Source organism: Paroedura picta, chromosome 5, assembly GCF_049243985.1.
Source record: "Paroedura picta isolate Pp20150507F chromosome 5, Ppicta_v3.0, whole genome shotgun sequence".
In the NCBI taxonomy this organism is placed as follows: domain Eukaryota; kingdom Metazoa; phylum Chordata; class Lepidosauria; order Squamata; family Gekkonidae; genus Paroedura; species Paroedura picta.
Genome location: NC_135373.1, coordinates 66,813,253 through 66,957,431, shown reverse-complemented (window position 1 = coordinate 66,957,431; position 144,179 = coordinate 66,813,253).

The following is a 144,179-nucleotide window of genomic DNA, read 5'->3' as shown; positions in this document are numbered from 1 at the left end:
TCCTTTCTCCCTCAACCTCCCCTGATCTCTAGGGTACAGAAAACAGTTCCCTTGAAACATATGGCTACTTTGGATGGTGGACTGTATACCCCACTGAAGTTCCTTCCCTGCCAAAACTTTACCCTCCTTAGGCTCTACACCCCCATGTCCAGGAATTTCCCAACCTAGAGTAGTCAGCCCTAGGGTCATGCAACCCTGGGGATGATCATTCTGGAGGTCAGAAGGCTGCAGGAATGGAAAAGAATGCTGTGTTCTTTTCATGGACTGTGCAGGATACTGCCTACTCTTTTGCTTTGTGCTGCAATACACCCTGGGCCATTCTGCACGACTTTAATATAGCACTAGTCCTACATTTTGTTTTTGCCACTAAAACTACGTTCCGCATGACGTCGTGAGCAATCTGCAACACTAGCACCAAAATCGCTTCGTTGTAGCGATTTCCGGGGAATCGGGAAAAGTGGATTCACCCTCAGAAAATCGCTACACTCTTGCCAACAACCTGCAACACTTGCGAAAAAGACATGTGCGTTCTCAAAGTCCCTCCCCCTCCTCTGCGAAGCGATCGCCATTCTTTTTCCCTCAGACCAGGGAAAGCAATGAACCAGCTTCTCTGGCTACAGTCCCTCCACAGAAGTGCTTTAAAGCTCCCCTAAATCCCCAAGCACATCACAGCCCCACTGTTCACCAGTTCCTTTTAATTTCGGCCAGAAATCGCGCCCATGCAGGGGGGGGGGATTTTTTTCCCACTTGGGGGAGCGTGGTAATGATGAATCGCCAGCTCACACGCCAGCTAGATGGTCTCTCCGTTGCAACGAATCAATGCATATTCGTTGAAACGTGTGTGGTTTTTTTTTTAAACTGTGCTTAAAGGGAAAGGGGCTTTTTGGGAGCATGATAACAACCGCCCATTGGCTGTTCCGTTTGATTGACGGCCAGGGGCGGGAACCAGCACAGAAAAAAATTGCTTCCTTTCTAGCGATTCCTGTGAGACCGGAAACCTGTGGGGAACGAATGAAACGCTACTGGATTCCACTATAAATGAAGGTATGCGGAACACTGAGATTCCACTATTTAAAATAGCGTTTCCGCTTTGTGAAAGCAATTGGCAACATTGGTCCTTGTGCGGAATGGCCCCCTGTGTTTTTCCTCTGCTGAGAGTTCTCCTGGTTCTCTCATGACTGCTAATCATCAGGACTAGGGAGAAAATACCCTTCATGGTTTGAAAAGCTGGTTGACTCCTATATCCTGTGCCACGCAGGATCATTCCCACCAAGCCACCGAACAACAAGTACATGATGAACAGCTGTAACTCTATATTAATGTTAAGAAAAGAGAGACAGGGCAGCTGAATTATCACAGAAATAGCACAGTGAACATGACTTGTTTACAAGTGAGCTTTGTTCTCATGTGCTACCTTTCATCTGGTGATCTCAAAGCATGTTTCAGAAATAGAAAGGTCTTATTAACCTTATTTTTTATATACATCAGAAAAGCACAGGGGGAATACAGGTCATGCTTGCAAATGCTAATACACGAAGAGAATCATTACCAAGGGCTCATGATCTGCCTCACAGTGGCAGGACTGACGCTTCAGGCAGTTTGAACCCATTGTCAGTTTGATAGAATTCAGAAAGGGCAAAAAGAAGCTCTTACTTCAAACATCGCTTTGGTAAATGCTAGTGACTATAGACATCATGGTGGAAAATGCAGCTGAGAAGGCCTACACCACACCTTGATAACCCTCCACAAGGTACCATTGGACGGAACAAGCACCGATCGTGGACACATTTAATTCTACTACAAAATTGTGCAGTTCTTAAAAACTGTTTTTAAGAACTGCATGACAAAGCTGAAATTAAAATAAATGAAGCATCTTACACTCCAGCAGCTACACAGAAGAAAAGCCTGCACTGCTTTCCCCAAATGATGGGTACTCCTAGTGACAGATAATGGCAAACGGAAGAAAAATATAGAAGAAGACAGCGCCTCAGGGGAAGGCACAATGACCTTTCTTGCCACTAACCCCTGCTAGAATAACATTAACTGTTGCTGTTCAAGAAACAAAGCCAAAAAGGGCTACATTTATGGCCCATCACACACACACATCTTTCAGAGCAGTTAACTTTTAATCTTGACTTTGTATTTTGTGCCCACCTTACACAATATTATTTTTCCTCCACTGTATTTATTCTGCAGCCACAATTTTAAAAAATGCATTTTTCTAAACTGAAGTGGAATGTCATTTCATGTGTAGGATAGTATCCAAAGTTTTTTTTTTAAAGGTATGCAATTGTTCTATCACAACTGTGCACTGGTATCCAGCAAGTGACTTCCATTTAAACCTTCATGGTTCAGGTTTTGTACACACATTTTAGTATTAGTTCAGTGAATGAAAGGGAACAAAAAAGAATGTAGGCAAAGGGGTAAAACACAATGTTGAAATCAACAAGGGTTTTTTTAAAAAACTGACAAGCTCTCTTTTCCATATTGCGAAGCACTAGAGGATTTTCTATCTGTTATCAGCCACTGTGAAAATGGGAGTCACATGATCTCATAATATGTGGGAACATGTTGAGTATACAGAATGCATGGCAGGGCCCACTAACATTGGCACTGCAAGCTGTGATCATTGACAACATGTATGTATATGCATGTACCTTTGCCACCACATTTTGCACAGGGTTACAATTTGTATGGGGGAAGAATCCTCTGCCAGAAACTCGGAATAGCTTGTTTAGCCTTGTGCCTCTAAATTGAATGGGTGGGGATATTTTTGCTGATGTCCTAGTGCAGCTGCATAGTAACACTAATGTTGCAAATTTCCTTGCAAATTTAAGTGGTTTTCTCTTTATGATTCTCTAATTTGATCCTGCACACTGATTGTTATATTGGCAGTTTTTTTTTAAAAGCCTGTCCTATGCAGATTATACTCTGTCCTTCAAACTGATTGATCCCAAGAGATTCTTAAGTTCAGTGGTTTGCAGGAGGTCCATGTGGCTCAACTGCCATTTTAATGGTAGGCTAGGCTTCTCAAGACTGCTAAAATCCCCCACACACACACACACACTTCGTTCACTAAAACATCAAAGAAAAATGTTTTCAAAATTTTAGGCTTCCTATTCCAGTCTTTCTCTTTACATCTCATGTCAATTTTTCATTCATGCAGACAGTTCCTCCCCTTTATTCTGTTTGTAGCACTGTAATCTTTTTTTTTTTGCACTGGGGATCCTTCCATTTGCTTCCCCATTTCAAGTCATAGAATCATAGAATCATAGAGTTGGAAGGGGCCATACAGGCCATCTAGTCCAACCCCCTGCTCAACGCAGGATCAGCCCTAAGCATCCTAAAGCACCCTAAGTCAATACCAGCAGGGAACTACTCACCCAGTTCCTTTTAAAAAGTTCCATCTTTTTAATTTTTAAATTCAGTGATCTCAGGCTAATCGTAGTTTCCTATCACCAGACTCATGTCGCTTGTAAAAAAAAACATTAAAACAATGGTGAAATGGAGCTTGTTCACCAATGAAGTGGGGAGAATAGTGGAAGGTGAAGAATGGGCAGAATGATGTGGGTGAGGGAGTGACCCTGGCAAAAGGGTATAGGGAGAAATCTGAGGGAACGGTATCCTTTTGAATTCCCTTTGACTTGGAAGCAGAACAAGGGGGAAATCAGCACCAAAGCACCCTTAGAAAACCTGGGGAAACAGCAATCAGAATGCAAACTGTGCACTGAAGGGAGGAAAAATAAATGCAGAATGACAAAGAAAAATCAACAGACATACACAGTGAAAGCAAGAGAAAACACCCGTGCTTAAAAGGCCGAGGTTTGGGATGCCAGGAACAATTATAGTTATTTTCAATTGGCTTGCAAACTCCTTGATGCCTCCTGAAGCAGCAGACAAATTGTCTTGTTGCTGTCTCCAATCCCATATAATTTTTACAGGTATGTAGCCATTCCTTTGAGTTACAAGGACCTTTTTCTGAGCAGTCTTCTTTAGCAGGAGACATCTATAAGGGCTAAGGTTGCCAGCCATGCAGTAGCAGCCCCTAGGAGCTTTTGGAGGTCAAGCATGGGGAGGGAAAGCATAACTTATGGGGCAATGTCAGTTCTAGTGGATGACCTAGAAGCGATGTCACTGCCCCCATTTTTTGGAACTTCCTAAAGTGTTGCAAACACAGCAAATGAAAGTAAAGTCACAAGAGCAAGGGAGAGCTGGCAGGAATGGAAGGTAAGCGTAGCAAGAGCTCAGGCTTGTTTTCCTGTGGGGAAAGAGATCAGATGGGTCCTTGCTATATGAGGAGCACAAGACAGTCATTTCTTTGCAAATGCTGATGCCTATGCCTCTTTGCAGTTTCTGTGTCCATAGACGGACAGTGCAGTGCTGAACAGAGTTATACTCAGAATGAAGAATGTCTTTAACCAATTTCAATACGAACACGAGCTAAGACATCCTGTGCAACATTTCGGAGGCTTGTTTTAGAAAATTAAAGTACCTTGTTGGCTGCTTTTAAATGTCATGCTCAGCGCCTGCCAGCATCCTCAGCAAACACTCTTCATCGTTAACTGCACCTCCTGTCTTGCAGGTCCCTCCTTGTTGTCCTCCTACGCTGTTCCTGAGACTCTGATGACCAGGGAGGAGAACTGGCGGGCAGACAAGTCTCTGTTGTCAACTCAGGGCTGAGGGATCTTTGTACTTGTACCTGGCTGTGGATCCATGTCTGGCTGCTCAGAGACTGTCTCCTCCTGCAGTGTCTCTGTCACTGGTTGTCGCTCTGGGTCAGGTTTGCTGACTGCTTCACTTTGCTCTCCTGGAGTTGGCTGGTTCACAGCACTGGTGCAGCCAGTTCTACTACCTCTGGTTTCTGCCACCATATTCTCCTGTATGTATGTACCAAGTCTTACTGTTATGCAGTATTACACGGCCTCTGACTGCCATCCCCAGGCGACCTCTGGCTCAAAATCTAGGGAGAGTTGTATCTGACCTGGAGGTGACATCCCTGAACCTCTGAATTTTCTATGGTAAGAACCAGAGATTGTGGGGGTATTCCTAGTGTATAACCCCAAAGTTATGTCACTTCTGCTGTTCATTTGCAACAGTGATTTACGCAGCATATGGGAATGTTTTACAAAAGAAGACTAATATTAGAAACCAGTCCAGAGTTTTGGTTGTTGGTAGTCTGTCAGGGGCAATGCCTCTCTTTGGGAAATGCCCTTTTGGAGAATAATATCAACCATCTTTATAAATACACCATCTTTATAAAACCCAACTGCTTCATTTTCAGTCTCCTTTTGTTTGTTTTTCCCAGCCTCGTCTTCCTTCCTCTGATTTCCCTGGGAAGCCTTTCTCTGCCAGGTTACAATAAAGAAACAGGCTGTGCCATTACACTATCTTGATTTTAATCTATTTATCTCATCTATATCTTGCTGATCCCCCAAGAGGTTCCAAGTGGCATATATTTGGCTGAACCTGTGTCTTAACACAATCCTTTTCTTACTTAGAGCCATAGCACATTGCATACAGTTACAGTGCCTTGCATTTCTACAGTATATTGTGCACATACCCTTTCTATTGCATTTGTATAGGTATTCATCCATGAGAAACACATCCCAAGAAGGCTTGTTCAAGCACAGAGCTCCTGGCTGTCTTAAACCAGGGAGGGAGGGAGGGGGAGAGAGAGAGAGAGAGAGAGAGAGAGAGAGAGAGAGAGAGAGAGAGAGAGAGAGAGAGAGACTGAGACTGAGACTGAGACTGAGACTAATTGTCTAGCGGACTGTTTAGCAGTTTCTGCCAGACCAGAAACTTGAGTATCTGGAATGATGGAGTATCAGCATAGGCCAGTGGAAGACTTTTGTAATCCTTTTATGATTAATTGCAATAATTATGAAAATAGGTATTTCATAATAATTGTAATTCATATGAGCATGATACAAATTTCCCATATAAACAGCCTATAATAACAAACCATATTTTGAGGGGCAAGGGTTGGACTCCGGTTTCTTTCATTATGGTAATCTCAGCCCCTGCTGGCTGCCCAGCTCCTTACCCTCCTTGTGCCACCAAATTTCCTTGCCGTGTTTCTGTCTCCTGCTTCTGTTCTTCACACTAAGTGGCTGCAGTACTGTCTGTGTTACTGTTTGGAATATTTCCTCTCCAGTGCCCCCGTAGGGGGCATAAATTGTCATCATGTGGCAACTGGCTTGTGGCTACGCTGTAGGATTTTCAGAGCAAGAGACAAACAGAGGTGGTTTGCCATTGCCTTCCTCTGTGCAGCAGTCCTGGCATTCCTTGTTGGTCTTTCATCCAAATGCTGGCTGGGGCTGACTCTGTTTGGCTTCTGAGATCTGACAAGATTCAGCTAACCTGGGGCATTCAGGTCAAGGTACGGTTGCCTTTCATTGCCTCCAAAGGGCGGGAGGGAAGGAGGGTTTATTCTCTCTGTCTAAACTCTGGCAACATGGGTGTCCGAGGGGAGCAGTACAGTGTGAGTCCTATCCAGTTGGGGCAGGAAACCACAAAGGTCATTCAGACCCTAGAAAAGCTGGATGTGTGCCTTCTCTAGAAACCAAATGGAAATAACAAAAAAAAAAAAAGAGCTACACAAATGGAACCAAAATGAACCAAACCAAACCATACAGAGCAACTCAATAGCAAACAATACATTTTGGAATTAATAATAAAAATGAAGGAATTGAAACAAACTCCTTTGTGCAATTGGAGTTTAGGTGCATTTTCAGTCTGCAATATCCCTCTCATATTACTCAGAAATATATTCTGTAGCTTCCGACTAACTTGACATTGTTCCACATTATGAAGCATATCATTGCCTTAAGTTAGAGGGTAATAATAATACATGATTGATATAAATAATCCAAGTAATAAGCAACTCACATTGTTTGATTAATGGGCTTTGCTCGGTTGCACTCTTTATCTGTTGCCATATGCCTTTTTTTTTCTTTTTAGCAAAGCCAAAGAGGATACAAGCAGGCCTATTAGGGCGGCTTTTTCATTCTTGAAGTGCTAAGCATGTAGCACAGTCATGCCAGTCAAATATTGCCCTTTGCACTCCAAGAGAACAGAGAGAATGAAGTGACAGCTGATAAAATTCTTGCAGTGGTTGCATGGACAAGCTAATAAGCAAATGTTGTTTTCTAGGACTTAGATGTTTTAAACATAATAAGTTTGCCAGGGATTTCCCTCCCCATCTTGTTGACTGTGTAGTTTTTGCTATGTACTATAGGTAGCTATGTCTTCTGATGGAACGTGTAGGGAAGTCAGGTACTCTCCCTCCTGTATGGCTTCCGTGATAGATCTTAGAACCTCCATCTGAAAATGCTTTACCTTTACATATCTGTTCAGGAATTTTATGTCCAAGACCACTCTCCAGTCCCCGTTGAACTTGGGAACTAGAAAGAGTATGGAATAAACTCCTGTCCTGGGTTCGAATTCTGGGACCTCTTCTATTGCCTGAATCTGAATCAGGTGATCTATGATTAAACCTGGCATCCCTACCTGAGTTTCGTGGGTAGCATGCACTCCTGTTGGTGGATGCCAGGTAGATATGTCTGCAAAGGCCTATTCTCATTATCATATTTTATTTTCTAGGGACCTTTCTGTATCTGGTTTGGCAGAGAACTTTTCAGGCCTGTATGTAGCTATGTTTTATATGCAGATATCTAGCTTAGGAAGATGTTTCTACTTCTCCAGAATGCAAAATGACTTGCCTCATTTATAACTTTCTAAATCACCCACACACATACACACACACACACACAAACAAACAAACAAACACACTCTGCTGAAAACTCTTTTGCTAACAGTTAGAATAAGGCTAGGAGCAGCTATTATTTACATGTCTTATTTGTGCTTCAGAGGGACATTCAAATGTTTTTCCAGCAAACGTTTCACAAAGAAAATCTCCAGCTGGGTTTGTCAGAATAATTGCCTACTATCCCTAGGTGGCTATGCGTTTTCATCATTCCATTTTAGTTTCGTTTGAAACTATTTCATAGTCACTTGCATGAAATTTCCCCCCTCTATATCCGCAGAGCTGAGCTGTACATTTGCATTGCAAAATCTAAGCCAGTATTATGAGGTGGAAATATAGTGAGTGTGGGCCTTTTTTTTTGCCATACTTGGGACAGAAAAATGCAGGAGGAATTCTCCTACGGCTAATAGGTGCAGAGACCTCAACATCTCATTTCTCCCTCTTGATTACCTGTATGCTATCACAAGGAAAGACAGCATTTACTTAATCTACCTGGAGAGTGTAAAATCAATCTGTGGAACAGAAACTTGAAATGCCAGCTTCAGAACTCCTCCTGAAATACAGATAGAACTTCTTAGTTCCTTTGACCTCTTATTACCTCTATTCTTCAACCTGTTTCCAATGAAAAAGCTATCAGGTGTTTTCTTTTTATATAGATTTGTTCAAAATGTCACAGGCCTCTAGGTGGCACGTGCAATAGAAGTGAGTTCTGCTATGCAAGTCATTTGCAATTTTGTGACTGCTGTTCATCTGCTTTAACCTTCATTCACTGGACCTTGGAGCATTTAAACAGCCACCCTTTCACCCGTGCAGGTATAGTAAGGTACCACCAACTGAAATCAATACAATAAATTAGTTAGTTATGACCAATATGGACCCCATGGACCCCAAGGGAACCTGAGTGCAACTAATGTTGGTTGGATGGAGCCTTCTGTTTTTATAGATGTTGTCAATAACCTCCCTCCAACCTGTCAGGCAGATTGGCAGGTAAATTAACGTGTTGTACCTATAGAGGACCTTGCCTCAAGGTCCTCATGAAATAAACCAGAGCTGAGTGGAGCAGCCCTCAGCCAGAGGGCTTGCAGCTGAAGCTACTCCTCATCAGAGGAAGGAGTTGCAGCTGGGCCCCGTGGGTTGACAGGTGTGCTAATCTTCTGACAGCTATCAAGGTAGATCAATGCCACCATTGATGCTGCTCTGGTGAGTGTCCAGGGCTTGCGGGGATCTTGACCTGGTGGCATCAGTTTTGCTCCTCTGGTGAGTCCTCAGGGCTAGGTGGGGTCATATCCCAGGGCTTGATATATATCAGCATATATGGCTGGCTATCAGCCGGCTGGTGCCAGGCTGATCATCATGCAGCTCCTGATCCTTGGTCACCAGCTCTTTTGGTAACTGCTTGAGAACCCCCTGTTGCCAAAGCCAGTGATATGGGCATGACAATATCACTTTCAAAAGGCCAGAAGCCTCCCACTCCATCAGAAAGACATCCAGGGATGGATTAATCACTAAGCTCATCAAACTAAACTTACACAATGAGCACTTACTATTGTATAGGAATGGACACAAATTTCAGCAGCCCTCAAATTGAAGCCTTACCAATCCAGAATTTTCCTAAACTGAAGTGCCCAGTTAGTACTCTCTGCAAGTCATGACCAGGAGAAGGGGGGGTGCCATTTAACCCATCTACTTCACTTCCCCTGCTTGGAAGCATGGACAGGGGGAGAGATTGAAAGGGATGTTTGCCAGCTGATGGGTGGATGGCTGGCAGCCATTTCACCAGTTATTTTTTTTACCCCTCCTGTCAACAACCAAACATTTAGAATCACGGAAAGCAATAACATTTCTGGAAGAGTTTTATATGCTTAGCAGGGATGAACTTGGCCCCTTCCTTTAAAAATAAATGCCATTGTAAAAGCAAAGGCCTTGTTATACAAGCAATCCTTTTGTGACTCATGAAAAGGCCCCATCCATCAGAAAAGTGCACTGACCTTTCTGATGATGAAATAGCTTCTATATTAATTCAATACTATATCACTTGACAAGATTAGGGCTATGAGAATGCCCACCCTGGCCACTTCCATGGCATTTTTGAAAACCATTTATCTTCCATCTAAGCCTGGTTCATTAATCATACACTGCCACTGGAGAGCTCTGGACAGTGTGAAAAACACCGGGAATATCCAGCCTGAAAGATGCTTTGGATTGAGCAATGATTATACCATTTGTTTATGTGATAACTATGTTTCTGTAGGAGGTAAACAGTAGCACTTTCCATCATGGCCTCCCATTGCCTTAGCTGGATGTAACTTTATTTAGGATTGCACTGTTAGATTAGGCAAATGGTATGAGTAGAAATATTAGGCCTGCCCCATCACACAGTCAATTGTTGCCAGCCCCAGGATCAGAAATACCTGGAGATTTGGGGGGGGGGGTGGAGGCTGGGAGAGTGGGGTTTGAGGAGGGGAGGGACCTCATTTGGGTATAATGCCATGCGGGCTATCTTCCAAAGCAGCCATTTCTTCCAGGAACAGTGGAAGAAATATTTTAAATAAATAATAAATAATTTATGTAATGTGAAGCTCAATTGTAATTGACCTCCAAGCACACCTGGAAGCTGGCAAATGCTTCACCCTTTGGTCGCTTAATTTTAAATTTAAATTAAAAATTTAATTTAAAAAAATGGGAACAAATCCATGTCAGGCTGAATATTTTTTTTGTCTTAAGTAGGACACAGACTGAAGATTTCAGTGATTTGTTTTGATGTCCCACCATTATATCTAGTACGGCCCTTCATTCCGGGAAGTGACTGGATGAACAGTTTCCAGAAGCAGGCCCTTTTTTCTGAAACAGTAAGACAGCAGCATTGAGAAATATCTATCTTTCAATATGATGCTAGGAGTAACTTTGTTATAATGAAAGAAGCACTATCAAAACAATAAGAATCTTCAGCCTAGACTGTCTCCCTTGACAAGATGGGAGTTCTCAGGATATAGTGATTATAGAAATAATTAGCAACCAAGTAATCCCACTTCCACCACGTATTACTCAATAATGCTGGGACAGTGTACAAGGACAGCGTCTGTCATCTGGCAATAAAAGTAATGACCACTTGCCCACAGACCTTATTAAAGGCCTAGAAGTTCTGGTCCATCAGCCATGTTTGGCACTCTTGGTCTACAGCCTAGTATCTCCAGGTCAGGTGCTACCTATGTGAAATGATACAAAAATGTTACCTTAAGATCTATAGCTGCCAGCTAAAAAAAGTTAGCTGGCAATGTGGGCCCTTTAAAGCATGGAGAAACAGGATTGGCTACCTGGCTTGATTGACAGGTGAAAGAGAGTTGTGTGTAAAGCGCGTTGCTCTCTTCCGCCATTTCAAGCAGGCATGTGGACTGTAAGGAGCGCTAGAAGGCAGCAGACGAAAGTGAGAAAGCCAGAAGGTGAGGAATGGTTGGAGGTGTGATAATTTCGCTGGCATAACACTATTATTTTTAATGTGCGCAATTGCTCTCAGTTTGCCTCTCCTTTAGAGAAAACCTGCTGAAAAATATCTATAAGTGGCATTTAACTTCTTGCAGTTTGGCAAAGATCTATAAGACTGGTATCAGCATAAAGACGATAAACTATGTTCACATGTGGTTGACATGCATACATTCCTCCAGTTATTGGAAACAAATGGTGAAAATCATATCAATCAAGTTGGAAAAACAAATCCCCTACAAACCAGAAGGACTGAATAACCTATCTAATAACACTGGAGATCAGCAAATGGTAGCCTTACATATAATTACTGCTGCCAGGATGGTTTTCCTAGGCAATGGAAACAAAAACATGATGTCTAAATTACAATACTCATAGTTGAAAATAAAGAAGATCTACACAAGTTGGCTTGAAACTCAACATCAAGAAAACAAAAATCATGGCATCCGGCCCTCTCAATTCCTGGCAAATAGATGGGGAAGAAATGGAGATAGTGACAGATTTTATTTTCCTGGGCTCCAAGATCACTGCAGATGGGGACTGCAGCAAAGAAATTAAAAGACGCTTGCTCCTGGGGAGGAAAGCTATGGCAAATCTAGACAGCATCCTAAAAAGCAGAGACATCACCCTGCCAACAAAAGTGCGTTTAGTCAAGGCTATGGGATTCCCAGTTGCACTGTATGGCTGCGAAAGTTGGACCATAAGGAAGGCCGAGCGTCAAAGAATTGAGGCTTTTGAACTCTGGTGCTGGAGAAGACTCTTGCGTCCCTTGGACTGCAAGGCGAACAAACTGGTCAGTCCTAGAGGAGATCAGCCCTGACTGCTCCTTAGAAGGCCAGATCCTGAAGATGAAACTCAAATTCTTTGGCCACCTCATGAGAAGGAAGGACTCCCTGGAGAATAGCTTAATGCTGGGAGCCATCGAGGGCAAAAGAAGAAGGGGACGACAGAGAATGAGGTGGCTGGATGGAGTCACTGAAGCAGTAGGTGCAAACTTAAATGGAATGGTAGAGGACAGGAAGGCCTGGAGGATCATTGTCCACGAGGTCGTGATGGGTCGGACACGACTTCACACCTAACAGCAACAACAACACTCTAGTGAAATTAGCTGCTTATCAGAAAAATAGAGATACACATAGAGTGAACCTTTTATGTTTAATAGTGCTACAAAGGATGGAACGGGCAGTTGTGTTATTAGAAATAGTATTAGAATTGTCAGCTGTTGCTGAAAATTTTTCTATTCCCATTGAGGCAGGATGTGATTTTGTATTTATGTATGTTTGCATTGTTTGTTTTTAATAAAATTAATTAAGCAAAAAACAAAAAAAGTTCTCACAATAATCATGTGTTCAGTGTGTGGGAAATGAAGACATTGGGAGTCCGAAACTAACAATACTTTTTTTCCAATGCTTTCTTCAGTCTAAAAAATCTCAGCTTTCTCCAAAGTGATTCATTGATTATATTTTAGACTACAATGTCAGGATGCGCAAGTCAGCATGAATCTCCTTGAATGCTGAATTTCATTTTCCACTCATCTTTTGAGAGAAGCTTTTGGGATACTTTGGATCAAAGCAACCATCTTACAATTCGACCTTTCTAAGATACTGTAATGTTTAATTTAATTGGTTCGTTGGCCAATTAATTGGGGAAAAGACAGACAGTGAATGAAGAATGACTGTTAGTGAGTTTCTAATGCCCTCAATAAATTACAATTATTGATCACCTGTCATGATCCAGCAATCTCCAATGAATATTCAGGAAAGATTAGAAAATGTACTTATGACATCAAAGAAACACACAATCAAAAGTAAAGCTCTCTGCTTATAATGTACTCTTCTTCACTGTATTGAAATACCAGTTTTATAATGGAACTAGTAAAAATGCCCATTTTTAAAAATGGGCATGCTTAGGCGGGGAGAGAAGGCTGCTGCACGGGCAGGCGCAGGAGCAGCGACAGAGAAAGGCGGTGGGGCGGCCTGCGTGGGGCTGGCGGGCAGGGCCCTCCCCACGCCAGAGAAGGGCGGTGGCATTTTGATCAGAAAATGATGCTTTCGATTTTACTTTCTTGTGCAAATAACTTCTAATTCTTTTTTTAAAAAATTACTCCATTTTCTGTTCTCTTGTGCCATATTTACCTTGTAAAACATAAACATTTTGCAACATAATTTTACATCAATACATCAACATTACTTTGTTAAATGGAGTACATTGTGCATACACATATTAGAACATTATTTCAGAAGAATGAATAGAAGAAGAATGTTAGTTACTCACCCAATTGTCTTAGCTTCTGTGAGGCATCAAAGTAAGCTTATGGTGTGCTCCATTCCAAAGACTATAACAAGACTGTTTTGATTGCATTCTATAATTTACTATCTGATCACACTCTTGTGATTCAATTGAGAGTGAGAGGAAGGCTGTCCCTTCAAGCAAAACAAAGATGCATAGCCTTTAAATAACCCAAATACCTGGGGGTCAAGAACCCCAAAAATGTCAATGAATCATTGTGTATTTTTTAATCCATTCAAAGTCTGAAATTTGCTGCTATATAGAAAGCTTAGCCATTTTTACCTTTCCTCCTTATTTCAGTCTCTTCTCAACTTGGAACATGGCCAGAATACCCTAGCACCATCCCTCCAATGGATGGACTAATTTAGTAATGTTATTACTGCATTTCTGTCACAGGATTGGTGGTTCCTCTCATACATTGGAGTAATGCTCTGATTGGTGAGTGATGTTGGAGTTGTTAGGAGAATGATGGGAGGATCCATTAGTATGTGTGCGTCCCCCCCTCCAATTTTCTTCTGCTTTAGCGAATGCTTGCTGGTAGAATACAGGATACCAACTAATGACACATGTTTAAGTGCCAGCATAGTAGTGTCCAGCTTAACTGGACAATAAGCTGGCCTGTCCGTGCTTCGAGTGTAAAGCAATAGCTGTTTCTGTAGACTCAAGGGCACTTAAATTGATCAGTATATATACTTCTAGCTAGATAACCCTAAAGCAATTAGCATTAATACATTCTGGGATTATTGAATTTTTTACAAAACCCAGAGCTGCTTTATTGCTCAACTCACTTAAACCCAGGCTCATAAGAAGGAGCTGAAGAGAACAACATTTATTAGACTTGTCATCATTAAGCTTGGCCATGGGCAATCCTTTTAAAATGGGAGCTATCAGGTCAAAATAATCTATTAACTTTAATACACAAATGCATTACAGTAAGACCCGAAAAAGGGGGGGGGGTGAAACCCTGCTTCCCTACAGTCAGATAAAAAAAATCAGAGTCATACTGGCCTAGCGAAGCCTTGCCTTCTTAGCTGCAGGCTGACTACAGAAATTTGAATTAAACACAATTTAGGGTGGCATATGTTGTCCTCCCCTTCCATTTTACTCTCACAACAACCCTGTGAGGTAGATTAGGCTGAGAAAGGGTGACTGGCCAAAGGTCACCCAACAAGCTTTGTGGCATTTGTGAAGCTGTGTCTCCCAGGTGCCAGTTTCTTTAATCACTGCAATAAACTGGCTATACATGAAGGCTATACATGAAGAGGAATGGTTCTAGGTCAAAAACCAAAGCATGGAGCAAGCTTACCTGTTCCCTATGCTCTCCTTCCTAAGGCTACCTGTTCTTGTCTCCTTTGGCTGTCACCAATGACTGACTACTCTGGATTTTCCAGGTGTTGACAATGAAACAAACACCATGCCAGTTACACCTTTACCAACTCCCTGCAATTCTGGTACAAAGATGGCACCATGTTCCTACTGAATGTTCATGATGTTTGCAGTTTGCACATGGGATAAGGACCTTGTAGTCATCTTTGTCCCCTTCAAGGTCTGAATTCTTGAAATATTTTTAAATAGTTTGCAAATATCTCTAAAATATCCAGTCAACTAGAAAAGAAATGGAAATAGATAGTTTTAAAGCAAATGACAACAAATCAGGGTTTTTATCATTTTTTTTTCATTTGCTTGACAATGAATGCACATCATCATCAGTACAAGTCACCCACTACCTGATTGGCCAGCATCCAGGAATGACCCACCCAGGTAGTTTAAACACAATCAGGAGGCAGCCCTCAGCCAGGAAGGGCTTAACAAGGTATCACCTCTCCACTCCCAACTTCCTGTTGGTTTCAGGAGTTTGCTGCCTGTACATTGCCCTGGCCTCTTTCAACTCAGAGGACATAGGGGTGGGGGAGTGGGGGCAGCCTCTGCAAGCCTTCTAGAGGTGGAGGGCTGTGGAGGGCTGCAGAAGGCCCCAAAACGGCTCCCTGCTGATCCTCTGGGATCCAGGGAATGCCTGAGCTCTGGGAATGTTTACTCATGAGTAAGTGATGGCCCTCATCCAGGAAAGGCCCACCCTGGTAGCCCCAATCAGCCAGGAAGGGCTTAACAAAACATCAGCTCTCCAACTTCCTACCAGTTTCAGGAGTTTGCTGGGTGAAAGAGGAATCAGCCTCAGAGCATGCCTTTCTACCTGTAAGTTGCCCGGCCTCCTGGCCTCTTTCAACAGGACGTGGGGAAAAATGGGGGCAGCCTTTCCCTGCAGCCAGGAAAGATTCTCTACCTCCAACTTCCTGCTGGTTTCAGAAGTTTGCTGGCTGGAAGAGGAGCCGGTCTCTGAGCTTGCCCAGCTTCTAGTATGTTGCTTTGGCCTCTTTCAACTCTGAGAAAATGGGGGGAGCTGGGGCAGCCTCTGTGTGCTTTCTGGAGGTGGGGGAGGGGGCTGCAGGAGGCCCAACAACAGCCCCCCTACTGGTCCTCTTGGACCAAGGGGGCCCAGGAAAAGCCTCTGCCATAGGGGTGTTTACTCATGAGTACATCATGTGAGGTTTGCAATTTGCAGTCTGAGAAGGTAGAAGTGCTTTGAGGGTAGCCATCACAGGCAATTGCAGCATGGATGAAAATGCTGATGTCGGTGTGACTGGGAAGATGTAGACTTCCCTTTCCATATGGATACCACCTAGGTCGGTGGTTATCAACTTGGGAGTCGGGACCCTTTTTGGGGTTGAACAACCCTTTCACAGGGGTCACAGGAGGGCAAGCAGCTTGGCCGGGGGGGGAGCCATCCACACAACAGTCTTGCAGGGTAGATCTGACAAGGCCGACAGAAGTTGAGAGAACGTAGGGGCTTCTCCTTTAAGGCAGGCTTGTCACATGACCACCTGTAGCCAATCACGGGTCCTCTACCACGGAGGAGAGCCCAGATTCAAAACAATGTGATTCTGAATATATTCAGGATTAAAAGCAGTCTAAAATATCGCACAATAAAGTCAATCCGGATCAATCCTTCTTGCTGCAGAAGGAAATTTTAAATTGCCCAAAATCCAAACGGAAATCGCATTCTATGTAGAGGGCAGGGACTGAATCGATCTGGGGTTGGAATAAAAGCTCCGTGCAGTTTACACCTCATAGTGGCTTCTAATCATCTTCCCTTCCTTTCCCCAAACCCTGTGAGGTAGGTGAGGCTGAGAGAGCCCTGAGAACAGTTACTAACAGGATTGTGACTAGCCATCACGTGGAGGAGCAGGGAATCAAATCCAGCTCACCACATTTTATTATTATTTGTTATTGGGGGTTGAATCAGTGGTGTTAGTGGTATTGTTTCATAGGTTTTGTGTCTTTTTTGTCGTGGTGTAAAACTATCAATAAAACATGTTAAAAAAAAAATCCAGCCCACCACCTTAAAAGCTGATGCTCCTTACCACTACACCAAGCTGTACAAATTGCCATAGCCTGAAAGAGATGTAGCTAGAGCACAGGCAGAAGCAGCTGTGGCAGGAGGATGGTGTAAGTCTTTTTTGACTTGCTCATTGACTGTTATGGGATTCTTTTCCTTTACATTTGGACCTCCTGGCCACTGGCTTCTCAGAGCAATCCAAGGAGGGAGACCCTCAGGTATTTCTTACATGAAAAAGTGATTGTATGGTTAATAAGGTTTGCAATTTCAAAATTGTTTGATGTTTACTGTTGTTAGCAATTACTGCCACACAGAATTTCTCTTTGTTTCCGATCTGGAGCCCAACATCCCTGTACCTCCATGGGATCCAAAGTCAGAAAGTCCCCCCTCCCAAGTAGTCCTTTTCTCCAGGAAGACTGATCTCTGCAGTCTGGAAATGAGCAGCAATTCCAGCAAATCCCCAGGTCCCAACTGGAGATTCACATCCTACAACTTCTCTGGGACTGATTGCCACAGAGTTCCCCCCTCCCAATCAGCCCTTTCTTCCCCAGGAGCCTGGAGATGAGTTCTCATCACAGAGTTCCCCCTCCAAAACTGCCATTTTCCCCTGGGGAGCTGATCTCTATCGTCTGCAGATGATTTCCAATTCTAGGAGATTTCCAGGCCGCACCTTGAGGTTGGTGACCCCTGGGTTAGGAATGGTCCTTAAGGTTTGGAGGTGTGACTTCATGGCTCTGGGAGGGCAGAAGAAGGAGTAAAGGCTGCCTGCCAGCCCCATGGGACCCAGCTTGGCCTCTGCATTCTGCCTTCCTTCTCCCTCCCATGATTTATGCTTTTGCCATGTATCCAGCCCCCAGGAAGGCCACAGTCCAGATGTGCATCCTAGCACCCATTGTTTCCCTGACTGCAACAGGCTTTGCCTCTAGCCTTTAATATTTGCCATAATCACAAACTATACTCTGCCTGTGGGAACAGAATTATAACTATAAATAAACAGATAATCCTGTGTTTGAAGAGGTTAGCAGCAGCCATTGAAACATCCTAGTGATTGTATTCCCTTTGGTTAGCCCACGACTTTTCATTAGGACCCTTTATTTCATATGGATTCTTCACTGCAATATCATCCACACTGAATAACACTTGCTAACATCAGCGCTGTTTTTTTTACACCTAAACCATTCAGAAGACAGCTTTTCTGAGAAGCCTAAATTATGACAAAATGCTGCTTTTCTTCAGAATCTGAACTAGCCCTGACTGATTGATATGCAGGCAAGCATGATGCACCCAGAAGTGGAGAATAAATTGAGCTATTCAATCTTAATGCCTATGTTGCGAAGAAGATGAAGCATTTTTCAGGGAATATGAGCATCCACTGTGAATATGAGACAACAGAAAAATAAAGGCTCAAATAAGCAAACTTGTTTTCTCCTGGAAGGCATGATAAAAACAGAGAAAGTTTACAGAACATTTCTCAGAGGTTCTAAATGCCCTATAAGGGTAAATATCGCAGCACTCTTTCCTGGTTTGTTATCATGCTTCATTAATTTTTGTCTAAAAAGAGGCATTAAAACAATGGTGTGAACAAAGAACAGAGGCAAAGAGGGGTGCAAATGAAGAATAAAAAGGTGTCATGTTTCAGCTGCATTTATTTTACAAGTTAGTTATTTTTTAAATTTTGATAAGTATTTGATAATGTATTTAGGGGGAGGCTATTAAAAATTCACAGACTCTCAGTTGTACATGAGCTTACATGAATGTTCTATAATTCCACTGCAGTCACATGTTACTGTGATCCAAAGAGTTCATTTCTGCATGGAAAACAGAATTGCTTTCATTTTCTTTGAAGATTCCTTTGCAAAAGCTCCCACTGTTGAAGAAACAAATAGCTTCTAGATTGAAGAATAAGCCAGATTCCCATGAATGGAAACTCTGAGAAATCAAAGGAACCTCCAGCTGTTCATTATATATGTGAGACAACCAGATCTTTCATGGCATGTAGAAATACTCTGCCCTGACCTGGATGGACCGGGATAACTGATTTTATCAGATCTTAAAAGCTAAAAAGTGTTGGACCTGATCAGTACTTAGATGAGAGACCACCACGGAAGTTCAGGGTTGCTATGCAAAGGTAAGCAATGGCAAACCACCTCTGTTTATCTCTTGCCTAAAGGGCTGTCCAAACTTGAATCCATATTGATACTTAATGAATTACAGCTGGACTTTACATATACTCCAGAAGCTTCAGTGCTAGTACAATACTAACTAAAGGAAAACTACAGAAGAGTCATCTCTCTGCCATGTACAGAGCACTCTGACTCTTATTAGTACAGGTGGCTGAAATAAGAACAAAAGCTTTACCATAAGATGTCACACCTGGGATGTCACACCTAAAAGAGACAGAGACTGGGACAACTAAAAGGCTAGATAGTCATTTCTTTCTCCTGGGACAAGAAGATCAGACTCACCCAGAGGATCTCAAAATGGAAATTCTTAAAACGAGTATAAATTATCAGGGCATCAGAAAGAAACTCAGCCTTACTGTTTGGCTTATGACCAGGGAGGTAAAAACAACAAAGGACTAAATCTTTACCTAGGGATGACACCTGACCACTTGTCACAGGGCAATGGAAGATGTCCCAAGTATGAGAACAAAGGTAATGATAGACCTTTAACTGCTGCATCTTCATCTGAATATCTGAGGGGCTCCTCCTGGTTAAACATCTATTTTCTGTCCTATCCTAACAATATCAGTATTAACATAAATATAACATTTAGGGTTTGGATAATTGAATTTCCACTTTTTCTCTGTATTCTTCCATGGCTTGATGCTTTCACGAACTTTGTGTACTCTTTTGTTTTGATTTATTAAACATTATGATTTATTAAACATTTATTAAATATTTTGATTGCTCAAAGTTTGATCTCTGTACATACACCAGATCTATTTAGTCTTCCTTTCAAACAGGGCAGGGACAGTAGTGAAGCTTACCATATTTACTGTACAAAACGGCAACTGATCATCTCCATACCAACACATAAAAGCAAAGTGGAAGTTGCAGCAATAATATGGAGCCTTTAACAGCAATGCAAGCATAGAGTGCTAGATGTACCAGGATATAATCTTACAGCTTTGGTGATGGCTGTGGTTACTACTCACAAAGAAGTTATATCACCTCTGGGAATAAGGAAAAGAAATGGCATCATCAAGTGGAGACTTACAATGGCTCTGGGGCATTTCCAGCCCCTAAGGACCTCAGGGAATGGAGCTTTTGAATCTATTCCTTCACACATGAAATGACAATTTTGAACAAGGTTGGACAAATCCCATAGTCTCATGTTCATACACATGATATCCTTTGGAATCAGAAGACCATAAGGAGTGGCCATCTTCCTCAAATAGCCCCTCCCCCAACATAATTCCCACTAATATCAAAGTCAGGTAGATTATGGAACCAACCAAATAGCTTTGAAGTATTTTTTGCTGTCATAGTTAAGCCTGATGAAAGCTTTCCTGGTAGTCTAGGGTGGATTCTGCACTGACTTTTTCTTCTGCTGTTGATCCTGCTGAATTCAGATCAATTTGAACCCGAGTCTTTGTGCTTTGTCCTCCCCAACTTGAAACAGAAACCCTCTGCATGAGGTTGCTTGCCTCTTTCCTTTCCTAAAGGAGCGGACGAGCGGACGGGCGGGCGGGTGGGGAGCTGAGCTGAGCCAGAATGAGGCAAATCTCTGCTGAGAGAAGTCTGGGATTCTGGAGCACAGTCACCGTAAACCTTTAAAAAAATATATTGGGAGGAAAATCTTGCAACCAGGAACTAGGAAGTCTTAGAACTGGCGTCCAGCCAATCAGGGACAGACTGCTTCTCTGCATCAATGGGGAGGATGTTATTCCAGCAAAACACAGATCTACATTTTAATACTGGGAGCCCTCAAATCAGCTTGATCAACTATACTGAGTTTTCTCTACTCCTGGGTATCGCGGAGGAAAGCTAGGGTCACCATGGCACAATCAGATTGGTTGCAGAGGGAAAATTTAATTTGCCCCAAATCAAAATGGAAATCACATTTAGTGTAGATGGCGGGGATTTAATCAGCCTGGGATTGGAATAAAAGCTCCATGCAGATTCAGCCTAGGACTGCATAGCCAGAAGGCCCTGTTTGATGCCTCCTTCCCCTAACACTCATATTACAAAACTGAAATGATCCTGTCAAGTTGATGCATTCTCAGGTGTATTTGGACAGACTAATTTCTACCACAAGAGGAGTAAGGAAACCATAACCCTTTTTTAGAGCTCTTTTGAAACTGAATAAATCATTGGCTCCTATTGATGCAGCTTGCCTCAGTAATGGAATTCGTCAGTAATTCTGATTTAGTAACTCTTGATATTATTTTTTCCAGTGATTACCTTAACTTAGCACAAAGCACATATAATAATTCTCAGGGCCAGTTCCCTGGAAAATGTTCAGACTGTCAATCCTAGGAGACATTTGCCCAAGCAAATGTATGAAGGTATTAGATTTAATATGCCTAAATAATGTTCTTATGGCTTTGGACAGCAAGTTATCAAAGGCAAGTGACAACATTCCCATCACAAGTATGGATTCCAGGCTGCCTGCCAAAGGTATTTCTGCCACTAAATGATTCAAATATCCTTATGTGTAAAAGAACTGCAAGGAAGGTACAAATTCTAAAGGGAAAAAAATATCCTTCTCTTCTGGTAGAGATAGGCAACTTAACCAGTACTAGCAAGCTGTTTGTGAGGAGAACTTGTAAGCTGTCACTAATTCGATGCATAGCTTTTCTTAATTATGAAACCATTAAACCATCATGTTTACAAGAAGCTCCTTCTATCCTGCATTCATTGTGATGTCATTATGAAAACTGACAGGAGGGAAGTTGGTACTATTTCTTTCAAAACTTGTGCTGGTTGACCATTGTACTGATTCTCAGGGTCTCTTCAGCCATGAAGGACTTTCTATGGCAGTAGGTCCTCCAAAGATGCCTGGCTGCTCAAATACTGTGGAGTCGGCCTGTCCTCACTGGGAGGAGGAGTTTCATGGATTGCAAGTACGGCTGGATTCTGACTTATGGTTGGTGGCTCAGATCTACTCTGTGGCATGAAGTGTCTTTTATCAACTTCAGCTGATATGCTAGCTATGGTTGTATCTCAGAAACTATGCCGTGGCTGCAGTGACCCATTCTCTGTTTATATCCAGGTTAGATTACTATAATGCGCTCTGTGTAGGGCTGCTTTTGTAGACCATCCAGACACTTTAGCTGGTCCAGAATATCTGCAGTGGCTGCCCATCTGATGGTTCTTACCTCTAAGTCCCCAGATGGCTCAATGCCAAGATACTTAAAGGACTCCTTCTCTTGTACTGTCTAGCCTGCCAGTTAAAGTCCTTCTCACAGGACCTATGCTCCATGCTGCTTCCTTCAGAAGTGAAGTAGGTGATAATTAGAAGACGGACTGTTTCAGGGACTGTGCTGTGGAATGCCCTTCCCCTTGAGGCTCACCTGGTACCAGCCCTACTTTCTTTTTGGGTGCTAAGCCAAAAAATGCCCCCTCCCTTTTTTTTACAAAGGCTCTTAATTTTGAAATATTTTTTACAGTCTTTTCCTAGCCTGTTTTATGAGACTTATAATCATAGAATCATAGAACCATAGAGTTGGAAGGGGCCATGCAGGCCATCTAGTCCAACCCCCTGCTCAATGCAGGATCAGACCAAAGCATCCTAAAGCATCCAAGAAAAGTGTGTATCCAACCTTTGCTTGAAGACTGCCAGTGAGGGGGAGCTCACCACCTCCTTAGGCAGCCTATTCCACTGCTGAACTACTCTGACTGTGAAATTTCCCCCCCTGATATCTAGCCTATATCGTTGTACTTGTAGTTTAAACCCATTACTGCGTGTCCTCTCCTCTGCAGCCAACGGAAACAGCATCCTGCCCTCCTCCAAGTGACAACCTTTCAAATACTTAAAGAGGGCTATCATGTCCCCTCTCAATCTCCTTTTCTCCAGGCTGAACATTCCCAAGTCCCTCAACCTATCTTCATAGGGCTTGGTCCCTTGGCCCCAGATCATCTTCGTCGCTCTCCTCTGTACCCTTTCAATTTTATCTACGTCCTTCTTGAAGTGAGGCCTCCAGAACTGCACATAGTACTTCAGGTGGGGTCTGTCCAGTGCCGCATACAATGGGACTACGACATCTTGTGATTTTGATGTGATGCCCCTGTTGATACAGCCCAAAATGGCATTTGCCTTTTTTACTGCTGCATCACACTGCCGGCTCATGTTTAGTTTACAATCCACAAGTACCCCAAGGTCTCGTTCACACACAGTGTTACCTAGAAGCGTATCCCCCATCCAGTAGGCATGCTTTTGATTTTTCTGACCCAGATGCAGAACTTTACACTTATCTTTATTAAATTGCATCTTGTTCTCATTTGCCCATTTTCCCATTGTGTTCAGATCTCGTTGAACTCTGTCTCTATCTTCCGGAGTATTTGCCAGTCCTCCCAATTTGGTGTCGTCTGCAAACTTGATGAGTAGTCCTTCCACCCCCTCATCTAGATCATTAATAAATATGTTAAAAAGTACTGGGCTGAGCACCGAGCCCTGAGGTACCCCGCTACTCACCTCCCTCCAGTCTGATGAAACACTTACTTTAAGTGTTACCCACACATAATAAGCTGCCTTATATTAACTCAGACTACTGGGCTATCAGTCAGTATTGTGTATTCAGCCTCAGGTTGAGAAGTCTTTTAACATCACCTACAATCAAATAATTTTAACTGGAGATTCTGAGGTTGAACTTGTGGCCTTCTGTGTGCTTAGCAGATGCTCTGCCAATGAACCACTGCCTTGCTCCTTTTTATGGTTTGTTCCTTTATGCCTTTTTGATGCTTTAAGTCCTTTTAATGCTATGTCTTTAATGCTTTTTAAAATTATTGATTAATTGACGATTACTTTTAGAGTGTTGTATGTTTTTATTATGTTTTATACTTTGCAAGCCATCTCAGGCATGTTCTCTGAAGATGTATGCTTTCCCCTGCCCCAAGCCAGCCAAGCATGCATGACAAATAAGTTTGATAGATCTAATAATAATACTGAGGGCCATTCCGCACCAGGATCTATGTAGCAAATTGGTTGCAGAACGAAAAAACGCCATTTAAAATAGTGGAATTCGTCGTTATGCATACCTGCCTTTGTAGTGGAATCCAGTTGTGTTTCTATCGTTTCCCACAGGTTTCCGGTCTCGGCAAAAATCGCTAACCAGGAAGCGATATTGCCGAGCTTTGTCCCGCCCCTGGCCGTCAAGCAGCCAATGGGCGGCCATTATCATGCTCCCCAAAAGCCCCTTTTCCTTTAAGGAAGGTTTAAAAAAAAAAGACGTCGCAACGAATTTGCATTGATTCGTTGCAACGGAGAGACCCATCTAGCTAGCAGGTGGTGTTTGAGCTGCCGTTTCATCATTGCCACGCTCCCCCCGAGTGAAAAAAAAAATAACCCCCCCACACACGGGCGTGATTTTCGGCCGAAAATAGAGTGAAAAATAAAGGGAAAATAAATCAGCAAACGGGGCTGTGTGTTGCTTGGTGCTTGGTGCTTGGTGACTTAAAACAGCTCTGGGGAGGGACTGCAGCCAGGGAAGCCTCGCTGGGTAAACGAAGGCTCGCTGGTGCGTTGATCTCCTTCTCGCTCATAGAAAAAAAATGGTGATCGCTTCGCCGGAAGATCAGAGGAGAAAGCTAGGGGGAGGGACTTTGCAGAAACTGCAACAATGGTAATACACAGAACTTTCCCGCTAGTGTTGCAGATTGGTTGCAAGAGTGTAGCGCTTTCCGGAGGGTGAATCCACTTTTTGGGATTTCCCTGAAAGCGCTACAACGAAGCGCTTTTTGCGGATCGGTTTCAGGAGTGTTGCAGATTGTCAGCGATGTTGTGCATAACAGCAAAACAGTAGCGATTTCAATTTGCAACTATTGTGCAATTTTGAACGAGTGCGGAATGGCCCTGATTTTATTAAACCGCGTTGTTTTGGCAATGGCAGGATAGGTGAATCAATGCCACAAAAAAGAATAAAAATTCCTTGTCCTAGAAACTATATTTCCCCTACTAAATAATATTTAGTAAGCAAACAGAGCTACCAGGAGCTTGAAAGAGGGTGTGTTATTCTTTCAGAGTCATTATCGTTCTTTCTGTGCTCTAAGAAGCGACTACATCTTAGCATGATTCAGATGGGACGTGTGGGCTGAAGGAACACAAAAGTGAATGCCATTTCCTTGGGGGGGGGGAATCAAGTTGGTTCCACCACTAGGAAAAGGAACAAATTCCAGAGATTTTATAATGATGGGGCAGATGGTGCTATTAAGCATAAGGAAACAGGACTGTTGAAGATGATACCGTCGGGTTTTACACCTGTGCCTACACAACCTGCTCTGTTCCTGTAGCGTGAATGAGAATACTACTGTCAACGAATGGCTCTTAAATCACTGACAGGGCAAGAACAATCTGGTCTAGATGAAGGGAGGTGCAGTTTATGAGTCTATTAAACAATCTCTCTCTTGTTTGGTTATTGTCATTATTCCACCCCTTGTTCAATGTCACAGCTGCTGTGCATGATTCCCCAGAGGACACTAAAATAAGACTCTTAAAAAAGAATCCTTGTAATTAACATGTTGATCAGTCTGTTCTTTGCTAGCAGCAGCGACAAGCCGCTCTCCGATAAAAGGGCCTTTCGTTAAGGAATCACAATAAATTAACCATGAGCATAGGAAATGCTTTAAACATAGCAAATGTTTATGTACTTTTAAAAAATGTATTAACATTTATTTTTAATAACACAGGAATCAGCCAGAGCTTTTCAGGACTTTGTAATATGGGCAACATATTGAGTTAAAATAGGTGGTCTGAGGTCCTGGGAGAGAAATTACTCTTACATAGGAAGAGCCTGTTGATGCGGGTGAAGGAGGAGAGTGCAAAAGTTGGCTTGAAACTCAACATCAAGAAAACGAAGATCATGGCATCTGGCCCTCTCAATTCCTGGCAAATAGATGGGGAAGAAATGGAGATAGTGACAGATTTTATTTTCCTGGGCTCCAAGATCACTGCAGATGGGGACTGCAGCAAAGAAATTAAAAGACGCTTGCTCCTGGGGAGGAAAGCTATGGCAAATCTAGACAGTATCCTAAAAAGCAGAGACATCACCCTGCCAACAAAAGTGCGTTTAGTCAAGGCTATGATATTCCCAGTTGCAATGTATGGCTACGAAAGTTGGACCATAAGGAAGACCGAGCGTCAAAGAATTGAGGCTTTTGAATTTTGGTGCTGGAGAAGACTCTTGCGAGTCCCTTGGACTGCAAGGCGAACAAACCTAGTCCTAGAGGAGATCACTCCTTAGAAGGCCAGATCCTGAAGATGAAACTCAAATACTTTGGCCGCCTCATGAGAAGGAAGGACTCCCTGGAGAAGCCTAATGCTGGGAGTGATTGAGGGCAAAAGAAGAAGGGGACGACAGAGAATGAGGTGGCTGGATGGAGTCCCTGAAGCAGTTGGTGCAAACTTAAATGGACTCTGGGGAATGTTAGAGGACAGGAAGGCCTAGAGGATCATTGTCCATGGGGTCGCGATGGGTCGGACACGACTTCGCACCTAACAACAACAACAAAGGAAGTTATATCTTTTGGTGTCCTCATGATGCTTCATGTATCTGCACTGGACATAGAAGGGGATATATTCTACACATACACATGAAGGTTCCTTGTATTGAGTCAGTCTGTTGACCTATCAAGTCAGACCACTGGTCTATGTCAGAGGTTCTCAAACTGTTTTGGGTGGCCACCGCTTGGCTCCCAGGTCACATTCCCCCCCCCCCCCACACACAGATAAACCTCTTTCTTGGCGTTAGGTCTATGACAAATTGAAAACACATTATATTGCCTACACTTCTTTTTGGTTGTTGTGCCTGAGGAAAAAAATATATACGTTATTTGTTAGCATCATTTGTAAAAGTCATTTTGGGCCCTCATTAGGGAGAAAGAAAGGCAGGAAAAGAGAGAGAGAAGCAAGCAACAGAAAATCCCAAGGCCAAGAGCAAGCAGGAGAAGGCTTTTCCAGCCTCCCAAAGATGGAGACTTATGGTGAAGGGTTGCCAACCCTGGGTTAAGAAATTCCTCAAGATCTGAGGTGGTGCCTGGGAAGGAAAGAGTCTGAGGAGGGGAAGGAGCTCAGCAGGAATTTGATCTCATCCAGTCCACCTTTGGAAGCTAAACAAGGCTGGCCCTGGTCAGCACTGGGATGGGAGACCACCATGGTGGAGTCTACGGTTGCTATTATCTAGAAGCAGGCAATGGCAAGCCACCTTGGAACATCTCTTGCTAGGAAAATGCAGCCACAGATGAAGAGTCAGACTACTGCCCCAAAATTCCTCATTGCCCTCAAATTCCTCGCTGCCCCACTACTCCCCCCAAAGGATACTAACAACCTATCTGTCCTCAGAACACCCAGCCATGGTGATCCATGTGATGGTCACCTCCAGAATTGGCTTCTGTAACTTATTCTATATGGGCCTTCCCATTTCCCTGATCCAAAAATTGCAACTCATATAAAATGCAGCTGCTAGGATCCTCACAGGAAGAACTTGGAGGGCCCTCATCCAGCTAGTGCTTAGGCAGCTGCATTGGTTGCCTGTTGTAGCCCAGATAAAGTTCAAGATTCTGGTTTTGACCTTCAAGGCCCATTGCAGTCTGGGACCCATATATCTAAGGTGGGGGTCGTCAACCCCTGGTCTGCTGCCCGGTGCTGGGCCGTGAAGGCCTTGGTATTGGGCTGCCGGTGCCGGCGCCTGCCTCTCCCCCCCCGGCAGTGAGAAGCTCGCCAGGCCACTTCACTTGTGGCCCGACTAGGTTCTCACTTCGGGGGTTAGGAATGCAGGCGTGGCCGCCGGCATGCCGGCGGACGCAAACATGCATGTTCAGAGCTGTTGTGCATGCGTGTTTGCGCCCATGGTGGACACAAAGGCACATGCATGGCAGCTCTGTGCATGCGTGTTTGCATGGAGCTGCCATGCGTTCGTGAGTGGTGCCCAGGCTGCCAGCTCTCCCCCACCCGCGGAAGCGGTCCTCAACCCAGAAAAGATTGGGGACCGCTGATCTAAGGGACTGCCTTTCACTCTACTATCCCCACAGAGCCTTGCGCTGAGCAGGTATTAATTTGTTGGTGTTGCCTGGCCCTTGGGAGGTTTGCCTGGCCTTGACCAGGGCTAGGGCCTTTTTGGTCCTGGCCCTGGCCTGGTGGAATGAGCTCCCGGAAGAGCTGAGGGCCATCTAGGAACTTTTGCGGTTCTTCAAGGCATGTAAGATGGAGCTTTTCCACCAGGTCTTTAGCTGAGGCCAGGGCATGGAATATCTGAGGGGCTCCTCCAGGTAAAACATCTATTGTAAACATCTATGTTTGGCACCCCTTGACTTTCCCCTGAGGCATGGGGGGGGGTGTTGCTCAAAACAGGGGTGGAGGTTGGCTTTTTATTTTGTTGCCGCTGTGTTTTGTTTGGTAATGAGAGGGTTGGAAGGTTTTTAATTATTTTATGTGGGATTTTATCTTTTATTCATGTAACCCACCATGAGACTGTTCGCTGATAGCAGCAGGGAATAAATCCAATCAATCAATAAAATTCCTCACTGCCCTCTTGATCCTTCCACTGCCTTCAGGGGTGGCATATCACCCACTTTGGGAACCCCTAGTCTATGGTCTATTCTAACTGGCAGTGACTCTCCAGGGTTTCTTGTGGGGTTCTTTCACATCACTGCTTGGCCCTTTTAAGTGGAGATGCTGGGACCTTGTGCAGAAGTTCTACCACTGAGCCATAGCCTCTCTCTTGTTATACATAGAGCAATCTTAACAGACTTCAAGAGTCCCAACCTAGGATGGATTCATTTTAATCTTCCAATAGATAGCAGAGCAGCAAATGCCCATGATATATCCTCAGAAAAAGATTCATTCCCTCTCATCAAGGGCCCAAACCAAGAGGTTGCAGTGGATGGTCTTAAATTAGCCTGGCCTCCAGCCTAAACTCACAGTGGGTGAGCAGGAAATCTCTTGTTGTATCTTGCTAGTCGCAAGATCTAAAAACTGTTATCCCAATCTTCAAACAAGTGAGGAGAGATGATCTGAGAAACTACAGGCCAGTGACCTCAGGTACAGGGAAGATAATGGAGGAGATTTTAAAGGGGGCAATCTGCAAACATCTGAAGGACAATTTGTTGATATGGGAAAGTCACTACGGATCTGTCCCCAACAGGTGCTTCCAGAACAATCTGGCTTTTTTCTTTGACCAAATAACAGGCTTACTAGATTGTGGAAAGTCCGTTTTTTAAAAATTATACATATTTTTATTTTTCATTTTTTCCAAGATAGAAAAAATACAAATAGTATAGATACATAGAATATGTTGAATATAACTTTGCCAATCCAATTTGATACAACAGTCTTGGGTTGTATCAACAGAAGAATCACATCAAAATCACAAGATGTCATAGTTCCACTGTATACCTCATTGGTCAGACTACACCTGGAGTAGTGTGTGCAGATCTGGAGGTCTCACTTCAAAACAGATGGGGACAAAATTGAGAGGGTGCAGAGGAGAGTGGTGAGGATGATCCAGGACCTGGGGACCAATACCTATGAGGAAGGACTCTAGGACTTGGGAATGTTCAGCCTGGAGAAGAGGAAGTTGAGAGGAGAAATGACTGGTCTCAAGTATATGAAATGTTGTCAGAGGAAGCCAAGGGTTGTTCCTGTTGGCAGCAGAGGATAGGACTTGCAGTAATGGGTTTAAACTACACAGAGAACAGTATTGACTAGATATCAGGAGGGAAAATCAAAGTCAGAGTAGTTCAGCATTGAAATAGTCTCCACTTCACTGGTTCTCTTTAAATAGCGGCTGGACAGAATCTTACCATGGATGCTTTAGACTGATCCTGCGTTGAACAAGGGGTCAGTATCTGGGGGAAACTACCAGTTTAATAATTATTTATTTAGTATATTTCTGTTCTAGTTTTTCTTTTTACTCTCAATGTATTTTTTTAAGATGTACCTTTTTCTGGAAACCTGGGTTTGTGAAAGACTGCCTTGTTTGTTTCTGACTTCAGTCTCTGGATTTAAGTATCTGCAGATTTGGCCATATTGGGAATTAGATATTTTGATGATGCTATCTGGTAAAAGAATGTGTTTACCAGAGTAGGTGATTCAGTTGGTGCTAAAAGGTATCATCCCTGCTTATGTATCCTGTTCAACAGTCCCCAGAGATTTGAGGTAAGCCTCTGTTTTTCTAAGGTGATCCATTTTTTCACTTCCAATTTCTTTAGGCTGTGAAGGAGTGTTTTAATACTCCACTGAACATATCTGTTATCATGCTGAGTGTTCATGGAATGCCTTCAAATATTTTACAGGGAGTTCTTTCAGGAATCTAAAGAAGATCATTATTGCTTTCTGCTTATTAACATAAAGAAGAATGGCCTCAGCCATCAGTGAAGTATGTTGGCCTCTGGACAGGACACAGCCAGTTGGCATATGATTTCTGCATTGGCCAAGAATTTAAAGTCCCCACCCCAACCTTAGGTTCCTTTTTGTATCCAACTGAAATTCATTTCTTGGATCAGTAGATGCTGTAGAAGCAGAATGCAATTATCAAGCTCTTTAACAGCTAAAACATTTTTCACAGGAGGAAAAAAACTGCTGAAAATTCAATATTAAATGTGTGACCCATTGACACAGGTCAAGATTGGCAGCCACATTAGTCTTTCTGTAGCAGCAGAAAAGAACTAGAGTCCTGTAGTATGTTAAACACTAACAATATTTGTGGTATGGTATGACCTTTTATAAGTCACTGTTCACTTCTCCAGATACCTTAGATTTCAGGGTTTTCTCGGTCACTGCCCCTTATCAGCTTTTCTCAAGATTTTAACCATTGAGAAACCCCTGAAATATTCTTCAGGCTTTGAGAAATCCCAGAAGTGGGATCTCTGGGTCTCAACTAGAGGCTAGCATCACTGCCACTGTTCAGGGATGCCAGCCTCCAGGTGGGACCTGGGGAACCCCCAGAATAAAAACTCCTCTCCAGACTGCCAAAATCTCTTATCCTGGAGCATAGAACTGCTTGGGACATGAGGAGGGGGGGCTGTGTAGCACTTCCCTCGATACAAACACACACATCAAACACAAGACAAAATCATTCCTACCATTTCAAATCGCAAACCTTATTAACCACACAATCACCACTCTAGGTAGGAAATACCTGAGTGCCTCCCTCCTTGGATTGCCCTCAGAAGCCAATGGCCAGAAGGACAATTTAAAGGAAAAGAATCCTATAACAATCAATGAGCAAGTAAAAAAAGACTTACAAAAAAGACTCCTGCAGCAGCATCTTCTCCCTGTGCTCTAGCTACATCTCTTTAATGCAACAGCAAATTATACAGCCTAGTGTAGTGGTTAAGAACAACAGCTTCTAATGTGATGAGCTGGATTTAATTCCCTGATCCTCCACATGTTGGGTGACCATGGCCCAGCTGGGTGAGTTTAGTCTAGTCACAGTCCTGTTAGAAACTGTTATCACAGAGCAGTTTCTCTCAAAGCTCACTCAGTCTCAGCTACTTCACAGGGTGTCTGTTGTGGGGAGTTGAAGGGAAGGTGATTAGAAACCACTCCGAGACTCCTTTGGGCAGTGAAAAGCAGGATATAAAAACCCACTGTTCTTCTACTGGGAAGGTGCTACTGGGAAACAGTGTCTCCTCCCTCCACATGTCCCCAGGGTCTCATGGTGCTTCTGTGTCCCATCTACAGTTTCCCCATCCTCCATGCCATTGGTCTCAAATTTGCTTTGTTGTGATGGTCTTGAGAAGACTTCAGCAAGATCAAGGTGGTATCCATATGGAAAGGGAAAGTTTCAATGAACCCTTTCCCCTCACCCACCTCCCTCACTATGGAAAGAAGCCCCTCCAGGTGTCTGGCAACCACTGTTATAGACACTGTCAGCTTCTTCATCTATTGCTGCCCCCAGGAAAAGGCTTCCTACCACTCATGATGGCTCTCTAGCCATTCCTGTTCCATTGCTGCCTATGTGGAGGAAAGGGTGGGCAGGATGGTCTGTGGTGGATGCAGGCACTGTGCCCAGAGAGCAAGGGGCCAGGATACCCTCCCTCCTCCAGGCCACCAGCAATCATGACACTTGGCCCTGTGACAGCTGCCTTGCCACTGACCACCTCTTTCTGCAGGATAGAGCCATTTCCATCTGAAGATATTGAGTTCCTCTGTGTTGCCTCCTCCTCCTCAGGCACCACAGCTGGGGACCCTGTCATGCCAAGTGATTACAGAACATGGAAGCTGTCATCGCTCTGTGTCTTCTTGCATCAGGGCACATAGCTGGCCCATGACTTCAGCAGTGAATGTCAGGAAAGACAGACCAGGGCACAGGGGGAAAACATAGCAGTCATTCCATTAGAGCTTCTAGGTGGATGCAGAGCCCTTGCATTCCAGCCCCCTTTAGAAGCACCTCACCTTACCTCAGCCTGGGAACTTTGGTCCTCGTCTCCATCTCATCCTTGATAGACATGGGCCAGGGTACAGGATCCTGTGCTGTCACCAAAGGCTTCTGTGAGGCTGGACCTTAGGAACCATCGACCATCTCAAATGGGAACATGTGTTGGAACACATCTGGCAGAGATGTGTTGGAACACATCTCTTCCTCTCAGCATAGTGGCCACACCAGCAGCAGGGGGTGGGGGGCTGTCTTCCTTACAGCCCATATAGAGCCCTGTTCACAATTACAGTGAATGCATCACTGTATAGTATATGCTTGATTTTTCTTTATACATGTGTTGAATAATTCTCATGTCACTTTAAATGAATTCACAGTTGAAGGTGTGGATGAAATAGGGTTGCCAGGAAATGTAGAGCTACCAGTGTGAGAACTGTAGGTGGAGATACTGGGTGTCTGATGCTGGCTGCAGGTCTTGTCACTTTCTTTAAACAACTGAAGTGACAAAAGTAGCTCTAGAAATTGCTGTAAACTGTATAGTAAAGCCAAAGTGTCTCGAGATTTCTAGAGCTACCCTATGTCACTTCCATTTTTTACCAGAAGTGAACATTTCTCCTGCCATCAATTATAGAGAAAGTGGGTAATTGGAGCAGGTAACAGGGGATTCTAGGCCCAGACAGAAGCTTGTCAGTCAACACATTTATCCAGGTATTGATCCTAAATTTCATTTGTAAAGTGGATAACTATTGGCTTTTTCTTACAAACAGATGCATGCAGAATATATATATTTATTCATTATAGCATACGATCAGGGTTATATACCATGAGTGAAATGATAGATGTGACTAGCTGCTCTCAGAACAGGGATATGGGACATTCTAGGCACTGTGAATTAGGCACGTGTGCTAATGAAAAAAGCCCAACCACTTTGGGTTCAAAAGAACATGTTCCGGACCATTAAAAGCCCAGTTGAAGCACTTCGGCCATCTCCAAAGCGTTTCGGCCATTGAAGTTTCGCACCATTTTCCTGCTGTGCCGGGCAGGCTGAAGCTGTGCTGCTGTGGTAGATGTAGGGCTTGCTTTGGGGGGAGGGAAAAGCCTCCCCCTCCTCGAAGCTCACTCTCTCTAGCTCTGGGGTGAGAGAGCTGGCGTGGCTGCCTTCCTGGGCTGGTGCAGCTTCCACCCCGGCTCAGCCTCGCCCGGCAGCAGCGTGATGTGCCTTGATGCCTGGTGGGACGGATGCTCGGGGGAGGTGGCAGCCCTGGAGGCTGCTGCTTGTCACCCCTCCGGAAGGCGGGTGGAGACCCGGGAGCGTGGTCTTCCTGACAGGGGAATGGCCGCAGGTGAGGAAGAGAGGGAGTGGCAGTGGCCTGGGCAGAGAGCAGGCCAGGCTTGGAGCTCCTGCTCTCTTCAGCCCTTACCTGAGAAGTGTCACTCCAGGGTAGGCAATGAGCCAGGTGGAGACTGAAGCACACCAAAACGCACCAAAGTGTGCTTCGGACAGCTTCTTCAGCTCTGTCTCCCCATGGGATTTTGCGCTTTGGACCATATTCAGTCAATTTGTCTCTGAAGCAGCCGTGCTTCAGAGATTTTTTGACCAGAGTGGTCTAAAGCGCACATGCCTACTGTGAATTTTTAATCATTAAAATAATTGCAGTTAAAAGAATCCATTACTGCAATTTTTGCAGGATACTCTTCAGATCATAGTGCTAACAAGAACTGGCTAAAATGTCAGAAGGTACATTTTAGAATGTACTTTTACCATTACCAAATAAATGTGCACAATCTTGCACTGATGGGCTACTTTTGCATATGGTACAAAAAGGAGACCACATGTCTCCTATTTATTTTCTGTAACATTATAGGTATGCTCAAGTTTGAGGTATTTATTCATTTACTTACTTATACTCCACTTATCTCCCCACTGGGGACTCTTGCTTGCTGAAAATTCCACTACTCCACCCCTTTGTCTGTGATGGACATCCTCTAGGCCAGCGGTCCCCAACCTTTTGAAGGTTGAGGACTGCCTCCGGGGGTGAGGAAGAGCTGGCGGCCTGGGTGCCGCGCATGCGCATTAGCGCCCCCTGGTGGGGAAACGCACACGCGTGGGGCTGCCACACATGCGCATTGTCACCACTAGGGGGCGCTAATGCAACTCCGTGCATGCGCGTTTGTGTCCACCAGCATGCTGGCGGTTGCACCTGCCTTCCCCCCCCCTCCAGCAGCAAGAAGCTAGCCGGGCTGCGAACGAAGTGGCCGCTTTGGCAGCCACTTCTCTTGCGGCTTGGTGAGCTTCTCGCTGTGTGTGGGGGGGGAGAGGCAGGTGTGGCTGCTGGCGGCCTGCTACCGAGGCCCGCTACTGAGGCCCCCGCTCTAGGCCACATTTTACATATACTCACCCATAATTCTAATCAAATCTATTAAAAAGTGGAACTCTATGTAGCACTAATCAGTAGAAATATTCCATAGGAATAGTCTTAAATGAGTATGATAATAATATAATTTTTAAAAATGGGATGATAATGAATAGCTGAGTGAGTTTGAACCACCTCTTGTAATTTCACGTCCTCTCTTGAAGGCAATAAATATACTTCCTTATCCTTGATTTTTTTTTAATCCCTCCACTCACATGCATGTGATCAATGTAGAGAGTATTCACAATACCATGTAAGTATTACATATGCCTTGACTTTATGGTACAGTGCTGCTTTTAAATGATCTGAGGCTTTCTGATAAAATTTGCTTTACTATTAATTTTTGTATTTTTTCTTAATGAACTTTGCACTTATGCAAAATTTCCGGGCTTAGTGCTTCTTGTTCTGTCAGGCAGAGTTATTGTGGACATGCACATCATCAAAGACTATGAATCACTCTACACTATACAAATGTATGAGAAATAATTAGAATGCTAAAAGAATTAGTAATCCATCTAGTCAGTCTATTCATAGGTTGTCTTCATTTCAGACATTCCAGCTATGCAATGAGGCAGACAATATTGGTCTCTCCCCGCCCTCCCTCCATGATTTAACAGGCATCCCATCAGTTTGCCCAGTGAGGTATACTAAAAGATTGCCTCTTCATTCAAGTGCAAATTACTACTATGCTATCTTTAATGGAGAACCTAATTACCTTTAAAAAAGCCCAGTAAATACATTCAGCAATTGAAGCATTAACATACCTTTTCTTTCTTCTCACATGCTGTATTAATTTCAGTTCTACTTTTACCTCTGCTGAGAACTATTTGGTCACTCCTTTTCCCTCACAGCAGACTTCCTTACCTAGGAGACAACCAGATCAGTGCTGGAAGATCCATGAGGATTTCTCCAGTGCATTTCTCTTTGGTAAATAGCAGCCATGGGAGTAGGAAGGAGGGTGGATCCAATAACTCTCCAAGGAGCCTTCCAATGGAAAAGCTACCTAAGTTGGTGGAAGACGCCTTAGCCTGGAGAAAAGCTTTGCTCATTGGAGGGGTAGGATAAAGATAGGAACCAGTGGTTAGTGAATCATGTCTGGCTGCTTCTGGCATGGGCAATGGAGTCTTACCAAAAGAACACTTCCCCCCAATCACCCATCACAATCTTTCACACCTTATCTCGGGCTCTAGTATCTTTTGACTATGCTGCTGCTGATCTACAAAGTAGTCAGGTAGGTGTAATGGTTAGAAATGCAAATTGGGATCTGAGATAATCAGGTTTGAAATCACACACTGCCATGCAAATCACACAGGAAACACTTTTTTTTTAATTACCAGACTAATCAACCTCACATAAATACTTTTTGTGAAGATAAAATGGAGGAAGAAGTAGAGTTGGGTTTTTATACCCTACTTTTCACTACTCAAAGGAATCTCAAAGTGGTTTACAATCACTTTCCTTTCTTCTCCCCACAACTGTCACCCTGTGAGGTAGGTAGGACTAAGAGGGCTTTGACAGGAACACTTGATCAGAACAGCACTGCCAGGGCTGTGACAAGCCCAATGTCACCCAGCTGACTGCATGTGGAAGAGAAGGGAATCAAACCCAGCTCGCTAGATTAGAAGCCACTGCTTTTAACCATTACACCAAACTGGCTCCCCATTGGACAGAAAAACAGGATATAGGTAGCTAAATATATCAAGGCATGTTTCACAGCTGGTGGACAGCTGCAGTATTTTCTACCATGGAGAAATGGGTCATCAAGTCTAAGTATTGTATTTAGCAGATCTAAGATATATGGCCTAATTTTATTGTACAGCACAATAAATGCTAAAAGATATCATATTACCCTTCATGCTTAGCCTTCTTTGGATATAACAGTAACTCATTCTTAGGATGAAGCAGAATTAAATAAATATAAATGTACTGTTGTAGTTGTTGTGTTAGAACAGAACTGAGTGAATGATGCACAGCTGAAACACAAATGGCTGATGCTGCTGTTCAGTTTTTGTAAGTCTGGCAAAATTCTCTTTTGATATAACAAAAGAGCAGCTTTATTGGCAGCACTGTAAGACATCTAATGTTTTTCTTTGTGAAGGTTGGCAAGTTTGTTGTGGTTCTTTGTGTTAATGCGTAGTGGAAAAATGTGGTACCTGCTGTCATGAAAAGGGTAAGTTTTGGCATTTCAGTGTATTTCAGTTCCTTTTCCACCTTAGAGCCATTGTCCATCTGCATGCCCCCTCCCCAACAAAAATATCATGAGGACATATAAGTTGAATGAATATAGAGCTAACACAGATAAAATACTTGGTTATTGTCCATGGACATTATTCTTAAAACAGCATATATGTGTATGGAGGGGTGAGTATGTTGGGGGGGGGATGACTGATTTTGTACTTTCTCTCTGGCTCACGCAAGCATGCTTCTCTCCATCACTCCACGAAGAAGAAGAAGAAGAGTTGGTTCTATATGCTGCTTTTCTCTACCCGAAGGAGGCTCAAAGCGGCTTATAGTCGCCTTCCCTTTCCTCTCCCCACAACAGACACCCTGTGAGGCGGGTGAGGCTGAGAGAGCCTTGATATCACTGCTCAGTCAGAACAGTTTTATCAGTGCCTTGGCGAGCCCAAGGTCACCCAGCTGGCTGCATGTGGTGGAGTGCAGAATCGAACCCGGCATGCCAGATTAGAAGTCTGCACTCCTAACCTCTACACCAAACTGGCTCTACTATAGGGCAAAGTCTTGTTAGGTTTTCTAACAATTACATTTTTAAAGATGGGACTTGACATTTTAGAGCTTTAACAAATGTCAAGCTAATTGATGATTGTTTCCCCTCTGTAATTTGCTGGCCCATCCCTACAGATGCCAGCATTTGCATCCTGCAGTGCTTTGTCTTATTATTATTATTGTTTGAAAGGGGAAGTATTGAACTTCTCTTTATTTACTACTCTTGTTCTGAGGTGTTATGGATTTTAGGGTAACTTTATTAACTTGAGGAAAACAAGCGATGCATTTTGATGAGCTGCAGATTCATCGAGCCAACTTGCGGCATACATTAATCCTGAATCACAGGAATAATAATGACCTTACAATCCTGTCAACTTTTCCTCTATGTGTTATCTCGAATATCAGTTATGGATATCTATATCTATAGATATTATGATTGTGATTTTAGTAATGGAGTAATGCATATCCAAGTGATAGCACTTGTGGACCTAAACTTTGCTGAATATTTTTCCCTGCCCAATGAAGTTTATATGAAGTTGCAAGAGATTTAACAATAAATCTACACAAAGCTCACATTAAGATTACTGCCACTGGCTCATCGTTCTCATCTCTCTTTATTTTTTAAGAAGTCCTTTAGTTCAATAGAAATCTTTCCTCGCCATTCCCTTTTTTGAAAGAGTCATATTTGGCTCCATCCTAAGGCAAATTTGGCCATAGAACCATAGTTTGCGGATCCCTGTCTTAGAGCTCTGATGCGGAAAGTGCTATTGTCAAAGCCAGTTGATGGGTTTTTCAAGGATAGGGATGTGCAGCGGCAGTTTGCCATTGCCTGCTTCCACCCAGTAATCCTAGACTTCCTTGGAGGTATTCCATCCAAGTAATAATCACAGCCAACCCTACAGATCTTGGAAGATGAAGATCAGGCTAGCCTGGGCTACACAGGTCATGCCCCCTTGAATCTAAAAACATGCAATCTTGCCTGAAAGCTAACTAAAGCACTGTTGAATCTTCATTGTCATTGCTGAAGATTTTCTCTTTTCCCAGCAGTGAAAATTCAACATGTTTTAAGACTAATATTTTCCCTGGAAGTACCCACTCTGCAAAATGATGATAGTTTTATGCTTAACTGGAAGTCAAAGGAGAGCCACTTGAAAGCCACGTACTCCAACTCAGACATTCTGGCATAACACTAAGGCACACTCTTTTGAATTACCTCCATAAAATTCTCTTTAAATAAGTTTTTACTTTGGGAGATACATGATGTATAAATGGGCCCTATAAAATACTTATTTGCTTCAATCAATAGAACGTCTCTGATAGGAGGGTTATAAGTCACTCGCAACAGCCAGACCTCACAAACCCTCAACCAATGAGCCCAGGAGTGTCCTTGTAAATGCTCCCATGAATATTAACTAAAAAGGAGCAAAAGAGAAACAGCAGCAGAGGCATAAAGTTTGTAACTTTCTAAATCATCTCCAGTTTGAAATGCAGTATTAAAGAAATTGCTGATGTTATAGTCTCATGAAAATGCACTGGTCTGAATCAGATGACTTGTCTGTCTTGGTCAGTATTTCTTGTTGTGACTGGCGGCAGTTCTCCTGAGCCTTAAGAAGAGAAAGGTTTTTACTACTATCTGCCACCAGCTTTGTTTGGTGGTTAAGTGTGGTGGCCTCTAATCTGGAGAATTGGATTTGATTTCCCGCTCCTCCTCCACATACAGCCTGCTGGGTGACCTTGGGCCAGCCACAGTTCTCTCAGAACTCCCTCAACCTCACCTACCTCATAGAGTGTCTGTTGTTGGGAGAAGTAGGGTAGGTAATTGTAAGCGGCTTGGAGATTCTTTTGGGTAGCAAAATGTGGGGTACAAATAAACAGTTCTTCTTTAGTTTGAGATGCAGAGACTGAATCTGGGTTCTTCCATATGTAAACCACTGAGCAATAGCTCCCCCTCCGCCCCAACTGAGAATTGTCCAGGCCTGACTACCCTCCCATCATATGGCAGAAACATAGCCTGGAAAAGCCTAGTTTCCAGTAGATGCTAGAGAAGCTCTCCTGTGCTTGAATTAGGGTTAGCAACTTCCAGTTGGGCCCTGGCAATCTCTGGACTTATAGTTGATCTCCAGACTACAGAGATCAGTTCTTAGAGAAAATGGTTGCTTAAGAGGGAAGACTCTATGGCAAACCCTGCCCTTCCCAACCACAACCCTAAATCTCTGGGAGATGACAACCCTGGCTTGAATACAGAAGAAGAAGAAGAAGAAGAAGAAGAAGAAGAAGAAGAAGAAGAATTGGTTCTTATATGCCACTTTTCTCTACTAAGAGTCTCAAAGCGGCTTACAGTCACCTTCTCTCTCCTCTCCCCACAACAGACACACTGACCTTTTCCACACTGAGAATTTTCCCTGCCTTACTGGTCATCTGGTAGCAGGGCAAAAAACTCAGTTCCGCTTGATGCCAGCAGTGAGTCGGGGCCATCCCAGGCATGGCCCAACTCAGGCACTCTGTTGCCCTGTGGCAAAGGAGTTCTGATGTATCGGCATTACCTTTTTTGCCCTGAATGGCAACGGAGCCTATGCTGGGCTGGGCCACAGGGAAGTGAAGAGTTGGGCCATCCAGGCCTGGCTCCTCCTCCAAATATGAATCCCAGAAGGGACAAAACTGCCCCAGGTGGCTCTGTGATGCCACCTGTTTTTTGTTTGTTTGTTTAGGAGTGTGGTATTGCATCTACATGCACTACTACATCAATAAACAAACAAAAAAGTCCCTGCTGCCCCAGAGTGCAGTAGAACCTTGCTGTCTAGGCTGCCCATGCAGAGGCACAAATCCAGGGTGGAAGAGGTGCAGCTGCCAAATGCTTCCCCATGCAGGCGTACAAATCCAGGGCAGACTGGGTGCAGCTACCAAAAGGCTCCCCAGCTCAACCTGCCTCAACTCAAACAGCATGCTGCGGCCCGGCAGTAAACATCCTTGTGAGGTAGACGAGGCCAAGAGAGCCCTGAGATTATCGCTTGGTCAGAACAGCTCTATCAGGCTGTGACAAGCACAAGGTCACCCAGCTGGCTGCACGTGGGGGGATAGGGAATCAAACTCAGCTCACCAGATTAGAAGCTGCTGCTCTTAACTGCTACACCAAGTTGGCTCTCCTTTGTAACCCTTTGCACTGCCTTCGTTCTCTTTTCTTGGTGTCATTGTCCTACAGTCTGTGTTCTGGAAAATAGCTTTGTTGCTGCTGCTGCTGCTTCTTCTTCTTCCTTATAATCTGGCATTCTAGTGACCAATTCCAGTTTCTAGTCTTGTTTGTTAATAATAGTGACCCATTCTTTACATCCATGAGTCCCTACATCCACTGAAATCTATTCACTCTTTATTTAATGTTCTTGGATTTACAATTCTCTCACACAGGGATCTTAAATCTTTGTATTTGAGATGCATGCACATACTTTTTATCTTTTTAATCTCCAGGATCTTCCATTATGTATATTTGACTGCCACTAAATTTTTAATTAAAGATCCTACCAGTAAAGTACCTGCAGGTGTGAATGGATATATACCAAAACATGTAGCTTTTATACCACTAATGATCTGCTTCTGTCCTTTTACATTCTGTAGGGGACATCATTATTTTTTATTTATTCTTGCAGGTTTTACCTAATCAAGGACAATAATATTTCCCAAGGAAAAAAATTCTACTTAATTACTGATCCTTATTATGAGAGAAAAGTAAAGGGGAAATTAGCATGAACAATTTGTTAACACACGCGACTTTAATGAATTATGACCTTTATAAAAGGCATGGCTTTCACATCCCTCTGCTGCAGTGGTGTTGAAGACTGAACCTCATATTCTGTTGTAATAAAAGTGAGTTTGGGATGATGTGATTTCTCTGCTCCATATATACTCACATATAAACTGAGTTTTTCAGCCCTTTTTTTAAGCTGAAGAAGTCCCACACGACTTATATGCGGGTATTTAAAAAAAACAGCTTCCAGACAAGACAGGAGGGTGGGGGTAAGAGACAAGTATACTTGCCTGAGGAAGCAGAGGCAGGAACAACAGAGATGCAGCAAGCCTGGAAGGGAAAGAGCAGTCTCCGCCTCCCCCCCCCTCTTTGCCTTAAGGAGGCTAGCACGAGGGTAGCACGTGTTGCAGGAAGCTCTGCAGGGAGCTCTGAAGCCTCTGTCTCAGAGAGAGAGCAGAGAGCAGAAGGAGGAAACGCCCCTAAGAGGAATAAAGGCAAGAGGGATCAGAAGTAAAGAGGAAGGAGGAGAAGGGTGGGAAGAAAAGGGAAAAAATCCTGCCTGAAACAGGGGGGAGGAGATGAAAGGAGAAAAAGCCTTATATGTGAGTCAAAAAGTTTTCCCAGCATTTTGTGGTGTAATTAGGTGCCTTGGCTTATATGCGAGTATATACAGTATATCAGACTGCTCAGGAGAACTGCTAGTTCCCTTTCTTCTTGCAGGAGAGAATGTACACTCCACAGGGAAAAAAAGGAACATTTTAAATGTAATCCTTGAGATAAGTCCCAGATGGTGAAATGACTCTGTCAATCAATCAAAATCATAATAATTGTGTTCTTTTTTATTGTGTGAATTTTAAAGGTCTGTTGAATGCTCAGTGTTTCCCACTTGGATATCATTTGTTTGTTCTCTACAGTGTCTTAAGATTTCAAAGTTAGTACTTTTTTGGGCTGGGACATTTTGAATTTAGAATTATCTAGCAACTTTTTAAAAACTCAATATAAATATATAATGTAATTTAATTCAGTGTAAATGGAGCAAAACACTTGTTTTAATTATTAAGAGTTGTAATCAACTAATACAACATATTGTGTTAAATACTGTAACATCTGAGAGATTCATTTTCAAATCCCCACTCTATAACAGAAACTTGGTCAATCTCCCTTTCTCTCTCTCTGACTAACCTACCTCACAGGTTTGACTTTGTAACCACAATGGGCAGACAAATCAGAGTATAAATATCTAATAATAAATCAATTATTGAACAATATTCCAACATCCTTTGGTTCCCTTTCCCTTGAGACAGCATCAAGGCAGCTGAGCACACCAGGAGGTTGTTTTGAAAAGTTGATACTCATTTACACACACACAACAGTAAAAGATGCAGATACAGTAAAATTAACCATAAAAGATGGAAGGTTCTGCTTCTAGGGTAGTAGAACCTACCTGAGAGGTGGTGGAGGAAGGATGCATCTCAGAGGAGGGAGGGAGGGAGGTGGAGGAGCTGTAGGGTTTATTGGCAGCCAACAACGTCCTGTGTCTGGGCTTCAGAAGAAGAAAACCTGACTGGACAGACTATTCCTCATACAGCAGAGGGCTCAGTCACCTGAAGGACCCAGCAGGGCACAGACACATGAAGAGACCCAAAGTTGTGGCTGCATAGAATCCTTAATAAAAGTTTAGACACCCAGGAGCACCTATCATATACCCCTAAAGCTAGACTTGGGATCAGAATCTTCAGATAATGATTGGAAGGATCCAGAGACCATTCTGAGGGAAGGCCAGGAGGCTACTATCACTGGACCCCCCCCAACCCAAAGTTCCTGGGTCCTGAGATGTTAGGCACCCAGGCAACGTTGCCATTATACTGGAATCCATGGTGGCTGCAAGGGAACAAATCCAGGACTACCAGTCACCTCATTTCCTACAGTGACAGAAATGGTAGGCTTGCAAGGAAAATCTGCAGTACAGCAGGCCACATTCCAACTACTGAGTCAGATCATTGGGTAAGTGTGCATAGTGCTTAGCAGAATTGGGGTCAATAAAGCCCTGGCGAGATGAAGCCAAGGAACAGGTGGGATCTCTTGCCCTCCATAATACTTAAGCCCTGCACTACATGGAAAGTCTTACTGATTTAACCAGTTCATGTGGTGGACATGTTTCCATGCTGCAAGTGAGACTGAATATGCTATTGGAGCCCAAATAGCACCTTAATAAGAGTTTTCTTCATTGGGAATGGAAATGGATTTCAATGTGTTTTCCTTCCCTTGGATTCCAATATTCAAATATGATTGGTAACCCTGACAGTAGCAAGTGCTATGCTGATGAAGCTCCCTGTTTCTTCAAAATGGACTTGCCTGGCCTCTCACCCTCAGCAGGGGCATTCAGCTGTTATCTGGCTGTTGAGTCATCAAGTCCCTGTATACATTTGTATGTGTGTGTGTGGGGGGGGGGGAGGCCTGAAAGAGAGCTTTGCATTGCCCACACCTGCAACCATGTCCTATCTGTGACTCAGTGTAGGTCCTCATGATAGTGAAAATCCTACTGTTCAGGGAATCCTACAGCAGGAACAATGATAATGGGAGAAAAATGACCTGTGAATGGACACACAGGAGTTAGGCAGAGAACTGATAGAAATCAATGGTGATTCTACATTAGGCCAGACCATCGCCAGAAGGAACCATCATCATCCATGATGCCCACATGATATACCGTGAGGGGATTACTTGTGGGGTGGGAAGGTAGCTTTTTTTTGCCACCAGGGTTTGTGTTATATTTTAATGGGATTATAATAATTGTTTCATGTAGGGTTTTATTCGCTGTGAGACAGTTCACCGATAGTGGCAGGTAACAAATCCAATTTAATAATAATGATAAAAAATGTGAAGATGGTGTGAGCAAAGATAAGAGCCCTATACTCTTATTATGTGTATGTAGAAGTTTCACGAGATGATTCAGACCCAGTATTGCAGTGGCAAATGACATAGTTGATTATGTGACAAACCAAGCAATTCAAGTATGTCTCAGACAGCTGGGAGCATGTGGAGAGAGCTGCTGGGGAGAGTTGCTGCTGCTGACCAGGTGAGGATATTCTGGTGCTGAGGAGATTGCTGGGAGGATTAAAAAGGGCTGCTCCTCGACAGAGCTCTTGGCCTGTGGCTCTTAGCCTGGGGTTCTTAGCCTAGTAATTAGAATCTGTAGATTATATTTGCCTAGTAGTTGCACTGCCTAGAAGTTACGATGGACCTCCAGGACACTCATCCCATCATCTGCAATGAGTGTAACATGATTGTCTTCCTCCCTGAAGACAAGATGGACTACATCTTCCCCAAGTGTAAACTGGTAAGACTTTTGGAGGAAAGGATGAGGGGTTTAGAAGAGAGGATTATTACTCTGACAGAAATTAAGAAAGAGGAGGAGTTCATAGACAGGAGCTGTGCAACTCTGAATAAAGAGGATACAACCAGTCCTGAAGAGGATATGGGGATTGACCTCATTACAGAGCCTCTGCAGACAGGAAAAAGACTCAACAGTGCAGAGTGAGACGGTTCTTGGGGCCTTTGGAGCTCCAGAATAGATTTCAGGCCCTTGCAGAGGAGGTGCAAGTGTCAACGAGGGAAGAGGTCCCAAAACAAAGTCTAAGACAAAGTGAAGAGGCCACGGGGATAGAAGGAAATGGTGTTGAGGGAAAAAAAGGAGAGTACTGGTAATTGGAGACTCCCTACTAAGAGGAATGGATCGTCATGTGAATGGGCCCGACCCCCTAACCTCAGAGGTGTGTTGCTTGCCAAGGGCGAAAATTAAAGACATTTCAGCACGGCTGCCCAAACTCCTCAAATCTAAGGATCGCTACCCATTTGTGATGGTCCACGTGGGAACGAATGACATGTCCATTAAAAAACATCATTCCTATTAAAACAGACTATCATGATCTAGGGAGGAAGCTCGAGCAAATGGGAGTACAAGTGGTATTCTCTTCAATCTTGCTTGTCAAAGGTAGAGGAATGCGTCGGGAGAGGAAGATAATGGAGGTGAATCAGTGGCTGCGTAGTTGGTGCTGGCAGGAGGGATTTGGTTTCTGGGACCATGGGATAGGCTTTCTTGAAGAAGGCCTACTAGCACTTGATGAATTGCACTTGTTGAAGTTGGGGAAGAATGTGTTTGGCAGGAACCTGGGGAGATTCATCAGGACAGCTGAAGCCACAAGGGAAAGGAGACATTCAACATACGGCGTGTAAGGAAGGAGACCGATCGGATGCTGTTTCCGTTGGCTGCAGAGGAAAGGACACGCAGTAATGGTTTTAAACTTAAAGTACAACAATATAGGCTAGATATCAGGAAAAAAAAATTCACAGTCAGAGTAGGGTGTAAACTGCATGGAGCTTTTATTCCACTCCCAGGTCGATTCAGTCCCTCCCGTCTGCACTGAAATTGATTTCCAGTGTGATTTCCATCGATGGAAATTTTCCATCTGCAACCGTCATGCCTCGACCCGCATTCACCGTACCTTTGCCTCGGAATATCAGGGAGCGCTTATTTTCCGGAATATCCACCAATTCGCGCCGGATGCACCAAAGGATCCACATGTAGATGTCCTCGGCACTTGGATTAACCGGCATTCCTCCCCCGCTCCTCCCCAATGGTGACGTTACAGAACTGTCTTTTGCTGATTGGTCAACCAGCCCCCGCGTTTCCAATGCTGACACTGTGTGGTTCTCTCTTGCTGATTGGTCGACAACCCCCCCCCCTTTCCAATGCTGACTGAACGTGTTTATCTCCTGCTGATTGGTCGACTCGCGGAGTTGAAAGAAAGGGGGAATAATTGTTTCATGGGTAAATACACTGTTCAGCTCTGTTTTGAGAGCTTAGATTGTTTGAGACAGCACAGAAATGGAAAAGTGTACAAATACAGTAATTAAAAAAAACATATCCAGGCGTACTCTGGTGGGAAGTACGTCAGAAAGTCAGGGATTGATTTAAACTAATGTGATGCAGATGACGCAAGTATGTTAAAGCTGTTTTGTTTCGGAAATAATGTTTGTTGCAGATCACTCATAATGCCCGAGCCCGAATTGGGCAGAGATCGGCAAGAATAAAAACGGGAAAATCAAGAGATACAGACTAGGCCTAGTTCAGCAGTGGAATAGGCTGTCTTAGGAGGTGGTGAGCTTCCCCTCACTGGCAGTCTTCAAGCAAAGGTTGGATACACATTTTTCTTGGATGCTTTAGGATGATTAGGGCTGATCCTGCGTTGAGCAGGGGGTTGGACTAGATGGCCTCTATGGCCCCTTCCAACTCTATGAGTCTGTGATTCTGTGCTGGCACAGTTCTCTCATTGCAGTTCCATCATAGGGGACAGGAACCAGCCACTGCTTAAATAAATCCACAGGGTTGGGGGGAAATGTTCGTTCTGGAAAAGGCTGTCTCATTATATGAATGCTTTCTTTCTGTCTTTCTGTGTAACCTTGTTTCCCATCCCCGGGCAACATACAGGGCAGCTGATGACATATCCCCACATGTTCAAAGCAGAAACCCACTTTTTAGCAGTGTGCCTTGAAGGCAATTTTTCAAAGCCAGAGTTGTCTGAGCTTCTGCTGGCAGGCATGTGAACTTTGTTAGAGTGAACCTGAATGTCAATATTGGGATTTGCTTTCTATTCAAAGTTAAAAATGACTACTTATTTCAATCAGAAATAAATAATATTAAAGGTAAATGGCATGAAAATGAAAAGAGGTATTTGGGAGAAGATGTACAAATGAATCCTCTACATTCCTGATATAATGCAGTGACTCATAAAACTGGCTGTTGAGGGCAACGCTCAGTTATCATCAGGATTTGTAAAACATTATCTTGGTTCTATTATGTAACTGAATCCCAAAACATTGTTTGTTCTTCAGGCTGTTTTACTGTCTCATATTTCACTTTGAGTCATTAGGAAATTGGGGTATAAATATTTTTTAAAGGGATGGGTGTGGCCTGGGAAAATGTGCTTTTTGTGGTTTGTGGCTAAATCACGAACTGTATCAGGAGGTTCATTCAATGACCCATTATGCATGGGCCGGAATGCCTGTGCTGGTGGCGGCAGGGCATCGGGGAAAATCCTCAATTATGCATGCCCCCGCCACCAGCGCGGGCATGGCCCAGCCCAGGGCCATGGAAGGCCTGTGTTATACGAACGTGGGAGCTTCCACAGTCCCCAGGATACCGTGGGTACCGGCAGCGTCCTGGGCTTCGTGGCCCCGGCACACAGCGCGTGTGTGTGGCTATGCTGGGGCATCCTCATACGCCAGGGGAACCCAGCCCCTGTGCATACACGGGGAACGGCACAGTGGCCACCCGGTGTAGTGGCCGCCATGCATAATGGGTCATGAACTAAACCGGTTCATGGTTCGTGACCCTGCAGAAAGCCCAAAAACAGTGAGGCTGCTCCCTGCTGTTGAGCTGTTTTTGTGGATTTCATGGGGAACAGAAAGCAGGGGTTTAAAGGGACTCTGAATCCCTTTAAACCCCTGCTTTCTGCTCTATTCACTAACAGACACGAACAACTATGAACGGCTTTAAAAATTTTTGGAAGTTTGTGATAGTAGGCCCATCATGAACTTTGGTTTATGAACCATGAACAGAGCAAAAATTATGAATTTTGCTTTGTGGTGCATTTTGTGCTGATTCCTGATTTTAATAAATATTCACATACTCAGCAAGGATACATTACTGACAAAGCAATTGTATCCAAAATATAATAAAGATCTTATTAATGATGGCTCTCAGAATTTTGTTAATGCTAAAAAAGGCAGTACATAACTGTTATAGATGAGATCTTTAATGTATCTTGAATGGATAGAGAATTGTAAGAGGAATTTAGCTCTCCCTCTGCTAACACATTTCTTTGTGTCATGTACAGTCTTCTGAAATAAACCAGTAATTAGCCTGACAATTGTTTGTTGTTTACTTGGTGGAAAATTTGTTCCTTTCAAAACATTTTTCCCTCAGGCTAAAAGCATGGTAGTCTCATTATACTCTTCCCCCCTGAATTTCTCTCTGGAAACAAAATCAGACACTCACAATGCTACACACATTGAATGCCATCTTGAATTCCATCCAGTAAAGAGAGGAAACTTGAAAACAAAATGAGGAGGGATTATCATAGGTATAGTGTCACCCTTGGCACCTCAATTTGCCATTCCAGGCCAAACTCACTGCAATGGGTCTAGCTTTTCTCTCAAAACATGGTTCCTGCTCTTAGATGGACAACATAGACTGCAATTACTACATTTTCCAAAAAGAAATGCAAGTGATTGGACAATCCTATTGTTGGGCTTCAAGAAGACAGTCAGAGCAGAGGTTGGGACAATATATAGACATCTTAATTGATGGAATGAATTGTTTTCTGGCTGAAACATCTTCCAATTTAGTGAGTTGGTAGGGTAAACAGACCTGGTTTTCAGCCGGGTTAGGCACTAGCTAAGGGTTTACTGAAGTTTTGATGCTTCCACTTAATTATATTAGCAAGCATTCTTAGTCTCTCTGAATGGGGGGAGTTAACCAAACTAGACATAGAAACATAGAGTTGGAAGGGGCCACACAGGCCATCTAGTCCAACCCCCTGCTCAACGCAGGTTCAGCCCAAAGCATCCTAAAGCATCCAAGATTTGAACTCATCCAGTGCAGCTAAATGCCTCTCAACAACATTGTGAGTTGATGAGTCCAACTGCCTAGAGAGGAAGCTCTCAGTGGTAATTTGTCTATCGTACTTCATGCTGACTAATGCAGAGGAATCATGTTGATGAACAGCATCTCTATGAGGCCCTGGGTTCATCTGCTCATATACCAGGCAGCACTCAAGTCACCACAGGTACTTCCCCCACCCCTGTTAGGCCTTTCTAAAAAGAGTGGAGGGGTTTTTGTGCCACCTGCTTTTGTTTTCTCTCCATTTCTGCATCCTCTTGGTTTGTGGCAGGTACTGGCTTAATGTCCTTGGTTTTCTTCCTATTCTGTTTTGAAGTTGACCTGTCAAGGACATTATGGATTTGGGTGGTGGGGTGGCCTAGCTACTGGCCTGGCTATACTCCACTCCTGACCCTCCACCAGTTGGCAGTAAACAGCTGAACAGTAGGTGGAGTTCTCCAGGCCCATCTGTTAATCACCTGAATGGCAGGTGGGACTTACCCCCTCAGCAGCCGGTGAAACAGCCACCTTGACCCATCACCAACAGCTGGACAGTAGGGAAAGCCTCACACAGTGCCCAACCACAGCTTGCTGGACTGTCTGCTGCTGATCTCCCAGAAAGCAGACTACTGGGTCAGAGTAGGGTGCCACATTATTTTTCCCAGGTCCTTGCAGAGATCTATAAAAGGAGGGAGAAGTTAAAATACATTCCAGAACCTTCATGAGGTGTATTAATTAGTTCTTTCCCACTTTTAAACTCATTGATCCAATGAGTAGCTTTCTGTTGTATTTATTTTATTTCTTTTGGTGGAGATGAAGCCCCCAACTGCTCCTTGGTTTCCCCAACAATCTCTTCACATGTTTTCCTGGTGCAGACAAGAAACAACATTATGTGTGTAGTCATACTACCCTTCCCAGGTTTACAGGTGGTTCTTCTCAAATGCTGGAGAGCTCATTGGGTTTCATTGTATTGATAAAATTAAAGTTTGAATAACTTGTAGTTCAGTGGTATACAGGTCTATGGAAGAATGGAGGTCCAGGATACAAATTAATAACAGATTGCTCTGCTATGTGCCAAGTGGTCTTGCTGGTGCTTGGGGAGAAAAAGAGGAAGAACTAAGAGATCACCAAGTCTATAGTGATTCCATCCACTTTATCTTTTACCGATTCTCAGTGAGGTGTTACACCATTGGAGTTAGACAGTGAGCAACTGTTTATTCAGTCCTGTTCTTAAAGTTAGAAACATAGCTGTATTGATGATGGATTGAGATTCTCTAAAGAATAGAAAATAGGTTTAAAGTATAGAAAAGCCTCTAGAGATTAGAATTTCAAACACACAGCACATAAAACAACTTTCTTGAAGCATTTTCTAGAATATTTAATGAGAGTTTATTGCAATGGGGTGCAGTAACCTTCCATTAATCAGTTTCTGTTAAAAATTGCTTAAGGATTAATGCACAGCAGGACTAATTTTTCAGAATGCAAAATCAGTTTATTGATGTTTGCATTGCTAAGCTTTGATTATATTAATTGCTAATGCTTGGAGCATTTTGAGAATAATTTCAGTATGTTAGAATATGCAGCTTGAAAGCATATAGTCTTATTTTGACCCAGATGTAGAAACGTGAATGCAATTTCAGCCTAGTTAGGTTAAACCAGCCAAAAGGGTAAGCTTACTCCTTGTTAATTACAAAAAGCACTTACTGTGGTCTTCTTTTGGAAAATACTTTATAAATCCTATTCTCTGAAAATTATGTTATTTGGAAGAGAGAGTACAGGCTGCCCGTGGCTGTTCATATTTACCAATTAAAAGGAACATAATTCCTTAGGCACCATCTTCATATAAAATAGTAATGATGCAAAGCACAAATGTAAGAGAGATATGGAGATTTTCGTATGCATCCTCCATCATAGAGTTATCTCTCCTTTCAGTGTCTCTGTCTCCTTCACCAGTGATTTTTTGGGTTATTTTTTCTTCATTTGGATATGTATGTTCCTGCCCAAACGTGAGTGAAACATACACAACACCCACATGTCTTTTTTCTTGTGAGTAAACCCAATTGAATAACATTGGTCTTAATTCCAAATTGCTTAGGAATGCTTCCATTCTGACCTGTTCCATGGTGTTTGCAGTTAATAACTTATTGGAGGGCACTGAGGTCATTAAGAAGCTATTGGGTATTATGTGAAAAAATTAATAATAAGCACAATTATATGTTTTTTTTAATGCTCAATAAGAAGTTGAATGAATCTTCACAATGGTCTATATTGTATTGTGCAGTTGACAATACATGGATTGGCCAAGGAAGAATGATGCTATTAGGATTGCCTAAAAAAAAACACTAAAATATGGAATATACTGTTAGACCATAAGAAAATACTTTATGTGTTTTGAAATAAGAAAGGGGCCATTCTTTGAAATAAAGAACAGGTGGCTTGCCTAATTGCCATGGAATGGTGTCCATGAACATGTCAACTTTCCAGCTCTTCAGAAAAGATTTACTATCAGAATTCTGTGAGGAAAGACAGAGGTTGTCAGTTTGGCTAGAGTTATGATCTCCAGGTCACAAGTTACTGTTCATTATTTTACTGTATATTATAAATTTTCTACTGTCTCTGTCATTAAATGACTTTGCAGTATGCCATACAATGAAAACAAACAATAAGGTTCTACTCTGATTAATGTTTGGTATGAAGTACCAAGGATCATGTACCAAGCACAATTAACCTTGATTTCATAACTAGGACAGTATATTAGGTTCACTGGGAGAATATAATAAAGGATTTTATTTAATGTTTATTGTTCTTTTGAGGATAATAGATTAAGTAACCATAAATAATGTACTCTTGCATCCTGCCATATCTAATGAAGAATTACCTTTTATGGCCAAAAGAAGTATGTTCAACTTTATATAATTTAGCTCTCTAATAAAATGAAAACAATCATTCTCAGTACATTTTACAGCTAATTGGTTGTCTTTCAGTTGTTGGGGGTTTTTTTTGGCTTTTTTTAAAAGGTCAAACAATGAAAGAGCAATGAATGAGATGAAAAACAGAAATTAAGGTTGGTTGGTGTATTTTGAAGAACCTATTTTGTAAAATGAAATACTATGTGTTGTCAAGTATTCACCTGTGCAATTAAGATATCTTTAAATTTTATTATTGATCCTGCCATGTCTAATAGTGGTTGCAAAATTGCCAGGATCAGATATTGAAATGCAAACATCATCAGGGCTCCACTTCCACTTTCAGAAATAAAATCAGACACTTCAATTCCTTCTGAAGTATCTGAATATTTGAGTACACAGCCCCTAACTTTGAAGCTAAATAAGGCTATTATTAATGCTATTCTCTAAATCAGTGATGGAAGAGAATAACTGAAACTTTATCAGGATATCCCTAATCATCAACAGTAGATAATACTGAAAATGTTCAGACTTCACAGAAATCAAGGTTGCATGATTATTTATCAAGAGACAATTATATAAGCTTCAAAAATATATAATACTACAGAACTATTATTACATATTGTTCAGATATAACCGCCAGTAGATTTTTAATACAGTAATAACATTTAGGTGAATAACAATGCCTATTGGGTATTAGTCTTGGGCGCGGGGCTTGTGTTATTTCACCTGTTCAATGTGTATTTTTATATTGTATGGGAATATCTATCTATTTAATTATTTGTTTGTTTGTTTATACCACCCTTCCCAATGGCTCTGGGCAGTTTACATAAAACATTTTGGAATATTTACATAGAACACTATCAATATCAATATAACAATATAACAATAGCATACAAACTAGAACAACTAGAATAGTATTTCAACAATATTAATATTGACACTCCATTGGTAGGTTTAACCTCTCAATCTTTGTGGAGGGACCTGTAGATGTTACGGGTCAGTCGACCTCAAGCAAATGCCTGGTGGAAGAGCTCCCTTTTACAGGCCCTGCAGAATTGTGGACAGGGCCCTGATCTCTTTGGGGAGCTCATTCCACCAGGTGGAGGTTTTAATGGGATTTTTAATGAGGACCATGAGCCATTGTATGGGAGTGGCAGGATAAGTAAGTAAGTAAATAAATAAATGAATGAATGGGGGGGGGTAGGGAAGCATTGTTCAGGGTCTGGCCCATTTTTTAAGAAACAGTTCTGGATATAAATGTCTTCAAGTCTTCTTTTTCTTCCTTGGAGAAAGCATTTAAGGCCCCTCTTCATCTGCTCGAAGTTTGCAGTATGACCTTATTCAGAGTCTGTGAGCATGCTGAGATCCTTTCTGACTCAGTTTGCCTCTTTGTTTGCTCATTACCATAGGAACTTAGTCCCTAATATATCTGAAAGAAAAGAAAAAGAGACAAGCCAGACAAGCCGTCTCATAGCTTTGTCCATTTTTATTTGCTTTTTGTCCTTTTTTTCTCTCTTTTGTCCATTTTTATTTGCTTTTTTGAGGGGGGTGTTAACTATTTTATTGATTTTATTTATTATGAAATAAATATTACATATGTTTGTACTTTAAAAGCTGTTTTAATGTTTGAAATATTTGCCAACTTGGGGACCCTGAGTTGGGTGGATAGGCAGCATAGAAATTTTTAAATATGATCATACCTCAGTGTTGCCAGAATTTTTTTAAATGGCTCTCATTCTGACAGGTTGCTATCAGTTCTGGGAACACATGGCAATGGCATCTTACATCTCTAGGAATCTCTGGACATTTCCAGAAGTTCCTAGGAAGGCATGTTATCACTTCCAGGCTTTCCGTGAAAGTGATATTACACAGTCACTAATGGCTGCCTTCCATGACCCATCTTTCCTGAGTCTCCCACTGCCATGCCTGGAAGTCCTACTTGCATGCTGAAATCTTTGAGAGGCCTTCCTTCAAATCCCCCCCACCCCAAGTATAGTAGTTGGTTATGCAGGAGAAGACATTTTTGCAGAGAGCATTAGGAGTGCATTGAGTGGACTCAAGGATATGGTTTCTGTTGTCATCATGGAATATGTTGGTTTTGTGATCATTTGTTCTTCCTACTAGTTGTTATGTTTAAGATTGTTTTGTTAACACCTGCCCTGTGAATCACTGATTGAAAGGTAGGCATATAAAAATAGGATCAAAACCACTGTTTCTTTTTATCCTTCTAACTCTTTCTCCAGAAAACAAGGCAAGATTTGCCATGTTCATTCCAAAACATTCCAAAACAAAGCTTCCTCTCACACCCCACTTTGCCAGTGTTCAAAAGGTTCAGTTGCTATCCAGTCTCATCACCATACCTGGTTTATTAACATCCGAAAAGCAACGAACCCAACTAGATCAGATCTACCTCCCCACGTCCCCCCGTTGAAGCCACAATCTCTAATAATGCAGTCCAAAACAGAGTTATGGCTTTCAAAGCCTACGCATTTCAAGGGTATAACTCCAGTTAGGATTGTACTGAAAGACCTCTTCCTGTTTCAGTTTCTACACTTTGTTCCTAGTGATAGTGAAGGTGAGCAGAGTGAATGATTCAGCAGATGTGTTCTAGACTGGCATGCCCAATTCAGCTGAGGTTAAAAGTTAGGATTTTCACATTGCTAACACATTTCTGTTAAGTATGATAGCTTTTTTTGAATGAAACTTTCAGACCTAGACAGCTCATATATCTCCAAATATTGTGAACCAGGATACAGATTTTCTATTTAGCACCTTAAAAACATACATATAGGGTTAAAAAGACCAATATATAGCATTCTAAGGTTAGACTTGTACACAAGAGACTTGCAGATATTTAAACTGCAGGTAAGATGTCCAGTCTGTACTGGGGAGAAATGGACAACTCTTCTTTTTGAATACTGAACTTAATTGTCCAGAGCAGGCCTTTGAGACACCCAACTATGAGTGCAGGTCGTTTCCTCTCTTCTGAACTTGTTGCTTCTTTCCCAAGGCAAGCTGAAGGGCCAGGGTACTGGGAACAGCCAATCCAGTTGGAGAATCTGTGTTCCTTGAATATAAGCTGGTCAGTTAATTAAAGGAAGGCAATGCCTGCTGCATTTTCCGCTGATAAACTGTGGCAAGCCTGATGCCTTTATACTGTGACTAAGAAACTGTCACGGGTTCAACATGCACAGGCTACTCCCCGATAAAGCAGAAGCAAGAAAGTCACACCCATTTATTATTCTGCTTCTTCCCATGTATATTAATCCATTGTAAAAAAAAAAAAAAGATAGCATAAATGTGCTGATCCAGCCTGTACTTTGCAGTTGCCCAAAGGACCAGTGCTCATTAAATAGCTATTAGTTCATGGTAATTCAGAAGACCTGGGCAGATGAGCCCTTAGCAGCACCAATCATTCCACTGATCCCAAAGAGCAAAACGTGTCACTTATCATCTTTGACTGAGACTGAGCTGAGACATTCTCCACTCGTGGCAGATGACAGAACGATGGCTGCAGCTGCTGTGTGCTGACAGATTGTATTTGCAGCAAGATGTGTCATCCCCACACTCTGTTTATGAATGCATGTAATTAAAAGCCATTCATGTAGATATAAAGGCATTAACCCCATGAGGAAATGATGCCAGGGCAGAAGGGGAAAATGTTCATGCCAGACTTAAAACAACAACAACCCTCACTTGCAATGTATTAACACATGATTTATAACCTGCTTTCTTTTGTCATGGAACTCAAGGTGACTTACCTAATGGAGGGACCTTCTACCCAAACAATGGGTTGGATGCAGCCAGTTTTCTGTTGGCCTTTGACACATATTATGCTGGTATTTATGGGACTTCCATGGACAAAAGTTGTGGGATGAGGACTGTGGAAAGGAGGGGAATTGGGAAGGACTAAGTGAAAAGCTGGCTGGCTGGATCCAACCCAAAGATCGCACTCAGCCTTGTTCTGCTTAGTCAAGGTGGCTGGGTCATGATCCTTTCAATCTTACCATGATAGCATCATCACAGCATTGGACATTGCACACTATTGCTATTACTGTTAATGCAATATTCAATGACATGTAGATGCAGCCCAGAATGATATGGTGACATCTACAGGAACTCACTCATAAATCTGGACTTTGAATTGCTTTTATTTTTAAAAAGCAAAATACAAAAAATGAATACTGCTGTCTGAGAGGTCTTTGATCATTAAGGCCTGGCTTCACCAGGCTTGTGCTACAATTTATATGGACATGTGCTGTAACTGTTTCTCACTGGAGTAGCATAACATGTAATACAAGAACATCATGGGCATAATCATAGCTTGGATCCAAATCATATTTTTGGTGGAGGAGCAGGGGAGAATTTGTCAATATGCGCCCACACGGTAGACTCCAACATTTCCCCCAGCACTGTTCTTGGGTACCCTTAACTCACAGGGAAGCAATTTTGGTACTGAGAGTACTATAGGAGACAGCAGGCAGGAAATTCTGTTCCTTTTTCCGAGTCCTACTGGGTTTGAATCCAAGCCATTATGTTCAAGAGCTCCATTTGCATGATATGCCGCTTTGCCAGAAGGACATACAGGTATTTGTGTGGCAAACTGATACCTTGTTAACTTGTGATGGAGACAAGTTATGGAGACAAGCATGGTGGGTATCCTCTCCACCATGCAAGTGGTGTCTGAGCCATGCTAAAACTATGTCTGAACTAGGACAATGTTAATTGCTTTTATTATTTGGAGCAGTATCAGTGATAGCTTGTGCTCTTTGTGGCTTTTACAAAAGAAATGACTAGAGTAATACATGTATGTTGAAATTGGACAGTGCAAAAGCAACAGAAAAAGAAGTCTACAAAATGAAGTGTGGCTGAGGGACATGTTTCTCCTTTTACAGAGAACCTTTGGATTCACACATCACAGATGCCAATTCAGAAAATGTCTAATAGATGTACAGCCAGATTCTATAGGATAATAGGAATGAATAGGCTACCTGTTACAAACTATCATATTGTCTTGTGCAAATGAAAGCATAAAAGGACTTAAGCACAGTTCTGCTTCTGAAAGACCTTGTGAAACACCTAACACTCCCCCCTCTAAATATTATAGAGCCCAGAAATTGGCTGCACAACATTTTATGCAAGCAGAAACTCAAGTAGGGATATGATAAGTCTGACTTTGTGTAAGTGCCTATCACAGTCTTTTCTTGCATTTCTGCTTGCATAAGAGCTATAGCACAAGTATAAATTGGGTCTAACCCTGTATTCCCAAAGGTGACTAGCTTGGTGCACTGTGATCTCTCTGGCTGGAGTAAGAGCATAGCATGTCTACTTGGACTGGATCTTAAGCCCACATATGTTCTACATGGGACTGGTATAATCTGCTGCTGTCTTTTGCATTTCCATTGCCTTTCAGCCCTGTTTTTGTAACACCTGCTCCTGTGTGTATGTGTGTAGGTGCACCATGCCTATTATTTATATGAGAGTGAGTGCAAATGCAATAAAGCATATGGCATGTACTGAGTGAAGGAGATATAATTTTCCAGACTGGAAGCAAGCGGTAGCAGCTGGCTTCAGTATTTTCACAGATGCTTAGATCCAGGGAACATTTGCCTGTGTACAAAAAGAAAGTATAGTGATGAGTAGGAGAACTGATATTTAGAAACAGGATGAAGCCATCATATTTTGGAAATCGACATCTAATCACTGAAGGAATCAAAGCCAAGCCATTACAAAGCCAGCAAGTGGATACCAACACTGCTTTGTAAACATGGCAGATTGTTTTTGTTGCTCCTCATAAGCACCCTAGAAGTTGGGAAAAACTTGGATCACTAATCTTCACACTGTAAAGGAAATTAGTTTGAGACCAATTGGAAGCACAAGGATGATTATCAAAAAACCTTGTGAATATATTCTGTATTTTCAGTGGGTGTGAAAGAACAGGCATATGTTCAGAAAGCCAATGAAATATACATGGGAAACCACGAGACGATGCTAGTTGTGTTTATAGTTTGCAACTAGCAGCTGGGCCTGGCATCTGCCAGCATCCATAGTGGTAGCTTTAATTTAAACCTGTTAGCAATTTGTTTCTTAAGCAAAGTCACAAAACAGTCATACCATGATGCATTCCCAAGGAGGACAAGGAAAACTACAGTTAAGCAATGAGCTTCGGATGTTACAAAGAAATGAAGGAGCCAAGGAGTGGGACTGTAGTAAAGCTGGGTGGCAGAGCATCTCCTATGTATACAAAAGTTCCAGGTTTGATGCCCAGCATCTCTGGTTAAAAGGATCAGGTCATGAGTGACTAGAAAGGTCTATACTTGAAAGCTGTTGCCAGTAAGATTAGACAACACTGATTCAACACAGAACAATGGTCTGATTCATTATCAGGCAGTTCTAATGTGAGCAGCAGCTATGTAAACAGCTAGGGAGTGCCAGCACTATGCTTAAAGTGTTTCTGAGGAGGATGGGAGGGCCTCTGAATTGAATGGTCACCCAAGCTGGTAGTTGAGTAAGGAGTAGATGAGCCTGTCGGATAAGGTCACAGGCTCACACCAGTGCAAGTTTTGCACAGCCATAGCAAGTTTTTGCTTCAATGTATGAGTTGAACATCCCTTATCTCCTACTCCCTGTCCACTACACTGTAGTTACTACAGCCCTTGTTCTATAAGCCCTTGTGCATTCAGATACCATGGTCCTCCAGCATAATGTTGTTGTGTGTTATCTTTTTCTTCTGTGGAAAAGCTGGTTGTTTCCAACCCATATACTCCAACTAGAAATTAATGATGAATTTCATCACACATCATAGACTGGAACATGGAGGAAAAACCTTTGTTTCATTATTGTGTTCAGTATCGCTGTCCTTTTTCTTCTTTCTGCCCAGAAAACATAACAGGATAATAAATCTATAATTTCAGGCTAAGTTCACAGTTATTTTCTCGATAGTGCTACAGTTGCAGGCACTGAATTGAGAAATTCCTGGAGATTTGGGAGCTGATCCTAGGGAGGGCAGGGTTTGTGGAGCAGAGGGACTTGCCATAGCATACACACTTCAAAGCAGCTGTATTGTCCATGGGAACTTATCTCTGTCACCTGGAAACCAGTTGTACTTCCAAGAGAACTCCAACTCCTACCTGGAGATTGGCAGCCTAAGATAATTTACTGCTAGCAGCTACTTTTCACTGCAGCTCAAGTGCCCCTTGATTTAATAAATCTATTTCTTTCACACATAAAAAACAACCAGCCTATTTAGCTTAGAATTTGAGAATGTTTTCTACTATGAGCACTTTGTAAAAAATTAAGTAGCCATATGCCAAATGGAGGCAATTACCCAGCTATCCTAAGGAGGGGTTTGAAAACTATAAGTGCATCTACTAATTGGACTAAGGAGAGGCAATTAACAAAGTGGCATTAACATTGATCCAGCCACCAAGGATCCAATTAGTCCACCAATGGTCATTTTCACATATCCTGTTGAGTTTTCACTTAACAATTAGTTGAGGTAACAAAGTAAATATCGGTCAATATGTGCTTCCAAAGGTGTGTCTCTCTGCAACAAAATGGAATAAAAGGCACAGGAGACGTGCTGCCAGTGTGTTTCTCTCATGTTTCATAAAAATCAATATGACCTACTGTAGCAGGCTAAAATAGGGTATTGGAGAGGAAAACTGAAAAATTGGACTGGATGTTGCCAGTTTCAATAAAGAAAAATATTAAATTACAATGACACACACACCACTTTTCCTGGGTATCTCTACATTCTTTTGGCCTGTATAACTTTGGAAAAGATAACTCCCTCAGTCAGAAGATCTGTGTGGAGGAAGAACAGGGCAGGCTGATTGAAGGTGAGGACTGGGATGAGGAGAAAATCTCCTCCTCCTCCTCCTGCAAGTGCAGCCATGCTGGAGTTGTGCCGTGGGAAGAGGCTTCTTTGTCCCTTGTTCATTCCAGCCCCCTAAGCTGTGTGGCTATTTAAGAATGTTATTCATAGTCCACCTTTCTCACTTGGAGTGAGAAAGGCAGAGTGCACAGAGTGAGTCATTATAACTGACAGGATAAATCGGGCAAGAGCATTGACTTGCAGGGTGGGAGTCTCAGCATACATAAAGATGTACACACAGTGTTGGCATTAACAGGGCCACAACTTTATTAGCAAATACCCTGAGAGGGTTGCCATGGCAGTGGACAGGAGCCATTTGCAGTCAGCTGCCTGCCCTGTTTCCCCACAGCAATGGCTTGTTCCAATCCCACACTGATTCCCAGCTAGGAATGTGGGACCCCTGAAGCCGTTGCACTCCCTAACCAGGGAAGTATCCACCTGGGAGACCAGAGGAGGCACAAACCTCTTCTGGACCCAACCCAGACCACCTGGCCCTGTGAAGCCTCACCCAGCCAGGCTTGGCACCTGCTCACAGGTCTGCCAACTCTTTAAAGAGGCCCCGTATTTGGGGAGTTTGCCATGCATGGCATGCTCCCCACCAAACTGGCTCTGCCCCCTGCCAACCCACAAGATGTGACAATTCAAACTTTAATGCAATAACAATCTGAACTAGCTGTAAACAGATCCCAACAACCCCAAATGGACATCTACTCATTCTGCTCTTTGGGAGGGAAGCTTGTCCACATTGCCCGGCAAAGTGGCTGGGCCAGGCACATGGCACACTAATGCACCTATGCCAGACCTTCCCCTTGGTTCAATCCCAGGGTGCCATGCTGCCCCTGCAGCCATGTGCACCCTGGGCTCCCTTTCTCTCCCCCTCCATGTTATTCTTTCCTACCTGCCCCACCCACTGCATCAATGGAGGTCCCTGTTTAATCCGGGCCACTAATAAGGTTTGCAGAACCAACCAGAAATCTAAAGCCATAACTGAATCAAAGCATAAATTTTAACATTACACATTAAATGATGCAAAAATTACATAGTAGGATCCTAGTATCAGCAAGCTATGCTCAGTAGCACAGACCACAATACCTAAAAACTTATCCAAGTAATTTTGTGAATCACTTAGTACAATGTAAATCTACTTGCCTGCATTAAAAAGCCCTCTTGAATAATACAGTTTCGCTGCAAGTAGCCCCCTGAAGTGGATATCCCAGGTTAGCCTGATCTCATTAGATCTCAGAAGCTAAGCAGAGTTCAAGCTAGTAAATGGATGGGCCACCTCCAAGGAATACCAGAGTTGTGACATGAAGTCAGGCAATGATAAACCACCTCGGAACATCTCTTACTTTGAAAATCTTATGAGGTCTCCATAAATCAGCTATGACTTGATGGATCTTTCCACCATCACACAAGTAGTAGCCATATCTCTATATAGGTCCCATGACCCTTCTGTGCAGTTGTGTACAGGCCAAGCTGATTCAACAGGTGGATTCTTAGTGATGGAGACAGGTAGGATTGTCACTAAAGATCATAGTTGAGAGTCATTGGATCAAAATAATCAACCCATCTTTAAAATTGGCTCCTTATTGATCTAGAAAAATAAATCCATGTAGTACATCCAAAATGATGTAATATACTGTTCAAGTTTATGAGGTACCCTTCATCAGGCACAGGTTACAAAAATGCAAAAATCAAGGGAGGAAAAGACACGCTCAGATCAGCTCTGTTGGTGTTAGATGATGACCAGTTTCCACACTGGAAACTGCCCCTGCTCGTGTGTGGACTCACAAATCCAGGGCAGGCAAGGTGCACCAGGCCAAATGCTCCCCCGTGCAGGAGAAGGAAGAGGTGGGGCAATCTGCCCCATTTCAAACTCCAGCCTGCCGCATGGCACAAAGCCTCCAGTACAGAAACGGTCCAGGTCACAGCTTCGTTCAATTAGTGTAAGCATTACTTTCCAGCACCTGCATTCTGGGAAAAAGAAGTAAACAATGGAGTCCCATCTCAATTGATGAAACAATGAAGTTCAATCATTGTTTTAATGAATAATAATACATTAAAAAGTTATTACATTGATTTGTATTTTCTGAGGGCCAATATGGCTGTTTGCAACTCCCTACACCATCCTGATTGGTATGGACACATGCAATTTTGAGCACAGAAACCTCATAAAAGGAAATGGAAAGGTACTAAACAATCCATTCTGATGCCATGTTATGCTCTCAGAACATATCAGTAGGAAATAAGGGTAGTGTGTTGAATTTGTCTAGGAGATATTATGGTTCCTCAACATTTGATCTACACAGCAGTCCTATGAGGTAGTTTAGACTAGGAACACGGAACTGGCCCAGGCTCATCTAGGAAGCCTTGAACCCAGCTTTCTGAGTTCATAGCTCAACCCTCTAAAATTATACCACTGAGATAGCCTCATATAATTGATGGATTCTAGACCTGGCATTCCCTCCCCCTTGGTTGTTGTCCTCCTAGTGTTTATTTTGTCCCAGTTTTATTCTATTATTTCTTTGAGCATAGTTAGATTAAAGATATAATTATTGTGGGAAAATTTTCCCCAGATTGTATTGAAATAAATACCTTGTATCCTACTGAATACAACTGCACCTGATTTCTACTCTTGATTGTCTGTTTCTTTCTGCTCTTTAATTATTTGCTTCTTTTCATCCTTATTCTGTCTCTCCCATCAGTGCTTGTTCATATCTGCTCTACAGAATTTGCTTCACCTCTGACCATACCTCTCGTACCATTCTTTCTGCACAGACTTTTATTCCATTCCTTTTATCTTTTTCTATGTGACTGCATCGCAGCTTGCCTCCCTTGAATCATTGTCCACTTACATTAAAAGGTCTGTGTTTGGATGGCAGAGTACCAGCATTTTGTAAAGGCTGCATTAGCTTCTCAGAGCAGTCACAAAAACATGCTGTTAAACTGGAAGTTGTACCTATTTTTCTGTCCACCTAGACTTCAATGGAATCTACAAGGCTGCAAATTATCAAAATGAGTCTATATTATCTGACCCTGGCATCTGCACCCACACACAAAGCAAACTGTAACCACTTGGGGATCTAATGATATAGTATACAATGTGTTATTATTGAACAGGAGTCCTCAGTCTTGTTGAGCCTGAGGGCACTTCTGGGGTTTTGAGAAAATGTAGTGGATGCCATCATAAAATGGCTGCCATGGGAGACAGAGCCCATCACACTATGGCAGCTGTAGGGTACTATTATAAGCCAAGCATTCTCCTATAATGGTGCAGCTATTTCTGAATGGGTGCTCTCTAGTAACTCTAAGGTAATACTACTTGAGGTCTTTCTGAAGCACCTCCCTGTGAGTCAGAAGAAAGCCGGGATTGGCTCTATGCTATGGGGAAGATGGAAGCTGGTGTTAGGAAACAAACTGGTGAGCATGATGGAGTTTACCACTGTATAGAAAAAAATGCAGTGGCCACTGCAAATTTCTTTAGCATAAAGGATTGGGGTGTGTGTCTTAATTGTGGCATTACATACAGCTGCATCTCAGTGTGGATTTGCCATAATGATAAGGAATACAGATGGGATGATCAAGACAGAAGAACTTCTGGCCTGATCTTATAAAGCTCGGCAGGATGACACAGATAATAAGGTAACCACTAAGAGACACTATTTATACTCAGATATATTTTCTTCATATATAAAGTACTGGCAGGAGTCTAGATCAGCGGCCCCCAACCTTTTTAAGGTTGGGGACCGGCCTGCAAAGATGAGGCCCGGGCACGCGCATGTGGCAGCTCCGCACATGCCCATTTGCGCCCACGGGCAAGCCGGTGGCTGTGCCTCCCTCTCCCCTCCCCTGCAGCGTGGTGCTCACCAGGCTGCAAATGCTGCACTGCGGCGGGGGGGGGGAGAGGGAGGCACGACTGCTGGCGGCCCTGTGCCGAGGCTTTTGCTTCCAAAACCGGACTGCAGCCTGGGGGTTGCCGACCCCCGGTCTAGATCTATACGCCTCTGGATAAAGAGAGGAGCTGGAGTTGATATTTAAGACCCCCTCTCAATATGCACTCCAGACTTAATTGAAGTCATTTGGAATTTGACTTAAAGGTTGTTCTGGACTTTTGAGTTCTGTAAGTTCAATATGGCCATCAACCAACATCATGGAAAAAGCTGCTAAAAGCTGGACTAATCATCTTTGGATACCAACATATGGCAAATCCTATGATTCAAATTGCAGTCATAGAGCAGATGACATTCTGCAGGAGTCTGAACTCCTACACAGTCTGAAAAATCTGAGTATGTTTCTCTGGAATTTTTCAGCAGAATATTTCTACAGTGATACAGGGCACATGATATTATATAATACATTTTATTAATAAATCATATGTCAAAAATGACAAACCTGAATGACATTCAACAAAATTAAAATGCCCGCCAGTCATTATCATACAGGTTTTCACAGCATACTAGACTGCCCTTTGACACCATGAACTCTGAAGCAAGGCCTGTGCTTTTACCTGCTATATTGCTATTAAAATGCAAAACACAAGCTGTCTAAGATATGCCATTGCCTTAAATCATAAAACTGTCATTGAGAGAATGTCTCTCTGTATTGACCTACTTTTATATCCTGTTACCCAGAAGCTGCCTTTCCTTTTCGCATACTAATGATCTCGTAAGCAAAACACTGTCCATGAGCTGAACAAACCTAGTAAGGGACATATTGCAAAAACAGCTTTGGTTCCGTGCCCCAGGACTAACCATTCTCCTCAGTAGCTGAATTACATTTTCTTTTGTTTTTGAGAAAACAAAATGGCTTCAGAACATCAGAACTCCTGTGGGTTTTAGCTCAAAGGATAGGAGGTACTAAAGCAAATCTTGAACACTGATAAAGAACCCTATGGACCCATTAATTCACTCTTCTCTCCTAAAAGAAAACAAACCTAACCCAAAGATCCCTGCTAAATTGCTCCTTGAGCACTTATAGAGGAGATACCTTAAACAGCTTTATTAATCTATTTTATTCCTATTTCGATTTCTTGGCCACCCCACCCACACATGGACTCGGGGAGGCTCAATACATTAAAACCATCTTAAAATATAAAACACTTTAAAAGTCTTGACATACCAATTAGCCACCTCCAGATCCCCCATATCATTCTGAGTGTCTTGTTCTGTGGGCATGTTGGAATCCTACAGGCATGGGAAAACCAACGTGGGAAATGCAGGAAAGTGGGAGGAGCATGGAAAATGGGAGAATCAAGGAAAAAAGCCTGTAGTTATTCTTTATTCATTCTGGCCTCAAGCATAACCCTGATTGAAGAATGCCATCTTACAGGCTCTGAAGAACTTAGTTAGGTCTGTCAGGCCCTGGATCTCTCATCCCACCAGGCAGGAGCCCTTCTGGTCAAGGCCAATCAGATTTCTCTTGGATCAGAGATCTCCAGCAGGTTGATATTAGCTGAGTGTAACACTCTTCTGGGAGTATACTGGGAGAGGAAGTAAGGCCTTGAAGATTAGCATCAACACCTTGAACTTGATCTGGAACTCCACCAGTGCAGCTGACAGAGGGCAGGTTGAATAGACGCCCTACAGGGGGTCCCCGTAAGGATCTGCACAGATGCATTTTGTACCTGTTGTAACTTCCAGATCAAAGCCAAGGATAGGCCCACATGGACTGAGTTACAGTAGTCTAGTCTGGAGGTGATCACTATGGCTAGGTCTCCCAAGGCCAGGTAGGGCTCTAGTAGCTTTGCTTGGTGGAAGCAGTAAAATGCCTGCCTACATTCATTACCTGAGCCTCCATAGAAAGGGGCTCTAATGATATAGATCAAAGATCACTCCCAGATTCATGACAGAGAGCTAAGTTGTATGTAGCACTCTGTCAAGCCAGGAAGGCATACTTCCTCTTCTGGTCCTTTCTTTCCCAGCCACAAGACTATCATTTTCAAGGGACTGTTTCATTGTTAAACTGTTAGATTCAAATAGCCATGTTGGTCTGAAGTAGCACAATAAAATCAGAGTCCAGATCATGCCTGGAATACATCTTTGTTGGTCTTAAAGGTGCTAGTGGACTCTGATTTTATTGTTAAACTGTTGTGAGAACTGGGATGTTTCCTGAATACTAAAAAGATGTACCTGCATTTTTTCAATATTTATTCAAACCTTGCTTATCTCCCCAGTGGGGGCCTACTGTGGCTTACATAATCTCTCTTCCTGGATAAAGTTGCCAACATCCAGGTGGATCTTGGAGATCTCTTGGAATGACAATTGATCTTCAGATGGCAAAGATCAGTTCCCCAGAATAAAATGGCCACTTTGGAGGGTGGACTTTATGACATTATACCTTGCTGAGGTTTTTTTTTCCTTCCCAAGCCCTGCCCTCTTCAGGCTTCACGCTCCAAACCAAGAATTTCCCAAACCAGAGTTGGCAACCCTGACCCTCTACCATTTTATCCCATTTTGCTGAATTCTCACCAGTCCAAGATAGAACCAATTCCTCAATTTCACCAGGGGTCTGGATTCAGGACCTGGGCCAGCTCAGCTTCTATTAAGGAGAGGAAGGTATGTGGGCTTTAAAATTTTTATTTGATTTGAATGTGTAATGCACCCCTGGTGTAATGTTTTACTTACTGCTTGTAGGTTGCCTCAAGCCAAGAGGAAAGGTGGTGTATAAATATTTTAATATATAAATATTAACATGACATCACTAAACTAAAATGCTTTAGATGACATCACCCCTTCGGTGCCCACTTGGGACTCTCCTTTCTACATTTTTCCAGTTCTACCCCCTGCCTAATAATCCATGTTCAAGTTGTCCAGCCTCTGAGTTCCATTCTGCTCTATAGCATCCCATTCCACAATTATCTCCCCACATTACCATTTGTTATTGCTCCCAGGCTCCTCTCATCTTTCCGCTTAGAGAGCTTTTCATACCCATTTTCAAAATTAATTTGTGTTATCACAGTCATTTTTGTTTCTATGGAAATTGTGTTCTTCTTGCTTCACAGCAAACATCTTATATAAGGTTTTTAAAGTGAATGCATGCTATGGGGTGTAGAGAGATCTGGGCAATTAATGAGGGTTTTTTAAACGTACTGCATTAAAAGAGTAAGAAATGTGTTGCTTTTTTAAATCATTAGGTAGGGTAAGGCTCCTCTTGAGTTTCTGGCATGTTTTGTAGCACTTGTTTTATCCTGCTGAGATGTATTGTTTTCATGCTCAAGACCTTTGGTCATATGAGCTTCATAATAATGGAAAGGCTCCACTTGAGTTAGTGAAAAAGTAAAAGTAGCCCACAGGCTGATTTAAGCTCTGAACCTGTGTCTTCATAGAAGACATTTCTCAACTATGCCCCCCCCCCCCCGGCAATCTATAAGGAGTTTTATGGCTTTGGCCTTGCTGTTGTATTATGGATATTCAATGTATTTTCAATCCAGCATGATACACTTATGCATGCCTTTAATTATACTCTTCTGGGCATAAGTCCAGTCTTTGTTTCTGTAAATAAAGCAATACAAATGGGAGGGTTTGCACAAGAAATCAATACTAGCATCATCATAGATAAGCATTGATCCACTGAAGTTTGTGGCTGCAAGCTTCACATCAAGCACAATTCAGCACATTCCATGATGCTGTTACTCTCCAAATGCCATACTCTGGGCATAAGGAACAGCAACATGTTGTTGTTGTGGCACCTTCTCTGAGATTCAGTGATATGCAGGCTTGCCATTCCCCCCTCTCCCATCATGGTGGGTCAGCCTCTGCCTTGGTCCCAAACCGCCATCACCAAGAACTGAGGATCAGGAGAAAAAATGACCTCTGTAGTCATGCACTAGGAATTTAGAGAACAGAGGGTAATTCCCCTCAAAATCCCTGATATTTGCTGAGGCAGTGCTGGCAACTCCTGTGCTGTGGTAGATGCTGGAATACTACTGCAATTTTGTCACACCTGAGGTAGCCTGGTATCATCATGCTGTGAAATCCTGAAATATTAGAGAGGACGGGAGTTGGTAATCATGACAGATCCCTTTCAACTTTGTCTCCTAGGCTGTACAACTCCCTTCCCTCAGAAGTGTTGTTGTCTTCACCTTTCTCGATTTTCCAGAACAACTCAAAAAAGCTTGTATTTTCCATTTGGCCTTTGAAAACAGTTGATGTTTTATCGACATTGAGGTATCTTTTTTATTGCTGCTATGACTTTTTAAAATGACTCTTTTAGAATTTTGCCTCTGTTTAGAATGAATTTATTTCGACAGCTATTGATAGTTATAGCTTAAACATACTGCATTTTAATAATGTTTTTATTATAATAAGCTTAAAATAGAGAGGCAGGGTGTAAATTATCTAAAATAATAATGTAATAGTGTCATGTAATTTGTACAATTTTCATTTGTTAGCATCCTAATAGATAGGCAGCCTGGAATCCACAAGGGCTGCAGAGTAGGTGGCATCTGAGGTAACGCTGGAGTTACATTTGGTTGTATTCCCTTAGACTGCAGGCAGATGGCACATGTGGTGGAATGTTCCTTCATGAAAAAATAATTCCCGTGTATGGGAAAAGGACCACATGCAAAAGGCTAACCAAGAACTTTATTCCCTAGTATCTTATTTTTTCTGTGATTTTTTAAAAAATAGAGCAGCATGTGACCTTTACTGCTGTTTTCTTTTCTCAAAATTATCTCCTCCCAAAGTTGTTTTCCTACCCATAGAGTACATGACCCTTTAATTCTTCCCTCACAGTTATGAAAAGCAGCTGAAGCAGACAGGCAACTAGAAGGGACCTAGCTGAGCTGATCACTGTGTCTGAGGCAAATTTTTATTTAAAATCAAATAACTATCATAATGAAGAATCATGCAACTGATTATCATGTGTATTTGGAGCTGGGATTAAGTAATAAAATAATGAGAAGTGGACTGGGAAATGAAAGTTTGGCATCACTTCTCAGTGTGAGAGCCAATACTGTATTGTGGTTTAGTGTTGGACTAGTGTCTGGGAGACTCAGGTTTGGATCCCCATTTCTACCATGCAGGGTGACCTTGGGCCAGTCATTCTCATCCTAACATACCCCACAGGGTTGTTGCAAAAATAAAATGGAAAAGAGGATGATGATACAAGCTGGGGAGGGAATGCAAAGTACAAATGAAATTACGTTACATTATAAAACAAATAAACTCCACAATTCTCCTCATACCAACCATACCTCTGGCTACAAATATTTCAGTGCCATTGTATGGTTTGATAGTGCAGGTCTTGACTGAGGATCTTGGAAGTGATGTCATCATATCAGCATGATGATCTAGGACCATTTTAGAGTTTACCATAGAGTTTTGGGGAAATCCTAGAGTGTTGCACTGATGAGATTCCATCACTTCTGGAGCTTATACCAGAAGTGATGTGGTATTAGAATGCTGCATATTTATTTATATACTAGGTTTTAAGCCCGTTGCATGCAGGAATGCAATGGGCACTAGGGCTTGTGGGCACTAGCCCCTGATGGCAGTGGGCATCCTCCCATCTGTGCAGACTGCTGGCTTGATGGCATCACAGTCGTATGGGCTGGCGCGTGGTGGGAGGCATAGTGGGTGTGCATGTGGCTTTCAGCTCCTGACTCCACCGGGCAACCTCCTTCTCACACAGGGCACTGGGCTGACAGATCTGGAGCCATTTGGGCTGGGGAGAGGTGGGACAGCTGGGGCCAGAGGCCACATGTATCAGAAGGCAAGGCAGGGCAGGACAGGGTCTGGGCGTGAGGCTGCCAGAGCGTATTGTGGCTGGCTTCTGGAGGTAGACACTCCAGGGGCCGGCCCAATCTGGTTGCACACAGCTTTGTTAGGTGCATCCAGATTTGCACGTGCAGGCAGAAGCACAGGACAGACAACAGATGTGGTCCCAGACAGCACTCCTCCAACAGAGGCTTTTCACAAATATTAAAGAGAACAATGGTAAGGATATCACTATCTCAATAAACTTTTATTGGCATACAAGACCATCATATCATATGTTAAGATACAGAGTGTATAACAGAAACACAAATTAAATTTAAAACTCAGCAGCTTCACTATCCCCAGCAACCATAAAAACCCAATTAGGTGTTCTCTCACTTAACTTTAGAAAACAGAACACCCAAATCCTTAGTAGTACAAGATGGTGTCCTTTCTTGGAGCACAATGGCTACGAATTCTGCTACATGTTCCATTACTGCAGAAGATATGTCTTATAATAATTTTTTAATACCAGGGGCAGATGATTTGTTAGTCTGTAAGGGAAGGCCTAACAAGGAAGAGCATTGTTTATTTTAAAAAAAAGAAGTATATGTGCTCGCATCGGCAGCTCACATACCAAAAATTAGAACAATACAGAGAAGATTAGCATAGATATTTACTTACCATTACCACTGTTCACCTCCAGCCTGTTGGCAGCATTTGGCTGGCAAGCCTAGCAGCAGATCTCTGGGAATTTCTCCACTAAATTAAAGGGCTTTTTGATCTCTGATAATATTGATACAAACATACAAAATAAATTGTATACTTTGTGCAAAATATGTATTTGTTTTAATTTCTCTTGACCATTTAAGATGTTTCATTCAGCATTTAGTTGACATTCCATGACAACCTTAAAATGAGTAAATGTCTCTCTCAGAGGCAGATTAATTTATGCAGCACACTTAAAATCTGAGATGGGAGCTTTACAGTTTAAGGACTAAACATCAACATAACGAACTGAGCAAAGAAAATGTATTTACACAGATTCCTCTTCCCAGTTTGACGTGCACAGCCATAATTTATATAATGAGCAAAATCTTGACAGAGGAAGTTATTTTAGAAATTTAACTGCATGTATGTCAAATGAACTGTTAATCTGAATGAAACTATACTTTAAACTGTGGGAGATGTCAGTTTTTATGTTTGCTCAAGCCCCAGCTTCTTGACAAACAAAGAATTCTACTAAGCCCATTCAATAAGTCTTAGCCCTTAGTAAAGGTGGGTTGATATCTCATTCTCTAATACTTTATTAGTGTTCACCTACATGTGGTTCAGGAGATTAATAATCAAAACTGATTGTATGATGAAAAAACTAAAAGCAGGCACAAATAGGAAGCTGGGATACTGATTTGGACACTTTCCTGCCATGCTTCTGGATATTATTTTATGACTGGGGCCTCTCCCCTTACCCTTCCAGGCCAATTACTGGCTATGTTGGAAGGGGTGGGTGGGTCAACATAATCATATATGGTCATATTACATATAATTTTAAATTATACATATACAATTAATTAACTTCTACCAAAACCCTTCCAGAACTGTCAAGAAACCTCAGGTTTCATGAATCCATTGTTTTTAAAATGTATTTATATATATTTTAGACATAAACTGTCACTCTCAAAGACTAGCAGTGGTTTACAAGAAAACAATAAAAATAATACAAATAACATAACCCCTAAAAAAATTCCCTGACACATTAAAAGATCGCTGTACATTAGAGTCCAGCTTATTGCCCACCCCCTGTCCAGCTTATGATTAGGAGCTCTTTCATTAGGAGCGAGGGTCCTGATCTCACTCTAAAGGATCCCCTGATGGTAACTCCGGGACCTCAATCTGTCTTCAACCATATGTCTGGTGGAAAGCTCTATCTTGCAGGCCCTGTGGAAAGCTGATAACTCTGACAGGGCCCTCAGCTCTTCCAAGAGCTCATTCCACCAGGTTAGGGCCAGGGCCGAAAATGCCCAGGCCATAGTTAAGGCCAGGCAAATATCCCAGGGCCCAGGACAACAAGCAGATTCATACCCACAGAGCGGAGTGCCCTGCCCCGCGCAGATGCATAGGGCCCAAGCTGCATATAGCCTTAAACATAAAAACCAATACCTTAAACTTGACTGGTAACCAGTGAAGATGATGCAACACCAGCTGAATGTGGGCCCTCCAAGAGATGATCCTAGCAGCTGCATTCTGTACCAGCTGTAATTTCTGGGTCAAAGCTAAGGGTAGGCCCGCATAGTTACAGAAGTCTAACCTGTAAGTGACTGTTGCATGGATCACTGTGGCCAGATGTTCAGAGGTCAGGTAAGGCACTCATAGCCATGCTTGGCACAGATGAAAAAATGCCATTCAGGCTACCTTTGTGACCTGAGCCTCTATGGAAAGGGAGGCATCGAAGATCACCATCAAATACCTGGTGGTTGGTGCAGCTGTCAATTGCACCCCCATCCAGGCATGGGAGGTGCGCTTACCGATCCCACCCCCATCTTCCCAGCCACAGATCCTTTGCCTTGGAGGGTTTGAGTTTCAAGTAGCTCTGCCTGAGTTATCCAGCCACTGCTTCCAACAACGAATGTTTCCGCGAGGAAGTCTGGCCAGCCATCTATTAAGAGATATTGGTTACAACCCATCCCATAACTCTGGACAAGCTGGGCTAGAGGGTTCATGTAGATGTTAAACAATGTGGGGGAGAGAATTGCCCCCTGTGGAACTCCACAAAGGAGCTCTAGAGGGCCCAACAACTCATCCCCCACAGCAACCCTTTGTAACTGGTTCTGAAGAAAGGAGACCAGCCATTGTAGCACAGTCCCCCTAATCCCGGCTCCAGCAAGGTGGTGGGCCAACAGCTCATGGTCGACCACGTCAAATGCAAGTCTAGAAGTACGAGGATCACTGATCCACCCCAGTCCAGTTGGTGCCAGATATCATCCATCAAGGTGACCACAGGATGGAAGGCCAACTGACATGAGTCCAGGGCCAAGAATGCTAGGAGCTAGTCTACTGCGGCCCGCTCCTGTTGTGGAACTCCTTTGTGGGTTTCAAGCTCAATGGATCCATTCCCTCTCTGGCTGTACTATTCCTTCCAGTGTCATAAACCCATGTACCAGAGGAGTGGAAGACACAAGGTAGACCTTGCATGTCCTCTGATCCCTCTCAGCAGAATCCTCTGCTATGAAATTTAAAATGAAGGGGCAAATTTGGTATATCAAGTGGCTTATGGATATGATTTGAATGAGAAACCACCAGGGAGTGACCTGAAGTGTCCCTATTGCTTTTTCCTCCTCTGTAATATATTTTCAGTGACTAATGTTTTGCTTCATATCTGAAATCTTTAGAATCCTAGTGTATCTGCTAAAACCTAAGAGTAATGAATAAATGGTTTTTAAAAAATGGCTTTAAAAAACCCCCAAATACTAAACTGTCACTTACTGGAAAGCTCTCTTTGATGTCAGCAGCACTGTAATTGTCTCTGTTGTGGTTATTCCTGCAACATCTGTCTGTTGCACTGGAGCCAAGGAACTGCATACGTTCAGTCACTTCGAGACATTTTCTCTTGATTTATACCTGATTTTCTAAAGGTACAAAATGAGTAAGCATCTGAAGGTCAGGTTTTTAGAACTGGGGCATGATTTGTTTAAAATGGTAATACATTTATATTTTAAGCACACACATAAAGAGAGAAATATAGACTATTTTACTTTTCAACAGTAATAAAAGATTAGACTTTATACTTACATACTAAACTCTGTCTTGATTAGAATTCTGCATGTGTCAAAAGGACAATGTTATGGAAAGGTGTAGAGATAGGAGGGGCCTAAGAGAAAGAAATGTAAAGGCAGAAAGAGACCAAGGAGAGAAAATGCAAAGCCTTGCATAAGGACTTGGACATAAGAGCTTATTGGTTAGAAGTAAATTAATATAGAAAACTGGAAACTGGTCAAGAAGTCCAGAAGACCAACAGAGCTACTAGAAATGATTTCATATAAATAAACTGATTAATGGTTCTTTTGTTTTTCAGTTTTATTTTTCAGTTTCTTTAAGAAAGCTATGTATACCTCTGTTACACCACATGAAACTGATAATCAGGTTACTCAGCATTAGGACATGGATTCTGATAGTCACATAGAAGAAGGACTTTGGCAGGCACTGATTATTCACCAAATATTCACTAAAATATGAATATTTTGTTATTAGTTTTGCTAAATATGATTGTTATATCCTCATTATAGTTATTATTACCACTATTTATTTTATTTGAGCTCATCAGCACTGGCTGTAACTTCCTATTTTGTCAGAAACTCTGGTTCTGCATGCAGAGGCTCCAAGCTGCATGCAGAGGCTCCAAGATTCAATTCCTGGCATCACTAGTTAAAAGGATCAGAAATAGGTGGTCTAAAATACCTCAGCCTGAGAACTTGGACAGCTGCTGCTAGTCAGAATATATTATGTGGCATTGTCAGAGATTGTACTTCTCACCTGTAAGATCCTACATACTAAACTTCAAGCTGATATGAAAAATTGGATCCATCCAACCATCTTCTAAGGAATTTCCCTCCAGTCTATGGAGAGTCTCCATTGGAGACTTTCTCTAACTTAAGGGGTTCTTCTATTGGAGAAAGCTACTTAGGTTTGAGGAAGTCTCCTTAGGTTGGAGGAAAGTTTCAAAGTTTGCTCATTGGAATGGTCCAATTCACCTTCAGCATTTGATAGCCAATTACATTTTGCTCTTGTTTGCAATTCCAGAAAGCTGACAGAAGGGCAGGGTGTGTAACAGGTGGCGTTTGGCACACAAAAGAAGGGCAGGTACTAAATCGCAAAGCAAAAGTAATGTGAAGGAAGTGACAGAAAAGCCGTAAAGGCAATATATGTCAGCAAAAGAACTTGATATGTACAAGGAAATGACAATATTGCTTTGCACTTATACAGAATCCCAAAGACTCCTTGACAGTGCAGTGAGTGATGAAAATGTAAAGTTCGGAGTCCTGTCAGAACCATCCTCTTGGGTGGCAAGATTCATCATACATCATTGTCAGTGTGCCTGTCTGTCATTCATATTATCTGCTGAGGCTCTCTCTCCTCTCCCTCTCCAGGCCCTCATTGAACTGAAGCAGCATCAACAAAGCTCCAGGATGCAGAGGCTTGATTCCCTCTTGGATATAGGTAATTTCCCAGTTTTCATTACTTAAAATAATGTCATCAAACCACAGGGTTGTATTCAGCTCAGATGTTGATGCTTTGGCTTTCACACCAGCCGTCCAACTAGATGTTATAGACCTTCTTGTTTAAATTCAAGCCTGCCCCAGTTTGTATGGAAATATAGTTGGGTAAATGGAGGGTGATTTTTCAAGCAAAAAGGCATATGGACTAAGGAAGTGAACCAATTTCCACGCTGTACATTTTCTGTCTGTAGCCCCTCCTCCATCTTTTCCCCCCAGCTAAGCTTACTTCTAAATTAGGTGCTGAACTGTGAAGAAAATGATCTGAGGCAAGGTCTGCAGGAGACAGGTGAGCAATAGGGATGTGCAAAAAATAAATTGATATTTTTGGGGTTTGGGTATATTAAACCCCAAACGATTGGTATTTCCTGATATTTCCAAACACCAATACCAATTTGGTATTTAGATTCAGTAAATATTAAGGAATGCTGTATTTATATAACTCCATGAGCCTGAGGCTTTTAAAGGGAACTGAGTCTCTTTGAATGCCTTAACTATATGGTGGTCCTCAAAATCCCAATATTTTCAGGTTTGGCCATTTCAGTAGCCAGAAAAATAGCCCCAACATCTAGTTCAATTTATTTTTTAATTAACTAATTAAATCTGGCTCAATTAATTTTTGATTTGGTATAGCCGAATGCACACCACTAGCTGGAAACCCACCAAATGTCCCATCATATTCTAAAAAGCAGCCCCCTATTCACAGCATTGGGTTTAAGCCAATGGGCCTGTCACCATGGTATCTAGCTGGGTCACATTATACTATCTGCAGAGTTTTTTTGGGAAAGAAGAAGGGGGAACACCTATGTGCAGATTTCATTTTAATGACACAGTACTAAGTAACAAACACTCTGTCTTGACATCTCCTGTGCATTTATATTCTTGCTGGCTACCTGGTTGGTAACTAGAATGAGTTCTGGAATAGACTGTGTCAGAGCAAGCATGCAAAAGAATGTGGCAAGTATCTTTTCCCTCTTAATAAAACAGTAAGGGGTGTTGGGGTCGGCTCAGTCCGTGATGGGGGGGGCAACAATTGGCCCCTTGGCCCTGGACTGACAAGCAAAGGGGCCAATCGGAAGGCATGAAGTGCCTTCCAATTGGCCCCTCACCAGGACAGACCAAAATTCCATTCACCCAGCCCAGTCTGGCTGCCAGATTCACACAAGAAGGGAAATGATGCAGAACTGGGAGGAGTTGGTTGCCATGTAGTCTTCCCCTAAGAAGAGTCTCCAGTCTGATTTTCCCTTCACATATATGAGGACATGGCTCTGGAAAACTCATCTGTAACCACTATGCCACAAAGGTCAGCCCTCTCCCACACTCAACGAACATTCCACACCACAGGTTCTTGACACCAATATCTTCATGCCCATGCCCTCATTTGCCACCGTGCCACCACAACCTCCCACACAACACACACATTCAACCCCATGCCCTTACAGACTGGACAACTCCTCCCCTTCGTCTTCCCACTGCCAAGCTCTAGCACTTGTTGTATTCTTGGATACAACGGGCTTTGCCCCTAGTGTGACTATAATACTGGTAAACATAAGAAGATCTCTGTCCATTTCTGGTCCTTTAATTTATGGACTTTATTCATTGCCACATGAGGAAGGAAATTGCAATGGACTGAACTCTGTTCAGTATGTGCCATAAGGAAAACCTTGTTGAAAGAGTTAGGGAATATTATACCTCTGTGATACCCATTGGTACATTTCTTCCATGTTTTACTATCTGTACCGCTTTAAAATCTTTTTGGGAGCAAAGACTCTTTAACTAAAATCTACAGTGACTGTGTTGTGGAAAAAGTCCCCCCCCCCAGCAATTTTAGCTATATATGTGAACATGAACAAAAGATCAGAGAAAGTTCAAAAGACAGTTCATGTAATGATATAACAGCGAACAATCAGGCCAACATAAATCTGAGAACTATTTGATAGCTTAGTGCTCAAACAAATATAAGACAAAACCTCAATACTTTATATTCCTTTGAAGGTAGCAAAGAAAGGCCTTTTGTGCATTGAAAGACACATGCAAGAAGAAGGAAACCCACAGCAATGCAGTTTTCACTCAGTGTAGAACACCCTCATCACAGAAACCTTAATTTTCTTTTGAAGCCAGCAGGATAGTCCCAAAACAATCCTCTCTTGTGCTGCAGACCTATTCACTCACAAACATAAAAACTCACAGGGTCATAACATGTACAAAGCATTTCACTCCTCCCAATGAACATGAAAGTCAGTTTTCCCCAGCAATTAAATTGGTTTCAAAAGTGCAGCTATACAGTATATGAGACAAAAAGAAGAAGCAACGTGAATTTACATACAGTCCTCCCTCTTTCTCATAGTCCTGTATTGCCATTTGTCCCTCAATGCCTACAGAAGGTCCATCAATGGCTATGACAGCTAAACAGAACTTCAGTATTCAGAGGCAGTAGTACACCTTCCAATGTGTGTTGCTGAAGGAGCCACAATAGGAGAGCTTTCTGTTTATATCCTTGTGGGGCATTTGATCAGCCACTGTGGGAAAGAAGAAGAAGAAGAAGAAGAAGAAGAAGAAGAAGAAGAGTTGGTTCTTATATGCCATTTTTCTCTACCCGAAGGAGTCTCAAGGCAGTTTACAGTCACCTTCCCATTCCTCTCCCCACAACAGACACCCTGTGAGGTGGGTGAGGCTGAGAGAGCCCTGATATTACTGCTCTATCAGAAGTTTTATCAGTGCCGTGGCGAGCCCAAGGTCATCCAGCTGGTTGCATGTGGGGAGATGCAGAATCGAACCTGCCATGCCAGATTATAAGTCCGCACTCCTAACCACTACACCAAACTGGCTCTCTACACCAAACAGGTTGGACTAAATGGAGCATTCGGTATGTTGTTTTATTACTATAGCATTTGTGATTTACTTCTCATCAGTGGATACTCTGAAGATGAATTAGGTGTTACTGTTCAAATGTAGACTGCTCTGCTAATAGATGTGGTTTGGGAAGAAAATATACTGATGCCAATACTGGCTGTACTGATCAAATGTCTCTTAAAGTAACATGCACTTAATATAGTGACTTATTTGACCACCCAGAACAGTTTTCTTCCTCTTGAAATAAACCACTTTAAATCATTCAGTTGTCTACAGCTACACATTTGGATCTTTTGTTCCTTTCCTGAAATAATATTATTATTATTATTATTATTATTATTATTATTATTATTATTATTATTATTATTATTATTATTATTATTATTTCAATATCAAGCCCCATATACAGTAAACCTCCCAATAAAAACCCAATTACATTAATACAAAGAAGTACAAAATACAACATGGCAGTATAACAACATCAACCTTCCCCCAAAACGCAACTACCAGCAGGGGTGGTGACAGCTGGTTGTCACCAAGATGTTCAGAAGTGTGGTCATACCTGCTTCTTAAGCACGGCCCTCAACTAGTCTTCTCTCTGCACTGGCCTCATTCATAGACCTGGTGGAAGAGCTCTATCTTACAGGCCCTGTGGAACGCCTTTACTAAATACTGAAACAGGCTATGTATGGGCACAATCTAAAAGGTCATTCATAGGGATGGGCACAAATGAGCAAAATGTGTTTTAGTTCAGTTCATGGTTCGTGGCACTGCCAGTTTGCAAAGCATAAAATGTCACAAACTTTCAGGGGCTAAAAGAACTCATTCAGTTCATGGGTTTTGTGACCAAACTCACAGGAGATCCCAAGACAGCTCTCCTCTACCTGCCCTTCATGTTTGGTGAGGATTGAATGTATGCGATCTGAGTTACAATCCCCCAGAGAAGGTGTCCCCATCCTCCAGTGTTTCCAATGATGGGGAGAAAAAAAAAGCAAGGGCCATAGAAGACCAGCAGAACAGAATCAAAGTCCCTGAAAATCTCTACAGTTGAAACTGAAGGTGTGGGGCATTTTTGCAAACCCAGCAGAACCAGTGCCACTATGGCATTGCAACTCCAACAGAAGTGAGGGCAAGCCAGCAAAGTGCTTTTGTGAGAAATGTTATGTGAAGGTTCAGAAATGTATAGGTGGATCCCCCCTCCCCACACACACACACCACACACGCCAAATGCATAGGAATGCTCACTTTGCCATCTTCTCCTCTACAATTTCTCCAAGTTGGGGAAGATTAAATTTCTGGAACCCCAGTTATGGATCCCCCAAAAGGTTTCTAATATTTATACTCTTCTGCCCTTACTGAGTGCCAGTAGGGTGAATGTGGTTGCAAAGGATGCTCACCATGAGAGGATGATGAGCCCCTGTCCCTAGGCACTAGACTAATCCTGATAGGCCACTGGCATCAAAAGGGGTCTTGGAGCCTCCTCTCCCTGATCTCTTCCTGGGTCTTTCCACAGAAACAAAAGATCTGGTAGCACTGTCCAGAGGCACCAGCAGTTGTAAAACTATTTGGAGAGGAGACCTGATAGCAGTGATTTGGGGGGGGGGGCACCATTTAGAAATATTTCCTCACCCTTCCAAGTGACACTTATGTGGCAAAGCACCAGGTGTACAACACTCATGTATAGAGGAATGCAAACCCCCAACACATGTCTTCCTTCATCCTTTGTAGGCACCTGCAAAGGTGTACCCAACTATATAAGGAAGGAGTGGCAGCCAATGGGAGGAAGCAGAGGTCCCCTCACTCTCATCAGGGAAAACTGGAGAGGGAGCACGCAGCCCTTACAATAAAGGCTCCTGACACTTGGGCTGCTTTGGGTGGGCTACCCTCCAAGAGGTCAAAAAGGGCCACATGGAGATCCCAGAAAGCCATCATTCATCTTATTGTCAATGTGACAACCCTTCTTCCTCATGGAGGACTTTCACAAGCTGCAAAATTGGTGGTGGTCAAGGCTTAGTTCTCCAGTGTACAACGCACTTCATGGAAGATGTCTGGAGCAGCCAGCAGGACTATTGGGGCATGGCCCGGGCCCCAGGAGGAGATGTTCTTGCTACGAGGCTATAAAGTTGTTCTACTCCATGTGCATGGGATGGATGTAGAGAACATTGCACAAAACATCACCACCATGTGATACAGTGTAACCCGATGAAATGGGGAGGATGGTGGCAACACTGTCCATGTCTACATAATTATGGATGCTGGCATCAACATGCCAGCAGAGGTGTAGCATTTGCACCTCAAGTGCATCATCTGCCGGGCACACCTGTTTATTCTGATGGTGAAGAACACTCTGATGCTGGAGAACACTGTGAGTGCCACCTGGGATACTGCCCCACCTCGAGATGCAGTTGCTTGCTTGAGACCTCCTGGTGTCCAGCCACCCACTTCTCACACAACATCAAATCTGCCCATATGCTGCATGAGGGGAAGTGGGAGAGGAATGAGGAACTCCACCTACACTATGATTGCCTGTTTGGTGGAGCAAAAAGGCATGATACAGCACATCATCTCCTTCATGACCATCCTGCATGGTGAAGAGGAGCTGATCCTGAGCTCCTGGTTGATCTTCTCCTGAAATGATATGTGTTCTCAAACCCTTCCAGGATACCACAAACATGCTGTGCAGCCATACAGTTAGCCAGGAACAAGGCATCATCCTGATGCAAGGGCTGGACTGGGCACTGGTCCCTGTAGTGGAACTAGCCCCAAAGGAGTGGCTGTTCTCCCACAGGCCAAGGCCTTCACAGAGAGGTTCCAGTTGGGCAAGAAAGATGGGCACAACCTGGCCTGTATCTGTGACCCCCAGATAAAAGGCAGCATTGCTCTCCTGAATGCAGAGTTCTTGCAATGGAAGTGTGTGAACTCTGCAAAAAAGTGTGGAGGCTACAAGTCAACAGACATTGTCAGAGGGAACAACAGATGGACTCATGCCTAGCCAACCCTTTCCTGAACCAATCCATTATGTAACATCATCTTATTTTTTTTATTGACCAGATGCAGTGCAAGCTCACAGCTGAAATAGTTCATTGAAAGGCCTCCCACCTGTATCCTGACTGTTTGCCACCACATCTCTCTAGTTCATAATGTCGTGTCCTTTTTATGTATTAATAAAGTCCATATTCAGCCTTATTTAGGCCTGTCAAAATGCATATTGAGTCTACAGTCATTCTTACCAACAATTTATTCTGGAATTATTAGATGATACCAGTTATAATTTTCAAAAGTCATTTGTACCCGTATTTCAACACTTATGTGTATTTGGTGGGAATTCTCTGCTTTGGTATGTGGCTGTGTTGATGTACAGACTACAGTTTGTAAATCTGCAAAGGTACCTCACAGGGTATCCCTTATCCCAATGATGTCCCATTATAGCATAAGTGGAACCACTCCAGAGTTTATAAATCAGCTTTCAATTATTTTTTTCTTGACACATATTCCTATGAGGGAAATAAGAGGGGAAAGGAACCCTTGGTGTTTTCTATGGAAAGATTTTGTCACCTCTATATTTGTGAGGGGGTTCCATTAACACATTTTAAGGTGTTTGAATTTATTAACCATGCATACACTCTAGGGGGAGAAAATCTATGCTTTGCTAAAGATATATTTATCCTCTGAAATATCATTTTAACTCTTCATTCTCTTTTTGATATTACAAAGAAATAAAAATTAAGAACTAAAGCGGAGTGGCCTTTTCTTTCTTAACACATTCCCTTTCTATTATATTTTTTAAAAATGAAATTTGCATATTGGGTAAGATAATACACTTGCTAAAATGGAATTAATATGTTATTGACTGGCAGATTGTAGAACTGTGATCATTGCTTATAAAATATGCCTGCAATTTTTAATAAGAACTATTCATTTAATGGAGATAGACAAAAATGTTAATGGACCTGTTAATCTTTTTTAATGAATCTATATTAATGAAGATAAAAAATTGTACTCAAATACTAATAATAGAATAAAATTAATGTTAACTTTCTCAGTCATCAAATATTACACTACTGCTTACACACACCTCCCATCCCCAGTATATACAATCTGCTCAGTGAAGAAAGCACTTTATATACTGGATAAAAGCTGTAGTCCACAAAAGCTATTGTGACAATGAACAGTTTTTGAACTGTTGCAATTGGCTTTTCGTGTATCTTTTTCTCAAATAGCCCAACTGAGTTCTAAATTACCCTGTTTAATGCTCCCGTGTTCTGCTCAGCAAGCAATTGTTTAAATAAACAGTGAAAGCAGTAATATATAAATTATAACTAAAAGATGGAGTTTTTTTGGGGGGGGGTAAAAATGACCATTTACTGTTCATCTAAGTAGAGCAGCTAGTGCCTGCGCATTAAACAGCCCCAACTTTTAAGTGAATTGAACCAATTCTATGGGCTCCTGAACAAGGTGTCTCCAGTCAGCTTCCATTTTTCCTGCGGGGTTGATTCCATGCAGACATAAGACCAAGTAAAGAAGCTACTGGCCAAAAGCCTCTCAAAACAGTTAGAACCCCCCCCCCCCATGCAGAATTAGGGGATCCCAGCAGAAGCAGGGGACAGTGTGGCAAGCCAAACACAACACATGTACAACCTGAGAAGCCAAGCCAATGACAAGATATATATGAATGCTGTTGTAAATCCAACAAATGTAAAATTAGGTAATCCAAGCCACTATTTAACCCAGAATGCAAAACAATGTCATACCCAAGAAGCCATAACAATACAAACCAATTCCTACAAAGAACACACTATCACAAGACCAACAAAGACAATTTCAAATGATAGAATCAAAGTCAAGCCAACATGCCATGCTGATACCAAGTCCCAGACAGACACAGACACATGGTAAAATTAAAGAAAATACAGTCCCATGAGGTTTAAAACATTGGCCCCAATATTCCTGGGTTATTCCTAAATATTTCCAGGGTTTTTTGGAACATTTCCTGATACCTCAGAAAATCCTGGATGCTGTCCAGACACCTGGTTATGTCAAGAAAATGTTTTTATATATGTATTCAGACTGAATATTTTCAGACACATTGCCAGTAGGACCTTCTCAGTGGTTATGCAGCCACTCAAGTCTGTATTGCATGTCCACTACATTCTAACTCAGTGCAGAGATGATATTAATCATACAGATGAAAACAACAATAATTCAAAAATTAAGTGTACAGTGAAACCAATAGATGTTTGTAGTCACATTACAGAAACAGAAAACACAAAAGACTGGAGCATCAAGTGTGAAAATACTTTTTTATTTTGAGAAGAAACAGACATTGGTTTCTCCCATTTTATTGCTTTTATAGAAGCATAGAATTATAGAGTTGGAAGGGGCCACACAGGCCATCTAGTCCAACCCCCTGTTCAATGCAGGATCAGCCCAAAGCTTCCTAAAGCATATCTTTTCATATCTGCCATTTTTGGGAACATTCCCATGAATGTCAATGGAAGTGGCCTTTAATCCAACACTTAGAACAGAGGATGATGGGAGTTAAAAAAACCAAAACACTAACAGTACAATCGTTCTTCTAATCTTTTGATGCCTGTGGGCTTAAAAGGAGCTAACTCTGTTTAGGATACACTGTGATTCTTCATCAAAACTGCTTCAGGCCAGCAAAATGATGCTGTGAAAGCGGGAAATAATTAGCGTTTTGCACCTCTGCTATCTCAGCCTTATGCTTCATACAAGCAGTGTTTTATCAAGAAACTGCTGTTCTCATTACAACTTTAATTAAGGCTGACACACAACTACAGATGACATTGTCTTATTCTCTTTGACTATAATCTCCTTTTGCAAGATGATTGCAGCCACCACGCCCTGGCCTACAATCACCCATTTGCATCTCTGAGTTCTCACTCATTTGAAAGTGGCACTCTTTTGCTCCCTGATATTTCATTTACGAGGCAGGAGGGCAGTCCTTTGCATACAAAGAATGCCAACACATGGGTTTTTACCTTTGGTGTAAACTGGCCACAGCTTTAATTTAATAAACATGAGCAAAGGCACACCGAAGGTGAGGGGATCCTGACCGCCCCTCCACTGCTGCTGCCAGCAGACAGCAGCCCCACAGGGAGGGAAAACCGCAGGGGGCTGAGTGACCATCCGGTCAAGCTCCCACTAACCATCAGGCTTGCTGGAACCTGGGAAGGTAAGCATAGGAAAGCCCCATGGATGTCAACCTCTATTGGAGCTCTCCCAGCCACCCCGCCATGTGACGCAGGCAACTCCCCAGATGGGAAATGGCCTCCCGATCACATGTGCAGCTTCTTAAGGAAGCTCTCACCCATAGGCAGCAACATGCCCCCAGGAACATTTTGCACCCCACTAAGGATCCGCCCCCATACAAAACACCAGATGTGACCTACAAAGACAAATAATGAACAACTGATGAAGGTACCAGAAACAGGGCAGGTGGGAGGGAAGAAGCCGGCCAGCAGGAACAGCGACGGCAAGGAGACTGCATGGGTATGCTGGCCTCCTTTTAAATTTTCCGCTCGTTGTGTCCCCCCCCTTTTTAGGGGAATTTGCGAGAGCTGGCTGCACACACAGGAGCCCACTTGGTTCTTTCTTTGCCGGGCTCTTCCGCTTGTCGCAATGGCAGCCACTGGCTGATGGCTGCAGCTGTATTTGTTAGTCAATTTGTTTATAGTCTGGCTTTCTCACTGGCCCTCAAGACAGATTATGCAGTATAAGACTAATCAACAGGATGAGACATGAGATAAACACTGCCATAGGATTTGGATTCTAGAAATCTGGACCCCACCAGAAATCTGAAACCAAAACTGAAGCAAAGCAAAGTATTAACATAACATATTAAAAGAAGGAAAATAATTACATTATAAGATCCTATTATTTATAGCAGCCAGCTGTACAAGCTATACAAAGTAGTGTAGACCACATTCCTTATTCCTTTACAAAAAAAAAACCCTTTCTGAACCATTTTTTAAGAGTACAACCCTATTATCTGTGTAGAAAAGCCCTCTTGAATACATATTGGGGTAAAAAATCCTACCATGTTTAAATAGAAGCATGACTTCATCTAAGTGACATACAAAATAACAAGCTATGGCTGAATGCTTAATTTGCTTTTTCTTAATAGCATAGCAAATGACAATAATAATATTTGCATCTGTCTGAGTTCCACCCTTTAGAGACTGATAAATATCCATTTAAATGCCTTGGAGAATTGCTTAGGTGTCTATGGTTGACTCCTTATCACTAGCTCAACTATACAAGCATTCCATAATCATCACATGTAAGCCTGCATGTCAAATTCATATTCTCTATTTATATATACAGCTCCATCAAGTCAAACCCAACGAATAAGAACTATTTTAGGTTTACTCTCCTTTAATGTATGTTTTTTTTAAACAAAATTTTGAAAAAAGCAAACAAACTCTGGTTAAGAAATAGTCCCCCTCTGTTTTGCATTTTATCATCTCATCCTAGATATATGTGATTTTATAAAAAGAGACTATTTATAATTAGGAATACCAGGCAGTTTGAGCGGATGTACAGGATTTTTTTTTAGCACTCATTACTATTGAACAAAATTATGGATCTACAGGGATTCGTATTTTCACCGAACATTTTCCTAAAGCAATATGTTCCCAACCTATGTGAATTTATGACAAAATAAACCCAATGAAAGTTAAGGACTGTGGCTCAATGGTAGAACAGCTGCTCTGCATCCCAGGTCCATTCCTTTTTATCCCCTTTTTATTCTTCCAAGCAATTGTAGAGGCTGAAAACACCAGGAAAGAATGTTGGAATCATCCTTGCTTTTTTTAGAACATTGGTGCTTAAAGGCCTATTATGCTTTCTGTCTGCAAAACATGCTGTATTGTTTAAAAGAATAACTAATAACAACATTGAGCTAAAGTACTACTTTAGTCAAACAAGCTTGGTTCACTAAGTTTGAAAGATGAAACATACTTGAACTGATGGATAATGTGACACAGCAAGTGATATAATTAATGTCTTGAGCTAAATCATATCATCCCTCTCTCTTTTGCTTAGATTTCTTTCACATGACATAATGAAAGCTGCTTGCACAGACAAGCTTCATTGGGCTTCTCCTTTGCCTCTTCTTGGGAACATTGTTGGGCCCGTTGCCTCAATGGAAACAATGAGAACATGCAGATGGACAGCAACAAATATACTGTAAGTTTGCTATCACCGGTCACAAATGGCAAGGATAAAGGTATTCACAGCCAGAGTAATCAGTAGTGCATGGCAGTACTCTTGCATCACCATATTTACAGTATGTACCATGGCTAGCCCTGTGTACCATATTGTGTCACTGATTTGTTGTGGTTGCTGGGAACAGGGACTGCCTTCTCCCCAACAGGTGCATCTGGTTTGATTTCCCAAATCAAATTGGAGGCATAGATAGGCATAGATAGGCATTACCATAGTTTTTCTATAACCTTTTTCAGAAGTTTGATTTCAGTATGCCAACCATGTATAATATAATTTAATTTTGTCATGTAATTTTTTAGCCACTTTGGCAGCCCTTGTAAAGGCAGAAAGGTGTGATAAATTTTGCAAATAAATATGTGTGGTTGTCATTTTGTGTGAACATGGCAGCACCCTTTTGATGGATGGGCCTCCCCTGTTGACTGGGAGGAAGGGAAGGTAACCACAAGGTAAGGGGTCATGCTTGGGGGGAACATTCATCTGGCAATACATTCTCAATTGCCAAAGACTGCAGGCAGATCATGGGTATGACAGGCCACTCGCTAGTGCATGGACATCCTCATCCCACCCAGTTTTGCACCAGTACAGTACAGATGGGTTCTTCTTCACCTCATGGAAAGGCTGCTTACAGAAGGGGGGCAAAGGCTGGGTGAATCTTAACTGCCATAGCATACGCCTTCACATATAAACCCTCAGGATAGAGACCTCCTTATGAGATGGCAGGTCTGCAAGTGGGGCCACCCTGGCAGGTAGCCCAGGGTGGGGCCAAGGGAGGTGGGTGCCTCTCCTTGGCACCCCAAGATTTACAGTGCCAGGTGGCCTTGAGTGGAGCAAAAGGAAGTCTGCACTTCCTCTTGGCACTTCAGGTTGACACTTCTCTATGGTGGGAATCCGGTGGCAAGGGGACACACATTCCTGGTGGGGGAACTGAGTGAGCCCCAGGGCATCACTGGGCACTTTCCTTGCGTGGGATCCCAGCAGCAAAGGGACCCATGTTTCCAGTGGGGGAATTAGTGAGCCCCAGGATGCCACTGGGTCTGGGTCTTTGTGGTCAGCTGACTACAAGCCAGGCTCCCTCTCCCATGCTGATAAAGGTACCATGCTGTGCCAACACTTCTATGGAGTAATATTTACTTATTTATTTATTTATTGGATTTATAGCCCACCACTCTCAGAACTGGCTCATGGTAGGTTACGCAAGGCAATCCATACAATAAAACACAATAACATACCTTAAAAAAACATTAAAAACCTAATTTCTACAATACAACAATACAACTTCCACAGATGGGAAAACCATAATCCCCTTAAGATAAACCCTTACAAAGGCAGCATGGGAGAACCAAGATGTCCGGCGCCAAGATGTTCAGGTACCAATAGGAAAAGGAGACCCATGTCACCTGCTCTAGCACTTGCCATTAACCTGGCAGAAGAGCTTTGCTTTGCAGGACCTGTAGAAGGCAGAAAGCTCTGTGGCCTTGTTTAAGCCAACGAAAATGTATGTGTGTCTTCCTTGAGCCCAAGGTGCCCTCCTGCAACTCAATGTGTATTATGCTACCAGGAGATGAACTTAAAGTGAGAAAATATCATATACAAATGTTTGAAAAATAGAAATAAAATTAAAACCTATTCCAAATGTAATATCTTAAATAAAAATGAATTCTTGATATGAGATATATAACAGACTTTGTCTTACAATGTGATATACTCTTACCTGTTAAAGGTTCTAATTACTATGTGGAAGCAGTGGAAAAAAATGTTATACTGGATATGTAGTAATGATGAAATTACTGGTATAATCATAATAGATTAGTGATGAAGTTTGAAACTTAAAACAAATACTGAATGCAATAGTACTCAAACAGAAATAATAACTATTGTATTTTATACTAGATTCAAAGCCCATTAGTCAGAAGTGGCTTTGAAAGGCCTTCCCCCCCCCCCACTGCGGCCTCCTTCACCCACTCCCTCCCGGCTGCGAGGCCATGGGTGTGCTTATAGGGCCGAACGGAAGGCCATCTTCCCCCCTCCCCCCGCCCATGTCGTGGCCATCCCCCTGTACCCACAAGCACACCTGCAGCCTCTTCAAGGCCACGGGTGTGCTTCTAGGCCCAGGGGCAAGGCCTCCTTCTCCCCTCTCCCATGTCACAGCTTTCCCCCATGGCCACGGATGTGCTTCTGGGCCTGGGGGGAAGCCCTCCTTCCTGCCCCCCACTCACCCCCAGCCATGGTTTCCTTCTCTACTCATGCCGTCGCGCCACTTCCCCAGAGACCACAGACGGACTTGGGTCCAATTGGAAGGCACAAAGCGCCTTCTGATTGAGCCCTCACCCGACTGGGTAGAACTCTTGTCTGTCCTGGTGGCCCCACTCACTCTCCGCCCACTCAGACCCTAGCCTTTTACTTAACAACGACCCGCTGTTAAAGATATAATACCTTAAAATTATAAAGGAGGATATGAAGGGGAAAACATTCTCTATCCTATGCATTTTGTTCTATATGATTGTCTTCAATAAATGCAATTAAGTTCATAATCGTTTTCTGCTTTCCCATTTCTTTTCTGTATTCCCAATCCCCCACTGTTTTCCTAAAATAAAATAAAAATGTTCTTCCTTTCAGCTGTCTTCATTGTCCAACTTTCATATCCATAGTAATAAGGAATACTATGGCATGAATCATCTTGGTCGCCAGCAACACATACACTTTTAAAGGTCTTTTCCAGTTCCCTCATGGCAGTGTTTCTCAGTCTCAATCTCCTGATTTTTTTTATTGCAGTCTACCTTACAGTTAATGATGGAGAAAAGATCAGAAAATCTTAAATTATTTCAATTTATTTATTGTTAGCCTTCAAGTTGTGTAACCCTCAGGTCCATCCTGCATCTAGAAAATAGTGAGTCACTTACCTTTTGCAGGTGCCATATTTTTGCCATTTCAAATGAAGTCGTCTGCATCCAGCTTCCCAGCAGAAAACTGGCAGCTACATTCTCCAATTTAAAGCGCTAGCTGGGGAATCCTGAAAACTGGATTCCCCCAGCTTTGTAGTGAGAGCAGCAGGACAGCAACTAGCAAGCACTTGTAAAATGGCTGTACATAATCACAGCAAACAAAGTAGTGAGATCTCATAGAATCATAGAGTTGGAAGGGGCCATACAGGCCATCTAGTCCAACCCCCTGCTCAACGCAGGATTAGCCCTAAGCATCCTAAAGCATCCAAGAAAAGTGTGTATCCAACTTTTGCTTGAAGACTTCCAGTGAGGGGGAGCTCACCACCTCCTTAGGCAGCCTATTCCACTGCTGAACTACTCTGACTGTGAAAATGTTTTTCCTGATATCTAGCCTATATCGTTGTACTTGAAGTTTAAACCCATTACTGCGTGTCCTCTCCTCTGCAGCCAGCAGAAACAGCATCCTGCCCTCCTCCAAGTGACAACCTTTCAAATACTTAAAGAGGGCTATCGTGTCCCCTCTCAAACTCCTTTTCTCCAGGCTGAACATTCCCAAGTCCCTCAACCTATCTTCATAGGGCTTGGTCCCTTGGCCCCAGATCATCCTCGTCGCTCTCTTCTGTACCCTTTCAATTTTATCTACATCCTTCTTGAAGTGAGGCCTCCAGAACTGCACACAGTGTGGTCTGACCAGTGCTGTATACAATGGGACTGTGACATCTTGTGATTTTGATGTGATGCCTCTGTTGATACAGCCCAAAATGGCATTTGCCTTTTTTACCGCTGCATCACACTGCCTGCTCATGTTTAGTTTACAATCCACAAGTACCCCAAGGTCTCGTTCACACACAGTGCTACCTAGAAGCGTATCCCCCATCCAGTAGGCATGCTTTTCATTTTTCTGACCCAGATGCAGAACTTTACACTTATCTTTATTAAATTGCATCTTGTTCTCATTTGCCCATTTTTCCATTGTGTTCAGATCTCGTTGAACTCTCTCTCTATCTTCCGGAGTATTTGCCAGTCCTCCCAATTTGGTGTCATCTGCAAACTTGATGAGTAGTCCCTCCGTGTTAAGTGCCCACCCACCCCCCGCCTCCCTTTCCCTTCTCCCTTTTCCCAGCAGCAGGACTTTTTTTTTCTTTAGCAAATTGCCTGGAGCAATGCATACTCATTGCTCCAGCCAGGAAGTACAAAAAAAGAATTTCCCACCATAGTTGATGCACAAGCATGCCTCTCAGATCCCCCCACCCCCCAAAAAAAAGGTGAAAAATGATTTCTCCTAAGCTTCAAGGCTGGGAGCTGGCATTAAAATAAGCCCTATGCATCTGTGAATAGATGTATAAGCATGGCAATGGAGAAGTTTCACTAAAAATATCACTTTCCCTTTAAGACTGGGGAGAAAGGTGATTGACTTGCTGCCATGATTGACAGGCAGGAAGAGACTTGTGGGTATACTGAGCCCCTGTCCTCCATTTTAATCAGCTGTGTGGAGTGCCAAGAAGCGGTAGAAGAAAGCCAGGGAATGAGGAGGTGAGGCATGGCGGCTGTGTGTGTAAGCCATTATGCCGCCTTAACGCTTTTTTTTTTAGAAGTGCAGAATTGCCCTTATTGTTCCTTTCTTGATGTTCAGTTGTAATCTTGCTTTGGCACTTTCTGTTTTAATCTTCATCAGTAGCAGTTTCAATGCAGTAATGGAGTTCCTCCCAAAATAGTATGGCCAAACAAGCTGGTTACAATGCATCTAATCTAAGGAATATACCTACATTCTTTTTCTTACATATTCTAGAGTTCTGTTGATCTTGAGCAAATTTCTACATGGCCTTTAATAAATATACGCACATCTATACTTTACCCTTATAGAAGCAAGTAAGTGCAATCTTCCATTCCTGTGAAAGTCATATTGAAATTAATAGCCATTACTTCTGAATAAATGGGTTTAGGATTGCAGAACTAATTGATTAAATTGTTTTTAAAAGAATATGCTCTTCTCTAAGTACTATTTGCTCTTGTAGTGCACCATAAATTATTTTTGTACTATAAATGTTACTGAGGCATGTAGCCCTTTTTGAATGAGCCCAGAGTTGAGCAGGTCTGCCTTGAATTTTGATGTACAATTTAAGTGAAAGTATACAGTAACTAAATTTCCCCCAGCAATGTAAGGAAACTGTAGAGGGGATGCCACATGCCTTGTTGCCCTCTAAGCTAAATTTAGCCCAGGAGTCATAAATTATGTCTTATCGTGTGCCTTATAATACCAGGCAATGTTGTTTTTTTTTTTAACTATTTCAGGAAGGCAGAAAAACTGACCAGTTTATTAACACTATGATGAGCTAGTAAACTGGTAGGCTATTGGTGGGTTAAAAATTTTGAAGGTCTGACATGGACTGTTTCCGCATTTGAGACATACCTTGTTTTGGCCCAATTTGGGATTTTTCAATCAAAATCAACGGTAGGCTTTCTGCATTTGGGCATCTCCCCCTTGTTTTCCAAGTTGAAATCCACCATATGTTTTCTGCATTTGGTTTAAAAGGAGGCAGCCTCTCATCATGCCTTTCTCCTGTTTCTCTTTTCCAAGAATTTTTTTTCAGTCTGCACATGTTTTAAAATAGTGCCTGATTACACCTTTCTTTTCAATTAGCCCCATTACTCCACCATTCTGTGCCCTCTCTCAGAGGATGCCCTCGTTAGAAAGCCCTCCACCACGACCCTTTGCCTAGGGCCCTCCCCCTTAGCTGCTGCTGGCTCCAGGCACTGAGGTATCTGACAGCAAAGAGGCTAGAGTCCAGGGCCGGAGAGTGGGAGCCACAGGTACAGGGCCAATCAGGACAAATCTGGCTGCACCCTGATTGGCCCTATTCCAACTTGGACAGCCTGACACGTCCACCCCCTAGGATGTTTCAGAAATATATAGAGGAACAACAATGGATAAGGATTTTTCCACTCTTGGCAATTGGTGGCAGTAGTTTTGGCCATGTGGATAGTCAATCACTAGTTTCTAAAGTCTTCCTTGATCTGTTTAAGCCATGTATTCTTTGGCTGTCATGTTTTGTCTGAATTGTCTCGTTTTGATTATGATCACATAGAAAGACACCCAAAATCTGCTTGGTGAAGCATTTGCCTTGCAGGGGAACACTTCCCACTCCACAAATGACATGGACAACAGTGCTCTTGGCATAAAATTTGGCCACAATCTTTATTGACACAGTGTTGGTTAGCATGGGGAAAGATCCTGCCAACCTGTGGCCCCATGGCCACAAGGCAGCCAACCTTTTATTCTCAGCAGGCATGCACAGGTCCTATCCGGCCCCATGCCAAACATCCTATGCCCCCAATGGCCTGCTGAGTAATAGGGAGATGGCACCCAAAGGAATCCCACTGAGGCGTGAACCTCTGTCAGGTTCCTTGCCATCCGGAATGCGTCACCGACTAGACCCCCCCCTCCATGAGCAGGGGGCCATCCGGATCCGCTAACACCCAGCCTCTTATTGAGGCCCCCACCAAAGAGTGAGCCAGCTCGCAGGCCTGTCTCACTCGCAAAGGGATCTTCCCCATGCCACCTTCCCGACAGATTGTGACAGTATAAAAGCATTGTAACAAAGACAACAACAAACAATTCTTGAAACAATTACAACAAGCTGTACCTTGCCATCTTATTCTTATGGTTACTCAACTGCAACATATCTATTTTAACTCCCATACCATAACAACAACCATTATCAAATTATGAAATTCATGGGCGGGTGGGTGGAAAAGAGCCGCGCGCCTCGCTCCACGCCCCCTTTCAACGGAGGGGGCTGGGAGGAGGCCAACAGCCGGCTCAACGCTTGCGGCGCGTGCGCCACAAGCCCGAGGCTGCCCAGCTGCCCCGGAGGACCCTGGGACCTGCAGTCCCGGCCCGTCCGGTTCCTTTGCGGCGCGGGGCTTCCCTGCCGCGGCAAACGCCGCCAGGGTAAGTCCCGACGGCTATTATGTACACTTATCAACTTTCACAATAGGCTTGATACTTCTACAACCTAGGGCACAGGGTGAAGACACATGATACAGCTCAAGCAACTATTGGGCCTGATTTGGTGGGAAAACATCCAAACCTGGATGGATATTATCCCTGCTTTATCTTAAATTAAGCAGCACATAAGCTTAATAAAATGAAGTTTGATGTTGCGCTTCAAGACAGAAGCATGTTTTAATTATCATTGACAAAAAAAATCAGTGGACACAGAAAAACATGAGTTCCTATCCATTTTTTTTTAAACTTTTAGAGGGCTTTTAATGAAATAGTTTTGTAAACCTAAGAACATTTCCAGATACAATCAGCTGAATTAACCTCAATCAAACTGGTTAATTATCCACAGTTTAATTGCTCAATGCACTCTCATTATAGCTTAATTATTTTCTAGGTTCTGGCATTCTTTTTTGTTTTGCTTATCTAGAGTTCTTTCAGCAAGCAAGAGCAACAAACTATACACAATAGCATTTGCAAAAGTTCGAAGTTATTTCCATGACCTGAAATGATTTCCATAACCTGTTGGCAATTTCCAGGAATTGCAGCCAGCAGTCACGCCAGTAAATACATGCATGTCCCATTCATGCATCATTCTCATTCCTTCTTTTTTTCAAGAACAAACGGAAATATATTAACTTAGTTTTGCTATAAATTTTTCCTCTGGAAATCTAAAGCTGATGGCCTAAGTACAGAGGTACTGAGTACCCATTGAAATATGAAGGTCAACAGAAGCACCTTAAAAAAGAAACCATAAAATGTAGTGAATCATGTAAAGAAAAGTAGATGTACTGTATACTCCATATCAGTCCTTAACAGAATCAGTATGATAAGAATCAAAGTTTTCTTTGAGTTCATGCATGGAGGAAAGTAGTTCAGTGAAGATCTGAACATTAAAGTGGCAGCCTATTTTTGGGTAGGCCGGTCTTCTAAAGAGTTGCTGCATGGAGTGTGCTTGTTTTACTTTTTTGTCTCCTTTTTCACAATTTTATAAAGTTTGTGCTAGAAAATATTCCAGATTATAGGTTTGTTTTTACCAGCCTTTTGATAGTGGAAGAGTGAGAAGGGGTAATCGGAACCTCTGATTCTACTTTTCTGTGTAGCGCCACCCCACATGGCTTCTTGCTCATGAATCCTGCCATAGTCTTTTTTTGGTGGGGGGGTCTTTTTTTCCTGCCATAGTCTTTTTTTGGTGGGGAATCCTGCCATAGTCTTTTTTTGGTGATTTCCTATCATTTGAGGACATTTCCCCATGCTTTCCTCCAGAACAGTTATTGAACACTCCGAATAACTTCAGACAACACCTAGCTAGAAAGTTAGGTCTCTAGCTCTCTCTATTTATACATAGTTGTTTCACTTAATAAAAACTGTTTTATTTTTTAAGCAGCCTGGTACTTCTCCCTCTCTGCATATTCAAACTCTGCCAACAGATAATAGAACTGCCTTCATTGAGATGTCACAGGATTTTAATTACAGTTTTTAACCCAAATTTAAATTCTGTGGACAGTTATCCCAGTCCAGAAAACACCATCAGCATATGGATGCAGGCTTGTATGTACAGATCCCATTCATAGATCAGTATCTATGTGAGAAATAGGTTGCAGCATCAGGAGCACCTGGCTCAGTGCCTTCATCCAAACAATTGAGCAGTGCAGGAAGTTCTGGTTAGCATCCTGTATATCAGTGGTCCCCAACCCCCAGTCCAGGGACCAGTACCGGTTCTTGGATCAGTCAGTACCGGGCCGCAGCTCCTCCTTGTCCTCCTCCCCGGATGCTGCCTCAGGGGCTGCCCTGCCACTCTGCCAATGGCTCACCTTTGGTGCTCTCCAGCGGCTGCCATGGCTGGGGCTCCCCCTTGGCGTGGCACTATGCAGCTGCTGCTGGCAGCGCCCACCAGCGGGAAGTGGGAAGTCAGGGGCACCAGCAGGAAAGCAAGTGGAGCAGGGGCTCAGGCGGTGGCAGCGATGTCCCTTGGCAAAAGACTACCCCCCCCCATGCCTCAGTAAGGTTGTCACCGGTCCACGGTGATAAAAATGTTGGGGACCACTGCTGTATATTATTGTTGTTGTTGTTGTTGTTGTTGTTGTTGTTGTTGTTGTTGTTGTTGTTGTTGTTGTTGTTGTTATTATTATTATTATACAGATCAGAGAGCAGAGCCATCAAGCAGAAGAGAGAAAAAGAAGAGTTGATGACTAATACAGATATGGAAGCCACTGTGCTTAGTGCCAAGATACGTACCAGTGTAAACATCAGTTCAAAAGAATTATAGTACATTCATAACTTATGTATTGTATATCAGAAATACGACCTCTCCTCTAACTAATGTGTTGGATCAAATTGTCTTTTCCCTCCAGTTTTGCCCAACTTCCTCTCCTACTGCAACCCATGTGTCCCATGGCTTTTGTCCATATGGACAACATGATCCTCAGAATAAACTTTTATGATGGTCAAAGGGGACCCTTCCTCCCTTTTTATAAACTGAAAAGCTGGTTGGGTGCATCCCAATATGCTTTTCCTTATTTCAAAGGTTTCATTTGAAAGGCAGGTGGTATCTCTACTTCAAAGTCCTTTTTATATTAATAAATTCCCATAGCATTATTTGCTAAAAGTCCATTCTACAGTCTGTTGTATGAATTATACCTATTATTGTCAAAACATTGTTTTAATTACACTCTTTGTGTATAGTAATGTACACTAATATCCAAATTAAGCCATATGATGCCATATGATAATTCATATGATAATTTAGCAAAGAATTATCATATAACATCATGTGGCTTAATTTGGATATTATGACACAGTTTCCTAATTTGCCACAATTTGCTTTTGCCTTATATCTCCACAGTTATGATGGTTGTTCATTAAGTCTTAGGAAAAGTGCATGCACTCGAAAGCTCACGCCTTGAATAAATCTTTGTTGTCATGTTGGACTCTATTTTAGTTATCTAAAGTTTGCTATTTTATTGTTGGTTTTAACTGTAAATGTGTTAAACTATGGTACTTCTTGTACCATAAGAAAATGCAGTAAATAAATAAATTGTGGACTGTGTCTGCAGAGGTGGCATATACATAAATAAAAATCTATAGATATCTCCCTCAGAATATTTTCTCTGAGAACAGGATCCCTAAGGGATCCTTGCCATGATCTGGATGGCCAAGCCTAACTCCATGTCATCAGATTTTGGAAGCTAAGCAAGATCAGTCCTGGATGGGAGGCTACCAAGGAAGTATAGAGTCATTACCCAGAGGCAGGGAATGGTGTACCATCTCTGAACATCTCCTGCAGTGAAATCATTACAGAGTCACCGAAAGTCAGTTGCAACTGGACAGCACTTTCCACCACTATTCTTTACTACTTTCGGTTGAAGCATGAGAACGCTGCTTCTTGCTGTTCTCCCAGAAGGAAAGAATGGAAAGCACAGGCAAAGTGGGAACAGTTTATAAGAACAGGAGAAAGGAACAAGAATACAACCCTACAGGGGAAGGGAACAACAATACCACCTTGATAAACATATCGAAACAGCTACGTTTAGAATTTAGATATTTAGATCATATCTAAGTTGGGTAGCCATGTTGGTCTGAAGCAGCAGAGCAAAGTTTGAGTCCAGTGGCACCTTGAAGATCAACACAGTTTGTTGTCTTCATGCCCATGTCTTCAGAAACCACTGGACTCAAACTTTGTTCATTCATAGAACTGATACTTATGGGACACAAACCATTCTCTAAGGTGCATAAAATTATTCAAAGCTCATACATGCAAAAGACAATGAAATCAAAACTGTGAAACCCCCTCTATAGACAGATGGATGTCGATATTAACAGATTTTTTTTTTTTTACAAAAACTAGTAAAAACTTTCTTTGACCACAAGTGAACCAAGGAGAAAATGCTAAGCAAATTGCTTTTGCACTTGAAAACATTAAAATCATTTTGATTTTTAACTTAAAATGAAAACTTCCTGGATCTCTCAAACGCTTCATCTTCCTGCAGCTAAAACAGTATGAGACCTACATGCTACAATAACTTCCTGCCAGCAAGAGGTCTTTGAAAAAGTTTCATAGAAGTGCTGCCTGTCTATAATGCATATTAACATTCATGGGTATTATAGATGGTAATGCACTTCTGCCTTGCTGGGAAAATAAAGCACCTTCTCAATGTCGTTATTTTTTTTTTTAAAGGACAATAAGCGTAGAGATAATGGAAATGCCAACTCATTGGCCAATGTGCCTTCATTTCATGGTATAACTGCTTAAAAGGCCATATCAGGGCAGTAATAAATGTATTCCTAGCACAAGGGGTGTTGAAAGAGCTTAAAGCAAGAGGATCCAGAGCACAGAGCCCCTCTCTGTTTGGGGAGGAAAAGATCAAAGTAAATGCCTATTAAGTTTATAATGCATTCACTAAAAATGTATTTGTAGCATATGAAGAAGGCATTTGCTTCTCTATAGGAAGATAATGCAATGAATTTTAAAACTGCCTGTCAGAAAAAAAACAAATGGATCAGTTTCTCTGGAAAATCCTCACATAACGCACATTATGTCTCTGATTATATTATCCCTCCCTGCGTCTCAGTTTATACCTACCAGCCACTGTAAACATTGCATTCATATTTGATTATGGATAGAAACTGCACCACCTTCTAGTAGAATGCTGCTGAGTGGATTAATGTTCTATTAACAAACTTTCCCTATGGTAATGACTTCATCACAAGAGAAGCTGCCTTCTTGCAAAGCTGTGCTGCCCTGAAGGCCTAGTGTCCCAGCTAATATGTCAATGCATTAGGCAAGGTTTACATGATTAGGTGGTAATTGCAGTCACTGGTCTTGATTCAGAAATAGAAGTGCACAAAAATTACAAGGCCAGTTCAGAATGTGTATCTTTCCCCTTAGGTGATAGTCCAAGGCAGTGTTTCTCAACCATTTTACCATCGAGAAACCCTAGAAACATTCTTCAGACTTTGAGAAACACTCCTGCCATGCCCGTGGAATTCATGCCACCAGAAGATATGTCACCCAGATACTGCCACCAGATGTGACATCACCAGGCCACTTCCACAGCACAGGAAATTACAACACAGAAATATTTTCTGATGATTTGTGAACAGAACGGATCAAGAGGCAAGAGTTGGTGGATGAGGTGAAGGAAGTGGGGACCCTAGGGAGAAGTGACCGTGTCCTCATAGAATTCCTTTTGAGATGGGGAGCCAAGGAAGCTTGTAGCCAGACGCGGATGTTGGATTTTCGTAGGGCAAACTTTAATAAACTCAGAGACATGATGAGTGTCATACCATGGACGAGAATGCTGGAAGGGAAGGGAGCATGTGAAGGGTGGGCGCTACTCAAACAGGAGCTATTGCATGCTCAATCAATGACTATCCTAGAAAGACGAAAACACTGCAGGAGCTCTAAGAAGCCTATTTGGATGAACAGAGAACTTCAAGAGGAACTAAGAAAGAAAAGGAAAATGTTCAGGAAATGGAGGGAAGGACAGAGCTCTAAAGAAGTGTACCTACAGGTTACTAGGCACTGTAGATCAATCATAAGAAAGGCCAAAGCTGAGAGTGAGCTAAGATTGGCCAGGGAAGCCAATTGTAACAAGAAAAGATTTTTCAGTTATGTGAGGGGCAAACGTAAAGTAAAGGAGGCAATAGGCCCACTGTTGGGTGTGGATGGACAAACTCTAACGGAAGATGCAGAGAAAGCAGAAAGGCTTAGTGCCTATTTTACATCTGTTTTTTCCCACAGGTCAAAATGTTTAGGCACATCTAGAGATGGCCGTAGCCAAAGGACAGTGTCTGGGTGGCAGGTTAACATGGATAGAGAGGTTGTCGAGAGGCATTTAGCTGCACTGGATGAGTTCAAATCCCCTGGGCTGGATGAAATGCACCCGAGAGTACTCAAAGAACTTTCCAGAGAACTTGCACAGCCCTTGTCCATCATCTTCGGAACCTCTTTAAGGACTGGAGATGTCCCGGAGGACTAGAAGAGAGCAAATGTTATTCCGATCTTCAAAAAAGGGAGGAAGGATGACCCGGGAAACTACAGACCAGTGAGTCTGACCTCTGTTGTGGGGAAGATAATGGAGCAGATATTAAAGGGAGCGATCTGCAAACATCTGGAGGACAATTTGGTGATCCAAGGAAGTCAGCATGGATTTGTCTCCAACAGGTCCTGCCAGACCAACCTGGTTTCCTTTTTTGACCAAGTAACAGGTTTGCTGGATCGGGGAAATTCGGTTGATGTCATTTACTTGGATTTTAGTAAAGCTTTTGACAAGGTTCCCCATGATGTTCTGATGGACAAGTTGAAGGACTGCAATCTGGATTTTCAGATAGTTAGGTGGATAGGGAATTGGTTAGAGAACCGCACTCAACGAGTTGTTGTCCATGGTGTTTCATCAGACTGGAGAGAGGTGAGTAGCGGGGTACCTCAGGGCTCGGTGCTCGGCCCGGTACTTTTTAACATATTTATTAATGATCTAGATGAGGGGGTGGAGGGACTACTCATCAAGTTTGCAGATGACACCAAATTGGGAGGACTGGCAAATACTCCGGAAGATAGAGATAGAGTTCAACGAGATCTGAACACAATGGAAAAATGGGCAAATGAGAACAAGATGCAATTTAATAAAGATAAGTGTAAAGTTCTGCATCTGGGTCAGAAAAATGAAAAGCATGCCTACTGGATGGGGGATACGCTTCTAGGTAGCACTGTGTGTGAACGAGACCTTGGGGTACTTGTGGACTGTAAACTAAACATGAGCAGGTAGTGTGATGCAGCGGTAAAAAAGGCAAATGCCATTTTGGGCTGTATCAACAGGGGCATCACATCAAAATCACAAGATGTCATAGTCCCATTGTATACGGCACTGGTCAGACCACACTTGGAGTACTGTGTGCAGTTCTGGAGGCCTCACTTCAAGAAGGACGTAGATAAAATTGAAAGGGTACAGAGGAGAGCGACGAGGATGATCTGGGGCCAAGGGACCAAGCCCTATGAAGGACTTGGGAATGTTCAGCCTGGAGAAAAGGAGGTTGAGAGGGGACATGATAGCCCTCTTTAAGTATTTGAAAGGTTGTCACTTGGAGGAGGGCAGGATGCTGTTTCTGCTGGCTACAGAAGAGAGGACACGCAGTAATGGGTTTAAACTTCAAGTACAACGATATAGGCTAGATATCAGGAAAAAGTTTTTCACAGTCAGAGTAGTTCAGCAGTGGAATAGGCTGCCTAAGGAGGTGGTGAGCTCCTCCTCACTGGAAGTCTTCAAGCAAAGGTTGGATACACACTTTTCTTGGATGCTTTAGGGTGCTTAGGGCTAGTCCTGCGTTGAGCAGGGGGTTGGACTAGATGGCCTGTATGGCCCCTTCCAACTCTTTGATTCTATGATTCTATGAGAACCATACAAACACTCTGGGCTTGCTACCAGTTTGCTCTTCTTCACCAAAGGGAGCCCTGCATAGGAAGCCTGCAGAAACAGAGCCAGAGTAGGCCTATGATACTCCGGCACCCCCACCTCCAATGCCATAAATTGTCCAGCAGCCAACTCTGCTGGATCAGGAATAGGGCTGGGGCTGGCCTAAGGCACTCCATTGCACCCTGCGAGGTAGGTGAGGCTGAGAGAGCCCTGATATTACTGTTCCATCAGAACAGCTTGATTAGTGCTGTGGCGAGCCCAAGGTCACCCAGCTGGTTGCATGTGGGAGAGCGTGGAATCAAACCCAGCTCACCAGATTAGAAGTCCGCGTTCCTGACCACTACACCAAGCTGGCTATATAGAACCAGTTATGTCAGGGGAAGGGTTCTCCCTTGTTGATGTTTTTCAAGCAAAGGCTGCTCAGCCATCTGCCAAGAATGCTGTAGTTCTATTTTTCTTGCATTGAGCAGGAGGCTGGACTACATGGTCCATAATTCTTCTTTCAGAGCTATGATCTCTTGCAGGACAGTGCACAAAGTTTTTCAAGTAGTGAGGGAAGCCCTCAAGATTGCTTCTGTCTATGGTTCTTCCTTTTCGGATCTTGGTAACCAGAGCATCAAAGATGCATGAATTTTTAGCTGAAAACATTCAGGTGCAAGCAGGTTGACCTATGGCAGGCACTTTGCATGAAGACTCAAGCACATTAAAGTTTTGGGAATATATCAGTGAACTGCCATTTAAAAACTTGATTTTAGGCTTTTGTGTTTGTGTTACCCAATGCATGAGTCTACCCTGAACTGCATATTTTTAAGATTCTGATTTTTACATTGTTTTCCTTGATGTACCATCATTACTGGCTCTAAATATAACCAGCACATGTTTTCCAATGCAGTGAAATGGCAGGTTTTAGCTGCTTATTAAGACTGGAATACAAAATCTACATTTTAAAAGCTCAAGCATGACAGCTGCTGATGCTCCAGGAATTCTTTGACTTTTCACCTGACACTAATGCTTTCTGTGTGATACCAGAACTGAGAAGCTTGCCTGTTTGCTTGCTTTATATCTGTTACACCTTGCAGTGGCAGATAGCTGTTAGGGTGTCTTTGCAAACAAAGAAAAGAAAACTAAGCATGAAGGCTATACATGTACAGCAGGGAATTCTGAAAGGAGACCATTGAACAGCTGTAGGGAGGTCATAGGATAGCTCAGAAGGAAAATTTGTGAAGGCAGCAGCATGATTTACAACCTAGCCAGAGCCAGATTTAGCAGCAGGCATCCTATGAAGTTGGCTAGGTCACCACTCGGGGGGGTATCTGACAGAGGTGACATTCCAATGTTGAGCAACAGGAAGAAGACTACAGAAGATGCTCCTTGCATGGGACACTGTTTGATCCCAGGCCCTAGTTCTCCACTGAGTTCTGAGCCACCACACAAAGCAATGCATTATGGAAATATAACACTTCTGCAAAGCCATTCAAATTAATACTTCTGATTTTTTTAAGCATCATTGGAATGCGCTTCCAGTTTAAGCATGGGCTTTTAAAAATACACATTCACCGTAGTTTTCTGATTGCTACTCTTATTGGTACCAAATTTTATGACTGGTTTGATTTTAATGGCAGGTTCTATTTGAGTGCATAATTTTTTTGTTAAAGAAAACATTTCACAGAGTTCTATTGATTTTAGTATTGATCATGTACTAGATATTATTTATTGCTTGTTTTGTCACTTTGGAAACTACTGTGTGAGCCCTGTGGTTTAAGAGTGCAGGGTTAAATAAATGACCTAACCAAACTGTTTAATTAAGACCTGTGCACATTTTTTCTTCACTAGGATGAAATCACTGAGGTATTGATCAGATAGCAACTGTCACACTGGGTTCTTTCTACCACCTGAGGGAGGAGCTACTATTTGGGAAAAGATTATACAAGAAATGACTCTTCATCGGCCATGAAGTGTGCACATTCAGAATGAAATTAAACCATGGTCAATGAAGCATTTCTAGTTCTTGCTCTTTTCTGGCTTGTACATTTCATGCTGAATATGGTAAGGTTGCACTCAGGCAGCCAGGAATGAAAGCAGAGGTCTCTGTGGAACTACAATGTTGACTGAATTGAAATGATCTTACCTTGTCATCAAGTGTGTTTATATGTGAATGTTTTCTGAATAGTGCAGTGGAACCTCATGTGCAGTAAAATCAGCCATTTCGCAGGATCATATTCCATTCATATTCATAGAATCACAGAATCATAGAGTTGGAAGGGACCTCCTGGGTCCCAACCCCCTGCACTATGCAGGACACTCACAACCCTATAGCTCATCCACTGTAACATGCCACCCCCTTGAATCTTCACGGAATTAGCCTTTCCATCAGATGGCTATTCAGCCTCTGTGGCCTGCTAGCTTCCATTGCTCCTAGCCAAGGAAAATTGCAAGGTGCTGAAAGAAAGAAAAAGACAGTTTCAGAATAGCTCAACATATCCTCAGTCTTTTTCTTCTTCACAAATAAAATTTAAAACATAAAAAGGGTGTATTCAAAGAGCATGGAAAGGTAGTTGAATTCGGGCTCAAATGCATCAAAAAATACAAACTTAAGTAATTGAATTTAGACCTGGAACAATAGAGGTAACAGAATCTCGTTTGTGCCCTGAGATTCATTAAAGGCAGTCTTTTCAGCTGCTTGGCTGGCTCTCTGGTGGTGATGCTCCTTGTGGGGTTGTTGGTGCTGCAAATCACTGGAGGCTACAGATCTGTTTCAAGCTTCTCCATACCCTCCACAGGACATTCCAGCATCTCAGATATAATTTCCTCAGTCACATTCTACAGCTCCTGTACAGAAACACTCCCCCCCCACACACACACACCCTTCTCTCACAAACTCTACCAGGGGCCAAATCCCAAATGTCATTATACAGATGAAAACCTTGCAGGAAAAAAATTCAAATCTTTCCCCACCTTCTCCAAGTAGCTTGCTTTTTTGTCCCAAAAGATCTTCTCTAGACAAAATTTATCCCGCTCTCCTTTGCTGTTGAAGAATCCAACCCTTTGGTGGTGGCCCACTTAATTCGAAGCAATCTACCATCTACACTGGAAGAGTTACAGACAAACCTGCAGAGTTGTCTTCAAACTGGTACCCAAACTAACAAGAACTTTTGAATTTACATAACTATGACTGACATTAAAAGTGTCTCAGTGTCATAGTCCTTCTCGTGGTGTCAGCTGGGTTCAAATAGCATGTCAACATTGTTTAAACAGGAGATTTGTATCAAGAAAAAGTATTATTTTTTTCTTTCTTGATTTATTTCCCACCACTCCCAACAAGTGGCTCATGGTAGGTTACAAGATTGATCCCCAATTACAATAAACCCCCCAATAAAACCTTGTTAAAACAACATACAACAATATATAGAATGATAAAATAATATATGGTGGTAAGAACCCAAGAGTTCCAAATGCTCTTCCCACTTTTCTATCTAAAGAGGATTAACAAGAAAGCCTTGTTTGTGGGGTGAAGCTTTTGAGGATGGGCTATCATAATGACATGAGAGTAAATATGGTATTTCTAATCAGTCACAGACTAAAATTGCAAAGTGAAGTCCCACTGGGGAAGGAGGTTCAGAAAGGTTCCGGCTAATAAAAAAATAAAAAAATAATAAAATCTGCTTCCCTGGTCTTCATAAATGGAATGACAAAGAATAAAGGTCAGAATGACCATTTGAGCAAGTCAATGAGTCACCTTCCATCCTCCTCTTTTCCCCCTCCAGTGTTTCCTTTACAGAACTGGTATTTGTACATCACTATAAGATGCACTATAAGATGTACTATAAGAAGAGCCTCTTGTGGCACAGAGTGGTAAGACAGCAGACATGCAGTCTGAACCTCTGCCCATGAGGCTGGGAGTTTGATCCCAGCAGCCGGCTCAAGGTTCACTCAGCCTTCCATCCTTCCAAGGTCGGTAAAATGAGTACCCAGCTTGCTGGGGGGTAAACGGTAATGACTGGGGAAGGCACTGGCAAACCTCCCCGTATTGAGTCTGCCATGAAAATGCTAGAGGGCGTCACCCCAAGGGTCAGACATGACCTGGTGCTTGCACAGGGGATACCTTTACCTTTACCTTTTATAAGATGCAGCTGATCTGGGTAGCCCAGTCTAGTCCAGTCTCACCAGTTTGGATAGCAGACAACCAAGGAATACCAGGGTTGTGACATGGAGGCAGACAATGGCAAACTACCTCTGAACACATCTTGCCTTGAAAACTCTGCCACATTTGTTTCTGTTTTTAGGCTTCCTGGTGCTTGACAAGGGTTTTCAAGTCCAGTTTGGAAAATTCCTGGAGATTTTGAGATGGTGTCTGTAGAGGGTAGAATCTGGGGAGGGAAGGGAGCTGAGTAGGGATAAACTGCCCTTTCCTCCAAGGGAATGGATCTCTCCTGCATGAAGATCAGTTGTAATTTCAGGAGAACTCCCGGTCCCATGTTGAAGTTGGTAACCCTTCCTTTTCTTCCTAGTGAGGTTATTACCCCAACTCCCTAACAATACCCAGATAATAAAATTATTTTTAATTTTAAATACCTTAATCAAATTCTCTCTTTTCCAGACACTTTTAGATTGATCCATGTATGTCAGAAGCCCAGCTTCCTTCTTTGTTGTTTACCCCCAACACACCAAAGAACCTTTGAGTAATTTCTGGTCCCAGGTGCCATATGGAATTTTGTTTGTTTTCCCTTTTTGATTATTTTCTACACTTCCTTTCTCCCTTTGTTTTCCAGCAATGCAGAGAGCATGATGCTAACAAACTACCTGCTACTCTGACAAGCAAGCCAGACACAATTTAATGACAAAACAGAAGTGCTCTTGCTTTTGTGATGAATATGCTGTCTGGCAATCTGCCCGGCCCGGAATTAATTGTGGACACATTTGTGCTATTAACAAATAATGCACATTTTAGCTGGAAATTAAATTAGAACACATTTTAGGAAAAAGTTGATGTAAACTTGACCTTGGTGCTACTTGACATCTGTGTTTTCTTGCTCAGATGGACTAACATGCTCAGATGGACTACCACTTTGGAATAGCTTTAGTCTTTAAAGTGTCTTTCTTCCAAAAGAAAGAGGTAATAGCAGCTTCTGAGGTGAGACTTACAGACTTCAGTGGAATCAGAAGGATATAACTCTGCTTAGCATTAAACTAAGTCACATTTGCCAGCATTTGATTCTTCATATTGAAGTCATGTCCAAAGTCCCTGGATGACTCTGTTCAGTTTGTGCACACTAAAGCTAATGGGAGGCAGTGTGATGTAGTGGTTAGAGAGTTAACCTAGAAGAAGGGAGATCAGGGTACAAATCCTTGTTTTGCCATGGACCTCACAAGATGATCTTGGGCTGACCATTTTTTTTTCTTAGCCAAGCCTACCTTCATGGGATTGTGATAAAGGCAGAATAGAAGATGGGAGGAGCATATACACTGTGCAGAAACTCTTTGAAAACAGGGTGGGATGAGCATAGCCAGTAATAAGCCAGTAATAGATTCATACTAACATATCTGTGGGCCAATGTAAATGTGTCAAATAATGACTTGAAATATTTTGGCACTTCCCTGTTATTTAAGTCAATTGTATTTCAAAGTCATCTGCATATTTATTTCAGTATTAAATATTTGCAATACAAATGGTGACAATAACCAATGTACTGCACTTAAGCAATGGGTTCCTGTACATTTCTAAATATTTAAAAATTCCAGCTTTGAGAGCTTTAAAATGTCTTAGCACTTTAAATGTCAGCAAGCTGAACAACTCTGTGAAAATGGACTAGCCAAGTTTATTCAAGTAAAGAAGCAGTCCCTGGATGTAGTTCGAAAATTAATAACAGCTGCAAACAAAGGTGCCCTAACAAGTGATGCTTTGGAGCCCATTAACAATGCTCCAGAATCATATGATTGCTAAACCAAGGCACATGGTCACATTGTTAAAACACAAGGGGGGGGACGCATTTAATTTGTGCCCATCATTTTAAAATGTGACTGTAAATACTGCTGCTTCAAAGCTTTTCTCAGACCAATCAACCAAACAACATTCCGGGTAGTCATGTCAAAAACATAACCACCCTGATTATGGATCCAAGGTGAAAAGAAAAGATAGCATATGATGGATTGCTGTCTCATCATTTGTCTTGGAAGCAAAATATATGCCAAAGTAATGAGCCCATTTTGTTGCATCCCTTCCCAGATGCTTCACTGCAAAGATGCATGAAATAGGTTTTAATAAAGCACTCATTTCTCCATTGCTTACTTTCATACCTCCTCTCTCCTTGTAAGAACCTCAAATGTGGAGAGCTAAAACAGGAGATAGATTCTGCTACTCACAGCAATCAGCGGAATATGGAAAGGAACTGAGAATGGCATTAGGGCAATTCTTTGTAAATGCTAAAAGCATTGATTCCAGGAACAAGAGGCTGGTAAATGGAGGCATGTTGAAAACGAGGGGCTTGGCTATATAATCAGAAAGTAATGGGGGTGGGAGCTGATATTTCCCAAGGCCTTATAGAGATTGACGAAAAATTTGGGATTCTTGGCAATCAACCTGAGCCTTCAATGTGTTGTGCCGGCAAAACATCTGCCGCAGTCCTTGAAGTATTTCACAAGGCGAGAATGTCCTGTACAGATTCTTGTACAAAGAAGGAGAGAAATAATTTGGAATTCTATGTTGGCTACTTATGCTAAAGGGAAATGAATTCAAATTTTACAGAGGCAGAAAAAGCTGTAATGTTCTCATGAGCACCTATCTCACACAATATATCATATAATTAATATAAGATATAAAGCCTTAAAGACACATTGTGAAATTAAATTATTTATTTTTTGCTTTTTTGCTTTAATCCTACCCTTTCTCCAAAGAATGCCATGCATAATTCTCTCACCATCTCCATTTCGCCTTCGAAGCAACCCTGTGAGATAGGCTAGGTTGAGAGAAAGACATTGACTGGCACAAGTCACTCAGCAATTTTTGTGGAAGGGTGGGGACTTGAACCTGGTTACTCAAATCCTAGTCTACCAATACACCAAGCAGCCAGAACCAATTTTTTCAGACTCTGACAAAATACAGGACTGGATCTTAATCATGCTTTCCACTGATGACGATTTTATAATTTGGCCTTCCCTGGACAACTCAGGGTACCTAACAACAGGTTTTAAAAACAAACAAAACAGGTTTATATACAACAACCATGATACATTCAATAAATTAGTTTTTTTTTAAACTGCTAACTCCTCAATTAAATTTGTGTCCTGAGTGTGTAAACAGTATCGAAGGTTTTCCTTTGGGTGGAATTTCAGATAGGGAGGCCAGCATCTATTCGTTGCCTCAATCATAGGCCTGGCGGAACAGTTCTGTTCCTTTTGGAAGGGTTTCAAGTAGTGGATTACCCTGATCTCATGAGGAAGAGCATTCCACCAGGCCAAGTCTAGACCAGTTTTACTTCTTTGGGGCTAAGGACCCTGAACAGGTTTTGACTACTCAATAAGCTTTTGGGGGGCTTATGGGAAGAGGCAGTTCTGTAGAAATCCCAGACCATTAAGGACTTTGAAAGACATGATAATAACCTTGAACCCGATTCTATCTCCAACCTGGAGCCAGTGCAGTTGGGAGAGCACTGGTGTAATATGCACTCTCCATTGGGTCCTTCTTAGGACCCAAGCTGCTAAATTTAAGACCAGTTGGAATTTTCAGAGCAGCTTCAAGGGCAGCCCTGCATAGAGCAAGTTACAGAAGTCTAGTCTCGAGGTGACCATTGCATGGATCACAGTAGTGTGGTCAGGCATCAAAAGGTAAGGTGCAAATTGTTTTGCCTGGTGAAAGTGATAAAAAGTCAAGTGACTGACATTCATGACCTGGGCCTCCATAAACAGGGAGGCAGCCAGGATCATGCCCGTACACCTGACTAAAGGTGTCAGATGGATACTATCAAGAGTAAAGACTTGCCATACCTCATCCTGCTTGCTCAGCCAAAGGATCTCTGTCTTAGCTGGATTTAACCCCAGTCAACTTTGTTTGAACCATTCCACCACAGCCTCCAAACATCTGGCTAAAGAATCTAGGATTTTTGACAGATGGCCACCCATCAACAGAAATAGCTGGGTATCATCAGCATACTGGTCACAACCTAGCCCCAAACTCCTGATCAACAGGTGAGGGGTTGCATATAGATATTTAATAACATCTGGGAGAGAATAGCTCCCTGCAGAACCTCACTTAACAGGGCCTGCTGCTGGGAGGTTATCTCCCATAGTGCCACCCTCTGTCCCCAAACTTGGAAAAAGGACTGCAACTATTTCAGGGCTGTGCCTCGTATCCCCACACCAGCTAGGTGTTAGCCCATGGTCAAACACTGCTGTCAAATCTAACAAAAACAGCTGCACTATCCCAACTAGATCCAGCTGCCTATAAAGACAGTCTGTCAGGATGACTGGAGCCATTTCTATCCCACCAAACTGAGATGAATCAAGCAAATGAGGATGACAATTTGTGTTGATTTTCCTCTTTCACTGTAGCTCCTATGATGTTCCAGAGATTCTACTGACACATGGGGACATAATTTGGGGACCATACATGGCCATGGGGGAAGAAAGTTATCATTTATACAGTTCTGTATGCAAAGTTACAAACAAACAAAAAACAATAGAAGGTCCAGTATACCAGGAGTTTTTTCATTACATTGTAGGGAACAAATCGTAATAGACCAAGTTTCCAACCAAGAATAAAAACTAACAGTGCACATAAATGTGTAAGGGGAGACAATCACATTTTATAGTGAAGCAAAATCTCATAATATTGTAAAAAATCACAAGTATAGCACAGTGAAGTAAAAACTCACAAATCTGTTGTCATTATTATTGTTCAGAGAAAGCTGTGTGGGTGTATGAAAGATATTTTATGATTTTCATTCAGTTATAGCTCAATGGTATCAAAGAAACATGCTTGAAATAGAGAGCATTTCCACACCCTTTAAATATAGTGTAACACTTACCTTATGAAGTTGTTATATTTCAGCCCCTCCACATGACATCACCAACATCCAGTGTCTGGCTGCATCCACCATTTTAAAGTGCTAGTTGGTGAATCCGCAAAAGTGGATTCACCAACATATTTAGCGCTACGTAATAGATCCAGCCAAAGAGGCTCAAATGTGTAAAAGGTGCCTGCCTCATCCTGCCCTTGCTCCTGCCCCCTTTTCCAGGGATGGGAATGCCCCTGCCAACTGCAGCAAGGGAACTCTATGGAATGTGTGTACACATGTGTATGCAGGGGAGGGGAAACAGCGGCAGTGAGCCCTCACTGGGTAGTGTGTGTGTGTGTTCATGTGTGCATGCGAGGGGGAAGGCAGCAGAAGGGAGGTTTTTTTTTCAACTGAACTGCCTGAAGCAACAAATAGGCATTCAGTCATGCAGGCAAAGGCAAAAAAAAAAAAAAATCCCCAAAGCTGTAGCACAAAGCATGCCTCCCTAAGCTTCCCTCCCCATCAGGAACAAGATTTATTTTTAAAAGAAGGAAGCATCATGATTCTATAAGTGGTGGCAATAAAGATGCTTGATGCATAGGTGTTTCAATGGCCCTTCAAAGCATGGATAAAGGGGATTGGCTGCCTGGTTTGATTGGCAGGTGGAAGAGAGTCACATATAAATTACATTGCTGTCTTCCGCCATTTCCAGCAGCATTTGTGGAGGGGGAGATGTGCAAAATGGCAGCAAAGGAGAGCAAGACAGCAGTTTAGGTGAGGAGGGGCTGGAAGGTGCAATTATATGTAGTGTTATGCCACTCAACTAGCACAATGCTATTTTTAACCATGTGCAGAAATGCTCAGAGTGTTGAAAAGTCAGACTCTCAGAGGGGAGGATGGTGGTTGTAATTGTCTTCTTGAAAACCATTAGAGACAAGACTTATTTATTGAAAATATTTATTAGCCACATTTCAACCTCATGGAATTCAAGGTGGCTTACAATGTAAACAAGACAACACCTAAAATAACATGGTTTTAAAATCTCAATTAAGACCACCAATAAATAAAAACAAAATTAGTCAAATAGAGTTTTAAATGTCTTCAACTGACTCTTGAGGATTGCAAGGGGAGCAGGTGCTCCTCCCTGGGGAGGTTTTCTATAATTGTGGGGTTGTCACCAAAAAGGCCTTTTATTGTATGCCCACCAAACAATTTATTTTATAGGTGGTATGGTCAACAGAGTTTCCTCCTGTTGGACCTTAATTCCAAGATAGGGATATGTGGGAGAAGGTTGCCCATGATATGCTTGGAATGACTTTGCTTTTCACTATGTTTTCCCCATGGTCAATTTGAACAGGATCACTATATTTGGTATGGGGGAGAATACCCATCACACTCTGTGCCAGTGAATCATTTTAAATTTCCCTGTAGCGTATAACTTAACTTTTGTCAGTTACATTATTTGATCTCCACACTATTTGGTTCACTCCAGTTTTCAGATCATGAAAATCTATAATCTGGATTAGTTGATTCATAGGTGGATAACCCTTTCTTAGGGAAAGGAGGTTCAATCGATAAACTTTAGATCACCAAGACTTTGATGCTCTGAGCAGTCAATAATGACAAAACCTGAAAGAGGAAAGAATTTAAACTAGCTATCTTTCAAGGGACATAAACAGTTTTCTCAAAAGCATGAGTGAGAAATCAGAGGAGAAATGTAAACTTATTATTTTGTACTGGGAAATTGAGAAATGATGTTCTGTTCTAGTATCATTCAAGTACGTAAGAGAAGATCTAGTGGATTGGATGACCCTATCCATCTGTCCAACGTGCGTCAAAAAGTGACTGGTCAGGTGCTTTTGGAAAGCTTCAAATATGACATAAAATATATCAGCCTTTTCTTGTTCTTTGTTCCCAGAATTTAACATTTGAAGGTATACTGTTTCCAAATGTGAAGTTTTTATTTGAAGGCTTCTGTGTATCAAGCAAGTCTTCCCTCTCTCTGCCAGCCAGTCTTCTGCCTAGCTCTTAGCTATAATCTAGACTGGGTGAACAAAACAAAGGCAATAATTACGAACAAGGAAGAGGAAGCTACATACATTCTCTCTGTACTATATGACCAAATAGATAAAATTGTTTGCAACATAGTGTTTAAAATAATCTGCTCTGTTGATTGGGAATGCACTTGTTGTCAAACCAAAAAAGCACTTTACAAAACCAGTTTGGCATCTTCTTTTTCTCCTAGCTTTGAACAATGGAGTTTTGAAAAAAAAATATTGATGTGAATGGTACTTTTGGAAAAATCTTGTATGAAGGGGAAAAGCCAATATAACCCCAAACTGTTGTCCCCAGAGACATCCCCTCAGACATTATGAATAATAATAAGGTGTGAATGTGAAGCAGTGGTGTGAGTCCACTGGAATGATGGTTTTGAGTACAAGATTTGTTGACAACCAGAACGGATGGCTGCAGCATCACAGCCTGGCAGTCGCATCATTTAGATGAAATCAGCTTCACTTAAGCCCAGTACTTGCAGTTGGGGAAGGACAAGTAGGCTGGTTGCCATGGCCACTGTCTCTGACAGCGCTGATTCCTCTTCACCAGATGTTGATGGAACAGCATGAAATCTTTTTATCTTCATGAATTTAATAGGTTCCCAAGCCTTTCTGCGGCCATGGCAAAGTGGGGATTACATGTTGGTCTTAATCCTGGGGGGGGGGGGAGGGGACGATGACAGTCAGGAATGTTTCCTGTTCAGCTTGTTGTAGTTATGTTGTGGCACAGTTTTCATGATGAATACCGTCACAGTTATGTGACAATGGAAGCTTGGATGAGAACACAGAGCCCGCATAGAAATATTGGACCAGCACATACTCATAGCCACAAAAGAGATAATATTCGATTCAGCCCAAAATATGTCAGGAAAAATAGAGTCTGTGGACCCTCTTAGTACTAGAGACACAGTCATTCACAATACATTCAATTAATCAATGAACTGTGGTGGACAGATTTATTTTGTAGAGTCCCTGAAGAAAATCACAATTTTTCTCCAAATACCAAAATCAGACCAACATCATCAAAACAGTCAAAAGTAAACCTTATTTAAAATGTCAAATGTATATCAATTGAGACAATTATTAAAAATGTTTGGATGGGATGAATGAATAGAATGCAATACATTTAGAAACTAAGCCTTATTATACCCAGTTCATTTTACTGCATTAGATCAAAGTCATAGCAAAATAGTATTGTTCTATATAGTCTCAGAAAGTCTGATATATTTCCTTAGCATTTATGGAAACCAGTTTATTGTAGCTGCAGCACAATGCTAAATTGAAATGCTTTATGAATCTGGATTCCGCTACCCTTTCCTACGTAATAAACAGCATTCAGCATCATTTTATTAAATAGCATTTGCTCCTTTTCATGAGCAGGACATATTCTTTATGAATGCAGTTGCAGTGGAATGAGATACTGACATTTCTCCAGATTCAGGTTAAGATGAAGAGAGGAATATTTCTTTCTTTCTTTCTTTCTTTCTTTCTTTCTTTCTTTCTTTCTTTCTTTCTTTCTTTCTTTCTTATATTTCCATTCTCAGATTTAATGTAAAATATTGAAATAGCTAGAGAACTCTGTGCTTGTTCATTTTATCCTTCCCTCCCCATGCAAGACCAGATTCTCGCTGTGGAATACATCCTGCTAAGGAAATGGATCTTTGGTCTTTATGAAAATGAAAGGCACAGAGATAAAGGAAGAAAGATCACAACCCAATCACGCTAGCTGACATATAATTGTTATGCTGGGAAGAAGCCTAATCTCACCCAGTGTGTGATATTATATTTTAGGGAACAAATCAATGCCTGTCATTCAGACCATTGTAATGAAGGAGTCCCACTAATTAATCAGTTCACATTTAGTCAGTAGTAGAACCTGCTTTGACTTTGAAATTTCTCATATTGCCCATGAGTCTTTATTTTGTGCTATTTTGCTGGATTTCTCTCATTAAATTTATACCTTATTGGTTGGGGTCAGTTGTGTACAAATGGTATATAAATAGTGTCAAAATGATATAAAAGTTCCATTAAAATACTGTAAAAGAAATGCCCAAATCAACAAAAGAAATGAGCAAATACTAGCCTCAAAAATGGGTAAGGATGAATCAGCTCACAATAACAACATACTAAACATACTAGAACAAAAACAAGCAGGGCGCAGTCTTCTCCCTCAGGTTGCAGCTCACAGCCAGATCAATTAGGAAGGGCAGGGGCTGGCCAGCTCATTAGCAGGCCCGGGACAGAGCTCCTTAGCAGGCAGTCAGCAAGCCAGGAGGCCCTCGTTAGCAGCCCTGCTTGGTTGGTGATGCCCACAGATTCTCCTGCATTGCTCTGAGAAATGTGCCCCTCACATCAGTCAGTGACTGTTACATATTATTTATTTTAGCTTCAAAACCCGTTACTAAGAACGGGTCTTGAAAGGGTCCTCTCCCCTAGCCCCTGGCCAGGCAGTATAAGGTGGCTTTGGGCTGCAGCTCACAGCCGGATCAAGTGGGGCGGGCAGGGGCTGGCCAACTCGTTAGCAGGCCTGGGACAGAGCTCCTTAGATCGGGAGGCAGGCCGGGAGGCCCTCGTTAGCAGGCCTGGGACAGAGCTCCAGCAGGCCGGGAGGCCCTCGTTAGCAGCCCTGCTTAGCAGGCCAAGAGGCCCTCATTAGCAGGCCCTCCACCATGACCCTTTGCCCAGGGCCTCTCCCCTTAAGGTGCCTCTGAAAGCAGGGTCCAGGGGCAGAGTCCAGGGACAGAGGGCGGAAGCTGCAGAGGCAGGGCCAATCAGGGTGCAGCCAGCTGGCTGCACCCTGATTGGCCCTATTCCAACGTGAACAGCCAGACCTATTCCACACCCTAGGTTGTTTCACAAATATATAGAGGAACCATGGATAAGGATTTGTTTGTTTATATGTCAGAGGCTCCCTTCACAGCAGGCCTGAAGGGAAGGGGGACATGCTGAATCCTGAGCAAGAGCAGCAATTGGCCCTGGGGGGTGTGGGGAGATTCCACCAAAAGGAGACTTCACCTTCAGTATTTTGTCAGAGTGTATGGTCAGAGACCCGCTCCCCTCCCAAAATGGGTCTGATGGCTGATACGTCTGGAGGGGGTGAGAGGCAGAGGGGACATGGGTGGGTTTGTACCAAAGAATGTTTCAGCAGTTTCTCAATGGTGAAAAAGTTGAAAAAGGCTGATATAGACACTAATGCTGACACCCTTTTAGAATGCAAAATTTGCTTTGGACTGTTTAGCATTGGACTAATATAAAACAACCATCCTGAAACATTATAAAAGATTTGCCTCGCTTCAAAGTGAACTTGTTTAGATGAGCATAGTCCTTTTGTTTGTCTGCTGAGCTTGTTCAAGGGCAACTATCCACAGTTCTTCATCTCTAGAGACCAGCTGTTCAATCAGTTAAAATGCCAAGGTCTGATTTAAAAGTCAAGAAATGAGGACACAAATGAGAAACTAGAATATTCACACTCCATCAAAAGATGGTGTACTGTTGTGCCAAGAGAGTCACCTCACACAAGCAACTTTTAACTCAGGGCTATTGTACCCATGAAGCTGGCTGCATATGTAAATCACACTGAGAACACATCACTAACAAAACTTAGGGTGATTAATTAGGGGAAACAGGGGAGAACATAATGTAATTATAATTGTATCAATATTTAATTGCTTTATAATTGAGATTTACATTTTCCTGATTAGAGTTTTGCATTTGAAAGGACACAAGCAGTCCCAGATTCCAGGAGGGGGACTATCCTGTTAGAAAACCTGAAAAGCCTATAATTTCAGAATGGTCAAAAGAAGAAATGTTTTGTCGTGATAAAAAATGGTAGTTTTAAGAGTGTTAAAAGCAGCATGAGACATCATTTGTTTCCTTTTGCATAAACAGCCCATGAGCCCCTGACCAGATCTGCTGTCATTGCCAGTCAGGCAAGTTTTTGACCCACTACATAAACAAGTGTACTGCCAGTGACAGTGGCAGGAGAGCCCAGATAATGATAGATTTAAATGAGTAGCCGTGTAGGTCTGAAGTAGCACAATAGAATCAGAGTCCAGTAGCACCTTTAAGACCAACAAAGATTTAATCAAGGCGTGAGCTTTTGAGTGCAAGCACCCTTCGTCAGGCTATGATCTTCTTACATGACGGGGAATATATAGCAAAAATCAGTTCTGTTACCTTGTGTCACAACCAGATACAGTGGCCAGATAATGATGACGTTCAAACATCCTTCCCCAACACTTGAACAGGAAGAAATGCCTTATTCATACAGTGCCTTGATTTGTCATACAGTAAGGACTGAATAAACGGAAAGGATTACTCTATATATAGAGCTCAGAATTTCATTTCCAAGCCGTTTCTTAGTTCCAGTTTCCCCACTCTATGACAAAGGATGTCTTCTTTGCTTAAAATTGAGATGTCCTTTTCCTGTCAGAAATTTCAGTGAATGCACTTGGTTTAGCAGTTTTGTCGAGTGATTTTTATAATAGGGATAAGTAATGGAATGGGGCCACATCTCTCTGGCACTTTGGATATTCACAGAGGGATTTTGCCATTGAAAACACTGAAGAAAAGGCGCTTCATGCAAAAAGGGAGCCCTTTGCAACAATAGAGAAGAGATGGTCAGTAACACTTGTGTTCCTGAGGTGGAACATCAACATCTATTTGGATGCTCCAACCACCGCTCCCACAGGAATGCAAAGTCAATGCCTCTCAGCAGGTAAGTAAGGAAACTGGAGGCCTGTGGCAGTTCCACATATTCCCCCCAATTGCCCTACAGCAATAAAAAAGGTAATATGCATGCTCACTCTTTCAACTCCAACATGTATGGTAGCACTTCCTACAGACCATGGGTATCAGCTCCCTCACAACCACACTGATTCAATAAGTGTCTGCTACAAAGTGGATGACACCAAAGGAAAGATGGGAACCCAAACAACACCCAGTTATTTGTACAACCTTAAAATAGCACCCACCCACTACATTAGTGCGCCTGAACCCACATGCTGTCCCTTGTTACTGCCACACAATACCCATGTTCACTATTGCTTCTTTCTTAATTTTTTTCCAGTGAACCTTCCGACATAATCAGCATTTACAGTGTGGAAGTTACAGCAAGTTAAGTCCACAACATAATCAAACTTATGGTCACCAATGTGCATCAGCCTACTGATTTTGCCCTAGTCTGTTTTGGCAACATTGCATTGGTACCATTGCAAGTTCCTTGATGAATGGCTTATGGGAAAGCATAGTTTTACCTACCTGTGCTTCTGCTGTCTGCTAATGCAGTTGTCAATGCTAGACCAAGGGAACCAACACACCAACTTCCTTATCAAAATTGCATTCTGGCAGAGAACCACTACAGGTCCTCAAACAAAGATTCTCCATGGGCCCTCTTGCCTCATCCAGATTTAGCCTCATGTGATTTGCCATGTACCATATCCCCCAGGGTGATCAAGACCCCAAAAGGTTTCCCATCTAGTCATTCCTCTATAGTGGCGATGACCATGACAAAAGGTTCTATGGGTGAAATGGCGTGCTATATGGGTAGCAGTTCTGGAGTCATGTAACCTAATGGACAGAATCAGAATCATAGATTCATTAGAGTTTGAAGGGACCTCAATGGTCATCTAGTCCAACCACCTACAGAATTCAGGAAATTCACAACTATTTGCCCACCCACTTTGACCTCAATTTCATGTCCAGATGATTCCCCCAACCCCCCCTTGAATCCCTTGCCAGTCTGATCAGGAGGAAATTTGCCTCCTGACCCCAAAGCGGTGATCAACATTTCCCTGGGCATCCAAGAAAGGGTCAAGAATGGGCACAATCCTTTCTGCCCAGTCACTTACAATCTGCCTAAATTCACAGAATCAGAATTTCTGTGAGGTGGCTCTGCTTAAAAACTTCCAAGGAAGGAGAACCCACCACCTCTTGAGGAAGCCTGTTCAACTGAGGAACCGCTCTAACTGTGAGGAACGTCTTCTGAATGTTTGACCAAGTATTCTTTTGAATGAATTTCAACCCATTGGTTCTAGTCTGACCCTTTGGGGCAACAGAAAACAAGTCTGCCCCATTCTCTATATGACAGCCCTTCAAGTACTTGAACATGGTTATCATATCACCTCTTAGTCGTCTCCAGGTTAAACAGATAAAACTCCCTCAACCTTTCCTCATACCCCTCTCTATCTTTGTAGCCCTCATCTGGACATGTTCCAGTTTATCTACAATTTTCTTCAATTTTGGTCCCCAAAACTGAACACAGTATACCAAGTGAGATCTAAACGGAGAGGAGTAAAGTGGTACCATCTTCTCATGCGATCTGGACACTGTACTTCTTTTGAAACAGCCCAAAATCCTATTTGCTTTTTCAGCTGCCAAGTCACACTGCTGACTCATGTTCAGTGTATGGTCTACTAAGACCCCTGGATCCGTTTTGCACTTACTACTGCCAATATACTACTGCCGTATGGGAGGGTGGTATAAATGTCTCCCCCATCATGTCTCCCCCATCATATAATGATACATTTGATTTTTCCTACTTAATGCAGAACTTTGAATTTATCACTATTGAATTTCATTTTATTCATTTTAGCCCAGTTTTCCAGCCTGAAGATTATCCTGTATCTTGATTCTGTCTTCTGGTGTGTTTGCTACCTCTCCCAGTTCAGTATCATCTGCAAATTTAATTCCTTAATTCCTTCATACTAATAGCTTATTGATATGTTGAGCAACACAGGGCCCAGGACAGAATATGTGCTGGACAAATTGCAAAAATGGTAGGTGTGAGAAGAACCATTATGAATGGCAATGCAAGGTAGCCAGTCAGGATCAAAGTCCACAACAATGTCATTATAAGCAGTTGCTATGCTTGGGTTTTGAGCTGGAATTTTTAAAATACATCTTTGCTTCTAAAAAAGCACAAGATACTGACTTGCTGTGTCACCATCAGCATCACAGTAGTGTCTAGGGTTTAAGATAGAACAGGAGTCTTCTAATGATAGTATACTCTCTACTTTCAGGCCTTCTAATCATGTTTACTAGATCCTCTAACAATACCATCTTCCAATCACTCATCTTTTAAGCTTCACTGCTGTGGGATTTAATAGAAAGCTTGCCAGTTATGCAGAAGCTATTAGATCTCTTTTTCTTTTATGTGCCAAATCCCCCCCCCCACACACACACACACACACAAAACATAAAGAGAATTTGCAGGAAGCTCTGGAAAGGCTGTCAAACCCTCTGCTACATTATATATTTATTTAAAGGAACTTCAGATAAAAGGAATACATTATTGCATTCGGAGTCTTATACTGATCTTTGCGATAATGAAATATATGTGATAGAAAAGGAAAGAGATGCCTTTCATGTTGTTATATAGTTGAGGGATTTGATGGTTGTCAAGGTGAAGGTTTGTATCCTTACTGAAGCTTTTGATTTTTAGACTGTTTTAGAGAAGACCCTGAAGACAGCTGCTATCTGGTGTCTGGAGAATAAAGGTGCATTTCATACCAACTGCCAACTCCTCTGACTTCAACATCCTCTATTTTTTGTCCTGCACCAGTCATCAGAGTTTTCCCCAAAAAGAAAAAAAAATTACTTGAAAGCAGTGTGACATCTTGTCTAAAGACAGCTGCTTTATTGCAGAGTTGTGTTCATCTGCCGGTTGGTTTTGAAGATTTTTGTTGATGTCCAAGCCAACCAACCTCCATGAATCCACTCCCCGGCAGGACATTAAAGATGAATAGCCTGTCCAAGACACTCAGCATAACATATAGGTTAGTCACTGGAAGTCTCCATGGCAGAGGATTATCAGAGATAGAAAGTGGTTCAGCCAAACAGAAGAGATAGAGGAAACTGCTGTTTAGTGCATGGAGGACAGGTAGTACTTCCTGGGCATGCTTTTAATTCTCTCAAGTCCAGCATGGCATTTTAAAACATTTCTACTGTGACTTTTACAATGACCCTGGAGGTTCAAGGCAGCTTACAAGCCCAGCCCACTAGAGAGCAAAACAATTAAACTATGAACAATACAGAACTGTAGAAAATAATATCAATCAGTAAATCATCCCAAGCATAACCTTATATTAGTCTTATCACTTCTGAAAGTCAATCTGAAGAATCCAGACTTGGTTTGCAAAAAGCAAGCTAATATAGGGAACATTTTAGCATTCTATAGGAGAACATGCCAAAGGCAAGAGCCACAAGTGAGAAAGAATGAACCTGGACAGTGGGCAACTAAGCATCTAGTATGCATGCATAAGATCCCAGGATCAGTTCCCAGCACTTTCTGTTAGAAGTGGGTAATGTGAAAGTCGATAATGTGAAAGGCCTTTTCCTGGGATCTTGGAGAACCACTTACAGTCAGAGTAGACAGTATTGACATTAATGGAACAATGGCTTGACTCAGTATGAGTCAGTTTCCTGTGCTCATGTGGTTCATGCATATTCATGATGGGAAAAAGGGTCCTTCAAGTAGGCAGGCCCTAGTTTGTGTTACTGAGTGTCATGCTTGAGAGGCAGAGGGTGGATTGGGCACTTCTGTGGAGAAGGAGATGCTTTTGTCTCTTGGATAATGATGAGGTGAAAAAACCATGTGAAGTAGTATGTAGCATTCATAGATTGTCAATTTAGGGCTCTGTTCATCTTGACTGAGAGAGACATGTTTTAGATTGGATATGTCATAAATGCAATAAGCTAAAGGTTCCTCTCCAAATATCATGATCAGGTACTTTTAAGTGAAATCAAAGACTGAGAAATATTTCAGACTCAAGAATCAGAGACATATTAAACATTATCTGGTACGGTCTTAAGTCTTCCTGTATGAACTATTGATTATAGTGGAACTGCAGACATTCTCTAACGCTAATGCCTGCCTGGCATGATGTACAGAGGATACTAGCAAAACATTTACCAGTCTGCACAGGTCAGGCATTCCACTTATTGTGAGCGTGGGGGAGAAATAGCACCATTTGTTTTGATCCATGTACAGTCCAAGGCAAACCATTCAACATCACAGTAATCCAGGCCTATGCCAGGTCTATGCCAGTGCTGCTGAAGAGGATGAAGTTGACCAGTTCTATGAAGCCCTTCAACACCTTCTAGAAGCAACACCAAAAAATTATGTGCTTATCATCATGGGGGATTGGAATGCTAAAGTAGGAAGCCAAAAGATAACCAGGGTGTAAACTGCACAGAGCTTTTATTCCAACCCCAGATCGATTCAGTCCCTGCCCTCTACACAGAATGCGATTTCTGTTTGGATTTTGGGTGATTTTAATTTTCCTTCTGCAGCAAGAAGGATTGACCCAGAGTGACCATACCTTTATTGTGCGATATCTCAGACTGCTTTTAAGCCTGAATATCCAGCTTGGGAAAGAAAGCTCCGGATTGGGAAAGAAAGCTCCATGGTAGAGAACCTCTGATAGGCTACAACTGGTCATGTGACACGCTTGCCTTAAAGGAGAAGCCCCTAATTTCTCTCAACTTCTGTCGGTCCTGGATTTTTCCTCCCTCCTCTGCCTTGGTCGATCCTCTCCCCCTCCCCTCCAAGAAAAGAAAGAGGCTCCCTGCTTGGCTCCTCTCCCCCCACCCTTCAAGAAAAGAAAGAAAGAGGCTTGGTCCCCCCCCCTTCTGAGCCTCCCTAACCACGTGCAGAAGACTTTCCTGTTTCAATGGGGGGGGGGGAGAGGGAGAATCGAGTTCAAAGCGATCTGAATTCAACAGGATTGACAATGGAATAAAGAAAGTAAGTGCAGACTCTGCCCAGGATAACAGCCAAGTTTGGCCTTGGAATACAAAATGAAGCAGGGCACAGGCTGGTAGAATTTTGTCATGAGAATACAATGGTCATAGCAAACACTCTTTACCAACAACCCAAGAGACGACTTTACACATGGACAACACCAGACGGTCAAAACAGAAATCAGATTGACTATGTGCTCTGCAGCCAAAGATGGAGAAGTTCTATACAGTCAGTAAAAACAAGACCAGGAGCCAATTGTGGTTCAGATCATTAGGTTCTGGTTGCAAAATTTAGGCTTACATTGAACAAAGTAGGGAAAAGCACTAGGCCACTCAGGTATGAACTAAATCATATCCCTAACATATATACAGTAGAGGTGACAAATAGATTTAAGGAATTAGATCTGATAGAGTGCCTGAAGGACTATGGATGGAGGTTTGCGACATTGTACAAGAGGTAGCAACTAAAACCATCCCAAAGAAAAAGAAATGCAAGAAAGCAAAATGGCTGTCTGAGGAAGCTTTACAAATAGCTGAGGAGAGAAGGGAAGTGAAAGGCAAGGGAGAAAGAGAAAGATACACCCAACGGAATGCTGAATTCCAGAGAATAGATAGAAGAGATAAGAATGCCTTCTTAAATGAACAGTGCAAACAAATAGAAGAAAACAATAGAACAAGGAGGACCAGAGATATGTTAAAAAAAATTAGAGAAATGAAGAGAACATTTCATGCAAAGATGGGTATGATAAAGGACCAACTGGTAGGGACCTAACAGAAGCAGAAGAGATTAAACAAAGGTGGCAAAATTATACAGAAGAACTATACAAGAGCAAGCTTAACATCCCTGATAACCACGAGGGTGTAGTCACTGACCTGGAGCCAGACATTCTGGAATGTGAATGGGCCTTAGGAAGACTGAGCAACAATAAAATTAGCGGAGGTGACAGCATTCCAGTTGAACTATTCAAAATCCTAAAAGACGATGCAGTAAAAGTGCTACATCCAATATGCCAGCAAATTTGGAAAACTCAACAGTGGCCACAGGATTGGAAAAGGTCAGTTTACATTCCAATCCCAAATAAGGGCAATGCCAAAGAATGTTCAAACTACCGCACCATTGCACTCATTTCTCATGCTAGCAAAGTTATGCTCAAAATTTTACAAGCTAGGCTCCAGCAATATGTGGACCGAGAACTTCCAGAAGTACAGGCAGGATTTTGAAGAGGCAGAGGAACTAGAGACCAAATTGCAACATACGCTGGATCATGGAGAAAGCTAGGGAATTCCAGAAGAACATTTACTTCTGCTTCATTGACTATGCTAAAGCCTTTGATTGTGTGGAGCACAACAAATTGTGGCAAGTTCTTAAAGAGATGAGAATACCAGAGCATCCTATCTGTCTCTTGAGAAACCTATATGCAGGTCAAGAAGCAACAGTGAGAACTGGGCATGGAATCACTGATTGGTTCAAAATTGAGAAAGGAGTTCGGCAAGGCTGTATACTGTCATCTTGCCTATTTAACTTGTATGCAGAGCACATCAAGAGAAAGGTGGTGTTAAATGAGTCACAAATTGGGATCAAGATTGCAGGGAGAAATATCAACAACCTCAGATATGCAGATGATACTACTCTAATGGCGGAAAGCAAAGAGGAACTAAAGAGCCTTTTGACATGGGTAAAGGAGGATAGTGCAAAAGTTGGCTTGAAACTCAACATCAAGAAAATAAAGATTATGGCATCCATCCCTCTCAATTCCTGGCAAATAGATGGGGAAGAAATGGAGGTAGTGACAGATTTTATTTCCCTGGGTTCCAAGATCATCAGTTCCAAGATCACTGCAGATGGGGACTGTAGCAAAGAAATTAAAAGATGCTTGCTCCTGGGGAAGAAAGCTAAGGTAAATCTAGACAGTATCCTAAAAAGCAGAGACATCACCCTGCCAACAAAAGTGCATCTATTCAAGGCTATGGTCTTCCCAGTTGCAATGTATGGCTGTGAAAGTTGGACCATAAGGAAGGCCGAGTGTCAAAGAATTGAGGCTTTTGAACTCTGGTGCTGGAAAAGACTTTTGTGAGTCCCTTGGACTGCAAGGCAAACAAACCGGTCAGTCCCAGAGGAGATCAGCCCTGACGGCTCCTTAGAAGACCAGATCCTGAAGATGAAACTCAAATACTTTGGCCACCTCATGAGAAGGAAGGACTCCCTGGAGAAGAGCCTAATGCTGGCAGCGATTGAGGGCAAAAGAAGAAGGGGATGACAGAGAATGAGGTGGCTGGATGGAATCACTGAAGCAGTTGGTGCAAACTTAAATGGAGTTTGAGGAATGGTAGAGGACAGGATCATTGTCCATGGGGTCGCGATGGATCGGACATGACTTCGCACCTAACAACAACAACACAGTCTCTCAGCCATACACAGAAGATCTGTTCACAAATTTATAAGCATTTTTTCTTTCTAGAATACACTGGATAATTCTCACGTCAAGCTCAATACAGTTGGCTTTAGCGGCAGACCGCCTTCTTCACCTGGACTCCGAACAGGCACATTGGACTCTGGGCTGATGCTGGTGGGATGGCCCTGCAAAACCGATGTCCCTGATAGCATCCTGATGCTGGGGGGTGAGGGAAACAGAGCTCGCTGGGAAGTCGGTCCATCCTGCTTTGCAGCTGATGAAGGGAACCGGGACCCACCAAATCTCCTGCACTGGAGGTTGTAAAGGAGCTCCCAAGGTCTGTTGGGGGCCTGAGCAGCACTTATCAGCTCTCCCATCAGCCCCCGGGGCCCAGAGACTGCAAGGGAAGGGGTGGACCTTTGAAAAGAAATTTCAAAAAAGCAGCTTAGGTGGGGGAGGTAAGCAAAATGCAAGGGCATGCACACATACTTGCAGAAACAAACAAACATTAGGATTCAAAAAGCGTTATGCATCTACAATGCATAGTAGTATCAATGGAGAAGTATGCATTAAAATAAATTAGTGGGACCTTTAAAGAATAAAGAAAGGGGATTGGATGCCTGGCTTGATTGACAGGCAGAAAAGAGTCACATATAAACTGCATTGCTCTCTTCCGCCATTTCAAGCAGGCAATGTGGAGAGGGAGAAGTCAAAAAGGCAGCAGAGAGGAGCAGTAGAGAAAAAAGGTGAGGAGGGGCAATTATGTTTAGCATTACATCATTTGGCTGGTGTAACGCTATTTTTACAGATGTGTGGAAATGCCCAAAGTATCCAAGTTTCAAAGAGCAAACTGTTTTCTCACTTCATAATATAGTTCTGGAAATTGGTCGAGCACTGAAATTTGCTGACGCCAATATCCAAAGAGTTTTGTGATCCTTGATGATTTGCAAACCTGTGAAGTGTTAGTTCACTACATTTTATTTTTCCTTCCATGAACCTTGTGCCTAGCTGATACGTGCTTTTGCAAGGGCAATGCATTTTTAATGCATATGATGGTATTATGTAAATTGGTTTAGATGTGCAATCTACTAAAGGTGATTTCTTAGCCTCCTCTGAACACAGCCAATGATCACATAATTTTCATTATAGCTAAAATCATTTTACTTTTCATAAGTAATTCCCAAAGGCATGCCCTGACAATTTCAATTTCCACTAAATTGGGAACTTGATACTCATTTACAATACTCTAATGAATATAGTGAGTCTGAGGTAATGTTTCTCCCTCCCTCAACATATATTCCCTTGGTCACAGAATATAAATTATTTTTTAAGTGGCAGCAAATAGGATAGTTAATGAACCAACAGACTCCCTTCCAAAATTCTAATTCTGAGCTTGCTTAATACTTTTGGGTTGGAAAAGCCCGAGAGACAAGCATGCACAAAAATTACATAGTGTTCTAAAGGATCAAAGATCATCCATTCCTACAGTAATTAAAACTTCCTATCTTCTGAGAATGCTTTCCTGCAGCTGAGGATTCTGGGTATGCTCTAGTACACATACTCATCTCACCCAGGACTAGTGTTGTATTTATATTTTGCCCGTTTTGTTTCTTTTACACTATTTATATACCTTTTATGTTAGATAACATATATGAACTATTTTTATGCAATTGGTATACAGTGTATAAAATTAATTCAAGAACAGGCATCAATTTTACCAGGAGGAATTCTAATTAATTTTATTCTAATAATTGGTTGGAGGGGAATGACTGCATTTTCATGCTGAATAGGGAGAACCCTATTCAGAAATTGAGATTTCTGAACCAAACAAGTATGGCTGGGAATTTTGTAAGCGGCACTACTCAAGCCAGGTTGCCTAGTAAATTGAGAGTCCATTTAAGAACAGTTCCTCCTGCAATTTGGCATTGCAATTCCAAGAGTAGATAGGAAGTCTTCAAGAAAATTTCTCTACTCATGCATTTCTTTTACTATTAATTACAATAATTAAGAGAATGGGGCACTTTATAATTGTTGAGAAGAATATGCAAGATCTGCAGTGTGCATAACTGAGCAGAATATATAGGGGGAATCAGAGTAAATGTATATTTAGCATAGATAGGGTAGGAAACTCCTTAATGATCTTCAAATTATTCTCTGCAGTGGCCTGATTGGCTCAATAGGAGACTTCCTGCTTTTTGTGTACCCTTCCTTCTACTTGCCTCTAGAACTGTCATTGATCAGAAGATTGACTGCAGACAACAGTAGAAGAAGCCAGGGTCAGGAAGTGCCAGGTCTCGCATCTTGCATTTGTGGGTAAGGTAGTGGAGCGGGCCGTGGCGGACCAGCTCCTAGCTTTCCTGGAAGAAACTTAGGCCCTTGATCCATACCAGTCTGGCTTCCATACTGGCCATGGGATGGAGACTGTGCTGGTCACCTTGACAGATGATATCTGGTGCCAGCTGGGCCGAGGTGGTTCAGCCATTCTCGTCCTTTTAGATCTCACAGACACATTTGATGTGGTTGACCATGAGCTATTGGCCTACCGCCTCTCTGGGACTGGGATGAGGGGGACTGTGCTACAATGGCTGGTCTCCTTTCTCTGGAACTGGACACAGAGGGTTGCTGTGGGGGGATAAGTTGTTGGCCCCTTTTGAGCTGCCATCTGGAATACTGCAAGGGGCAATGCTCTCTCCCACTTTTTTAACATCTGCATGTGCCCTGTAGCCCAGCTGGTCTGAGGCTTTGGGCTGGGTTTTCACTAATATGTGGATGACCCCCAGCTCTACCTCGTAATGGACAGCCAGCTGGACTCCCCCCTCCCTCCAGAATACATTTGCCAGTTGTTTGGAAGCAGTGGCTGTATTGGTCAGGCAGAGTTGCCTGAAACTGAACCCTTCCAAGACAGAGGTACTGTGACTGGGTACAAGAGGCCAGGATCAGGAAGGATGCAAGGATGGGGTGCAATTAACAGCTGTACTGACTGCCAAGAATTTGGGAGTGACCTATGATGCCTCTCTGTCTATGGAGACTCAGGTCACAAAGATAGCCCAAGTGGCATTTTTCCATCTGCGCGAAGCGTGGCTATTAGCACTCTACCTGCCCTTAGAACACTTGGCTACAGTGATTCATGCAATGGTCACTTCCAGGCTAGACTACTGTCACTCGTTCTACGAGGGCCTTTACTTGGCTTTGATCCAGAAACTGCAACTGGTACAAAGTGCGGCTGTGAGGGTCTTCACTAGTACACCTTGGAGAACCAACATCTGCACTGGTCACCAGTCTGCTTCCAGGTCAAGTTCAAGGTATTGGTTTTAACCTTTAAGGCTTTATGTGGCCTTGTTCCTGCTTGTCTGTGGGATCGCTTATCTGTCTATGCCCCTTTCAGGGCTCTTTGCTCTGTGGGTATGAATCTACTGGGTGTTTCTGGCCCCTGGGACATCTGTCTGACCTCAACCAGGTCCAGGGCCTTTTCAGTCCTGGCCCCAACCTGGTGGAATGAGCTCCCAGAAGAGCTAAGGGCCCTGTCGGAATTGTCAGCTCTCCGCAGGGCCTGTAAGATGGAGCTTGTCCCCCAGGCATATGGTTGAGGCCAGTACGGGGTCCCGGAGTTACCACTGGTGGATCCCCAAAGTCTGTGTCATGTTAGAGCCCTCACTGCCAGGGAAAGAGCTTATGACCCATGTGCTGAACAGAGTTGGTGGTGGAATTTTTTGGAATTCCTATCAACTGTCATCTTGTTAATTGTATTAAGGGGTGTTTTTAGGGGGTTAACTGTGTTTTTAACATTTTATTGTAAACCGCCGTGAGTCAACCAAGAGCTACGATAGATAGATGATAGATGATTAGACAGACAGACAGACAGACAGACAGATAAATAGTCTCTTGTTCTCCCTTTCTATATGTAGCTGTTTCTCTTCACAATAAAAAACCTATTTATTCTTTAAGAAGCCTGGTGCTTCATTCTTTCTGCATGGATGCTTTAGGCTGATCCTGGATTGGGTTGGACAAGATGATTCTATGATTCAAACTCTGCTAGCAATAATTGCTGTAATAAATACGAAACTAAAACAAATTCACCATATAAAAAGCCTATAATAAAAACATCATGATTAAAAAAAAATTGTTCTATTTCTTTCATTATTGCAGTCTTGTTTTTCGCCAACTCTACTGGTTTGTCTATTTGTCTGACGTTTGGCAAGGTATGTGTCCTAGGGGAATATTACTCCTCACCTGAGTGCTGTCCAATTTGGATGGCAAAGCATAAAGTTACAGTCTGAAGAAATGCCCCTCTTGATTGAAATAAATGGGAAATAATGCTAAAATAGCTATAGATCAACTTGAGACTTGCTATTTTGATTTTCATAATGGGGCACAAAAAAACAGTAAAATCAATAAGGCAGGACTGAGGCTCCTGAACCTAATAATAGAACATGATCTGGTAGTGCTCAACGGTAGAAGAGAAGTGGATAAATCTGGAGATTTTACATATCACTCAGTTTGGGGATGTAGCATGAACTAACAATTGATCACACAACTGAAATTTTTGGCAGCCTTTGTAAGAGAACCAACAACTGGTAAATAGGCATCTTCTATTTCAACTATTTGATTGACTGTGTCATTCTAAAGTTCTTGTCTTGGTTGTTTTATTGGCTGCTGTACATATCTTATGTTTTATGAATAAGTGTGTGTTGTATTTAGACCTTTGAAGAAGGCCCTGCATGTGCGAATACGTATTAGGTCTATTGTTGATATATAATGCATATAATATTGTTCTTGCAATAGCCTATGGGCTGTGTGTGTTTTTAAATATTTTTTAAAGAAATTCAAGGTGTGCACAATAAAGGTTATATAATTCTGTAATTAAATGATGTTGTTATACAGATATTTAACCTTTTAAGGTCTTGAGTGACTTCAGTTGGGTTTTTTTTATTGTTCTCATTCAGTAGTGCTTGCCAGCATCTGATCCAAAGAAAGCATGTTGCTTTAAATCAATGCCACCAAAGAAGAGTGTGCAAGAGCACAATGGCTCCATCCCTTTCATGCAGTCACCCAGTCATCACCATGGAATCTATGCTTATATTTACATGGAGACTCTGATTATCTCTATATGTTTAGACAGCATTAGAGGCTTCTTGATTACCACAGCACTTTCACCAAGTACATATCCAACAAGAACATGTACAGGAATCTCAACTCTACTGCACATTTATATGCATTCTGATTTCATGGAATTTGCTGGCATGGTCATATTTTTTAGGTATATTGAGGACTAAGGTCCAAATTGTGTAGGTGGAATTCATACAGCTGAAGAAATGATGACTATCTCCAAGCACGAATGGAGACACATTGTAATTGCCCATGTATATCTGCAAGCTAATTAAGAGAAGCTGGGTTGGCAAGAGAAGCAGACCCTTAAAGTTAATCATTCTAATTTAAATTAGAATGGCTGAATAGAGTGTGAGGGATGTGTTTATACAGCAGGACAGCAACTATGTGGAGAAGACCTAATGTCAAATGAATAATACTTACTGCATTTAAAAATGTTGCTGGCATCATAAAAGATGAGCCCAACAACCATAGATTCAATCACTATCACTGGTCCTTTTAATAAAGACACTGCCTCAACTTGTGTTTCCTGAGCTTAGGATATGAATATAAAGAAGAACATTACAGCCCTGACTTTGTGCCTGGCTTGGATTGTATATCTGAGCCATAGAAAATCTCTCTTTCTTTTAGTTTTGCAAGTACCGGTCTTGTTTGCCTGGCTCTTCTTCCAATGGAAATCCAAAGCAGCTTAAAACATCATTCTCCCCTTCTCCATTTGATCTTCCCTGTGGGGTACATTAATTATATGTGTGCTGTCAAGTTGCAATAGACTTTCGGGGAGGCCAGCAAGCGGCTTTGAAGGCATGTGAGAAGCAGTGATGGTTTGCCATGGTCTTCCTCCACATAGTCTTCCTTGGTGGTCTCGTACCCAAGTACAAACTCTGCTTAACTTTAGAGACCTGATGAGATCAGGCTATACCATGCCACCTTCCCTCTCATGGGGTACATTAGGCTGAAGAAAATTAATGGTTGAAAGTAACCCAATGATGGGCTTACAAGTGCCCAGCCTTGATGAACAACCTCTCATCCTTGTGAATATCCACATTCTATGTGCTCATTTGGTGAACAGTGAGAGGAAAATGAGGTCCATGTGTGAAAGTGTAGATGCTGTGACATTTTTACCATAAAGAATGGGGAAACTCCTAAAGCATCACGGACACTGTGATATCATTTCTGAGAGTTCATGATGCTCTGTCTCCCCAGGCTCTGACCCCCAAATACTCTCTGCTGGCAACCCTCCCTAGTTCGCTTCCATAGCAGAGTGGTAATTCAAAATCAGACCCTAGTCCAACACTATCTGCTAGGCCACACAGTCTTAAAGCAATGATTTTTTCCATAGTACTGTTGAATGCAATGGGGGAAGAAAAGGGATGTAAATGTCAGACCTGCTCATTCACCAATCAACTGCCAAACAAGAACAGCTAATGTAGGAAGTTGATATCTGGGAGTCACTTTAGGGTGTGCAGGGAGCAGTCACTAATTTTAGATATTTACTGTCTGACTGCTTTGATGCATAGATAATGAAAGGATGCAATTTTTCTTTTTACTTTCTTGTGGCAGCTGACAGCATCCATGCAAACTTTCTGTGTTTCAGTAGTAACAATTTAAGGATACGGGGTGATATTTAGGTCAATGTTGGCATAGCCCACTTATTAATTTTTGGTGAAGAATCTTGTCATGAACTTTGACCACAACATTCCCTCTGTCGAAAGCCAGTAAAAGCCGTTTGGCCTGTCAAAATTGTCTGTTCTTTAGGGCATCTATGTAGCAATTTGAATGTGATAAACCTCACCTAAGAGAATAAGACAGGCTTTTAGGAGGTGTAGCATTATTCACTCACTGTGCTTTCCCTGCAGTGTTGCCTTGTTTACATTAGTCATTATTGCTGCAAATGCAGTTGACCATGTTACACCTTCATGGTTCTGATAAATAGGATTCATTTTGACAGCAAAAATAAATGTTTTGTTCTGATATGAATATACATTCTTAATCCACAAATGTGCACCCTCTTTTCCCATCTAGCAAAATTGGATTGACTATATGGTTCTTCACAGTCAGAAAGCAGGAAATAATATTTTAAGTGCTATCTATACTTGAGTATAAGCTGAGTTTTTCAGCACATTTTTTACACAGAAAAAGCCCCCCTTGGCTGATACTTGAGTATATACGGTAATTGAAATAAATTCTTTTAAACAGCCTGCTGAGGCTGTGGGAAGCCAGCCAATCATTGCAATGTATTTTACATTTGCAAAATGTATTGCAATGCTGAGGAAGTTAGCCTATAGGAAAGCATGTTTTTGGGGAAAAACATTTCCTAGCCAAGCATAGAAGGTTTTTCCTTTTTGAAAATCTTCTGTGTTTGGCCAGGAAAGTATATAAGGCTAGGGGTATTTTTACCTGTCTTCTATTGCTGGCCTCCTAGCCTGTGTTGCTCTGTCTGATAGAGTAGACTCTTACAGTCTGACTCCCAGAGAGTATGCTGCTGGCTGCACTGAACAATGGAGGATCATTGCTGGAGAAGACATCTGATCTTTTTTTCCTCTTGTCTTCACTTCTCTTCTTCCTCTTCTTAATCACTTTTTCCAAACTATTCTTTTGGTTTCTGTGAGTAGTGTGGGGTGGGTTTTGAGGGTTCTTTGGGATTCACTGTTTATTTCTCCTAGTGTTTTTTCCTTCTTTTATCTGAGGGGCAGCATTGTTTGGCTTTTCTTCTTGGGGTTGTGTTCCTTTTAAGAGTTGATTTTGACAGTTCTTTCTTTTAGTGTTGAGTTTTACAGTTCTTTATTTAGGTGTTTTGTTCTGGGGGGGGGGCACTGTTGTAGTAGTTAGAGTTGTCCATTCTGCCAATTTGGTAGCTGTTGTACTTGTTGTAGTAAGTTGCCGTTCTTCTTCTCAGGTTTGCTGTCCTGGGGGTTCTCCTGCCAGAGCTGTTCTCACAGAGCAGTTCTGTCAGAGCTCTCTTAGGGTGTCTGGCATGAAGAGAGGAAGGGAAGGTGATTGTAAGCTGCTTTGAGGATCCTTTGTTTAGTGAAAAGCAGGGTACAGAAACCAGCAGCTGTTCATCCTCTTGACTTTTCTGTATTTGTTGGGGGGGGATGCTGGATGGGAGAGCCTGTGATGATAGAGCATGGATTAAGCTCTATGGATTAGCCTGTGATGATAGAGCATGGATTAAGCACTTAGGCCACCCTGAGCTCCTCCACTGGAGGACAGTAGTATAGGTTCACGCAATAATTCTGCTGAGAATTATCCTCTTTTGCACTTACAGAGCTAGTTTACTGTTTTTCAAAACAGTATATTCAAAACAGTAAATATTCAAAAACATTTTACCTACTGAAGCATCAATTAATGTAATTTTATTGGTATCTATTTTTATTTTTGAAATTTACCAGTAGCTGCTGCATTTCCCACCCTCAGCTTATACTCGAGTCAATAAGTTTTCCCAGTTTTTTGTGGTAAAATTTGGTGCCTCGGCTTATATTCGGGTTGGCTTATATGGTAAATTAGATGCCTTGAGCAAATAAGCCAAGCCATGGACCACAGAACCACAATGTGCAGTGTTTGTGCAAGACATTAAGCATGCTGAGGACTTCCTGGAAAACATTAACCCCTTTTATCCCTGCTCAGTGTGTTGAAAGTTGGCTTCAATCAGTGTGGACAGCAATAAGCTTGAAGGACTTTCAGTCTGCTGCAGTATAAGGCAGTACCTCATTTGTTTCCTTTTAAAAAACCATCCAGAGGGGTGATGAAGAAACCAAACAAAACTATCTAAACTTTATGACAAAGAACCATTTTCCATAATGATGTACAAGGGAACACAGGCTTGGCTCCACCCAAACATTCAGAATTCTTCCGTTGGTCTCCTCCAATGTATAGGTTGCTGTTTAGCACAATATATCATTCTTCCATGAAAGAGGACATGAGCGAATGACTTGTGTATATAGAGTTAACTGCTTGTTGAGCAGAGCGGGAGGCCTCGCTGAAAAGAGTCAATAGACTGCAATTAAATTGGTTGAATAAGCTGGACTAACATGAGTACTTTTTGCACTCTCGTCTGCCTGTTCAGGGAGCCTGGCTCTTGTATAATGTAAATAGGCAGGGGATTCTATTTCTGGGCTTGAAGCTTTTTAACTTAGATATTAATGGAGCACATAAACCCTGGTGAATTCTGCTATTAAAGCATGCTCTCCTCCACTATCCAGGATGTCCCACTTTCTTCTCAGGATAAAAAAAATGCACCACTGTAAAAAAAAAATGCCACTAAGTGGCAATGGATACTGGGGCACATAGATTTAATGACATTTGCATAGATTTTAGGACATTTGCTGAGGACAGACAGCTCTTTCTCCCTGACCCAGGAAAACTCAGGGAGGAAGCAGAAGCTCAGGAGATGGGAAAGCAGGAGTGATTGAAATTTAACACAGACAAGATAGAAGTGCTCTGGGTGGGGAAGGAAGTGAATCCTTTCGGATAGGATTACCCTTCCTTTGGAAAGTTTGTTTACAATTGAGGCAAAATTTAATGCTTTCTAGATGTCAGAGGTTGCTCATCTGAACTTTTAGGATTGGAAAATAATTTGTGAGCTGCATCTATATCTCTTAGTAGTAACCAGGCTAGCCTACCACAATATATTTTACATGGAGCTGCCCTTGAAGATAGTTCACAAACTTGTTAGTCCAAAATGCAGCAATGAGGGCTGTTAAGGGGACCCACCACAATGACCATTTCATAGAATCATAGAATCATAGAATCATAGAGTTGGAAGGGGCCATACAGGCCATCTAGTCCAACCCCCTGCTCAACGCAGGATTAGCCCTAAGCATCCTAAAGCATCCAAGAAAAGTGTGTATCCAACCTTTGCTTAAAGACTTCCAGTGAGGGGGCGCTCACCACCTCCTTAGGCAGCCTATTCCACTGATGAACTACTCTGACTGAGAAAAACTTTTTCCTGATATCTAGCCTATATCGTTGTACTTGAAGTTTAAACCCATTACTGCGTGTCCTTTCCTCTGCAGCCAGCAGAAACAGCATCCTGCCCTCCTCCAAGTGACAACCTTTCAAATACTTAAAGAGGGCTATCATGTCCCCTCTCAACCTCCTTTTCTCCAGGCTGAACATTCCCAAGTCCCTCAACCTATCTTCATAGGGCTTGGTCCCTTGGCCCCAGATCATCTTCGTCGCTCTCCTCTGTACCCTTTCAATTTTATCTATGTCCTTCTTGAAAGGGGCCTCCAGAACTGCACACAGTACTCCAGGTGTAGTCTGACCAGTGCCGTATACAATGGGACTATGACATCTTGTGATCTTGTGATTTTCATGCCCACATTATTCCAACTATACCAACTTCTAGCTTATTTCCAAGCCCAATTGAAGGTGTTGGCATTGACCTTTAAAGCCCTAAACATCGTGGGCTTGAGATAGCTGTGATTGCCTGCCTCAGAGCCAGGCCGCTCAAACACTGAGATCTGCCAGTAGTGCTCTCCTGTTGGAACTGCAACACACTCAACATGGAACTGCCCTTGAAGGGACTTCCAAAACTTCAGCTGACTCAAAGTGCAGAAACATGGATTATTACTTACAAATCATACAAAGAAATTACACCACAGCAGGAAGTGATTTCCACAACTAGTGGATGGGGAAATTACAATCTTTGCTGGGGTTCAAAGAATCAAATCACTACTAAAATCTTTTTTTTAAACCCTCTTAAAGCATCTATTCCTAAGAAAATTCTAGACACTAGCAATCTTACAGACAAAAGCATAAGCATATCTAGAACAATTGACCCCCAGGATCTTTTACCCCTGTTACACAATGACCAATTATGCACAGAGTAGAAAGGCCACACTGGCGGTGGCAAGGCAGCGTGGCTAATCCCTGATTGTGCATGATGTTGCTGCCATCCTGGTTGCCTCCCAGGCCTGGCCTGACTCAGCACCCCAGAAAGCCCACGGTAAGCGAACGCGGATACTTTTGCGTTCAGTGTGATGCTGTGGTCACCATCCAGAGCCCTACTGGGATGACCCTGTACATAGCGGAAGAATCAGGTGTTTGGGCCTGGCTCTACCCTTGACCTACCATGTCCCTGCAGGGATACCAAAAGCCCCTGTCAGCTTTGTGAAGCCGCTGAGCTGGATGGGGCATTCTCCCACCCCCACTGTTATGGGAGAGTGGCATGCCACTCTCCTGCCATTGTGCAGAGAGGCCCCCATGCCCCCCCCCCACTCTTGCCACCACTGCCACTGCACAGCGCACTGGGCTCTCCCAGCTTCAGCATTGTACACATACACTACTTCAGAGCAGTCCACATATGTTGGGGGATTCTGTCCCCTGTGTGTACTTGGGAAGTGGCGGGGCATGCCACCTCACCACAAGGGCCTGGCAGCAGCTCAGTGCATCCACTGCTGTACATAATCGGTCATAGCTTGATACTGCACCAAGTTGTAACCAATAGAAAAACTATATGCCTTTAAGTTACTTTTAAGAATTCTATTACCTTATCTATTATACACTACAAGTACAACATGAGCTGTTGACTACTATAGTTCAAGAAAGGAGGCTATGTGTTAGATTGCCCTATCAGGCAAGGAATGCAGACTTTTGGAGATTTCAGTTAAAAGCATAGATAACAGTACTGGATTACCATGGTCCTCCTGACTTCTTTATACAGCCTTCACAGACATGGCTGCACTATGGCTGATTCACATTTCTGCTCCCCCCCCCCCCGTTCACTAGAAAGGGAGATATATTTCTCAGTTCCTTCCTCCCTTAGCCCTAGGTTTTGGTGAAGTTTTTTTTTTTTAAGTTTTGTACAGTTGTTATTGACTTTATCGTATACTGCTTTGAACATCTTTTAAAGATGCAAAGGCATTCAAGAAAGCTCTCAAAAGAAAACAATTAAATAGTTTTGCTTAGATTGTATTAGGAGTTTAAAAAAATGTCTAGTAGGCTAGCTTTAAATTATCATGGTGGTACTTAACAATTCAAGGGAGAATCACACACCATTTGAAAGATGCTTGTTTGACTTCTTAGAGTTCATTTGCAAAGTACAGCAATTTGGAATTAATTATTGGCAATTGTCTTTGAAGTCCCCCATAGCTTACCAACAATGTCTTTTCTTGATACAGACAGAATGTCCTGGAAGGAATTTCAGATCCAATGTGGGAAATGTTCTGCATTACCAAAATGAAAGATTAACTTGAACAGCATAACCTGTTTATTGCAATGATATTATCTTGGCATCTCTGGTTCAGTTCTCATCTTTTAATATCATTTTTGTAACTAGAAAAATTGACTGTTTTGACTCAAAAGGGTCATTATTTTTCCCCTTTTCTGTATTTGAAGAAAATTACTTGCAGTGTGCCAGACTGAGAAATCACATTAAATTTGGTTTCTCTCTCACATTAGAAGTGCTATTGTAGACATCATGGTTCTATTGAAATTCCTATTTTTGAATTGGTTCTCCCTGCAAACACAAAGGACTGTGTTCTTCTAACTCAAGTGGGTAGCCATGTTGGTCTGAAGCAGCACAACAAATTTTGAATCTAGTGGCACTTTTACGACCAACTCTGGACTCAAAATTTGATCTGTGTTCTTCCCCCAAAGCTGTGGGGGAAAGCCAGGGCTGGTTTTTTGCTTGGTCAAAGAAGCAATGGGCTCCAGAAAACCTATGAGCTGGCATCACCTTAGAGATTCCTTGTGGCTGAGCACCTGCCAGCACTCTGGAATGCTGTTATCTCCAAATAACCATCCCAACAGGCCTGTACTCTTCTTCATTCTATCAATGCTGCACAAATACCTAAACCCAATCTAAAAATTACATTGTGTCTATTGTGCTAATTTCACCCTATTACTGGAGGCCCTTACTAACTGTTTTGCAACCAAAGAGTTTTCAAATGGAAAGAGTTAGACCTGCACAAGGTATTATCAGGTCTGAAAATATGATTGCTCTGATTGTCTTGGGCAAGGATCCAATGCAGAAGCTGCATCCTGTACATGCTGGCTTTTGAAACCCCACTTGTAATTGTTTTGCCTCTTGAAAAACAGGGATTAACTGAGCAGGTAGGTTTGGGGAAAAACAACAACAACAATGCTCCTTGGCAAGTTAGCTCAGTAGACAGCAAGCCGCCTTCATTTGCATTTAAATGTCATTAAGAGCTGTTGTTGATTTATACTTGAAATGAATTGTTTTTTTTTCCCTCGGGGAGTACACTTTAATCTATGCCAACAGACTCTGGGCTCTACTAGCACCTGTTAGCTCAGACACATTTGTCCTTTTGTTAAGGGGAAAAATCAGCAAAATTTTACAGGATAGAATACTCTTTTGAGGTCCAGTTATATTGAGGGCTGTGAAAAAAAATGTCTCCTACAATAGCAGATGTTGTGTAAATTAATCTTTAATTCTAATGGAAAGCACTTTGCCTAGGCATCAGTGGTTAAAATGGGACCTTTCTGGACAGACCTAGTTACAATGGCTGCGTTAAAGCTTCAGCCAAAACACAATGGCACACTTAAGCTCCTGGCGGAAAAAATATGTTTTTATTAGGTTAACAGCTTAACCAAATTGGGAGATACTTTCTTCCCTGTATCCACTGCTTCATCTGTACCTTGTTAGATTTTCTGAGATTCCAACACTCTCTCCTCAGTTCACACCCATTAACTTTCCCTATGGTGGATTAAAGAGCACCAGCTGTATGTAGCCAGAGGTCAGTGGATTTTCCCTAGTTCACCTGACTCCCCAAACTTTTCAAGCCTTTTGGCACCTTTGTAATTCTGACACCGCGTGTTCAGCTCAGCTCCAAAACGGATGCCTCAGGAGGAGGGACCAGCCACCAAATGGCTCACTTTCAGTCACACAGTGAAGATGCTTGTGCTGTGATGGAAGGTGCTACCAAGCAATGTAATTGGAGAGGCAGCAGCCAGTCAAGAGTCTAGTGAATGTAAATACTGCAGAAAGAGTGGTTTAGTCCAGCGGTCCACAACCTTTCGGCTGCCACGGACCGTTGCTCCGGAGAGTGGGGAGAGGGTGGCCCGGGGGCCCGCGCACGCGCGGCAGCCCCAGCGCAAACGCGCGTGCGCGGACTGCTGTGTACGCGCGTTTGCGCCCAGTAGGGGCGCAAACACGCATGCGCGGCAGTCCGCGCATGCGCGTTTGCGCCGCCGCCATGCCGGCGGCCGCGGCTTTGCCTCCCGGCCCCTCTGGGCCGCCAGCAAATCGGCCGCCAAAGCGGCCGATTAGCTTGCAGCTCAGCAAGCTTCTCTTCCCTCCCCCGCCCGAAACAAGAAGCTTGCCAGGCCGCAAGCTAATCGGCTGCTTCGACGGCCAATTTGCTCACGGCCTGGCGAGCTTCTCGCTTTGGGCGGGGGAGGGAAGAAGCCGCGGCCCAGCACCGGGCCGCAGGTTGGGGACCACTGGTTTAGTCCACTTGTACCCTAGAGTTAGTTGTGGTGCATTCGCTTGTGTTCAGAGATTATTGAATGTTTTCTCTTGCAGTTGTATATTTCTTGTTCACATACTAACATCCAACCAAGTGTTAGTGTTTGTACTCTGAACGCCTCTCTGTTGTATTAGTGATCTGCTGTCAGTTGTTGTCTTTTTGCAAAATCTTGTTGTAATAAATTCTTTGAAAGCAACTCTGCCAACAATTAAAAATCTGCACAGCCAATCAGATCTCTAGTGGACAATGAAAAACCTTGCTGAATAAAATTCCCACCTGAACCCTTTTATTTTCTAAACAAACAAAAAAAAAACACCTTGGTGGCTGTTAGCAAATGAGTTGGCAGGTGCTATAGCATCCATAGGCTTTGGTGTTAGTCCTCCAGATACAAAGGTTGTACATCATTTCTTATTTGCTGGGCAGACAGTAAACTACTTTCAGTCTCCCTTGGGAGTAAAGCAGGCTATAAATGAATAAAGCAAGTTTGTAAATAATTGTAAAACTATTGCTTAAATAGCAGGGGTGTAGATGAGTGGCTGATCCTCTGATCAGCATGCAGAAGGTCCCAAGTTCAATCCCCAGCACCTGTAGTTCAAAGGATCAGGTAGCAGATGATGGGAAAGACTTTGTTTAAGATCCTGGAAAGCTGCTGCCCACCTGAATATACAATATAGACCTTGATGGACCAAGGGTTTGATTCCATCTAAGGCAGATTCATGTGTACTATGCCAGGGTGAATAACATGTGTTAACTAGAGGAGCAATAGTTTGTATGTTGGTACTACCCTTTTGATCTTGTAGGACTTTCTGCCAGATGACCACCTGGTTCACATGTTCCATTTGTCTTCTCTAATGCCTCTCCAGAGACAGTTAGGATGCTATTAGCAAAACGAAAAAGAAACCTGTATAATATGAATTACCCGTTAATAATGATCACAGTAATTTATGGGGCATGTAACAGACCAGGCTGTGAAAGACTGTATCAGTCAAATCAGCAATTTGAGTTGTGTCTAGAACATCACATAGAATTAATAACATGGGAATTATTTATTTGGTACCATATGCCTCTTCCAGGTTTTTCAAGAAGAGAGAGCAGTTCTTGCTACTTTAGCAAGGAATCAGAAAAATCTGGTGTTTTTTATGAACCAGCAAAATGACCATCATTATGATGGGTGGAATATGTGTCTTACATGGGGAAATGTTGTGTTTATATTGTTATGGCCAGTGAAGTATGCAAAGTATATCTCTGCTTCCAGAAACACATTATCTTCTGAGATTCCAATGACAGGCTACTCTGTGTCAGGGATGGTAGGCAAGTGGTACCATGGTGGGAACTCTGCCTGCTCACACAGTGGAGACTAAACTCTGCCACCCTTCTCTCCCTTTGTAGGGAATTTCCCCAGGCCTCAGAATGAGAGGGAAAGGCGTTGCATCTCCAGGTTCCCTTTCCTCCAAGCTTGACTTAATTCCATTACAGCCCAGAGTTGTCAGCCATTGTTTTCTTCCTGGGCCTCATTCCAGGAATTTCCCTTCATTCTCCAGCTTGTGTTTTCTCCTCTTCCCTTGCCAATCCCAAGCAGCTACTTCCTCTAGTCTTCAATGGCCATTAAGCGTATCCTGTACCTTTTCAGGGAGTTGTTTGCCCATTGGCCTAATAGTTTCTGCTACCTGATCATCCACCCCTCCCCCATTTTGCCTATACCCAACCACCTCCAACATGGGTAACCTGTTGTCTCTTGTATGGGTGGGGTCAACACCATCTCTCCTAAGCATTTTCACCATTTTAGAGAGGCCTGTAGGTAACTCTTTTGGGCAGCCTGGGGCTCAGGAAGTCTCCCATGCAACAGTATTGTTGAAGTGCTGGAGATTTGTTGAAGTGCTGCTGATTCTACTCAGTTTCCTCAGGTCAGCTGTTGCAGAGATGGCCTCTTGGTTGGTATCTCCAACTCTGCATCAGCTGGGTTCTCTGAGAGTTGGCCTTCCCTGGCCTTTGCTGTTGGTGGATGAGTCCTGGGCATTGCATGTGACTCCAGAAGCTGGCAGGGGTGATGGGGTTTTTGTTGCTCCATGGAGGTTCTGGGGGCTCCACAGCTGGCTTGGTGGGACCAAAATTCATCCTAACCCCAGACAATCTTCCACACAGCAGTATTTCTATGAATGTGGCAAGATGGTAAAGAGGTGCAGAGGTTCCCTTTGGAGACATAATGAACTGGCAGGAATCCCTTCAAAAGGAGTTAGTTTATATGGGGAGGCTAGGAGACTATGTACCTTAATGGAGCTTGGCTGTTATTGTTACCAAAGCTGATGATAATGAGGTAGGCAAGAAAGTTTCTGAAGTTATTTGGAATTGCAATTACCTTTTCATATCTAATCAGATAACTAGCATATCAAGTAATAATTCATGTTCTTACAAAAAAAAAACAGGTAAAACAGATTAACGCTTTTTTGAAGAGACCAAAGGGAGGGTCACAGAGAAGATAATAATCCCCCATTGCACTGTGACCATAATGGGCCTAATTAATCCCCAGGCACGTTTTCCAACAATTCCCCAGGTAAAATGGAAAAATGCTACATATTGTTGTCTCTCGATAATCCTTTCTTGTTTTTTTTTAACTTAGCATTTGTTGCCATAGCTACAACCTCAATTAATACAACTTCTGCATGATCAAAGCACCTTAGTACAGAAAATGAAAGTAATTTTTTTTTTGAAACGACAAATATTACAGAATCATTATAGCTTTCTATGGATAGCTAAAGAAACCATAGCCATACTGCTTGAACTCACTTGATAGTCAAAGGCAAGGCAGTTTCTTACATCTCCATTATATAAATATAAGAAATAAAGAAAATTATAATGCTGATGTAGCTTATGGGGTATTGGAAAGGTTACTGATACTGATTGTCGAAGAATTTCCAAGTGCCCAAGCACTTGGTGGCAAAGGTGGGCACAAACCTGAAAAAAATGATGTTTGTTGGTGTTTGTAGGTCAGGTGGCATCATGAACCTTGAACCCCTAATTTACACAAACTCCATATTGTAATCCAATATATTATGTCCTTGTTCTTTTCTATATCTATATGAAAATAAAAAAATGGGTACACTGAGAGATAGACGGGCTTACCAGACTTCTGGGTGAGTGAGCTGGGTGATAGATGGACTTTGTAGGCTTCCATGTATGTGCTCTAGGAGAGAGATGGGCTTTGTGGACTTCTGGGTAGGTGTGCTAGGAAAGAGATGGACTTAATAGGCTTATGGATAGATATGCTGGGAGATTGACAGGCATAGTGGAGTCCAGGGTAGGTATGCTTGGAGATAGATGGGCGTGATAGACTTCTGGGCAAGTGTGCTGGGAGAAGGACAGGCTTGGTAGAATTCTAAGTAGGAATGGTGGGAGATATAACTTGCTCAGAGATAGTTAGGTGTAGTGGACTTTGTGATCAATAGGTGTTTTATCCATGAGAAAAGTATACCATGGCAGAAGATGAAGGCAATAATAATAACAATAATATTAACTTTCTTTTTATAGTCCTTCTTTCTTTGTTGACTCAGGGCAGGTAACAACAAAAAGGACACTGTTGATTTGGCATGAATGGGGACTGAACTTTTTCCTGTACAAAAAAAGGCTGCTTCCTCAAAAGAATAACAAAGGCTTGTTGCCTTGAGGAGGAAAAGACAACACCATGATTTCTCATCTCCAGCATCATTTGAGGTTGAATACTTTCCCACCTTCCAATTTAAATATGGCAGAATACTTCAACCAATACAGAATTGATTCCTATTAGACATGAGAGTCCAACATTGGAGCCACAAAATATGCCCATGCAGAAGACATGAGATCACCCCCAAAATTCAGGTCAGAACCCAAGAAAGATGCACAATGCAGCAATCATGTCACCCCATTGATCACCACGGTTGATTAAGCTCATATGGCTAGGTGGGTGTCTCCCACTTCCCTAACTGCTCCATGTGCATCCCTTCAAAAACCATGCACTTGGTGGGTGAGGACGACCCTTGCAGTCAGAGGGAGCGTACTGTTCTTCAGTCATGGGTAGATATATGGGTAGGTATACTAGAAGCTATATGGAGTTAGTGGTTTGGACTTGTGTACTGAGAGAGAGATAGGCTTGGTAGACTTCTGAGTAGGTTTGCTGGGAGTGAGATGAGCTTAGTAGACTTCTGTTTAGGCAAACTGGCAGATTGAAGAACATGGTAGGCTTCTGGGTAGTGTTGGCATGTCATTGGGACAGGGGTCAGATGTGAGGTGTCGCTAAGGATCGTCCCAGGGAAACAGCAGGAATGTTATTGATTTTGGAGGATTTCCAGCAAAGGCAAGGACAAAACCTCCAAACCAAAAAAGGGTTAATCCTCAGACAACGCCACCCCCAAATGGGGGTGAGCTGCAAAGAAATTATCTTTCAAATACAACCCCAGGGAACCAAGAAGTTAATGGGTTTTTTGAGAATTTTTCAGCAAACAACCCGTGTTCCAAGAAAAAGGAAACTTTAAATGCCCCCCCCCCCAAATGCTCTCACAGTGGGTATTTTTTCAAAGGTAAACAAGACAAAAATCACACCAGCTAAAAAAGAAAAAATTCTCAGTTTAATATGCAATCTGCTTCATCAGAGAGAGTAGGGATTGCCCCCTTGGAAAAGCAGCCAGACACCAGCAGCTGAAAACTTGATAGTGCAGAAGGTGATCATCCATTCTCCTCCCTTTACAAGACTCACTATCTAGCCCACAAATCTTTCTTCTGCCTTCAGTTATTCTCCAGTTCTCCTGCATGCCACCCATTCCATGCTAGAACACAGAATGCAATGTGATCGCACATTGCCCCTATAGAAAAGAATAGCAGGGATCCTATTGGTTGCCACAGATGCCTGTAAGATACAGGGGGAAGAAACTGAGGTTTCCATGGCCACAATCCCCAGGCCCTCTTTGTGAAACATCAGCATTTCTGATGTATGAGAGACACGCGTAAAAATCAAACTTCACCCCCACAAACCATCAAGCCCATGAAAGAGAAAAAGACCCATGTGGGCTCATGTACGCATGGAGGGCATGGTTGCATGAACGTCAGATCGGAAATGTCGAATTGGCCTTTTGGGGGGATTTGCAAGACCTATGGTGAGGTCCATGCCCATCTCTAGTCACAACTAACTTCTCTTGCCATACTAGGCTAGTTTTTTTGGGTTTTTTTACACCCTCGAGAGCAGGGCTAGATCTGCACAGAAAGCAGATAAGTCAGTCATGGATTACTCAAATCAAAATGAAATCCATGGGCTGATTCACATTAAATAAAGTCGTCATGGATGCTAGGAGGTCTAAATTTTCGTGACATGTCTAATAAAAAGTCCTTACAGCAGTCATGAGGACTTTGTATTACATGGATGGTACTGAAGAGGCACATACTATGTTAGTATCCCATTCCCTATTACTTTGTTTTCACACTCTGCCTCCAAACCTGCCCCAAGCATTAATGCTGTCTTTCATTGGTATTAGCTGACCTCCTCCTCAAGGAGCTACACCTCCCAGTGTTGCATATTGAGTCATAATGCAGTAGAAACTTTTCTGGTGTATCATCAACTTAAAGCAGCCACTCCATACCTGTGAACTTTTATGGTAATACCTTTATAAGTTCAATATGGAGCTGGAAATGGTGAATAAAATAAAACAGGAGCTTTATTCTAAGGGTTGCCCAAAAGAGTGTGCCAACCAACAGGAGGGTTAGGAGGGGGGCAGAATTTTGGATATTAGATGCATGTTTTATTATGATTTTAATTAAGTTCCTCATCTCTCAGAATATTGCTTGAGAGCTGCCTCATCAGCTTTGGTTAAGAATTAAGTAGAAGGAGAACATATTTACATATCCCTTGTTTAAAAGAAATCTCATCACAAAGTGAGGAATTCCTGACATTCTATTTAAAAACAAACAAAAAAAATGCCACACCCTCTTCTTTCCCGTGGTGCACAATCCAAGTGAAGCATTACTATGGGATTTCTTTCACAGAAATGTTTTAAGCATGAACTGGAACTTTGCAGTATATAATCAGAAAGTTTAATTGTGAAAGGTGTTTAGCTGAATGCAGAAACGTATTCAATTCACATCCTTAAGTAAACTGACCTCCTTTTATCCATTGTTCCTCTTAATATTTGTGAAACAGCCTAGGGGGTGTAACATGTCCTGTGTGTCCGAGTTGGAATGGGGCCAATCAGGGTGCAGCCAGCAAAGCAAAGCAAAACTGGCTGCAC